Source organism: Schistocerca piceifrons, chromosome 1 (genome assembly GCF_021461385.2).
Source record: "Schistocerca piceifrons isolate TAMUIC-IGC-003096 chromosome 1, iqSchPice1.1, whole genome shotgun sequence".
NCBI classification, from domain to species: domain Eukaryota; kingdom Metazoa; phylum Arthropoda; class Insecta; order Orthoptera; family Acrididae; genus Schistocerca; species Schistocerca piceifrons.
The window spans coordinates 531830163-531970203 of NC_060138.1; the positions used below are offsets into that span (position 1 = coordinate 531830163).

Sequence of the window (140041 nt, forward strand, 5' to 3'; positions counted from 1 at the left end):
ATGTGTAAATCAAACCACGACAAGGGCATCATCTCTCCAGGTCCCCCCCGTTTGCCTACGGCTGTGGTGTGTCATATTTGTGCCAACTTTTTAATGCAGTGTTCAAGTGAGTGTTCAGTGTTGTGCGTCTTTCCAAAGTGTTGCGAACAGAAATCATGCTGTCACTGGGTGTGATTTTTATATCCCTTGCGAACAGAAACCAGGATGTCGCCATGTTTTTTAATTGTCTGTCTGTTATTTTACCTGTCTGCTTCCTGTGTATTTTATTAGCATCACCAACCCTTTGTTTTAAGTTCCACAATTTTCCGCCATTTTACCATTTAAGCCACCGATTTTATCGCCTGCTTTTATTATTTATTATCTTCATTTTTTTAAAACAAATTCTGTAGGCTGAAGAGCGGCGTACTAAGCTGCTGCCAGCCCGCCCCCCTTCGGGGTGGGGGGTGGGGGGGGGGGGCGGAAGGGGTGCGGGGGGGGGGAAATTAAAAAAAATTGCTATAATGAGAAAAAAGTGAAATAGTTCTCAAGGGCTGCGAACTGCGAATTGTTATGAGTACTTAAAGGTTATAAAAAATGCACCAGACGGCATCTATTAATAATCGTGAAATTATAAGTAAAAACTTCAAAAAGCGAGGATCGCTATAGCACAGCATTTATTATGATTACCGGTTTCAGCAAGCTAAGTTGCCAGTTGCCATGTCTTCGGGTCTTATGCAAAACATTTCAATGAATCTCGACCGTGTCCAACTTATACCGAGTCACATCACAATACCACATCGCAAGGACGTGGAAACCGTAGTATATCGGCATGGTAACTATAAAACAATTATAATATAAAATGCCATGCTTATTGCACCAATTACACACACTCATGTCCGTGCCATAGACGAATGAAGTCTTCATTCATAATTGTTTTACATTTAACATGCCGATGTACTACGGTTTTCATGTCCTTGCGATGTCGTTTTGTGACGTGGCTCAGTATGAGGCGGGCATGGTCCAGATACATTGAAATGTATTGCATAAGATCCAAAGATGGGAATGTAGCTTGCTCAAACTGGTAATAAAAATAAATGCTGTAATTTGTTGTTTGAAGATTTTATTTCTAATTTCATTTTAATCTAGATCGCACCTGTAGTGGAAGAATCTCAAGCATAAACATTAATAATTATGTCAGCAATGGTGCAGCTTCCCCACCGCTGCACCTGCAATGCTATAAAAGCTGGACACTGTTGAATGCGATGGAAATGTGACTTTTTAGAAGGCTAATAAGGACCAACAGGACAGAAGAAAAATCCAATGAATGTCTTTTAAAAGACATCAGCGAGCGAAGAAATCTCATAGCAATTTCCCAGAAAAGGTAAGCGAAACGTTTCTGGCGTTTATTTGGAGATAGTAAGTATTTTAAAATAAATTAAGAAAGAAGACAAAGGAGAGGAAAATTCTGGGCAAAACAAAAGAAAGTGGTAAAAGATCTATTGGAAGCAACAAAAGTCAGAATTACAAAGAAATATAGACGACATCGCAAAACAGAAAAGTGTGTTTACTGCGACTTTTCAAAGTTGATCCACTGATTGAGTGTTATTTGCGTTTCCTTGTTATGGAGCAAGAACTGAAATAAACTTCACAGTATAGGACTCGTGGAGAGTAAAGCTTAGCTGAAACTTGTCTTTTTACAGATTTATACGTGATGACAGTGATATTGGGGGAAGTTGGAAGTATCCAAGCTGATTCTCTTCAGAATTTGATTAACAGATAAAAATCAATATAAAAATATTGAGACTGTAGTAAAGTGTAGACGTAAATGATCTGATGTTGGTAATTTGTGCTTTTCTTTGTGACAATGATGATGGTCGTGGTGGCAGGGTCTCACTGTAACAGTGGATAAGGAATACAATTATTTTCAAGTTCTGGTGTTCGACTTAACGTCATTGGCCATGTGGGTAAGGAATTAATATATGAAAAATGATGTAAGATGTACGTAAGAGAAGGAACTGATTGTCAGCATGTAGAAGTCCGGGTACTGTGGTATTTCAGTTATACAGGAAGACAGTGGATTGGAGTCTACATTTGGGCTGGAGCCCGTATTTGGGATGAGATAAGTAGAATAGTTTACAATTGGTAAGACGGATGGATCTCAATGAGCGTCCTTATGTTCTGGGAGAGGATGCTGGTATAAACTTCCCAGGAAAAAGGTGTAATATGTGCTAATATAGGCACAGTAATAGGCGTGGGTAATCAACGATGGGCCATACAGTTGGGAATTGGGAGCCTAGTTTATGGGATACATAGGACAAGACAACATCTTCTAAATATTTAAGGGGTTTGAAACACTCCGGCTATGCACAGTGACTTGTTGAGAGACTTGTTACGTACGCGCACTAGCGTGCTGCATGCCAGTCTTCTGTTTTCTTCCAAAGTATAGTAGCTCTGCCGGCCGGAATGGCCGATCGGTTGTAGGCGCTACAGTCTGGAACCGCGCTACCGCTACGGTCGTAGGTTCGAATCCTGTCTCGAGCATGGATATGTGTAATGTCTTTAGGTTAGTTAGGTTTAAGTAGTTCGAAGTTCTAGGGGACTGATGACCTCAGAAGTTAAGTCCCATAGTGCTCAGAGTCATTTTTATAGTAGCTCTGGCAGGTTGCACTACCTGCATGTCTGCGTCAATATCTCAGTGTAGGCGCACTTGCTATGTCTTGTGAGCTTAAGCACTTTGATTTATGTTAGCCAATCAGAAGCCTTAGTGTGAATTTAAAAATGGTTCAAATGGCTCTGAGCACTATTGGACTTAGCTTCTGAGGTCATCAGTCCCCTATAACTTAGAACTACTTAAACCTAACTAACCTAAGGACATCACACACATCCATGCCCGAGGCAGGATTCGAACCTGCGACCGTAGCAGTCGCTCGGTTCCAGACTAGCGCCTAGAACCGCTCGGCCACCCCGGCCGGCTGTGAATTTACATTAGAGTGTGTATGACCTCTGGAATGGACACCATTCTGGTTGGAGTTAGTACCGAATGGCTGCTCATTTGCTGCTTCATAGTGCTGCTGTGCTTATGTGGGGCGGGGGAGGGGGGGGCGGGAAGGGGGGGGGAAGAGAGAGAGAGAGAGAAGGGGACAAAAATATGGAAACACAACACATTAGCATGCCTAATACAATGAAATAAACATGTCTGACATTCAAAGCAGCTTCCAATCGTCTCGGTTGTTGTTGTTGTGGTCTTCAGTCCTGAGACTGGTTTGATGCAGCTCTCCATGCTACTCTATCCTGTGCAAGCTTCTTCATCTCCCAGTACCTACTGCAACCTACATCCTTCTGAATCTGCTTAGTGTATTCATCTCTTGGTCTCCCCCTACGATTTTTACCCTCCACGCTGCCCTCCAATACTAAATTGGTGATCCCTTGATGCCTCAGAACATGTCCTACCAACCGATCCCTTCTTCTGGTCAAGTTGTGCCACAAACTTCTCTTCTCCCCAATCCTATTCAATACTTCCTCATTAGTTATGTGATCTACCCATCTAATCTCGGAATGGATAAATACAGTTCGTGTATGGTTTTCAGGAGAAACTTATACCATTTTTCCTGCAAAATAGTGGCGAGTTCAGATAACGATGAGATGGAGGTGGATAGCGATCATGCACCGTTCTCTACAAAGTAGGCCACAAATAGACTAAATACTATTGAGATCTAGTGACTGTGATGGATAGTGGAGATGCGACAAAGTACATCCTCGTGTCCACGAAACCAGTACTGGATGATGCAAGCTGTGTGAACAAGGCACTGTCATCTTGGAACACATCACCACTGGGCAAAACATTGTACCTTGGGATGGATATGATCAGCCAAAATGGTCGCATGATACTTGACAGTAACACCACCTTGCAGGGTAACCATGGGTCAATGGAATACAACGATACGGCTGCTGTAATGGTACACGAAGGGTTTCTTGTCATCCCATAATGGTGGAAAAACATATCCTGGTTTCGTACTGTAATGTGCAAAGTCAAGTATTATAAACAGGAGTGAGTTATGTTTTATGATTATGAAAACTACGTCCCTTCTTGCCAATACAGATAGTCGCTAAATGCTCGTACAAACGATCTTGAAACAAGGCATCTAACGCGGTATTCTAATCAGTGATTCCAGGTCTAATGTTTTAAAGATTGTTAGCAGGTGAATCAGTTCACTCAGTAAATATCAACTAGCCTTTTAATGGTGTTCGGTTAACTTATGCAACTTCATAACTTCGACTGACTCTATGAGTCAGAGCTTAGACTTTTATTTTTTTTAATGACTTGTCAACACAACTGTCTTGTCCTAAGTAAATCTCACTATTCATCATTTATTAATGCTGGTTAGTTCTTGTGCCGAACGCATAAAATCTCTATAACAGAGAATTATTTATGTTAATAAAGATGTCAAATCGTGGATACGCTTCACGAATTCTGAACTACTTTTATAACCCTGACTCTGAATATAAACTGAACACAATAATCGCCGCGTTACGAAACTCATACTGATTAACTTATGATAAAACACAAAGCGTTGGCAATATTTTAAGGTTGCCGATTTAGCTGCTTATTCCTGTTCCCGCAAAACTGGAGAAAGTTACTCTGTCTTTTGTTGAATTAACTTTCTGAACAAGAAAACAAATATATATCTTACCTCAATCAGCGATAGACTATTTACACTTCTTTTGATATTCTGTTAAAGTTAATTGTACAATGATATTTCTTTGGACAATCTTTATCTGAATAGAAGCTAATATGTCACATTTTTATTACGCGTGATTGGAACTGTTCTTATAGTATCCTCTCGATATCTTTTCGTTAATGTAATTATCATTATTCTTATGAAAAACCAACTTCTCAACCGTAGAGTTCAACACTTTCTCAGCAAAACTGTTTCTCATAATAAAGTGGGGATGTCCAACCCTTTATCTTACCTGGGCCACAGTGAAAGAAGAAGAGTATTTTAGAGCCGCACATAATATACTTAACACCAACAATAACGGCTGGACCAAGCATGGTGTGGCGGGAGTTTCAGAATCAAAATATTCACTGTGCCAATAGTTTTATATAAACGGTATTTTATGGAATTTGTTTTTAATTTACCAATCGTATGATAGATGCTCACTTCTTGGGCCGCATTGATATTTGCTTCAGGCCGCATGCAGCTTGAGGATAGCGGATGAGACGGAGAGCCAGAAAAATTAATACGTAGGTTGGAACTTAAATAGTGGCAACACTGCTGTGGAGACACTGTGCAATGGAATCTACTATTGTCGCTGACAGCACACGTTGTTGACATACCTACCCTACCTCCGAGCAACTGGAGTCGCCCGTCCCACATCACCGGCATGCGCACAATCGTGGGAAAAACAGCCACCTGTAAGCGAGCGGTCTAACGTAACGGTGTCACTGTGTTTCCGAAACAGGAGCAACGGAGTTGGATCAAGACTGAGTGTGCCAGAGGTTGTACAGCACGACAGTGTCATCAAGGTCTTCAAGACGCGTGCGGGGAATCGGCATTGCCGTACAGAACGGTGGCACATTACGTAAAAGTCTTCAAAAAAATGTTCAAATGTGTGTGAATTCCTAAGGGACCAAACTGCTGAAGTCATCGGTCCCTAGACTTACACACTACTTAAACTAACTTACACTAACAACAACACACACACCCATGCCCGAGGGAGGACTCGAACGTCCGGCGGGAGGGGCCGTGCAATCCGTGACATGTAAAAGCTTCAACGAAGGTCGGCAAACTGTGGCAGACATGCATCGGGCAAGTCGTCCAAGCGTCTCTGAAGAAGAAGTGCAGGCTGTTGCCGCGTTGGTGGACCGTGATCGGCGCCATTCGATTCGTGAGCTCGCCCACGAAACCGGATTAGCGCATACGACTGTGCTTCGCATCCTGAAGAAACGCCTGGGCATGCGAAAAATTGCATCACGATGGGTTCCGCATGACTTGACGGAAATGCAGAAATGGATGCGTTACGACCCTGGAACGCTATGAGCGCGAAGGAGAGGCTTTCTTACGCTGTATCGTGACACTGGATGAGACATGGGCCACATCGTACGACCCAAACTGAAACGCCAATCCAATGAATGGCCTCATTATGGGTCGCAGCGAAAGTCGAAAGTGCGTCAGGGCCCCAATATGGTGAAAGGTATGGTGATTCTCGTGTATGACTGTGATGGTGTTATCCTAACGCATTACGTTTCTCCACGGCAGACCGTCAATACCCAGTATTACTGTTCGTTTTTGACGCATCACCTGCAACCATCTTCGCGGAAGAAGCGGCGACACTTTCTGCGCAACCAGCCCATCATTTTACACGACAATGCGCGGGCGCATACAGCGCAAGCTGTGGATGCTCTGTTCAAATTGGCTCTGAGCACTATGGGACTTAACTTCTAAGGTCTTCAGTCCCCTAGAACTTAGAACTACTTAAACCTAACTAACCTAAGGACATTGTACACATCCATGCCCGAGGCAGGATTCGAACCTGCGACCGTAGCGGTCACGCGGTTCCAGACTGTAGCGCCTTTAACCGCTTGGCCACCCTGGCCGGCGGGTGCTCTGTTCGGTCGATGGGACTGGGAAGTATTGTACCATCCACCATACTCCCCGGACTTAAAGTCCTTGTGACTTTGATTTGATTCTGAAGATAAAGGGACCACTTCGTGGTAATCGCTTCAGAACTGTTCCAGAAATTCGACAGGCAGTAGACCGTTCCATTCGCACCATCAACAGAACAGGCTTTGCTAACGGTATACTACGCCTTCCACATCGCAGGCAACGGGTTCTATACAACGCTGGTGACTACTTTGAAGGACAGTAAGGTGCAAAGATGTAGCTCTTTTGTATCTGTTGTGAATAAATAGTTGCCACTGTCTATGTTCCAACCCTCATATTTCTTTCTTATTAACTGAAGTTCAGACTATTTCTCAGACTCTTTTAATTCTTTTTCTTTTCTTTTCCTTTCATGATCTCTTTTTAGCAGCTTGCATGGATATTCAATTATTGATAATGAAATTGTTGTCTAACTATTTTACGGGGTAAAATGACGAGATCTGGAAATCTGGATTTTATTTACTTTTTAATAACGAATTGTTTATTTCTTAGAGTGCGAGTACAATTATTCGCTGACGTGCACAAGTGTAGAGTATGTGTACCTCAAAAGAACTAATCAGATTCTAAATGACCACAAAAGAGTCGCCACCGCCACTCAGGCTCTACATTTTACGTTGGTAAAACTTCAGCCTCTTCAGGCATTGGCTCCTGACTGACTCTTTATATCATGAGCTGTTACAATACGTATGACATTCGCCACAGATTTCTGCACTGTTCGTGGCTCGTCTTAATGGTTCCTTTACTATTCCAAACTATGTAACAAATTCAGGGAAAAACCTTTACACGTTTTCGAGCCAGTTATGTTGTGCTATTAACCTATAGTTGTGCAACCATTAGGAATAGTGTAGGTCATTAGTATAACACGCCAATGCGTCGCCACTATACGACTCACTGCAATTTCAATACAATATTGGAACAATAAATCGGATTAATAATTACACCAATCCAAATCCGCTAACAACAATTAAAATTTTAATGTAGAAACAGTTAACGGCGGAATCCCAGAGGATTCAATTACGTATTTATCGGCAACCTCTAATCGCCAATGAACTCTGTAAAACCTCAACTACGGTTTATTATCGATTTAAAATCGAAACTGCACACCACAACTTACATTCGGAACCCAGACTAATCTACATATAATTAGCACACAGTGTCTCTGCTGCCACTACTTTGATGAACGTTCAGCACCCGCACGTACTTCGAGTTCAAATACGGTCAGATAATTTATCTCCGACCTGATCTGTTGATTGACTATTAAAACCATCAAAACCATTGAGCAACGGATAAAAAGCAATGACTAACAGCGTTATCGGTACTTTCAACAACTTCAAATTGTCGTGACGTGCCGTCGTGACTTCAAGGCAGCTACAGCTGCAACTTAAAATACCTCTTTCGCTCAGGACGCTCCTTGACTTCAACACTCGCCCCCACAGAATTAGCGACGTCCTTTTCACCCTCGAAATTTCGGAATACTGATTCCATGAACTGTGTACAAAGCCAGACCAACAGGCATTACATGCATTGACTAAAAAAAGGATAGTGCATTGAGAATGGCTAGTTGCTAGCCGAAATCTAGATCTGCCAATAAATATTCCAAAGGACGACTGATAGCTGAAATCTATTATTTACAAATCGTAACCGTTCATGTTGTGGTTTTAACGGCAACCTTCGCATGCGACGATAATTCCTTAGTCTAGCTGTTGCTGGTCTCCGACCAATGCTGCGGATGACACATACTGTTGCAAGGAGTCCGTTATTTCTTCTCGGGTGGCAGGTGCAGATATTAAGTGTTGCGATGTGCTTGGCGCACAATAAGGCGATTATCCTTTATGGAGGCCAGACATATTCGGTACAGTTATTGTGAACGACGTTGCAGAAAGAGACTCATTCAAGATTATTTTAATGTACAAACGTACACAAAAGACATAATTGTGAAACAGTTTGTTTTACAGATTATTGCTGAAGAACGTAAACAATACTGAACGGCTACCACGTATTCTGTTAAGAAAAGCAATAATATTTAATTTCTGTATGCTCTCATGTTTTAAATCCAAAGCAACTGCAAATAAAAGTGCGCTTTTCTTATAGAAATTACCTCTATTATTGATAAACACCTATTTCTTCATACATTTTTCGCTTTTTTTGTAGCTATTTATACAAACTTTCGTTCAGAACATTTTCAAAGAAGTGCTCGTGTAGCTTGGATGTACCCCATTAATTTCTTTTAGAATTGCAAGGAAAATGGTGGGGAAGCAGAAGATGTAACATTTTTGAACGGAATTAACAGTTACGTACACTATTCGTATTTCGAATTTCAAGCTGTCTGAATATCGCCTAGCAACTCGTGCCTGTGCAGAATGTTTGGATAACATTTTTCTTTTATTTTTCTTTATCATTTCTTTCATTGGTGCAGTATTAGAAGGTGGTTACAGCAAAATTTTATCTCTCGGAAAACTAGCTGTGGCTAAGGGCCACCCTAACGTACACTTGAAATGGACCAATAGGTTGAAACTGATCAATAGTTACGAATAAAGCATCTTTTTCGATTCATACAGTGGTAGAAATCAGTGTAAATGCAAAGTTCCTACGTAAAATAATAGTACAATATCTTTAACATGCTGTAGCGAATTTATTATGAAAGTGGTAGATATACAGTGAAGCGCCAAAGAAGCTTTATCAAGCCATGCGTATTCAGATACAGAGGTATGTAAACAGGCAGAATACGGCGCTGCGGTCGGCAACGGCTATGTTATGTGAGTTTGAACGTCGGCGCACGAGCGATGGGACACATCATCTCCGACGTAGCGATGAAGTGGGGATTTTTCCCGAGTGTACCGTGTATATCAGGAATCCGGTAAAACATCAAATCTCCGACATCGTGCGGCCGGAAAAAGATCCTGTAAGAACGGGACCAACGACGACTGAACAGAATCGTTCAACGTGCCAAAAGTGCAACCCCTGCGCAAATTGCTATAGATTTCAATTCTGGGCCATTAACAAGTGTCAGCGTGCGAACAATTGGATGAAACATCATCGATATGGGCTGTTGGAGCCGAAGGCCCACTCGTGTACCCTTGATGACTGAACGACACAAAGCTGTACGCCTCACCAGGGCCCGTCAACACCGACATTGGACTGTTGATGACTGGAAACATCTTGCCTGGTCGGACGCGCCTGGCTTCAAATTGTATCGTGTGCATGAACGTGTACGGGTACGGAGACAACCTCATGAACCTATGGACCCTGCGTGTCAGCAGGGGATTGTTAAAGCTTGTGGAGATTCTGTAATGGTGTGGAGCGTGTGCAGTTGGAGTGATATGGGACCTCTGATACGTCTAGATACATCTCTGCCAGGTGATACGTACGTAAGCATCCTGTCTGATCAGCTGCATCTATTCATGTCCATTGTGCATTCCGACGGACTTGGGCAATTCCAGCAGGACAATGCGACATCCTAAACGTCCAGAATTGCTACAGAGTGGCTCCAGGAACGCTCTTCTGAGTTTAAACTCTACCGTTGGCCCCCAAACTCCCCAGACATGAACATTATTGAGCACATCTGGAATGCCTTGCAACGTGCTGTTCAGAAGAGATCCCCACCCCCTCGTGCTCTTACGGATTTATGGACAGTCCTGCAGTATTCATGGTGTCAGATCCCCCCAGAACTACTTCAGACATTATCGAGTCCACGCCTAGTCGTGTTTCGGAACTTCTGCGTGCTCGCGGGGGCCCTACACGATGTTAGGCAAGTGTACCATTTTCATTGGCTCTTCAGTGTATATAAAACATAAGCAATTATGATTGAATTATAGTTTCTTTCATAATACGAGTAACAAAATAAGGCGTTTGCATTTCCTGGGTGGAAACTGATATATAGGCACTCACGGTCTACATCTACATCTACATTTATACTCCGCAAGCCACCCAACGGTGTGTGGCTGAGGGCACTTTACGTGCCACTGTCATTACCTCCCTTTCCTGTTCCAGTCGCGTATGGTTCGCGGGAAGAACGACTGTCTGAAAGCCTTCGTGCACGTTCTAATCTCTCTAATTTTACATTCGTGATCTCCTCGGGAGGTATAAGTAGGGGGAAGCAATATATTCGATACCTCATCCAGAAACGCACCCTCTCGAAAACTGGACAGCAAGCTATACCGCGGTGCAGAGCGCCTCTCTTGCAGAGTCTGCCACTTAAGTTTGCTAAACACCTCCGTAACGCTATCACGCTTACCAAATAACCCTGTGACAAAACGTGCCGCTCTTCCTTGGATCTTCTCTATCTCCTCCGTCAACCCAACCTGGTACGGATCCCACACTGATGAGCAATACTCAAGTATAGGTCGGACGAGTGTTTTGTAAGCCACCTCCTTTGTTGATGGACTACATTTTCTAAGGACTCTCCCAATGAATCTCAACCTTGTACCCGCCTTACCAACAATTAATTTTATATCCTCATTCCACTTCAAATCGTTCCGCACGCATACTTCCAGATATTTTACAGAAGTAACTGCTATCAGTGTTTGTTCCGCTATCCTTTAATCATACAATAAAGGATCCTTCTTTTCCCTGTTGTGTTATTGCATTGTCAGTACTTTGTCCAACGTCTGCTCTTCCTAATTAGCTCAAAAATTCTCTTCGGCATTTATTTTGTTAGGGTGTGTAGTTCTTGCAGTGAAACTGTCGCCGTCGCTCCTCGTATCACGTTTTTTACCTCACTTTCGCCCTCAAATTGCCTTCCGTTGCGATAAACATGCCTTGCAAGTATTCCCCAAAGGTTTTCATATCCGGACTACGTGCAAGCCAGGGCAAGACGTCGATGTCTCTATCTTCAATACGCTTTTTGGTTGCAGCACAAACTTACACAGAACATTAGACTTTCGTTCCACAGGTGCTCATACATTCCTATCAATTCTGTCTCTGACATCTCAGTGTAAATATTAGAGTTTATTCTAGTGTTCATCAAAGCAATGTGTGATTTACCTTTAGCGCAAAATGCTGCCAAAATCATAAAACTTCCACCACCAAAACTTCTGCTCATTCTTACATGCTGCTCTGTTCTCAGATTGTGCTAATAACATTGAAATCTATGCAACCCATCTAAGTTAAAATTCTTCTCATTACTGGAGATCACTTTAACCCATTCTGTAGTCCATGAGATATATTTTTCAGCAAATTCCAACCTAGACTGTTTATGTCTGGGTGTTATAGAAGGTTTCTGCAGTAGTTTCTTGAATACAAGATGTTTGTCAGTTGACAAAATTTGTTGTACAGGTGTGGCAGAAACTGACAACTGTAAATCAGCAACAAGTTGAGAAGAATAATGGTTCGTGGCCCTTGCTTTGCAGAAAAGGAACCGTTTCGGTGCCTCAAATAATTTTCTGCTTAGTATTTTCAGTTTTGCCCATATCGTGCGCCCAGTTCAACGAAATAATCAATAACTGTACTTCAGTTTTTCATTTTCTTGGCGATTTGACGATTAGAGAGTCCCATTTCCTTGTACGCACGGATTTTTGCTGTGTCCATCTCATCGTAAGTCTTTTTCTGCGTCGCAGTGTCACAGTTGTGGTTTGTGTACACAACATGCACTGCATGCAGATCATTCACACAAGGTTGGCGCCGGTGGCGACACCTACAACGTGCTCACATGAGGAAAGTTTCCAACCGATTTCTCATACACAAACAGCAGTTAACCGGCGTTGCCTGGTGAAAAGTTGTTGTGATGCCTCGTGTAAGGAGGAGAAATGCGTACCGTCACGTTTCCGACTTTGATAGAGGTCGGATTGTAGCCTACCGCGATTGCAATTTATCGTATCGCGACATTGCTGCTCGTGTTGGTCGAGATCCAATGACTGTTACCAGAATATGGAATCAGTGGGTTCAGGAGGGTAACACGGAACGCCGTGCTGGATCCCATCGACCTCGTATCACTAGCAGTCGAGGTGACAGGCATCTTATTCGCATGGGTGTAGCGGATCGTGCAGCCACGTCTCGATCCCTGAGTCAACAGATGGGGACGTTTGCAAGACAACAACCATCTGCGCGAACAGTTCGGCGACGTTTGCAGCAGCATGGACTATCAGCTCGGAGACCACGGCTGCGGTTACACTTGAAGCTGCATCACAGACAGGAGCGCCTGCGATGGTGTACTCAACGACGAACCTGGGTGCATGAATGGCAAAACGTCACTTTCCCGGATGAATCCAAGTTCTGTTTACAGCATCATGATGGTCGCATCCGTGTTTGGCGACATAGAGGTGAACGCACATTGCAAGCGTCTATTCGTCATCGCCATACTGGCGTATCACCCGGCGTGATGGTATGGGGTGCCATTGGTTACACGTCTCGGTCACCTCTTGTTCGCATTGACGGCACTTTGAACAGTGTACGTTACATTTCAGATGAATTACGACCCGTTGCTCTACCCTTCATTCGATCCCTGCGAAACCCTACATTTCAGCAGGATAATGCACGACCGCATGTTGCAGGTCCTGTACGGGCCTTTCTGGATACAGAAAATGTTCGACTGCTGCCCTGGCGAGCACATTCTCCAGATCTCTCACCAATTGAAAACGTCTGGTCAATGGTGGCCGAGCAACTGGCTCGTCACAGTACGCCAGTCACTACTCTTGATGAACTGTGCTATCGTGTTGAAGCTGCATGGGCAGCTGTACCTGTACCTGACATCCAAGCTCTGTTTGACTCAATGCCCTGGCGTATCAAGGCCGTTATTACGGCCAGAGGTGGCTGTTCTGGGTACTGATTTCTCAGGATCTATGCACCCAAATTGCGTGAAAATGTAATCACATGTCAGTTCTAGTATAACATATTTGTCCAATGAATACCCGTTTATCATCTGCATTTCTTCTTGGTGTAGCAATTTTAGTGGCCAGTAGTGTATTAGATTCTGAAGCGGCCCAGCAACAGCAGCAGCAACAGCAGGGCGGACTGCTAGAGGCTCCGGTCGTCGTGGCGTCCGACTAGCACAGTACGTCAGGCCGCGAATAGTCCGCTGGTAGCAGCCGCGTCATACTCTGCCGTAATCGTCTGAATAAAACGCACTGCCAAAGGTTGTGTTATATTGTCAAGAATACCAGAAAAAAACACGGCCCCGATAAGCATTCCACCTCTTCACAGTGGGTCGCCAGTTTTCAACAAGCTCTGAAATACACGAATAACATCCTGCATATCACCTCCCTCTCCCCGTTACTTTACACTATAGATCAGTCTAATACAGGGCGATTGAAAAACAAAGAATACATTTCAGTTGTTTGTTACAGATCAACTAACTGTAAAAGGTAGAAAAACATTGTGCATGTCACTGGATAGAGAAAGGTTCAACGTTTTACATTCGCACTGACATTATACCATACATTCAACATGAGCACCATGCATTGCTCGAGAAACTTCGAAGCGGTGGCGCATTTCATTCCGTACACGAATCAACAATTCCCTGTTTATTAAATCGAAACTTTCACCGTTTCTGTTTGTCAGCTCTTGAAGAGTATTTGCCATAGATGTGACAAAGACTCTGTCTTTTGTGTACCCCCATAGGAAAAAAAAAAAAAAAATGGTAGGGTTTGACGTCTGGCGACCTTGAAGGTCAAAAACAATGAACAAGATCTTGTTGTTCACGTCTTCCAAAAACAACATCCTGGGATGGTGTTGTTAATGTTCTGGCGTAACCACAAGCGCCGGAACGTAGATGAAGAACGCGGAAGAACGCGGCGAAACGACGTCGGCCAGCGGTGCGCTTGTTAGGACCGCACCACGACAGGAGACGCCTCTATATGAGGAAAATACAAGCGCTGCTCCTGCCAGCCTCGGCCGCTCAGTATCGCCTCTGTATTCGGACAGGATTAGGACAGTACACGGACAGGCCTAGCAGAGAACGCTAAAATAGCAGTTATTAGTAATTCACAGTATGTCAAACTTGCATGAACATTGTATATAGCAAAGGACTCGGATTTATGTTGCATGTCGCCAATCTCTTGCAACACCAGTGTAAATTCCAGGTTAAGTATTGTCAGTCTTCTTATTTGTAATAAAAACTACACTCCTGGAAATGGAAAAAAGAACACATTGACACCGGTGTGTCAGACCCACCATACTTGCTCCGGACACTGCGAGAGGGCTGTACAAGCAATGATCACACGCACGGCGCAGCGGACACACCAGGAACCGCGGTGTTGGCCGTCGAATGGCGCTAGCTGCGCAGCATTTGTGCACCGCCGCCGTCAGTGTCAGCCAGTTTGCCGTGGCATACGGAGCTCCATCGCAGTCTTTAACACTGGTAGCATGCCACGACAGCGTGGACGTGAACCGTATGTGCAGTTGACGGACTTTGAGCGAGGGCGTATAGTGGGCATGCGGGAGGCCGGGTGGACGTACCGCCGAATTGCTCAACACGTGGGGCGTGAGGTCTCCACAGTACATCGATGTTGTCGCCAGTGGTCGGCGGAAGGTGCACGTGCCCGTCGACCTGGGACCGGACCGCAGCGACGCACGGATGCACGCCAAGACCGTAGGATTCTACGCAGTGCCGTAGGGGACCGCACCGCCACTTCCCAGCAAATTAGGGACGCTGTTGCTCCTGGGGTATCGGCGAGGACCATTCGCAACCGTCTCCATGAAGCTGGGCTACGGTCCCGCACACCGTTAGGCCGTCTTCCGCTCACGCCCCAACATCGTGCAGCCTGTTCCAGTGGTGTCGCGACAGGCGTGAATAGAGGGACGAATGGAGACGTGTCGTCTTCAGCGATGAGAGTCTCTTCTGCCTTGGTGCCAATGATGGTCGTATGCGTGTTTGGCGCCGAGCAGGTGAGCGCCACAATCAGGACTGCATACGACCGAGGCACACAGGGCCAACACCCGGCATCATGGTGTGGGGAGCGATCTCCTACACTGACCGTACACCACTGGTGATCGTCGAGGGGACACTGAATAGTGCACGGTACATCCAAACCGTCATCGAACCCATCGTTCTACCATTCCTAGACCGGCAAGGGAACTTGCTGTTCCAACAGGACAATGCACGTCCGCATGTATCCTGTGCCACCCAACGTGCTCTAGAAGGTGTAAGTCAACTACCCTGGCCAGCAAGATCTCCGGATCTGTCCCCCATTGAGCATGTTTGGGACTGGATGAAGCGTCGTCTCACGCGGTCTGCACGTCCAGCACGAACGCTGGTCCAACTGAGGCGCCAGGTGGAAATGGCATGGCAAGCCGTTCCACAGGACTACATCCAGCATCTCTACGATCGTCTCCATGGGAGAATAGCAGCCTGCATTGCTGCGAAAGGTGGATATACACTGTACTGGTGCCGACATTGTGCATGCTCTGTTGCCTGTGTCTATGTGCCTGTGGTTCTGTCAGTGTGATCATGTGATGTATCTGACTCCAGGAATGTGTCAATAAAGTTTCCCCTTCCTGGGACAATGAATTCACGGTGTTCTTATTTCAATTTCCAAGAGTGTATTAATATTATTTGCTTGAATTGTTGTATAGCATTCCGAGAACGCATCATCCTTTAGCCACCCCATACGAGGCGAGTGGGCAGGGCCCCACAGTTAAGATAGCGCCGCACTTCAAGGTGATAGTAAGACGGGGTGCCGTCAAAAAAGAAATCATTGCAATCTTTGTGGAGTTGAGGTAACAACCAATTTTGCAGCATGTCTAGGTATGACATTCTTTTATTTCCTCCCTAAAAAAGAAGGACCCATAAACTTAGTGAACAGAAACGGCACAAAACACATACATTGTCGGTGAGTCTCTTTCATGTTCGACAACTCCAGGATTTTGTGAACCCCAAATTCTTACATTACAGCGGTTTACTTTATCCGATAGATGAAACGTAGATTCGTCCGAAAAGAAGAGTCGTTCGGAAAAAGTGTCTTCTGCCAAATCCTGAGTAACTGAAATGCAAAATTCGGATCTTCTGTCACCGTCACTGGGGCGCAATTGCTGCAGTAACTGCAACTTGCAAGGCGTCATTCCACAGCAAGCCGCATCGTTGTTTGAGGAGACTGAAGTTCCTGGCCTGTCCGTCTTGAGGACATCCAAGGGCGGCGACTTCTTGCTGGAACTACGGTGGAGTGCACGTTGCACTTAAATAGTGGATTGACTTCGTGCAATTTCAGCACACAACATGGTTTCTCTTGTGGGGTAATCGTCATGTTGCTACAACCAAACAACAGTGCAGTTGTGAAAACATTGAACCTTCCTCTGTCCAGTGACATGCGCAATGTGTTTCTATCTTTTATAGTTCGTCTGTAATGAACAACTGAAACCTGTTCTTTGTTTTTGAATCACCCGGTATTATACACTCCTGGAAATTGAAATAAGAACACCGTGAATTCATTGTCCCAGGAAGGGGAAACTTTATTGACACATTCCTGGGGTCAGATACATCACATGATCACACTGACAGAACCACAGGCACATAGACACAGGCAACAGAGCATGCACAATGTCGGCACTAGTACAGTGTATATCCACCTTTCGCAGCAATGCAGGCTGCTATTCTCCCATGGAGACGATCGTAGAGATGCTGGATGTAGTCCTGTGGAACGGCTTGCCATGCCATTTCCACCTGGCGCCTCAGTTGGACCAGCGTTCGTGCTGGACGTGCAGACCGCGTGAGACGACGCTTCATCCAGTCCCAAACATGCTCAATGGGGGACAGATCCGGAGATCTTGCTGGCCAGGGTAGTTGACTTACACCTTCTAGAGCACGTTGGGTGGCACAGGATACATGCGGACGTGCATTGTCCTGTTGGAACAGCAAGTTCCCTTGCCGGTCTAGGAATGGTAGAACGATGGGTTCGATGACGGTTTGGATGTACCGTGCACTATTCAGTGTCCCCTCGACGATCACCAGTGGTGTACGGTCAGTGTAGGAGATCGCTCCCCACACCATGATGCCGAGTGTTGGCCCTGTGTGCCTCGGTCGTATGCAGTCCTGATTGTGGCGCTCACCTGCTCGGCGCCAAACACGCATACGACCATCATTGGCACCAAGGCAGAAGCGACTCTCATCGCTGAAGACGACACGTCTCCATTCGTCCCTCCATTCACGCCTGTCGCGACACCACTGGAGGCGGGCTGCACGATGTTGGGGCGTGAGCGGAAGACGGCCTAACGGTGTGCGGGACCGTAGCCCAGCTTCATGGAGACGGTTGCGAATGGTCCTCGCCGATACCCCAGGAGCAACAGTGTCCCTAATTTGCTGGGAAGTGGCGGTGTGGTCCCCTACGGCACTGCGTAAGATCCTACGGTCTTGGCGTGCATCCGTGCGTCGCTGCGGTCCGGTCCCAGGTCGACGGGCACGTGCACCTTCCGCCGACCACTGGCGACAACATCGATGTACTGTGGAGACCTCACGCCCCACGTGTTGAGCAATTCGGCGGTACGTCCACCCGGCCTCCCGCATGCCCACTATACGCCCTCGCTCAAAGTCCGTCAACTGCACATACGGTTCACGTCCACGCTGTCGCGGCATGCTACCAGTGTTAAAGACTGCGATGGAGCTCCGTATGCCACGGCAAACTGGCTGACACTGACGGCGGTGGTGCACAAATGCTGCGCAGCTAGCGCCATTCGACGGCCAACACCCCGGTTCCTGGTGTGTCCGCTGTGCCGTGCGTGTGATCATTGCTTGTACAGCCCTCTCGCAGTGTCCGGAGCAAGTATGGTGGGTCTGACACACCGGTGTCAATGTGTTCTTTTTTCCATTTCCAGGAGTGTAGCTAGTCTTCATACTGATACGATGTGGCCCACCATGATTCTCTTTGCTGTGACAATGTCTTTATGTCAGAGTAACATCCGTATCCTACTTAGTGTACCTATATATAACATCTGTCTTCCCCTACAGTTTTTGCCCTCTATGGCACCATACCTTACCATACGTCATATCATCGTATCCCTTATAACATTCCTTCTTTCTTTCTTTACTTTGTTTATTAGTATATGATTCGTTTTGAGTCGGTTCTTAATGTTTTTTTATTTTTTTATGACCATGTAGCCTTTATTTTTATGATTTGGGATGAAAAATATTGTAAACACATCAACATACTTGAGGGTAGGAGTCTGACGACAAAAATGTGAATATGGATTAACAACGTAGACAAGACACTGAATAGATTTTATTTATTACCTTTTTGTTTAGTATTTATCATTTGTCGCAGGTAAACGTCTAGATATTAATAACTTCTTCTAAATATTTGTACGTAATAGTGGGTTACAGTTTCCATTCATTAAATTACTACTAATGTCGAGCGAATAGGTGAATGCTCTTAACTGTTTGGTTTTAGTTCTAGAACTATGTATATTCTTTGCTCCCGTCTTCGGAAAGAGGGAGACAAAAGAAAAGGAACTCGCAGATGAATTATTATTATTTTCAAATGTGGCCTGTGGTAATCGTAGGCTGTATCTAACCCATTGCTATTATCTTTATTTACTTCGAAATTACGTTACTGATGTGATTCATAATAACGTCGGAGTTGGAAAAAAGAGGTATATTCCCTTCATCTGGTTAGCGTTTTCCTTGTATTCCTTTTGTTTTGGAGCGCACTGGCTATTTTCATACTAATTTTCCATTCAGTTGTGTTTGTTGTTTACTTTGTTTTCAATCGATTTTGAAGCATTTTATGGTATTTTTGGGCGCTTACGTACAGTTATAGAAATGCAATACACTTGCAAATGTATCTTGGTGCTGTATCACAACACCTTCTACAGTAGTAAATACAAGTCTTATATTTTCTACAATACGGGATGCTGTGAAACGTCAAAAATATCTGGCCATCTGCTGTTGCATATTAATATACACTGATTCCACCCTTCACCTTTATAACAGTTGAAATTCTGCTGGGGACACTTTCATTGAGACGCCTGAATGTATGTGTAGAAATGGCAGGCAGCCCATTCATTCTTCCTCAAGAGCCGAAACAAGAATGGTTCTGATATTGGACGCTGGGGTTTGCTCGAGACTCTCCGCAGGCCAGAGCGTTTCAAGAGAGTTATTTTCCACAAATCATTTCCTCATATTTGCTGCTTTGTTACAGGGTGCGTTACCTTGCTGATACAAACATTCATCGTCTCCAAATTGCTCTTCTACTATACGTAGTACACAGTGCTGTTGAGTGTTCATATACTTCAACATATAGCGTCTTCTTAAGCACTGTAAGAGAACTACACCCTAACCACTAAAAAAACCGCGTATCGTAAGACTCCCTCCTCCGTACATGACTGTTGGCACTGCACATGATGGCAGGTAACATTCTCTAGGTATTCGCCAAACCCAAACACTTCTATCGGTTTCCCGCAGTGTTGTTGTGGTCTTCAGTCCAGAGACTGGGTATTTTTTTTTTAAATTTTCGTCAGGACAGCGAGAACGCGATCCCGACTGGTTCTATACAGCTCTCTATGCTATCCTATCCTGTGCAAGCTTCTTCATCTCCAAGTACTTACTGCAATCTACATCCTTCTGAATCTGCTTAGTGTATTCATCTCTTGGTCTCCCTCTACGATGTTTACCCTCCACGCTGCCCTCCAATGCTAAGTTGGTGATGACTTGATGTCTCATAACATATTATTCTAGTCAAGTTGTGCCACAAATTCCTCTTCTCCCCAATTCTATTCAGTACGTCCTCATTAGTTACGTAATCTACCCATCTAATCTTCAGCATTCTTCTGAAGCACCACATTTCGAAAGCCTCTGTTCTCTTCTTGTCTAAACTTTTTCACTTCCATACATGGGTATACTCCATACAAATACTTTGCATGGGGGCTTAATTAAAAAGGAAAGACTAATGTCAATGAATAAATGCAATAATATTACTAGCTGTGTGACCGGTTACTAAGTCTCGTAACCGGTTGGCCCTGACTATTATTAGCACGCAATCTGACGGCATAAAATAAAAATAAAGAATGACAAGGAATTTCCATTAACACAATTGATTAATTAAGTCCCCTGCAACTATAAAAGCTACGAAACAACAAAACACAAGTGTAACTGTTCTGTGTGTGATAGTGTGACTCAACGTACATGTCTCTGGCTCGGTTCTTTCTCAATACGACAAAAAAATTTTAGACACCATTTACAATGAACTAATTGAAAAACCAGAAATACTACAATTGCACATAGAAACCAGAATTACAAGTCTAATAAATGAACACGAGCCAGATACTTTGTTGACTGTAGCTGTGAGCAAGAGGGATTGTTATTAAAGAAACCTGTAATACCTTTTTACCTCATTATATATTGACGAAAATATTCCATTACACCAGCATCACAAATCAAAAGCCCCTCTCCTTTCTTAAATATATTCTGACGAATGCATCTTCTTCCATCTATACATTATACAACCGAACAGTACATTTCAGTCAACACTCAGATCGTCTACTCTCTCGCCCAACAGAACAACGACTGCTCTCGACATCCTCTGAACTACTACTGCGCCAATGGAGGTGGCGGAATAATAATCTTTGGCGCAATCTCTGGCGCTGTGACTCAGTGTAGCGACCTTTCAACTTTCAGAAAAGACTTACACTTGCCACTATACCCACAGGGTATAGTGTGAGTTATCACTGTTTTCCAGTAATCATCCATTGTCCAGTGGTGATGCTCTTCACACACCCCAAGGGTCTCTTTACACCGACTGCAGAGATGTATAGCTTATGAGGAGCTGCTTGGCCATTCTGTTCCACTCTTTTTAACTCCCTACGCATAGTCATTGTGCTAGCTGGACTGGGGGTAGAACTTTGGAACTCATGAGTGTTTCCTCCGTCTGATTTCATGTGATTTTTTACAACCACCCTCTGCAGTACTCGACAGTCACTGTCTGTCAGTAGCCTTCATGAGATCTGCCTGGTCTTGGTATTTATGGTATTTTTGGTCGCTTATGTACAGTTATCGAAATGCAATACACCCGCAGCTTCATAAAAGGTTGAGCTGTCCCTGGTAGGTTCTTCACTCAGCTGATATCCATGTTGAAGTCATCGAATTCTCCTGACCGATCCATCCAGCTGTTACTGCTTCTCTGCTGACAACAGAAAACTCCCCGCCACCTTTCATAGTGCCGGGATCGCCTCTCGTGACATCTAGTGGTCAATTCCGCGTCTCGTAGGTGTGTCCGGATACTTTGGATCTAATAGTGTATACTTGGGAGTGTATTTCATTTCGATAACTGTGCTTAAGTGTCAGAGGATAGAGCCATATAAGGCTTCGGGAGTGTAAGTAAAGCAAACAACAAACGCAGCTGATTCGGAATTAGTGTGAAAATGTCCGCCTCGATAGCTGAATGGTCAGCGTGACGGATTGCCGTCCTATGTCCTATGGGCCTGGGTCGGAGATTTTCTCCGCTCAGGGATTGGGTGTTGTGTTGTCTTCATCATCGTTTCATCCACATCCGGCGCGCAGGTCGCCCAGTGTGGCGTCGAATGCAGTAAGACCCGCACCAAGGCGGCCGGACCTGCCCCGCAAGGTAGATAGCCCTTGGTCTCATTTAGCAAGAGTGTTTGGTCGCGGTGCGTAACAGTCGGTGTGTATGGCAAGCAAAAGTTCGTCAAATACTCTTAGGAAAAGCTAAACACTTTACTGGCTGGCTGATTTGGTGGAGGAGACGAAACAGCGAGGTCATCGGTCTCATCGGATTAGGGAAGGATGGGAAAGGAAGTCGGCCGTGCCCTTTCAAAGGAACCATCCCGGCATTTGCCTGAACCGATTTAGGGAAATCACGAAAAACCTAAATCAGGATGGCCGGACGCGGGATTGAACCGTCGTCCTCCCGAATGCGAGTCCAGTGTGCTAACCACTGCGCCACCTCGCTCGGTGAACGTTACTAAACATCTGATAATGCCCTTACTGTTTCAGTCGCTCGACATAAAACGAGGCTAACGCCGTTCCGTCGTTCAAAATTTAATATCAAATAGATCAGTTTTTAATCTCTAAGCGCGTTTTCGTGCATCACAATTTACCAACGATCAACAGAGACAAAAGAAAGAATCCAGATAAAGTCAAAGATAAAAATACTCGCAGAAAACAAATGAATAATCGAGCGGTACACTACAGTGATTTCGGATAAACATTTTGGTTAAATATATCTCCGTAACGTAATTTTAATACCATATTTATGGAACAGGGTGAGGATTGAATAAGTGAGTATATTCACTAATAAGGAAGGATTCAAAAGTCATAGCGAATATAGCTTTATCTAAAGGAACTAAGTGTCCCACATCGCGCATTATACTGAGGTATTTGCAACCACAACCACACACTTCCACCTACCACTGTATACATGAAACACCTTGAGGGCTCTATCACCATTACATTGCAATGTAAACGAAACAATAAAAACATTTTCACATACGCGGCAAAATTCGTAAGACATATATTGTTTATCTTTACCTAAGAGTATTTATTGGTCCATATTTCGCGGATTTTTTTCCCCACCATTCTCTCCCACTACCAGGCACCGCGACCAGACTACCTTACCAACAGGATGAGTGCATTCGTAATATCCTTAATGAGATATACGTCTGTATGCATCTTATATCTATTAATGGTACTTACGCCTATTCCCATGCCATCTATTCTGACCCGGGCAACACCGTATTTCTCAGCTAATAATGTCCACAAAAACGGAATCAACCACACCTGACATCACACCATTAATCAGTTATGCCTGGAAAACGTGAGCGATCACGTAGTCCATGTGCTCCAAATAATAATAATAATAATAATAATTTGCATCTGAAGTCCCCATCATTCAGCGCCGTGGAAACAACAACGTATTCCTTTCCTCGCCGATTTTGCAGAGAAACTCTTCATTCGGTATGTATCAGTCCACATAATTTTCAGCGTCCTGCTGTAACATCGTATCTCCAACACTTTCGATCCTCTTTTTGTCCACTCTTTCCACGGTCCTTGATTCACTTGCTTGTAATGCTGTGCTCCGTGTGAACATCTTCAAAAATTTCTCTTTCAAGTTAAGGTCTATGTTTGATACTAATAGCCTTCTTTCCTGTGTTAATCGGGAGCTGACGTTTTCCTTGCTTCGTCTAACTTTAGCTGTTTTCCTTCCAGGAAACCAGAATTCCTTCGCTTCGTCTGCTAATTTTGATGTTACACTTGGCGCTGATCTCATTACACTTAGACCTACCGACTTCCAGCAAAGGCAATCTCTGCCCTGAAGACATGACTGAAACGTTTGTTATTTTAGTGTTTGATTTTATGACGAAAAGTAAGCTCAGAAGGAGTTTGGTAAATATTTTTAATTGTTAAAATCTGTTATCTACTTCTTGTTTGGTCTCTGTAAATCTTTGTTGGTGATTGAATTAGAGCTGTACATCCAATTTCATTTGTTGTTGAATGACAGAATTTATTTGAATCAAACGTTTGAAGTTTATTTGAATTAAACCATTGGCTTACTAAGGTTTTCCCTTATAGGCGACCTGTATTTATTATTTAAATTTTCAAAAATCAGCGTTTTTGTCTTATAGATATTCTCAAAATTATATATTTTTTGGTAGAAATTCTTTATAATATTTGTCCTTAATGTTTATTGAAGAGATGAGGAATGAAGATAATACAGTTCTAGAAGTTTTTGTTGGTGTGGTATATACGAAAAATAGTCATGTGCCACGCCACTAGACATTTTTCACACTCATGTCATATAACACGTATCTTCTTCCTTGCTTCGCACACTACAAAATTTCTTGTGGGTGTTTTCGTGATTGAATTGGAGGGGATAAATCTGACAAAACCTGAAAACCGTTGCTTATAACTCGCAAAATGTCGAAAGAAATCGAATGTGTTACACACCATGATTTCTCATGTTTCCAATGGTAAATAACATTCCATGCCATCTGTTAACAGAGAAGAAGAAACACTAAGAAGAAGATATAGCTGCTCGGCCCGTCTCTCAGCTGGCAGTACAATAACGGACTTGAAACCTGCGACCGGCTGTGAGCCGGTTGTATAAGCTAATGGGTTAAACTATTTTACATCAGTTTGTCGCTCCAGGAATGCGCAAGCCTCGCAGATTACGTCCTAATAAGAAGAGACAACATGGTAGTTTACATGCAGCGGGAAACTGAAATAATTTTTACTCTTGCATAATTAAGTTGTTAAACTTCCAGTAAGATTAAAACAGTGTTCCGGACTGGAAATCAAAGCCTGACCTTGCCATCCGTGTAAGGATGTCATGCCCAGTAAATGGGCCGCACAGTGAAAGGCATTTCGTTTGGAAGACAAGAGAGAGAAAACAATATTGCTTAGGGAAGATGATAAGGGCTATGTATTTAAAGGCATCGCATCAGTGATAAGGGCTGCAGTCTACTAGTGTTAATTAATTAATACTGGAGGTTTCGAAAGCGATAAGGGAGTTGCGCGATGACCTTGTACGCAGCTGTGAACGTTTGACGCTCTGCGAAGCACTCGAGGAGTATCTTACTCCGGTCTTCCCGAAGACTATATCGCAGTGTTAAGTTGTTTGCGCCCGTTGCATCAAAACTTTATCATTCTATCGTCTGCCGATACTGAAATATTGCCATCGCCAGCTGCTTAGGCACGACTCTTGAACGAATGACGAACCAAGGCTTTGTGTTGCTCGCCGAATCGTAGAATTTCATTACTAGCTTCCAGTGCCAAGCCGTTCAAAGCCTCGCGGATGAAGTCCTGGCAGAGCCAGACAAGGAAAATGTTCCTGTTCGAATATTCCGTGACCTTCCAAAACCTTTCACCGTTTGGGCCACAACAACTTGATATCTTCAAACATTACACATTGACAGAGTGCGTCACAGGATAGGAACTAACCTTATAATGTGGAGTCCCACAAGAAAAGGTACAGAGTTCAGTCTTATTCTTATCCTACGTAATCTCTCTTCCTATAACTTTAGAGTACGGCTCATAAACTATAATATTTGCTAATGGCAGAAGCATATAAGTCTAGAGTCCAGCCGGCCGGAGTGGCCGAGCGGTTCTAGGCGCTACACTCTGGAACCGCGCAACCGCTACGGTCGCAGGTTCGAATCCTGCCTCGGGCATGGATGTGTGTGATGTCCTTAGGTTAGTTAGGTTTAAGTAGTTCTAAGTTCTAGGGGACTGATGACCTCAGAAGTTAAGTCCCATAGTGCTCAGAGCCATTTTTTTTTTTCTAGAATCCAAACTCAGTCATATCATACACATCTTAACGAGTTACCGTGCCTATCGCATGTCCACAAAGATCAAACCTGCAAAAAATACCTGCTAGTATCAAATACAGATGTTAATGGGTATACATCAATCAAAACACCAATAAAATAACGAAACTGCTTGGTTAGGAACGTTTTGCTTTTTAAAAATTACTCTTATTGTTTCCTCCAAAGAACAAGTGTGTTGACTTATATTACATGCAGTGTGTCCCAGGAAAAACGGTAAATTTTCAGATATATGACAGCAACAATCATTCGAAATAAAAAAGTCTAGTGAACACGAGCTCTAAAATGCAAACTTAAGAGCTATGAGCACTCTTTTATCTTCGACACTGTGAACCAAACCTCTTTGCTTTCCACATATTGAAAGGTGGTTGTGTGGACCAAAACAAGGAAATATTGTCTAGTAAACATGGGCTCTAAAAAATGGCTCTGAGCACTATGGGACTCAACTACTGAGGTCATTAGTCCCCTAGAACTTAGAACTAGTTAAACCTAACTAACCTAAGGACATCACACACATCCATACCCGAGGCAGGATTCGAAGCTGCGACCGTAGCGGCCTCGCGGTTCCAGACTGCAGCGCCAGAACCGCGCGGCCACTTCGGCCGACAAACATGGGCTCTAAAATGCATTCATTACGAGCTATGAGTTCTTACTCATTCGAAGTGATGTGTTTCACAGCAGCGAAGATTCAATTCAATTCAATTTATTATTATCCATTTTATAATATACATGATATAGGAATTGTCATATAGAAAGAAAGAGAGAGAGAGAGAGAGCATGATTTATATTTTTAACAATTAATGGAAAAACATTTTGTTAGTTACACTTTACATATTTTCTCTTCTTTTTACACGAAAAATGAAAAACAATTTACAATGTTTATACAAAGAAAAATTCATTAAGGGGAATAAAATTTTCTTAATTACACTTTAATATTTTTCTTAATCAAACTTCACATATTTTGTCTTCTATTTACATGCAAGTTGGAAAAAAACGAAGGATTATGCAGAAAAATCAAAAGATGAGCACTATCTGTTTAGATAGCAAAGAAATTCATAAAAGTTATAGAAACTCTGACCTAATCGTAGACTCTTTAATTCTTTTTTTAATATATGTAAGTTTTGTATGCTTTTTATTTCTTTTGGTAAGGCATTGAACATTATTTTGGGTAGATACATCACACTATTTTTGTACAGGGATTTTGAATGTATGTTTCTATGGAAATCGTGCCTGTTTCTGGTCTGATAGTCGTGTACTTCACTGTTTAGAGAAGAGAATTCTCGATTTGACTTTAGGAAACATACTGATTCATAGATGAATAAACTAGGAAGAGTCAAAATTTTCAACTCCAACAAGTGCTCATAGCTATTAAGGTATGCGCTTTGGAGCCCGTGTTTTTCTGGACATTTTTTCTTGTTTTGGTCCCCACAATCACCTTTCAATTTATGGAAAGCAGTGAACTTGCAGTAGAAGAGATTTGATTCACAGTATCGAAGATGAAGTAGTGCTCATAGCTGTTGAGGTGTGAGTTTTAGAGCCCATGTTTTCTAGACCTTTTTGCATCGACTTGTCTTTCCCATCATATCCTGAATGTTGACCATTCCTCCTGAAACACCCTGTATTTTCACTCTGTTGGAGATTATCTTCTGGATTAATGTACCTAAGTTAAATATTTATTCAACGAAAACTAGATGTAAGAATACTCTCTAAAGTAGGCCACTGCATATCTTACAGAGAGGTCTCGTCAAGAATCTTAAACTCACTTCCCAGTACATTTGCTCGTTACTAGCTTATGTATTTGATAATTAAAACCTGTTTCAGCTGAACTGTGATATGCACACTCTTAATACAAAGCACAAAAATAGTTTTCATGTAGACTTTGCTTCCTTGTGTATAGTTCAGAGTAGAGTTGTGCACTCTAGTATAAAGATGTTCAACAAGGTGCCATTTTACACTTGCAAGAAACTGGGAATCCTGACCGATACAAAAGAAAGGTAACCACATGGATCCTTAGCTACCCCTTGTGCAAATTAGCTTTCTGTGTACACTGTCCATTACAATAACAGCACTATAAAGGTGGCATGCAACAAAAGTCAAATTGTATTGAAGTGTTCTACATGTTTGGATATTTAGAGCGTGAATGAAATCGATGAGGGCAGATTGGTGAGTACAATTATTTACATTAGGTGTCCTATCTGTTACCACTTCCCTACCTGCTGATAAAACACATCTTACTAAAGGATCTTCTGGCCCCTGACTATGGCAGTATCGGAGGTCGAACCTACAGTAAGTATTCCCACCAGAAGAAGTTATATAGTAAGGGAGAGGAAAAAGGCCACAAAAACGCAACATACAAGCAGTAAATCAATGGAAAAATTGTATACTGACCAGTTAGATACACATTTGGATATGAGATGTCCTTGTTACTGCGCGCGACGACATGAGTAAACAATTCCGAATTAATCGTCGGATAGCCAGTCATCCTCAGGAATAAAAAGTTCCAAGAGAAAATCAGCTTCTAACTAGTAGAACTTGGCACATCATATTAAAAAAACAGACAGGAAATGGCCTTATTGAAAATGAGAGACTAAAGATTCGAGTACAAAGGGCAGCAAGTGCAGCAGCTCTATCCCGTCAGCATCGGTGAATGGTGTGCAGACAGCTCAGAAGGCAAATGCTTGCGCTCGTAATTATGACGGTCGAGGTAGGTGCGTGCCATTTAGCTATACCTTCCAGCTACTTCTCTACATAGTCGGCGCTCCAACTTAGATATCTGTCGCAGTGTGATACCCACTTTCCAATACCCTTGCATCTTCGTTGCAACTGCAGTGTGCGGCCGAGAATTATGATGAAAATGCATAATAGTTACATTATGTGGGTTGTTTGAAATCAGGCAAATCCCCTCAGCAGGCACTTTAAACTTGGTGGGAGGCAGAACTTTCTAGGCGTCTTTAAGCGTTCACTGTGTGCTCAGAACTGAAGAGTGCGTCATGACGATACATATGAGCATACTGGAGACATTGCCCAACACATCTGTGTGAAGCTTCACCGGATTTTCGCTGTGGTTTTAATTTCGCAACGGATCGGAGTTTGAAAAAATATGGTGCCACCCTGACAGATTCGACGCATTCAGATATACAGCCAATAATCCTTATGGCATAACGCCTACAAACATTATGGTTATCGGCGTAATGAAAGGCGAGGCTAATGGGTCACACATTCTGGAGTTTGTGGGCCTTAGATCGAAAATGTAGACATACCATATAGTGACAGGTGCCATCTAAAAGTGGGCTAAGGGTGTGCACTATGCAACGTCAGTAGCTCTCACGATTGATGATGTTCAGTGTTGGTGGTGCTCCACCTCTTCCGCTTATAGTGTGCCAAGTAAGCATTTGACCACGAGACCATGTGGTACAGACTAATTGGAACCGAAATTTGGTCTGTCACCTCATGGCGACAGATAGGTGATTTGTGAGAACAGAACTGAACATAAGTATTATTAATCCTTCCATTTCTCTCATTGCTAATTATTATGTGTGTATTCACATATTATTATTACTTCTCCCACAGTGCAATGGGCCTCTGATGATGCAATGGACCAGCAGCAGCACACAGTTGGCGTACCTGATTTACGGTATCAGTGCAGCAGCAACTGTTCCCGCACTCCACGTCTCCACCACTGCAGTAGCAGTGATTTATCACGCGACTTTTGAGTGTACACCTCAGCAGCAGCGTACTGGCAATGTACTGAAGCGGATATACAGACACTCTTCTTAGTGGACTTTGAGTTCCTACTATCACCATCATCAGTATCACTCATTGGGCAGTTACCATGGTATACATTGCCCATTAAAGTGATGTTATTCTCTGTAACATAAAATCTACACGTTAGTGTGAAAAGAAGTGTGATTGTGTGCAAGTCTGCAAGTTCGTGGCAAGAAAGTAGTGCTTTCGTACTATGAATGGTATAAATTATGTAGAATTTTATTAAGACAACTCCACTGTTCAATGCTGAAACAACTCCAGTGTTACAAGGCTGAAACACAATCTGTGTTGGGGAATACCCCAAGAACAAGCAAAATATATCCTGAGAATATCGCAGAGTAAACACACTTTTGGGACTCAACATTCAGAAACTTGATGCATGCTACCTCTGCTTCCCAGTGTGCTATAAATGACTGTCTCAGGTAATGAGAGTTTGTGCATCGATTTTTTTAAAATATATGGTATGTGCTTACAAGTTTACCCATCAGAACACTTCAGAGGACGTTTTTGCAACTAATTTTGGTGTGTTGTGCTTCTGTAGACAGTATACACACACACACACACATACATACATACATACATACATATATATATATATATATATATATATATATATATATATATATATATATGATGAATTGTCACTACCCAGCGTTGCTAAAGAAATAAATTCATACTTGTACTTGTTCACACACCCTACAACATTAGCTCAAATTAAGAAAAAGAAAAGAAACTTATTTTTATCTCCCAAAATTGTCTTTGATTTTAATTGGACTAATATACACATTCATATGTTGTGGTACTGGGTCTGTGGGGGTCAAGGTACAGATTTTTGCAAATAAGAAGACTGATAGTGATATATGGTAACAAAGTAACCTCTACCTAATTCACTAGCCATACAATAACATTTTCTTTCTAACAATTTTTTGTACAATATGTTCAGAGGGACTTTAATAACAATGACTAGAAAATATGAACACACACATATTCAGAGATCTTCTTACATTAATATCAGTAACATGAAAAACTAAAAATTAATCTACAAAGTACGTTTCTCATGGCAGTCTTTTAAAAATGTTATAGTTATTTTTTCTTAATACAGTTGTTGCAGTATCCTTCTTTGGTATCATTTTTTTTAGAGATCTTATTACATTTATCATTCTTAAATGCAGTTGTTTTGATAACTGTTTTAATAGGGGATTTTTTATGTGGGAAATAAGATATACTGTGTGGTATGACTAGCAACAGATAAATAAAAATTAAACAATTTATACACACACACCCTCCTCCTACAGCAAATACACATACACATAATGTGTAATACCTCAGTCACACCTAGTTACACCATGACAAATGGGCCATAGTATTCCACCTAAACACATGCATTTTAACTGTACAGGTTGTAAAGGCTAAAAGTGCAGATATTTTTATATGTGGTACCTTAATATGTACCCATATCAATATTTCACCTTTCTTTTCTCTCGACATTGATCAGTCTTCCCATAAACACGTCACCTGCTGTTTTCTGCACAGTTGTACCTCATCACTAAGGTGGACAACACCTATCAATATACACTAACCGTTTTTCACCCATGCATCCACTCTTCCTCACCTGAGCTGCTACCCAGGGGAAAATAGGTATTAATGGCTTGCTCTTGCCAACTGCACATGGAGGTACTAACCAACCAAAAAACATATGGCTTGTAATTGCTGTAATTATTAGTCGGCAAATGACGTAAGTACTGATTTCGTGTTGTTCAGTACACAATTTTGAGTCACCAAGAGAAATATCTGCACTTATACTTCACTGTGTATATACAGTAAATAAATACATCCACCTTTCACTCCATAGCACTAGTGAATAGTGTGAGTACAGCAGGGTTTTGATTCTCTTCTCACAAATGAGTACTACATAAGAATTTTCTAATTAGCAATTTACTACAATATTGTATTGTAACACAAATGTTTAATTGCATCGATTGTAGTTGTGGACGTCTCTACTTTTCCCTTAGGAAAGAATAAACTAGAAAAGAGTGTTATTCAACTACGGAAATGGGGAAGCCATTACGCCTCATAATTGCCACGTTTTTCATCTTGTCGTTTCCGTTTTTCGGACACATTTTCTTTTGGGAGAAATTTGCGTAAACTGATCCCAGTGGACATTGCCTTTATAGTGTTCGCGTTTTTCGTTTTTTGTACACCTTTCTTTGGTTACTAATTCTTAAGTAAAAAACAGATTGCAGTTAACATAATATCTGTATAATATGCTAAAGTGCAAATTTAATAGGCCACCTCGTAAACTACTTGATTAATTTAACTTCGTTGGTGCAAAAGTAAATCCAATCAGATAACAGTAAGTAACTTTATTTTTATCTGGAAAGTACTGTAAAAGTAATTGCTAAGAGGTTGGCGCTAAATTTCCTGTGAGTCTCATTCTATTACTAAATATTAAAGATGCATTCATTCAAAGATAAATTCGCTAACTACTTAAACTTCAATTAATAGAAACATTCAAAATTTACTTCTTCGGACTTGTGACAGATTTTTCCTAGACATTATTAATTATGTTCAGAACGGAAGTACTCAAGGTAAGTTTGTATTGGTTCATGACCCACTAGTAAAAACTGGCACTATGTCTTTATGAGACAATCTGAGTTATCGAAGCGATAACGAGGATAAGAGTGAACTAGGGTGTTGAATGTTGTTTCTAGACAGATCGACCCAATCCTAAAATTTCGCTAAATGTCCCAGAACAATTACGATTACCTTAACAGTAGGCAAGCAGATTAACGCACATCAACGTTTATAAAAACATTAGTTTAAGCATAAGCCGTTAATAATTTTTGGGAGTGCGTATGACAACTATTCAAGGTTTTTGCCACGTTGTGCAGTTTAACAGAGGCGACTACTCAATAGTAACAATAGACGATAAATGTTCATGATACTTACTTGTTAGAGATGGGCAATCGAGCGGACGTTATACGTGGCTTTCAGGATTTGATGTGAGAAAAGCTGGGTTTGGGATTTACGTGACAATGTTCTCGATAGCCACGCTGGCTGGCATGGAAGATGTCATTCTGTTCAAGATACTTCAATACGCTTCAGCTCAGAATATGTTCTGAGATTCTACCACAGATGAATATCGGGGATATTGGCAGGTAGTTTTGTGGATCATTTCTGCTGCCTTTCTTGTAGGCAAATGTGACCTGTGCTTTCTTACAACGACTAAGCATGGCATTTTGTTCATAGGATCTACGGTATGTTATGGTTAACAGATGGGCTAACTCAGCAGCAAATTCAATATAGAATTTGACAGCGAATCCACCTGGCGTTGGAGCTTTGATGAATTTCATCAATATCAGTAGTTTCTCAAGGGCACTGACACTAGTATCTATTCTGCATCATATCCCTATTCCGCAAGCTACCATACGGCGTGTGGCGGGGGTTACTTTGTGTACCACTGTCAGTTTATCCTTTCCTGTTCCAGTCACGTATGATGCGCTGCGATTGCTGGTGAGCCTCCTTGTGGGCTCGAGTCTCTCTAATTTTATCTCTGTCATCTTTCTGCGAGATATTCGTAGGAGGAAACAATATACTGGTCTACTCTTCTAGGAATGCACACTCTCGGAACTCCTATAGTAGCCCGCACCATCATGTAGATCGCCTCTGTTGCAGGGTCTGCCACTAGAGTTGGCTGAGCCTCTCTGTGATGCTTCCCCGTTTACTAAATGAACTTGTAGCGAACCGTGCTGCTCTCTTTTGTAACTTCTGCCATTTCATCTGTCAGTTCTATCTGGTGCGGATCCCATACTGACGAGCAATATTCAGGTTTGGTCGAACGAGTGTTTTGAAAGCTACTTACTTTGGCATCTGTCTTACCCACGATTAATTTTATGTGGCCGTTCCACTTCGAAACGCTCCACACGCAAACACAGAGATATTTTGTGGAATTATTTGTTCGAGTGATTGTCTTGTAATAGGGTAATAGTACAATAGAGAGTCTTTCTGTCTATATATTGTCAAAACCTTTCCAATCGATATCCTGAGTGTCTTCCTGCATTTCGTTGCGTTTCTCTAGCGTTGCGACTTTTCTGTATACGACAGCATCATTTACGAAAAGCCTCTTGGAATTTCTGACGTTAGCTACTTGATCATTTATAGGTATATTATGAAAAGTAATGGTCCTAAAACCTCCCTTGGGGTTCAGTATGACAAGCTGTGTTCTTTTTGCTACAAACTCTTCAATCTAAACACACAGTTGGTCTGATACTCCGTACGCTCGTATTTTGTTCATTAGGTGGCAGTCTAGAAATACCCCAACGCCTTCCAGAAGCCTAGGGATACGGCATCTACCTGGCCGCCTGTATCTACTACTGAGTCTCGTGAACAGAGCGAGCCGGGTTTCAAACGCTCGTTGTTTCCGGAATTCATGTTGAATCCTAGTACACGTAATACGCGAGCATCAAACATGTTTCAGAATTCTACAACAGACCGACGTCAGAGATATACGTCTATAAATACGTGCTGCTCTTTGACGACCCTTCTCGAAAAGTGAAGTACCTGCGTTTTCTTTTTTTTGTTTTTTGTTTTTTTTTTCAATAATAAGGAACGCTTCGCTCTTCTAGAAGAAGGGCTAGTTCTTTCACTTACTCTGCGTGGAATCGTAGTGGTATCCCATCAGATCCAGTGGCCTTTCCTCTGTTGAGCGATTTCAGCTGCTTTTCTCAGGGCTGTTAAAGTGTTGTGCCGCCCAAGGCGACAACTGAAAAATTACCCCACCTCTCTTTTACTACCATCGGGCTCCCCGATATACCCTCCCTCCATCACCACCAACATGCAACGGCACAACAATGCAGATCTGCTATTATACGTTCAATCACGAAACTAAGGTGACCAGACGCCCTCATTTCCTGGGGACAGTCCTCAATTTTCTAGCTTTGTTCTCAGTTCCTTTAAACTGATTTAGGACAATTTTTGTCCTCGATTTTTTATTTTCTGTCCTCAGTTTTTGAAATTTTCCAAAATAATTGAAATGTGAAGGTGTGCTGAAAATTTTAAACTAGAACTCAGCTGAATATACCAGTGCAACGAAGTTTCTCTTCAATTACTTTTTGTTTAATTGCAAGAAATGGCCTAGTAAAAGTGTGGAACTATTTTCTGGTGCGAATGAAATTTTCCTTGAATTCAGTAATTATGCTATACTGGTGGGAGACATGACGAAGCATCAAACTAGGTTATCTGAATAATCGTTGTGATATTTAGTTTCTGTTTTGTATGAAGTATTTTTAGACTGAGGAATAAATCTCATCTTCTGCAGCATCCACTTTCTTGCTGTTAAATAAATAAATGACGTCTTATTAGCATTTTCTATTGAGAGTTCTACAACTTTTATTGGGCGCCCCGGTGGCGCAATGGTCTAGCATTTGGCTTCTGATCATTCGTCAGAGATGGGTCCAGCTTCGAATCCCGGTGAGGCATGGTTGTTGTGATTGTGTAAAGGCACTAGCTCTTTCCCTTACCCGTGAGATGCCCCAAATTAGAGACAGGCGACTCCTTACAGCCCATTGAGTTGCTCACGGTGGTCGTTAACCCTAAGTCTCCGTGGTGGCTTCTTTAGTTTTGAGGTACCAGTAGGTAGACGCAATATGTCTACATTGGTCAAAATAAGTAAAGACTTATTAAGTAACTGTTCCGTATACTTTTGAAAACAGTTCGGTGATTTAATTTGTTCTCTTTCTCATTTTTTTCTGTTTATTTGAACAATGTTTTCGCTGTTTGATTTCAAATTAATTTTTTCCATCTTTTGCCGCTCTAGGCAGCCATCTAGTCTTGCGGAATGGTAGAAACGGTCTGGATTTTCTGTATCATAGTCGTTTATTTTCATATCTGTCAATTTTTTCGTTTGTGCAGTCTTCCTCTGTGAAATATTTTTGGAAAAAAACGATCGGTATTTCGGTCCCTTTTGTGCCATCCTTTTGTTTCAATGCCATTGCGGTCACAGAGTGTGACGACAGATGGCTTCGATCGGTTTAATGATTTAACATATAATCAAAACCTCTTAGGATTTTGTCTCAAGTCGATAGATAGAATGTTTCTTTCGAATTTGTTGAAAGCTTCACATATACACGTCCTTAGGCCAATTTTCGCTTTGTTTGGGTATCGTTTGTCTGTGAGACTTTGGCTACATTTAAATTTGCAGTGAAGCTCTCTTTCATTTCATAGCAGCTTTGTAAAATGGTTGTCGAACAACGGATGGTCTCTTCCATCTTTCATAATTTTGCTTGCCTGATAACTGCCTAAAGCGTACTGTACGATTGCTCTTGTACTTTGTCCATTTATGCTCAATCCTGTCAGTGCGGTAGATAAAATTTTCGTGATTACCTGTCAGATAATCTGAATCGCTCTTGCTAAACAGGAAGATCTTCCTAACTTCCTTTCTATCCCTATTACAGACGTGTTCAATGATGCTGTAACGGCAGTGTGATAACTGATTCTCTGGTCTACGCTGAGTCGACAAGGTTGGTTTGTCAACAGCAGGTCAAAGATGTTATTCACGAAACGGTTCAGTGTAATCTCTGGGTAAAGCGCTTAGAACAGTTTCGATCTACTCTTTGTCCCTATTACCCGTCCTAATCATTTGACTCCCAGTATATAGATGGTAGGTTAAAATCTTCTCCTGAAATCATAACATGACCAGGGGATTTACACGAAATATTCTCCAAGATGTCTCTCAGGTGTTCCACTATTACTGCTGCTGATACGGAGGTCTAGAAAAGCATACGATGATCACGTTTGATATCTTCACCCCAATTATTTAAATTATGAATATGAACTAATATCACTAGGTATTACTGTATTGTTTTGTTTCTATAAAAACGTCTCCAGCATCAGCGTTCAATCTATCTTTGCCGTATAGATTCCAGTCGGAGTTTAGAATTTCATTGCTATTGATCTCTGGTTTCAGACAGGATTCTGATCCTCATACTATGTGGACACTGTTACCGTTCATAAGTGCGACTAATTCTGGGACCTTTCCATAGAGGCTCCTGCAGTTTAATAATATATCAGTATTTTGTATCTCCAACCTACCATAATGAGTGGTATCCTCTCTGGTCTCTAAATGCATCTTTTTGGGCCCATGAAGAGGTTTCTCTATCCTAAAAAAGCCATATCTGCACACAGCATGTGCTCCACTACCCTTGTAGCTGCCTTTGGCGTGTAGCGTTCGCCTCAGCTGTTAAGGCAGGAACTACATTTCTCCACCCGATAGTGGAGGTCGAGAAATCTGCATCGAAGATCGTCTGGTTCAAGCCTTCCACTCAGCTCCAAACCATATCACATTCACTTCTGGGAACGACGCTACGCTGAGGTGACAAAACTGCACATATACAAATGGCAGTAGTATCGTGTACGCTAGGTGTAAAAGGGCAGTACATCAGCGGGGCTATCATTTGTATTTAAGCGAGTACGTCAAAAAGTTTTCGCCGTGATTATGACCACACAACGGGAATTAACAGACTTTGAACGCGGAATGGTAGTTGGAGGCAGGCACATGAGACATTCCGTTTCGGGAATCGTTAGGGCATTCAATATATCCATAGCGTCAAGAATATGTCGAGGATACCAGATTTTAGGCATTGACTCTAACCACGGATAATACAGACCTCGACGGCATTCACTTTACGACCGAGTGCAGCGGCGTCTGTGTAGAGATGTCAGTGCTAACAGACAAACAGCACTGCGTGAAATAGCCGCAGAAATCAATGTGGGATGTATGACAAAGGTATTCGTTAGGATAGTCGGCGAAATTTTGCGTTAATGGGCTACGGCAGCAGACGACCGACGTGAGTGCCTCATCTAACAGTACGACATCGGCTGCAGCGCCTCTCCTGAGCTCTTGATCGTTTCGATTGGACTCTAGACGAACTGGAAAGCCGTCGCCTGGTCAGATGAGTCCCGAAAGAGTTGATGGTAGGGTTCGAGTGTGGCGCAGATCCCACAAGGCAATGTACTCAGGTTGTCAACAAGGCACTGAGCAAGCTGGTTGTGGCTCCATAATGGTGTGGGCTGTGTTAGCATGGAATGGGCTGAGTCCTGCAGTCTAACTGAAAAAAATGGTTCAAATGGCTCTGAACACTATGGGACTTAACATCTGAGGTCATCAGTCCCCTAGAACTTAGAGCTACTTAAACCTAACTAACCTAAGGACATCACACACATCCATGCCTCAGGCAGGATTCGAACCTGCGGCCGTATCAGTCGTGCGGTTCCAGACTGAAGCGCCTAGAACCGCTCGGCCACACCGGCCGGCAGTCTAACTGAATCACCATTGACTGGAAGTGGTTTGGACGTCTACTTGGAGACCAGTTGCAGCCACGCATCGATGGAATTTTTATGGAATACAATTCACCTTATTTCCAGCCCACAATTTTTCGCATTCTGGACATTTCGAGTGAATGATTTGTTCTCCCAGATCTCTCCACATGAAGCCCGTCGAACATTTATGGGGCATAATCGAGAGGCCAAGTCGTTGCACAAATTCATGCACCGGCGACACTTTCGGAATTATGGACGGCTATAGAGGCAGCATTGCTCAGTATTTCTGCAAGGGACTTTCGATGGCTTGGTGAGTCCGCGACACGTCGAGTTTCTGACTGTACCTGGCAAAAGCAGGTTCGACACGATATTAGAAGGTATCCCATGACGTTAATCACCACAGAGTACGGTGGAAATGTGTTTCACAGTATCTTCATGTCTCATCTTTTATAGACAGACAAACTTTCCATATTGTATACCTTTTGGAACCATTCTTGACGTAATGAAAGTGCAATTTCTTGCAGCACCAAATTTTGGTTTGAAACATCTTGCATCCATGGCTACAGTTTATATGAGACGGTTTATTACTGCAAAAGTGTAAATCATCACCTTCCTCCATAACTTGTATCATTATAAGTACAAGATATGAAAATCTCATAGAGACCACTACTTCATGAAGCTTACTCAACCACTGCTTATTAATTACTGGTCCACTGCTGGCTACCAAGAATATTCTTCACCCAAAGAATCAAACATTACATATCAATATACAAATTCTCGCCATTATTTTCATCATAATCTTCATCAACTGCACCAGCAGCCATTTCTATAATTAAAGGACATGGTCTATCCAATTACTGAGTGCAGGTACATCTGGAACTTCTGTTTCCATGAGCTACAGACCTGGGTGATATTCAGCCAGGTACTGCCAATGATCTTCTGCAGATCTATGTCCCATCAGTCTGGTACACTATGTCTCTTGGACTCCATTCCAGCACTGCCTTTGTTGTCCACTGGTCATCATCTCTTCTAGAAACATGGCCAGCCCATTGCCATTTCACAGTGGCTATTCTCTCCAGCATGTGGTTAACATTCATAGTTGATCTGATATATTCTGCCATTTTTGTCTTTCCATGTAAATCCTGAGGTACATCTTTCCATGCCTCACTGTGCAATTCTAAGTTTCTTTTTTGTATATTAATGAAGTGTATCAGTCACAGCTGTAAGTCAACACAAGGAGGAAATACTGACTAAAAATTGTTTTTTTAGTTTTACTGCCATATTTGACTTGAAGGTAGTTGAATGTCTTCCAAATGCTTGCCACCCGAACTTGATGTAACGAAAGATTCCAGATCTTATGACTCCAGTCATATTTACAAAGTGATCCAGACAGATGTATTTTGTGACAGTGTCCAGTAGTACATATTTGAGTTGTACGTTTTCCACTGTGGGGTGCCAGTTGAACTGTTTAGTATACTGCTAAGATGCAATAAGTCTGATACCCAGTGCCCTACAGGAAAGGGAAGCTCTCTATAAGATCATGCAAATTTAAGAGATACAAGTCGCAAAATGGATAATGTCTCATTGAGGGAAAGCTACTAGGGATGGCAGAGTTAAGCATGAAAGTATAGGTACCACATCCTGTATAGATATATTAACAAAGGTCTCACATAGTTACAAAAGGAAACTAGTGATCACTATAACAATTTGATGTATTACCATAAGAATTCAAACAAATGATTTACTCTCTGAACTAAATATGTAAACTTTTAATAAGTGGACAAAAGTCTGTAATTAAGAAATATAACATCGGAACCTGTGTGCGGACATATGAATGCATTATGCGAAACTATATAATGGATATGACCAATGACTGCAAAAATGGTTAATGATTCATGGAAAGAACCCGGGAAAACTAAATATGCACACCAGTAAAACCATCAAAGTGCCTGATGGTAGCGACCAACTGCCTGTTGAACGTTAAACTTGCGCAAAAGAACCTTGATGTAGCATCACGTGAGCCTAGTCTTGGTAACTGTTTTTGCAGCTTAAGCTTACCACTCTTCAACAGTGTGAATGTGGAAGATGGTGGCAGTAGCCCAACCTGTATACTCTGTACTAAGATGGAGACATCTCTCTGTGCAATTCTCTGCAGCGCTCTGAAGCAAGTGTTGTCTCGAATACCCAAATCCAGAGTTCCCTTTGACATCCCAGCAGTTAGTATGTACTCATCGATCTATTGGCAGCAAGTGTCCTCTGACTTTTCTCTTTGGAACTCAGCTGGTTCTGCCAGCCAGCTGCGAGTTCTAATGGATAACAGTTTTATAAACAAGTTTAACAAATTCTTACGCTCACAGATTTTTGATGGTTAACCAACAGTAGTGGGTCATGGGAATGAAGGCAGCCGAAAGAGATGCATGTTGACATGTGTGGAAAAATGTGCCTTCTATTAAAATAGTTATTGTGAGCTAATCTCAGTCCCTATTATTAAGGTTTAAACGAAGATTCCTTTGCAGTGTGGGCATGGACAATGGCCGATGCCACAGTCTAAAGTTCCGAGTACTACACCTGACTTCCAGATTTATATCTCTCCGAAAAGGATTACTTCTAGTATCTTGCACAGTGCAGTTTAACAGTAAACAGGCCCTCCTCCTACGCACCTGATGTATGGAAATGGAACATAACGAATTTCTTGTACTGTAGATGCTTGGGGACTGCTTTTGACCCTGTACAAGTCTGTGAAACTCTACTTCTTCTAAGTTAACTTTCATGTCATGAGGCAGCTAAAGAAAACCCCCAAGCTGCAGAAAATAACAGGTCCTTCTCACTGTAATAAACGGAAAGGAGTAGAAAAATAATTAGCGGTGCAATCATTGGCAGCAGTGAATGTTGTCTGCAGTTATGATGCAGCGTTAAAGAATCGACTAAATTGCCTATTGGTATGTGCATATTACATTACAAAATTGCTTTATGGGAAAATCTAAGAAAAAGTAATGAAATGAAATGTTGTGTGACTAGGGCCTCCAGTTGGGTATACCGGTCGCCTGGTGCAAGTCTTTTGAGATGACGCTACTTCGGCTACTTACGCGTCGGTGGGGATGATATGATGATGAAGACAACACAACGCCCAGTCCTGGAGCGGAGAAAATCTCAGACCTAGCCAGGAATCAAATCTGGGCCCTTTGCACAGCATTCGGCCGCGCTGACCACTCAGTTATTGAAGTGTACAGAAAAAGTAATGCCTATCCCAGCATTTATTGAAACATTCATGAATTACATCATATTTGGTTCAGTTTTTTAATCCATACAGCTTCTCTTTCACTTCCATTACCTGAAAACAGTAAGTATTACACATTTTTTAACTTTTTTAAACACAAGTAACAGTTTCTAAATTTATGTAATTCATGTTAGTGAATGATACACAGCTCTTTCACATATGTATAAATCATTCATTTTAGTATGTTTATAAAATATTAATCATGATAGTATTTAACATTAATATAATAGTCTTCAACATGTCAGCTTTTTATATTTACTACTTGTTATCAAAAGTATCCATTCTATTTTTACACAATTTTAGATCACATATGCTTCCTACACCTAACTTTTTTCCTATCTTAGGAAATTAAAAGTAATAATCATTTGTATGTGATGTGTCCATAATTGTGTGCTATGGCCAAAATTCCATTGTTCACAAACTTGAATTTAATAATCTCATACCTCATTTCACTAGATTTTTTGTGCTTCTTTACCAGCACTGAGTTACCAAATTTAAATTTATTAGTCCTCAAGTTTTTATCATGTCTACAAATTTGCAATTCTGCTAGATGTTGCATTCTGTCTTTAAGCTTTTCTCCTTTTTGTCTAAAGAAAGTCCCTTCTGTGATGGAAACTCAATCAATTCTTTGACTGAACTTTTACTCTTTCTATCCACTAAAATTTCACCTGGAGTAAAACCGGTACTCTCACGATTCAAAGATTTCATTATCGCTTAAAAACAATTACTTACTTCTCCTATGACTTATTGCTATTATGGCAGTATGTAAAAGACAATCTACCTATTTTACTTGTACTTGTTTCTGCCAGATTACTGCCAGAATTGATAACTTCACCCTTTTAGAACAAATCACAAAACTTTATTCGTTCTGCTACCTTCCTTTCGAACTTATTAATAGTAACACTTTCAAACATCTTATTAGTGCATTTCCTAGCTCCACAGTGAATGTATGCTAAATGAAAATAGTCAATTAGCACGTTAATGTATTTCAAATGCCAACATACTCCCCATATTTCGAACTTTTTGTCTTTCCTCAAATACAACACTCGTTTATAAACTTTGTGAAATTTCTTTAACTTTTCAAACTTATCAACAAATTTTGTCTTCACCAACCTGAGACAATCGTCTTCAGTTTCGTAAATTCTCATATTTTTACCAGTATCTGCTATCTTTTTCCTCCCTTCAGAAACTTAAACCGTTTGACTGCTGGAGGCGCACTATCCGCTTGGCTCATGAGGTGCCGAGGCCTGTGGCGTAATCTGGCTATCTGTTCCGAGTCCCTGTCCCTCAGAGACATCGCTGGGGCTGGAGCAGCCCGCGCTGCCCACCCCGCCCTGTGCGACTTCCTAATGCGGGCGCAGCTAAAAGGTTCTCAATGTTATACTGACACCACGTAGCTATGTAAATAAGAGCCAGTCTTCCTCTCAGAGATCGTAAAGTGCCATAGAAGTAGTGAATGGTCGCTTTTGTAGGAGCTTTCGTGATGTCTCAGCTTGCCTGCATGGAAATTCTTGTCCTAGCAGAACCTGTTTACGAAAATAGCCCGTAATGACGCCAAATGCATTCTTCCTGATGGTCCTAATATGGAACCCTGTCCATCATGTGTTACCCTTCCTGGAAATCGTTAAGTCCTGCTTTCAACAAACATTTCCAGAACGCAAACGTTCTCACCGTTATATAGAGTCTCCTGTATCCCAACACAAAGGATGTGTTGCGAATGAATGGAGCATTCCGATCGGCTCTTACTGAATTTACTCGCCAAATTACTGGTCCTGCCGGTGTGGAAGCACTGTCCGCCTTTTTCTTTTTGCAGACAAGAATTTCAGTGGCAAAACTATTTTGTACAGATCGCCATATTGCACTTACAGTTAAACGCTGTAAAAGTGGCTTACAGATCGACAAACATGGAAAGACTCTTGCTCAATTACACTGCTCTGCCATGGAGTACGGAAGCTTGAATGTTTCAGCGTGAAACCGATCTCCACATACCATATCGATGTAGTAAACACACAATTCGCTCCCTGCGCCAGACAAAATCGCCGTTTTTGCATCATGCATATAGGGATCACCCACCAGACACTCATACATATACCGCAAAGACAGTCAGCGAAAGCACATGCACCATATATACCCCTCACAGCACTAGATGATCCTCGCGAGGTCGGGTGGTCATCCACCGCAGCCAACGATCACAAGTCATGTGCTCCATAGTGACCGTAGGTCCCTCAGTGGGCCGAAGTCACTCTCTGAACTGTTGAACAAAATCGGACACGTTTCCACTTGGCACAAAGACGTTACTGTTTCTGCCCTGACCTACTTGCTTGCTTGCTTTCTACACCCATCTCCAGACTCTGGTATTACAAGAACGCTATTTTCACATGTTTTGCCAGAATATTATACCATTTACGCGATACTTCTCGATATCAAGCACACAGCAATGCCGCTTGCATAGCAGTATCACTTGCACTGTATAATTCCGAAGGTATAGACTCGAAATTATTTCTCCAGAAACTCGAAACTTTAACTAAGTGGAGTATGCTGTAAACCACTAACTAGAAACTTGTTCCGTCTGCAACAACCTTTATGTCAAAACTAACTAAAGACGCGAAATGCGTAGAAGCAGTCAACTGGACAATTTATGTGGGAGGGAATAAAGGTCCAGCCCAAACATATGACCATATTGAATCTTCTCAATTTTCCACACGACCACGTTAGCTATCCAACACGTACTAAGTATTAGTTCGCTATTCGGCCGTCTAGAGGACGACATGGTTAAGTCAGCTACATTCCTGCATCTCAACAGGCCTCTCCATTCAGACAGCTCCTTCTGTTAGCCGGAAACGTGAATCATTCCCGCCACAGGCCACTGGCATAGACAGAATCATCCTAGGAAATCAGCCATATATATATTTTATAACTGTACTTACAGTTAAATATTACAATCGCAGTCTCAATTGGACGACATTCGACAATGAGTGAAGTATCGGAAATACACCCTCTGACGGCTGTGGCTCTGGAAATAGAAACATCTGTACCATTCTTATGACTTGACATACTTTTTCCCCTTTGCTATCACAGTATTCCGTGTCAAATCCATATCTTCCCTATGACTGGACATATTCATTCCCTCTGGACGTGTTGGAACACACACACGTACTTTATAAGCCTGATGCTCAAGGCGAACCTATCACACATCCCCTACTACTGAGTATAATACTCCGCTAATAACTGATTACTGGAGATACGAAATAATACTGACCGAAAATCAACGATGAGTAGAAATGTCTCATAAGTTTTTCTTGCAAGTGGTACCACTGTGTCTTAGGAAGAGAAACATAATCGTCTTACAAACTGCCAAATGTTAAAAAACACGACCATATTACTATCACAAGCGGTCTTAGTTCTACTGGTGCACACATGTATCCACTTTAAAAGCTATACTGGCTTTATATATGGAGGTATGGCATTAGCTCTGAATGAAGTGGTTTTTCCAGACAAATAGCGCGACACTGAATATAGACCGTGATCGCTGGAGTGTATATTATCTGACCAACAGTGCGGTTACACATCGCAGATGGTGCAAACATGTAATAAAATTACGTAATTTAGAATGCGATTCGGCTAGGGAACGTGGTATGAAGCCGGTATTTGAAACTCCCTTATGCTGCTGCTAAATATTTCTCCAGTATTTGTAACGTATTCTGTCTTGATGCCACGTCAGAGGTTCGGTGATATATCCACTGGGTTATAGGCGATGGTTGATTGAGAAGGATCAGAAACAGTAGATTGAGGTCGTAAGAAATGGACACTAGTTTTTCAGATCGCTAGTGCTACGCTTTCTGGTAGAAATGATTGTGATCTGTAATCAAGTCTTTCCATTCAACCACATACCTTTGTCATATCCTATGGATAAGTCTTTTAAAAATTATAGCCACTAGTGAATCATATTTCTGGCACTCTCATATCTCGAAACGAGACACCTTTTTCCAACCTATCTGCTGCAGTAAAATTTTAGATAGTCCCTATGACTCTTGCAACTGCTGCCATTTCTGCAGCTTTGCGCATGTGATCATTCCAGTTTAAGTCGTAACTGAGCAGATGTCGGATAGAGCTATATCCACCGCCTTCTGCAACCCATGTAGAAACAGAGTGACTTGAGTTAGTGTGACAGGACCGTCTTTGAACATTCGGTGGAAATGGGAACAAGTTGTCTTAGCTCCATCAACAGTGTACGAGGTGTAAGGTTAGCGTCAACCGAAGCCTGCTCCTGCAACATGAGATAGTATAAAAGACAGTACAGGAACTGGGAGAAGGACGAGGATTTTGCTACTGCACTATAGTGCTTCCCCAAACTACACACAGATACTGCAGTCCAAAGCAGATCCGCATCCTCAGGGCCCATTCACTTCTGTCACCCCAACATGATATCATCATTATTCAGTACCATCCAACAGAGAAAAATTACAAACAATAAAAGCTCCACTAACTCCATCCAATAAAAAACTCCATAAGATTTTTACTGCATCTCTCTCCACCCATATATCAAAAACAAAAACCATTTGGAACAGTTCGCTGTTGGAACAGTTTGCGGTCAAACTTCTTAATGATAGTTCGACAGCGTTTTTTACGTGCAATCTGCGTTTGAGCAGTGCATTGTTTTAGGTTGTTTAAGCATTGTGAGCATGTTGGCACAGCATTAAATATGCGTTATTTTTTGACAATTTCATGAGTAGTGGATGGCTGCATTAATTTGTGAACAGGTCTGTAGGCTCTGCAATGCGTTATTTCGACAGTTTACAAATAGTGAGCGTGTTGGCAGAGCGTTAAATATGCATTATTTTGTCAATTTACGAGTTTGTCTGTCTGTACATCAGTGTACTGCATTATTTCGGTGATTTACGAGTAGTTCACAGATCTGTATCCTGTGCACTGCACTATTTCAGCAGTTTACAATTAGTGAACGTATCTGCAGAGCGTTTTACATACATTATTTTGACAATTTACGAGTTGTTCTCGTGTCTGCACATCAGTGTACTGCATTATTTCGGTGATTTTAGTGTGCAGGTCTGTAGGCTATGTAGTGTGACCCCAAGCAAGTCATAGTGAGTGTTTTGTATTAATTTAATAAATAAACTATGCCAAATCCTTCCCTAAATAAGCTGTTCCAAAATAAATAACGTACACTCCTTCCTCTCTCCAGCAGCCCAGAACAGGCTGAGTCCTTTTCACCTCCATTTTCCCCACAGACCGCCATTTTGGATTATATCACAGATGGGATGACAGCAGTCTCTGGTGGCAGTACTGTGTACTAGGTCAGCTGGCCTCCGCACCACATGGTGAACACACTGGATGGAGCTACTGCCTCAAATTGTTTAAATAAGACTACCAACCAAATAAAGACTTACGGCCATCCTATCCAGCAGCCCAGCACAGGCTGAGTCCTTTTCCCGCCAGTTCTAAGGAAGAGGTGGCAGTAGGACACAAGGAAGTTTTCCCACCATTTTCTTAGGTTAGTAGAGGTAGCCCAAGTGACCTTTTTTCTGCCAGAATTTGAACTTCCTGGCATTTTCTGATGGATGGGAGGGGCTAGGGGAGGGTAGGAGGTTAGATGAGTGGATGTAGCCCATTGATCTATTTTCCCACAAATTTTGAACCTCCCACCATGACGTCATGGTGATGGTGACATATCTATCGCCGCCATCTTCGATCCGCCATCTTGAATAAATCTGGCAACAATGCAATGTGAGGTGATGGCGGGTTTGTCCCACTACTGATGAGGACTACGGCTTCGAGATTCTGTTGAAGACTCACCACTGCTAGCAATATCAGATTAGTCACACTCACCGTCACATCTAGAAAGCATATCTAGGATCTCTTTATCTGTGCAAGCATGGCGACGTGACATTTCTCCAATAGAAAACAAGAAAACTGACGAAAACATGGGAACCGAAGTCGACTTTCCAAGGAGAGAACACAGCAACAAATATATTCGCACAGTCAAACTATACAGTCAAACCCTGAACAGCTACTGGAAAGCTGGGTGGAAAGACAGCTCTGCATGTTCACACATATATCGCTCTCAGGTTGCTGTGATTCAGCACGCCTAAACTCGTCAATAGCATTGAAAAGGCTGATGGCACGATACTAGTCAACATGTCCTTAGCGCTGTAGGGAAACCCAAAGGGATGTGCTTAAACACGTTGGGCGCATCAGGGGAATGGCGAGGCACGATGAGTTAACACATCCCCAGCAGTCAAAGAGTTAAAATAATTAATTGAGAATGTTCCTTCATTTTCCTCTTTCCTTTCCTGTTTCTCTGTATCTTCAGACAGCCTAGAAAAAGCATCAGGAATGCAATTATACTTGTCTTTTGCATATTTGATTTTCATGTCGAATCTATGGAAAAACAGTGACCATCAGGTTAGTTGATTATGTAATAAACGACAATCTTTAAGGAAAGTCGCAGCTGTATGTTCTGTATGAATCATGGTTTTTTGTTCCCATAAAAAATTTCAAAGCTTTTTATTCCCCATATTACTGCTAATGCTTCTTTTCTTAGAAATTATAATACTTTCTTTCATATTTACTAAATGTCCTACTGTTGAAAGAAATCAGTGTATGAATAACCTGCCCTTCCTTCTCCTGATAAATTGAGTCCTGGACCAAAATATCATTTCTCAGTTTTCAAATGAAATGGTTCATATAGATAGGGCTGATATAATATTATTTATTTCGTAAGACTTTCCTTTAACTTTTAGCAAAGAGATTTCCATTCTTGTGTTCAAACAAACGCAGTATTCTTTTTCAGTAAGTTAGACAAATGAGGGTCATTAATTGCTTGTTATCTAACGAACTGTGATGAAATCCTGACATGCCAATGAATGCCTTCAATTTATTGCTGGGATTGGGTATTATACAATGTATTATTGTGTTAATTCTGGATGGATCTTTTTCTATTCCTTCAGTGATTACAATTAGAACACATTCATTGAGTTCAGTGTGGATCACAATGCAATTTGTCATTTTTCACATGCAGGAAAGATTTCCAATCTCACAGTAAGTTTGAACACAGGACATTTAGATCGATGAGAATACTCTTAACTACTAGAGCCATGATGCAATGATGAAGTACATTCCATTAAACCATTAACGTAATAATAACATTGGAGGAGCATATTACTTTCTCTAATATGTATCTGAATAACAAGTATGAAGTTGGCAGATTCGAACTTTCAAAGAAAGGAAAAGCAGCAGTCGCTTCTAAAATTGGTGTGAATGTACCATTTGAAGATGTAATGAGCTGCTTCTTTACTTCATCTGTTAGAATGAGGACCAATGTGTAGGGACCATGATGCCAGGATAATAGAAATATCTATTGGTGTCTTCGGTAGCCCAGTGAGTTCATTTCTGCTGGGACTAGACACTTGTAGAACAATCTTTGTACAGAGCCATCTCTGATTTTAGATCTGTTTAAATAGCTGCCACTGAGCTCAAACACAAATGGCTTGCTAAACTCACATTTAAGAAGCGCCTTTTTTCCTTTCTGGCTGCTTAGAACGTGGTTGTAAATTATTTAAGCAGCGAGAAGCAAGTAGCAAGAAGCAGGCAGAATCTGCCTGGAGCAATTTTTCTGGTGCTCCCAGGCTGCAAAATTCGCATGTGTACATAGTTGTGTAAGTTGTAGTTGGGGTACTCTCCATGGAACTCAAGTTTATATATCGTTATTTTGCTTTGTTCTGTATTTATTTCGTTAGGCCTATAGGTCTCACATCAAATGCAAACACATTTATGAGTCTGGGAGCTATCAAGTGGATTAAAATACATTCACATTGTGGTGTCACCGCCAGACACCACACTTGCTAGGTGGTAGCTTTTAAATCGGCCGCGGTCCGTTAGTATACGTCGGACCCGCGTGTCGCCACTGTCAGTAATTGCAGACCGAGCGCCGCCACACGGCAGGTCTAGAGAGAGACTTACTACCACTCGCCCCAGTTGTACGGACGACTTAGCTAGCGATGCAACACTGACGAAGCCTCGTTTATTTGCAGAGAAGATAGTTAGAATAGCCTTCAGCTAAGTCAATGGCTACGACCTAACAAGGCGCCATAGGAATTGATAGTTATCGTATGAAGCATGTCTCATCAAGAACGATGTATACAAATGATGGATTAAAGATAAGTATTCCAGCAGCTACTTACTTTTCTTTACAGCATTCATTATGTATTCTGTTTCAGACCTCATGCCATCCTGCGTGAGCTTATAGCGTGCATTTAGGCCTTCTCTAGCAATATAACACACATAACTGCTGAAGACTAAAATAATTTATTTTTGTTTCAGTTTTCGCATTTTATTTTATTTCCTCGTTATTAGCAGACCAAGCATTACTCATTTTGCAGAACATTGAAACTATTTTTATTAATGAACTAAATTAACTGAGGGAGTCAATTTATTTGCAACTAAATATTTCATTTCGCATTGTTTTCCTGTTTCAACAGCTCACTCAATTTCACGGGCACATTTTCATTTCTTTGTACATACAGCATTAACAGATCACATACTATACCACTATAAAGAACCAAACATGAGAGAATACTCCACAAATATTGGCATCTCCAACATTACACTGAAGTACCATAGATAACCAAGCAATGAACTTCCAAACAGAAATGGGACAAGAAGTGTTTGAGCAGTGCAGACACTGTGCATAGGCTTCATACATCATTGTACCTTCATATGCACTGCAAAGCTGAAGGTGCTTGAAAGTAGCTTTCTAGCAGCCGCTTAAATGAACTTGTGTGGATTGGCTGTTTACTCTTAGTTGCTGGATGATGACTTAGAAAGTCGAAAGCCTGTTTTCTATGAAATATAAGATAAATATTGGAGTACACTAATACTGCGTACTTCAGTTTTTAATATTTCTGTGTTTCTCCAAGTGCCAACGGTATACACCGTTAACGTTTCACATGATCTATTAAAAATAATGTGTTGAATTATAATATAATTAATATTAGCACTCCAACACTGTGACCCAGTGGTCAAGCTTTTTTTTTTGTTTAGGACACAATACTGACATTGTGGGACAGCACCTCAGGCCACATATGTACAGCTTTTATTATTAATTATTAATGACTTACATAAATTAGTATGTTATGAGTTCCCAGCAGACTAGCTGCAGTAAGGACACAACAAGTTGGCAGCTAACCACCAAGTACCGATTGTTGAAAGTCGAATGTATTCGAAATGCTTCGTTTCGATTGTTCTCTGGCTAAGATTTCTGCCACACTCATCGGCCCCAGAGTTGCAACACGGTAATTATCTGACGAAGAGCTGCTGCATTGTCTGTGTGAATGGATGATTAATTGATTAATAGCAACAATTGTACTTATACCTATATGTATTGTGCAATATGAGACACAATCACAGATGTTTTGCTAAAGATTTTGAATGTCATTTTTTCTACTTATTGCATTATATTCGAGCGATCTAAGGCACTGCAGTCATGGGCTGTGCGGCTGGTCCCGGCAGTGGTTCGAGTCCTCCCTCAGGCATGGGTGTGTGTGTTTGTCCTTGTGATAATTTAGGTTAAGTAGTGTGTAAGCTTAGGGACTGATGACCTTAGCAGTTAAGTCCCATAAGATTTCACAAAGAACATTTTTTTTGCATTGTATTACAACAGCCTTTATCTAATTTCATATTCCTTCATGCAAATATGTACCGCATTTCAAGATGGCCTTCTCCGTAAAGCAAATTCAAAAAACTGTGTTACCTCTGCCCAAAATTAATAATGCAGTAGCTGTTTGATACAACTCATACACGGCCCTCTGACTCATCAGTGGCCACATTAATTATCCCTCTGCCCATTAATTAAGTGGCTAGCTTCACTTAACTCACAGACAGATTCACTGGTTTCAGTTACAATACTAAACTGAACTTATATCTACATCTATACTCTCAAAACCGCTGTGAGATGCATGGAAGAGGGTGCCTCCCATTATACCAGTTATTAGGGTTTCCTCCTGCCCCATTCACGTATGGAGCATGGGAAGATGATTGTTTGTATGCCTCTGTGTGTGCAGTAACTATTCTAATCTTATCCTCATGATCCCAACATGAGCGTTACATAAGATATTGAGTATGTTCATAGAGTAATTATTTAAAGCTGATTCTTGAAACTTTGTTAACAGACTTTCTTGGGATAGTCTTTCAGTTCAGTTCCTCCACTATCTCTATAACACTCTCCCACAGATTAAGCAAACCTGTGACCATACCTGCTGCCCTTCTCTGTCTATGTCAAATATCCCCTGTTACACCTATCTGGTATGGGTCCCACACACATTAACAATATTCCAGAACAAGTTGCATGAGTGATTTGTAAGCAATCTTGTTTGTAGACTGATTGCACTTCTCCAGAATTCTACCAATAAACCGAAATCTACCACCCACTTTACCCACAACTGAACCTATGTGATCAATCCGTTTCATATCCCTCCAAAGTGTTACACCCAGGTATTTGTATGAGTTGGAAGATTCCAAAATTCGCTCATTGATGTTATAATCATAGGATACTACACGTTTTCTTTTTGTGAAGTGTAAAATTTTAATTTCTGAACATTTAAAGTAAGTTGCTAGTCTCTGCACAAGTTGAAATCTTCGATTTTACTGAATATTTATGCAGCTCCTTTCAGATAGTACTTCATTAAAGAAAACTGCATCACCTGCAAGAAACGTAATTTTGCTATTGATATTGTCTTCAAGGTCATTAATATACAACATGAACAGCAAGGGTCCCACACACCTCTGTGGGGCACACCTGAATTTACTTCTATGTCTGACGACGACTCTCCAACCGAGATAATATGCTGCCTCTTCTCAACTAAAATGTCCTCAATCCACTCACAAATTTTGCTCGATACCCCATACGACTGTACTTTTGACAATAAGCATAGGTGCAGTACTAACTCAAATGCTTTTTGGAAATCAAGAAATATTGCACACAACGGGTTGCCTTGATCCAGAGTTTTCAGTATGTCATGTGAGAAAAGTGTGAGTTTGGTTTCACATGAATGATGTTTTCTAAATCCATGCTGGTTGGCATTGAGGAGGTCATTCTGTTCAAGAACTCTCATTATGTTTGAGCTCAGAATATGTTTTAAGTTCCTACAACGAATCTATGTCACAGATATTGAATGCTGGTTTTGTGTATCACTTATACTACCCTTCTTGTAGATGGGTGTGACCTGTGCCTCTTTCCAAGACTTGTGCACAGTTTTTCTTCGAGGGATGTTATTATAATTAGAAGAGGGGCTAGCTCAGTCGCAAATTCAACATAGATCTGACAGAGATTCGGCTGGCCCTGGAGCTTCATTCAGTTTTAACCATTTCAGCTGTTTCTCAACACCGCTGACACTAATCCTTATTTCATTCATATTTTGAGTGGTACAAGAATTAAATTGGGACAGTTCTCCTGGGTTTTACTTGTAAAGAAAATTTGAAAACGGAGTTAAGCATTTCAGCTTTTGCTTTCCTATCCTCAATTTCAATTCCTGTCTCATTCGCTATGGACTGGACACTAACTTGGGTGCCACCAGCAACCCTTACATACGACCAGATTTTCTTTGTGTTCTGTGAAAGATCGCTTGACAATATTCTGTTACAGTATTCACTGAGGGAATGATGCATTTTTGTCTTGATAGTCACAAGTGTTTTATTCAGCATTCCTCTACCTATAACCCTACTCATTATTTTACACCTATCATGTAGTAATCTCTGTTTCTTTACACTGACTGTGTACTGTGGAGGTTCCCTCCCATTATGAAATGTGCGACTGGGTACATATACAGGGTGAGTCATCTAACATTACCGCTGGATATATTTCGTAAACCACGTCAAATACTGACGAATCGATTCCACAGACCGAACGCGAGGAGAGGGGCTAGTGTAACTGGTTAATACAAACCATAAAAAAATGCATGGAAGTATGTTTTTTAACACAAACCTACGTTTTTCTTAAATGGAACCCCGTTAGTTTTGTTAGCACATCTGAACATATAAACAAATACGTAATCAGTGCCGTTTGTTGCGTTGTAAAATGTTAATTACATCCAGAGATATTGTAACCTAAAGTTGACGCTTGAGTACCACTCCTCCGCTGTTCGATCGTGTGTATCGGAGAGAACCGAATTACGTGGGGATCCAAAGGGAACGGTGATGGACCTTAGGTACAGAAGAGACTGGAACAGCACATTACGTCCCCATGCTAACACCTTTTTATTGGTCTTTTTCACTGACGCACATGTACATTACCATGATGGGTGAGGTACACGTATACACGTGGTTTCCGTTTTCAATTACGGAGTGGAATAGAGTATGTCCCGACATGTCAGGCCAATAGATGTTCAATGTGGTGGCCATCATTTGCTGCACACAATTGCAATCTCTGGCGTAATGAATGTCGTACACGCCGCAGTAAATCTGGTGTAATGTCGCCGCAGGCTGGCACAATACGTTGTTTCATATCCTCTGGGGTTGTAGGCACATCACGGTACACATTCTCCTTTAACGTACCCCACAGAAAGAAGTCCAGAGATGTAAGATCAGTATTTATGCGTCCTCCACATCCTATGAAACGCCCGTCGAACATCCTGTCAAGGGTCAGTCTAGTGTTAATTGCGGAATGTCCAGGTGCACCATCATGCTGATATCTCATACGTCGACGCGTTTCCAGTGGGACATTTTCGAGCAACGTTGGCAGATCATTCTGTAGAAACGCGATGTATGTTGCAGCTGTTTGGGCCCCTGCAATGAAGTGAGGAGCAATGAGGTGGTCGCCAACGATTCCGCACCATGCATTTACAGTCCACGGTCGCTGTTGCTCTACCTGTCTGAGCCAGCAAGGATTGTCCACAGACCAGTAATGCATGTTCTGTAGATTCACTGCCCCGTGGTTTGTGGAACCCGCTTCATCGGTAAACAGGTAGAACTGCAACGCATTCTCTGTTAATGCCCATTGACAGAATTGCACTCGATGATTAAAGTCATCACCATGTAATTGCTGATGTAGCGACACATGAAACGGGTGAAAGCGGTGACGATACAGTATGCGCATGACACTACTTTGACTCAGTCCACTGGCCCTCGCAATGTCCTGTGTACTCATGTGTGGGTTTCATGGCAACAGCACCTAACACACCAACTGCACCTGCTTCTCCTGTGACTGGCATGTTACGGACCCGTTTGCGTGCTACGACCATACCTGTTGCATACAGTTGGCGGTAGATGTTTTGCAATGTGCGGCACGTTGGATGCTCTCTGTCCGGGTACCGTTCTACATACACCCTGCAGGCTTCAGCTGCATTTCGTCGACACTCGCCATAGATGAATATCATCTCCGCCTTTTCAGAGCTCGAATACATCATGGTCACAGTTACTACAACACTACACTATCACAGACGTCTGGTAACACGGTGTACTACAGTTGGTCTGCGTGCGGAGACGAATGCAGAATAACAATAGCAGCAAGCGCTAGATGCGGACACTGCGACAGCTAGACTAAACCACAACAGTGCACTACAGCCACACTCGTAAACACGGTCGTCATCGTAAACATGTCCCTGCAGATGCTGCTCGCCGACCGTGGGCGTGTTTGTTACAACACGCAACTGAACGTCGGAGGTTTCAAGCGTCAACTTTAGGTTACAATATCTCCGGATGTAATTAACATTTTTACAATGCAACAAACCGCACTGATTACGTATTTGTTTATATGTTCAGAAGTGCTAACAAAACTAACGTATTTCCATTAAAAAAACGTAGGTTTGTGTTAAAAATCATACTTCCGTGCATTTTTGTATGGTTTGTATTAAACAGTTACACTAGCCCCTCTCCTCACGTTCGGTCTGTGGAATCGGTTCGTCAGTATTTGATGTGGTTTACGAAATATATCCAGCGGTAACGTTAGGTGACTCGCCCTGTATATCCGGTACATGGTCAACTATTCCTTTAAACTTGAGCCAGAGTTCCTCTACATAGTCCTGCCCTGTGCTGAAAGTTTCAAGTTCCTCACTGAAATATGACATTACTGATTTTTTATCTAGTTTACTGAACATATATATGTTTCTGCTTGTTTAAGCTGTCCTTTTGTCATATGGCAATCATTGTTGCCCCAACAGTGTCATGTTCACTGACATAAGTTTCAATGTGAACATCCTCAAAGAGGTCAGGGCTATTTCTTGCTATTAGATCCAATATATTTCCATCATGAGTGAGGTTCCTGTGTTCTACACAGTTTTCACAGAAGGTTCACAGGATATCTTATGATGCTCACTGCTAGCAAAACTTTAATTTTCCCAATTAATTGTGGATAATTAAAGTCAAGCTCCACTGGGGAATTTACATGCAAGTGACCCGAGGTTTGGTTGACTCAGGAGATAAGCCTGGTGGGCGATACAAGGATCCAACTATCATTTTATGCCCACCCCTGATACTGTCTTCCCCAAACAATTTCACCTGCAGCTTAAATTTCTGCCTCGGTAGATCTGAGATTCTCATCTAGTGCTACAAATACACCACCTCTATTTCCCATTTGCTCATCCTTTCGATATACACTTAAATTTTCCCCAAAAATCTCACTTCTATCACTTTCAGGTTTCAACCAGCTTTCTGTGCCTAGTATCATGTGAGCTTCATTGCTTTTCATGAATGCCTCAAACTCTGGCACTTTGTTGCAAATGCTTCAGCAGTTTATCATTAAGATTTTAATACTCATACAGAGGGAGGCATTTCTCTTGATCTTACACTGATACTTCTGGGTTTCCTACAGCTTCGTTATTTGGAATTGATGGAGAGTCGCCTAATCTAAAAAGCCCTTGTGTGCACCCTTTATAGTCAGCTACCTGAGCAGCAGCTTCTGATATATAGTGCAGACCTGACTTATGTAGTGGGGCCCTCCAGTTCTCAATCCTGTGGCGCACGTCCAGGAAGTCGCAGCCTAGCTTGTCACAGAACATTCGATGTCTCTGGTTCAGTCCTTCCACTCGACTAGGAACCAAAAGTCCACGATCAGTTCTGGGGACTGTGCTGCAAATTGGGAGAATCAAATAAACACCAAGCACAAGGCTGGTCTTCTCAACCTTCTCTGCCAGTCACTGGAATGACTCACAATGACTTCAGGGCCCAGGTGACAGGCATCATTTGTTCCAACGTGAGTCACAATCTGGAGTTAGTTGCAAAATGTTTCTTCAGTGGCTACTGTAATAGCCTCTTCAACATGTTGAATGAGGCCCCCAGGCATACACATTGGGTGTATTTGGTGTCCTTTTCTGTCCTTTTCTGTCATTTCCATAAGAAGTACCATCATTCGCCATACATTCCAACTGATATTGTTTAATAGACCCCTTTTCTTTTGTGTTTGCCTCCTCCTGACACTGAAAAAACAGGTTTCTCCGAAACGTGTGGAATGAATCCCAACTGGCTCAGTTTCAATATCAGTGAAAGACAGCATCTCAAACTTGTTGGTTAGAGGGATCGCTACAACAGCCTGAATCCTCCCTCATCCCTGACCACCCTGTACAGGACGCCTGGATCTACCATTGACACGCCACTCGTAGCCATGTGGACGGATAATGACAGATCTTGTGCTTTCTGCAGAGGTGACAGGATCCACAGGAGAGAATAGTACCTGAGGTATCTCTGGTACAGGTATCACAGTTACACAAGTCTCGGGTGCTTTCCCAAGACGTCAATTTGCAGCAGCTCCCAATCGTTTGGCAATAGTCAGGGCGATTTCCATGTCAACCACCTCATCCTGTGTTTTAGGACTGAATTTGCAGTGGGGCTGCATTTTGGCTGGTGAAATGTATTACAAGGCAGTGAACAAAAAACTTTAAATTAAGCCCACTGATTATCTTTTAATCTGTCGAGCTAAAAAGTTACCAGATTCCTATACGAACTGAAGCAGAGAGACAAAACGAGATTCCTATTAAGGCAACAAAAAAACCTGTGTCAAAAATTTATAGTTTCCTAAAACGTTTTGATGTTAATTACAGTAGTTAGCAAACTCGGAAATAGAGTTAATTACGATTAATGCCGATAATATATAGGGCTACTCCTCTCTAATGGAAAACTAGATTTAACAAATATGTTAGTTATAAAATCTGCTGCTGTAAGTAAATCACAAACATCGATTTGCTGCAGATTGCTCATAGATTGCGCAAAGGATAAAGGTAGCTTCCGAAAATTCTCAAAAACGCACATTTATTTCTGTTAATATGCAATGAAATTCAGGGGTGATGTAATATTTGACTAAACTGTGAACCACAAGCGCTTATTTGCTACGAAATAAATTGCGTATCCAAAATACTCCTACAGGTAACTCACAAAAAGATGGTTTTGTTAGCGTCCGAAAATTCTCAAATTAGCCTATTTCTCACGAATTGTACAGCCATATTTAAGAAAAATTGTTTTTAACGAGGATAGGCCTACTGTTCTCAAATATTTTAAAACAGCGCAATTTAGTTTAACCCTACAATTGACAATAACAGTCCTACTTTACCACCACACCCGCAAGTGTTCGATATTTCACAATACATGAAATGGTCAAACAGGTATTGATACAATCAATGAAAGATTACGCATAAGCGACATAAACAGTAAAATATGCGAATCTAGTTAAAACAATATTATGATTGTGGTTTTTTATGTGTTTCTGAGCACGACTACTACAGTCATAAGAAGGCCTTTACCTTTGTTGACACTTTTGAATTCACTGTTCATTGCTAGATGAATGTCATAAAATACTTGATCCATGGACTGCAGGCCATGGTTTGATGACGATGGCTATAACCTTAAGTCTTCTCATTGTACACCTCTTAAATAAAATGTACAACTTTTCCACATAGAAAGGACCCTTCTCCGTAGTATCCATGGAATATACTCGTAGAGTCTAACACATTAAACGATTTTTATTTGGTCCCACCTCCAAGCGATACTACACAAAGAAATATGCATTTTGATAAATGACAAATTCTCATGACTTTTTCCAACTAGTGAGATATTCAAGTAACTCTTTTTAATGAGATGTGAGTGCAAATTATATTCAAGTGATCTTTGTTGTGGTTTTCAGTGTCACATTTTGCAAAAATTGGTGGGGAATGCGCCATATACGAAGGACAAGATAGGAAAATAGCACAGTGTCATCCATTATACCACTTGAACCTCAGGTAAAGATGTGGAATAGGCATTATGCTGTCAGTATGTCACTGATATAATCACAGAATATGTTAATTTAAGTAACATGGTTACTTGTCAAATGTGTGTTATCAGAAACTTTTGCATCGTTTACTAACTCTATCTGTCAATATCTTCTAGGGTCCCATTTCTTACTCTTTTACAACTGAAACACATTATCCACTTTTAGTTTTAGTCTGTTCCACGAACTTTTACCAACATTCTTAATATATACATCAGAAAGTTTTATAAATCATTGAGAGGCAAGAAAACAGGGAAAGTAGTCTGGAAACTACTGCTGAGCTCAGTAGTTATGTGATAATAGCTGATTCAATTTCCTGTTGTATTCCTGAATTCACCTGAAATGTTGCAGCTTTAAGGGCCGAAGATTGATATTTGTTATTCATCACAACAGTTGCAGCAAGCTACAACAAAAGAAGCAAGCCTGTCTATAATATCCACATGTCTGTCTAAAACAGTATTGTATAAAAAAAGATGTTTTGCACAAAACAGTTTAATGTTATAGGCATATGAAACGGCAGTGACATTAAATTGAATTTTATTTGATCCTGTAGGATTACATGGTGTACAGTGAATTCCCATGTATTGTAGGACACATCGAAAATAGAAAACATTCGTTATGCTACTCTTCCTAACCAATTTTCTTACATTCTGAAGTGATTATAAGTAATAATATATACAAATTTAATATGTGAAGTACTCTTAAACACTGTAATATTCCTTTTCCACCAGATAGTCTTTGAGGTTCTTTGACAGCTTGGTGTCAAGTACATTGTCCCACAGGTTTTGTAGGTAGGTATTTTAGTAATTTGATACCTGAGTACTGGGGTCCATTTCCAAACATTGTCAGACGGTGGGGTGTGCTTCATATGCATTCTTCCTCTGTGTGTTGTTGGAGTGTACACTAGCATTTGTAGTCCACTTAGCACTATCTTTTGTGACATATACACTCCTGGAAATGGAAAAAAGAACACATTGACACCGGTGTGTCAGACCCACCATACTTGCTCCGGACACTGTGAGAGGGCTGTACAAGCAATGATCACACGCACGGCACAGCGGACACACCAGGAACCGCGGTGTTGGCCGTCGAATGGCGCTAGCTGCGCAGCATTTGTGCACCGCCGCCGTCAGCGTCAGCCAGTTTGCCGTGGCATACGGAGCTCCATCGCAGTCTTTAACACTGGTAGCATGCCGCGACAGCGTGGACGTGAACCGTATGTGCAGTTGACGGACTTTGAGCGAGGGCGTATAGTGGGCATGCGGGAGGCCGGGTGGACGTACCGCCGAATTGCTCAACACGTGGGGTGTGAGGTCTCCACAGTACATCGATGTTGTCGCCAGTGGTCGGCGGAAGGTGCACGTGCCCGTCGACCTGGGACCGGACCGCAGCGACGCACGGATGCACGCCAAGACCGTAGGATCCTACGCAGTGCCGTAGGGGAGCGCACCGCCACTTCCCAGCAAATTAGGGACACTGTTGCTCCTGGGGTATCGGCGAGGACCATTCGCAACCGTCTCCATGAAGCTGGGCTACGGTCCCGCACACCGTTAGGCCGTCTTCCGCTCACGCCCCAACATCGTGCAGCCCGCCTCCAGTGGTGTCGCGACAGGCGTGAATGGAGGGACGAATGGAGACGTGTCGTCTTCAGCGATGAGAGTCGCTTATGCCTTGGTGCCAATGATGGTCGTATGCGTGTTTGGCGCCGTGCAGGTGAGCGCCACAATCAGGACTGCATACGACCGAGGCACACAGGGCCAACACCCGGCATCATGGTGTGGGGAGCGATCTCCTACACTGGCCGTACACCAGTGGTGATCGTCGAGGGGACACTGAATAGTGCACGGTACATCCAAACCGTCATCGAACCCATCGTTCTACCATTCCTAGACCGGCAAGGGAACTTGCTGTTCCAACAGGACAATGCACGTCCGCATGTATCCCGTGCCACCCAACGTGCTCTAGAAGGTGTAAGTCAACTACCCTGGCCAGCAAGATCTCCGGATCTGTCCCCCATTGAGCATGTTTGGGACTGGATGAAGCGTCGTCTCACGCGGTCTGCACGTCCAGCACGAACGCTGGTCCAACTGAGGCGCCAGGTGGAAATGGCATGGCAAGCCGTTCCACAGGACTACATCCAGCATCTCTACGATCGTCTCCATGGGAGAATAGCAGCCTGCATTGCTGCGAAAGGTGGATATACACTGTACTAGTGCCGACATTGTACATGCTCTGTTGCCTGTGTCTATGTGCCTGTGGTTCTGTCAGTGTGATCATGTGATGTATCTGACCCCAGGAATGTGTCAATAAAGTTTCCCCTTCCTGGGACAATGAATTCACGGTGATCTTATTTCAATTTCCAGGAGTGTATTACAGTTTCATGTGTGCAGGCAAGTAAAAATTAAGATGCCTAGTTTTTTGAAGCAGTTTCTGCACATTTCAGAAATCTTTCTACTTAATATGATCCTGATTCCTATTTTTTGTAACGTGAACACCCTTTTTATTTGTTCGAACAGTCCACGGGTGTACTGCCAGTCCATAGTGTCCAATGGGCACAATATTTCGGCGATCAGACGTGTCATCATCGTCAGGTGCGCTGACGAACAGCTTCTGAGGGCGGGCGGCCGTCCTAAATCCCCTTGGACCGCAGTACACCCGTGGACTGCTCAAGCAAGAAATACGCCGGGAGAAGTTGAAGAATCACACCCTTTTTATTTCTTGAATGTTTGATTTTCGCCCCACTATCTCTCTGTACTGCAGTTATGGTTCGAAGAGTCCATGGTATACTGTGGATGGAAACTGTTTGTGTGCATACTGTGTTAGCTGCCTCATTATGAATGTGATGCACCTGAGTTACTTACAGATCCACAGTAATACCTACGAATCTAATGGATTCTACTTTTTCTAGTCTTGTTTCAGCCACCTCTAAATCCATGAGCACAACCTTCTCCTTATTATTGAACATTGCATACATAGTCTTTTTTAGTTTTATAGAAGACCATTTTCCAGGAGCCACTGAGCTATAGTATTTGCAGATATGTATGCTCTTCTCTCAAGCTGTCCCACATTTTGGTCATTGTTCAGTATTGTCATGTCATCTGCATACAATATTTTTTTCTCCTTCTCTTCAACACCTAAATCATTAACAAACAGATTAAATAGTAGTGGCCCACTTATGGATTCCTCCAAATTTGATGGCTTTGGTTTCTGACTGATATGCAATCTCTATTTGTGCATACTGTGTCCTGTTACATCAATATGATTCTATCCATTCGCCTGCTTGCCCTCGATTACCATAGCTTTTCCATTTTGTAATCAGTATTTCATGGTCAATAATGTTGAATGCTTTCGAAAGATCGGGAAACTTTGTAGATACAACCTGTTTTTCGTTTGTTGTTGTTATGGACTTCAGTCCTGATACTGATTTGATGCAGCTCTCCATGCTACTCTATCCTGTCCAAGCTTCTTCATCTCCCAGTACCTACTGCAACCTACATCCTTCTGAATCTGCTTAGTGTATTCATCTCTTGGTCTCCCTCTACGATTTTACCCTCCACGCTGTCCTCCAATACTAAACTGGTGATCCCTTGATGCCTCAGAACATGTCCTACCAACCGATCCCTTCTTCTAGTCAAGTCGGGCCACAAACTTCTCTTCTCCCCAATCCTATTCAATACTTCCTCATTAGTTATGTGATCTACCCATCTAATATTCAGCATTCTTCTGTAGCACCACATTGTGAAAGCTTCTATTCTCTTCTTGTCCAAACTATTTATCGTCCATGTTTCACTTCCATACATGGCTACATTCCATACAAATACTTTCAGAAACGACTTCCTGACACTTAAACCTATACTCGATGTTAACAAATTTCTCTTCTTCAGAAATGCTTTCCTTGCCATTGTCAGTCTACATTTTATATCCTCTCTACTTCGACCATCATCAGTTATTTTGCTCCCAAATAGCAAAACTCCTTTACTACTTTAAGTGTCTCATTTCCTAATCTAATTCCCTCAGCATCACCCAACTTAATTCGACTACATTCCATTGTCCTTGTTTTGCTTTTGTTGATGTTCATCTTATATCCTCCTTTCAAGACACTATCCATTCCGTTCAACTGCTCTTCCAAGTCCTTTGCTGTCTCTGACAGAATTACAATGTCATAGGCGAACCTTAAAGTTTTTATTTCTTCTCCATGGATTTTAATACCTACTCCGAATTTTTCTTTTGTTCCCTTTACTGCTTGCTCAATATACAGATTGAACAACATCGGGGAGAGACTACAACCCTGTCTCACTCCCTTCCCAGCCATCGCTTCTCTTTCATACCCCTCGACTCTTATAACTGCCATCTGGTTTCTGTACAAATTGTAAATAGCTTTTCGCTCCCTGCATTTTACCCCTGCCATCTTTAGAATTTGAAAGAGAGTATTCCAGTCAACATTGTCAAAAGCTTTCTCTAAGTCTACAAATCCTAGGAATGTAGGTTTGCCTTTCCTTAATCTAGCTTCTAAGATAAGTCGTAGGGTCAGTATTGCCTCACGTGTTCCAATATTTCTATGGAATCCAAAATGATCTTCCCCGAGGTCGGCTTCTACTAGTTTTTCCATTCGTCTGTAAAGAATTCGTGTTAGTATTTTGCAGCTGTGACTTATTAAACTGATAGTTCGGTAATTTTCCCACCTGTCAACACCTGCATTCTTTGGGATTGGAATTATTATATTCTTCTTGAAGTCTGAGGGTATTTCGCCTGTCTCATACATCTTGCTCACCAGATGGTAGAGTTTTGTCAGGACTGGCTCTCCCAAGGCCGTCAGTAATTCTAATGGAATGTTATCTACTCCCGGGGCTTTGTTGCGACTCAGGTCTTTCAGTGCTCTGTCAAACTCTTCACGCAGTATCATATCTCCCATTTCATCTTCATCTACATCCTCTTCCATTTCCATAATACTGTACTCAAGAACATCGCCCTTGTATAGACCCTCTTTATACTCCTTCCACCTTTCTGGTTTCCCTTCTTTGATTAGAACTTTGTTTGCATCTGAACTCTTGATATTCATACAAGTGGTTCTCTTTTCTCCAAAGGTCTCTTTAATTTTCCTGTAGGCTGTATCTATCTTACCCCTAGTGAGATAAGCCTCTGCATCCTTACATTTGTCATCTAGCCATCTCTGATTAGCCATTTTGCACTTCCTGTCGATCTCATTTTTGAGACGTTTGTATTCCTTTTTGCCTGCTTCATTTACTGCATTTTTATATTTTCTCCTTTCATCAATTAAATTCAATATTTCTTCTGGTACCCAAGAATTTCTACTAGCCCTCGTCTTTTTACCTACTTACTTCTCTGCTGCCTTCACCACTTCATCCCTCAAAGTTACCCATTCTTCTTCTACTGTATTTCTTTCTCCCATTCCTGTCAATTGTTCCCTTATGTTCTCCATGAAACTCTGTGGAACCTCTGGTTCTTTCAGTTTATCCAGGTCCCATCTCCTTAAATTCCCGCCTATTTGCAGCTTCTTCAGTTTTAATCTACAGTTCATAACCAATAGATTGTGGTCAGAGTCCACATCTGCCCCTGGAAATGTCTTACGATTTAAAACCTTGTTCCTAAATCTCTGTCTTACCATTACATAATCTATCTGAAACCTGTCAGTATCACTGGGCTTCTTTCATGTATACAATCTTCTTTTATGATTCTTGAACCAAGTGTTAGCTATGATTAGGTTGTGCTCTGTGCAAAATTCTACCAGGCAGGTTCCTCTTTCGTTTCTTACCCCCAATCCATATTCACCTACTACGTTTCCTTCTCTCCCTTTTGCTCCTGACGAATTCCAGTCACCCATGACTATTAAATTTTCATCTCCCTTCGCTATCTGAATAATATCTTTTATTTCATCATACTTTTCTTCAATTTCTTCATCATCTGCAGAGCTAGTTGGTATATAAACTTGTACTACTGTGGTAGGTGTGGGCTTCATATCTATCTTGGCCACAATAATGCGTTCACTATGCTGTTTGTAGTAGCTTACCCGCATTCCTATTCATTATTAAACCTACTCCTGCATTACCACTATTTGATTTTGTGTTTATAACCCTGTAGTCACCTGACCAAAAGTCTTGCTCCTCCCACCACCGAACTTCACTAATTCCCACTATATCTAACTTTAACCTATCCAGTTCCCTTTTTAAATTTCCTAACCTACCTGCCCGATTAAGGGATCTGACATTCCACGCTCCGATTCGTAGAACGCCAGTTTTCTTACTCCTGATAACGACATCCTCTCGAGTAGTCCCCGCCCAGAGACCTGAATGGGGGACTATTTTACCTCCAGAATGTTTTATCCAAGAGGACGCCATCATCATTTAACCATACAGTAAAGCTGCATGCCCTCGGGAAAAATTACGGCTGTAGTTTCCCCTTGCTTTCAGCTGTCCGCAGTACCAGCACAGCAAGGTCGTTTTGGTTAGTGTTACAAGGCCAGATCAGTCAATAATCCAGACTGTTGCCCCTGCAACTACTGAAAAGGTTGCTGCCCATCTTCAGGAACCACATGTTTGTCTGGCCTCTCAATAGATACCCCTCTGTTGTGGTTGCACCTATGGTATGGCTATCTGTATCGCTGAGGCATGCAAGCCTCCCCACCAACGGCAAGGTTCATGCTTCATGGGGGTAGGGTTTTTCGTCTATGGACTATATATTATATAGTTTTTCGTCTATGGACTATATAATATATTGTGACAGACTGCCAATCAATGATTCCATAGATTTATTCTTTCTGAAACCATGTGTTGGTATAAGAATGTTGTATTTGTCCTCATAATCAACTAATCTATTATATAGAAGCATTTCCAGCGTTTTTGAGAAATCTGATATCAGTGAAACTGGCCTTTCGTTGTTGGGGGTCATCCTTATCCCCTGTCCTGGACACTGGTACCACCCTGCTGATATTCAACTTTTCTGGAAAAATTCCATCTCTGGATGAGCTGTTTGCTATGTCTAGAAATGATGAGATTATTTGCTGAGAGTAATTGCTCACTTACTTCCTTTATTATATGATTAGATATTTTTCATCACCAGTTGATTTCTTGGACTTCAGTTTTAGTATAATTTTCCTCAGTTCATCTTCTGTGACTGGTCTCAAGTACATGGTTGTGCTTGATGTTTTTGATAACTTGGTAACCTTCTTTTGTGGACTATTTATTTCCAGTTTTAACTTATGTGCCACATTTATATAGTTATCATTAAGAATGTTAGCTATTTCTCTACTATCTATTATCATTGACTTGATATTTGTGTCTTTGTTCGATCATGCCTTTTCCTTTCTTTCACCATTAATTGCATTCCAAGCTGCCTTTATTTTATTTTTTGAGTTCACTATGGTGGTATAATTTGCTCTCACTTTTGCTCCTTTATTAGTTTGTATACTTATTTCATACCATTTTATAATTCTCAGCTTCACCCCTCTGTCACAGATCCTGCAGAGTCCTCTGCAGTTCTACTATTTCACTAGTAATCCGCTTTGTCTGATCCTGAGGCTTTTCTTGTCTCTTTATTTTGGGGAATATTGTTGTAATAAATGATTAATACTTTTCATTTACATTCTGGAGACTGATGACCATAGATGTTAAGTCCCATAGTGCTCAGAGCCATTTACATTCTGAAGCTGTACGCTTTCATTCCAGGTTTCTCTGCTTAACATTGTTCTAAAGATGTTGATATTTTTTACACTGATATTCCTGATTTCTTTGGTTGTTTGATTTGGTTCTGCCTTTGTGTCCTTAATTCTGTAGAAGCAGACCAGCTGTCCATGATGGTCAGATATTTCTATTTGGACTACATGCAGCTCATGGTTACACCTACTAATATTATTAATGATGTTGTCAATAACTGCGTGACTTCAAGAAGTCACTCTTCTTGGTGCAGATATTGTTGCTGCCATATTTTAATGTATTAATGATTCTTCAAAATCTTGTTTTGGTTTTGATTCTGTTTCCATGTCAGCATTGAAGTCTCCACATATAACGATGTTTTTCTCCATGTTCATTTTCAGTTAATTAGAATTTTTTTTAGAAAGATGCTTATCTTACCAGTTGGTGATCTGTGCACACAGAACAATCTAGTCACCAGTCACTACACCAGTAATTTCAAAATCGTTTTCTCTAGCTACGGGTAATCTTATATCTTTTCTATTTACAGTTTTTAGGGATATTCCTGTTTTAATATATAACTCCACTACTTTTATGTTTAGATACACAGAAATAACTGTAAAAGATATAGTCCTTTATTGTCAAGTTAGCTATCTGACTTTCAGTTAGATCTTGTTCACTGATACATACTATGTCTGGTTGTACTTCACTTAGAACTACTTCTGCTTCTAGTTTCTTGTAACCAATGTATTGAATATTCTGAGGTAGTACTTTTATGTAACTTTTCTTTTGCTGGCATACATGTTGTGGGCTGCCTTATGAGAGCATATTCCATAGTCCCGCCTTTTTTGTGTGGTGTTTGTATTTTGCTTTTTTTAGCTGCAGCAATTGATTTTACACCTCCATCAGGCCATATTAGCTTCCCTTGCTTCCGGTTATTTTGCAGACATCTGCAAACATTCTGCTGAGTGCTACAGACCATAATCTGTTTAAATACATGCCATCATCTCTTAGGCAGTTTTCACACAGGAATTTATTTGGATCCATGAAAACGGTCCCAAGATGATCAAACTGTTCTTTGACAGCATATTTTATTTGGAAGATATATTTGCCTTTCACTGACTTCCTTTTTATGATTCTTTTAAGTATCAGTTGGGAACCAGCAGACACACACCTTTACAAACGAATCGTTTTTTTTTTCGTTAGTAATTTCTTCTTCACTGCTGCTTCCTAACGAATTTGTTCCAACATGTATAAAGACAACGCTGAAACTAGTCTTGGTTTCAGAATCCCGTTTTGAATTCGGCTGTTTTGAGATTACCATATTTTTAAAATATTTGCCGAGTTGTTATGTTCTAATTCGTCGATTTTGCAGTTGGGGGGACAGCAATATTTTTCAGCAGCGAATCATCAATTATTAGAAACTCATTTTCTTTCCCTTGCATAGCTGTGGTCTTGTCTTTTCCTTTTCTGTATGTCATCATTTTCCATTTATATTTATCTACAGGTTTTTGGTTTGCTGAGTTTGTAGTAACATCGGAAACGCTGGCAGTGTTGGTTTTAACGTTCATAGGCGCACTAGTATTTTCGCGGACTTGCTTTTCCGCTTGATTTTTATCACACACACACACACACACACACACACACACACACACACACTGGATTGCTTTTCGTGTATTAATTTATCATTTTTGTTTTGTTTTTTGTATTTCAATGTCACTTTGTAGTTGCTTTGCAATTTCGCTTTTCAAGTCCACTGCACTTAAAACATCGGCAGTTTCGTCACGCAAAAAGCCGTGGCATGTCAATGGAAAAACATAACTGATGAATTTCAGATTTACTTTCGCTGACTTTTCGCGTCACCGTAAGTTGCACTTTATGCACGAAAAACCTTTCATCGCTCGATTTTCACATTCTCTACACGAAGAGCTGATTATTTTTTCCTTTTGAACCAGACCGAGTTGTCACGACACTTTTCTCTAGGCGCGATCTTGAATTTTGTTTGTAAAAAACACTTGACTAAACTTTGCTCTTACTTAGTAAAAGAAATCTTGATTTACAGAACACAGCATTTGTAAATATTTCGCTTGTCGTCTGCTCTCTGCTGAACATTGTTATTCAAGGATCCTTGCTGTTAATTTTTGCGACCATCTTCTTCCCCATGTACAATCATACTCGATTAGCTATGTTCTTTCTCGTAAGTACTTTGTGATGGCCATGTGAGACGTGGTTGTTTTTATCTTCGCGAGGGCAGGCGGCGATGTAGTGCTGGTAGCAAGTTAATTGCTTGTGTGTGCATGTGACACAGTGGTACGTTTTGTATCCTCCTATTGAAATCTGTTGAGAGCAAGCGCAGACAGATACAATGCCACCTCAAACTGCTGAAGTTCCTAAAGAGGAACCAGCTGACACAACACCTGCAGGAATAAAAGCTGTTCTTTTAGGACCACCGGGCTCCGGCAAGGGCACACAGGTGAGCTTCAAAGTCATTTTTACATATTAGTCGAAAGTCCAAAGTTTGGGATCCATTGTTCTTGGAACTGCTCAAACAATGAAATATTTATTTAATCAAGGAACGATTAGCGTCAGGTCGATATTATCAATTAACATATATTAATTTATACATTTGTAAAATGTGTTATTTGGGATACATGACCAGTGAATATACTAAAAGTGACTCGTTTATTTATGCGGTTTCGACTGCGTATCACATTTATTAATACTTTTTTCGAATATTTTTTAAAGTGGTTTCATAATTTCGGCATAAAACGATGATCTAAACGAGCTGCTTGGGTGATTACAAGATTTCTCATTTGGAAGCCATTGTGACAGATACGGCCAACTTTCGACTAGATATTTTATGTAGAAAAAAAAAGAAAATTTTGGATGCTCAATGGGATGACGGAACACGAAACTAATTTCTTGTTGTGTGTCAGCGATGATCCAATTTTACTGTAGAATTATAAATTTAATATGCACTTACGCTATGCTTTCAGATTTTTATTTTTTGCAGGCTCCACTACTTAGGAACAAATATTGTGTGTGTCACCTGTCAACTGGCGATATGCTGCGTGCAGAAATATCCTCTGGCTCCCTTCTGGGAAAACAGCTGAAGAAAACAATGGATGAAGGTGAGCATTTTTATGAAACACATTGAAAATTCATTCGAATCCGAGTATGTATGTTGTTGCAACTGTTGTGTACAGTATGCTAACTTTTCGTGTGTTATTCTACGATATGCCGACTGGTAAATATGATCGCCAATTTCTTTGATGCTGGGCTCAGTATTAGAGTTAAGACTATTGTTCAGAATTTTACATTATGGAGTTTGTGATGAAATTTTGTGATTGATGAAACCGAGGTTTAAATTTGAATGTTGAATGCACTTATCCTACTCTCTTGCCTTTCACTGCCTAACTAAACCTAATAGTTGAATGCAAGGGCATGAAAAGCCAAGTATTCCAACTGGCGATGTTCAGAGATCAGTCTTTCTGCTAGCATCTGTATCGACCTTCATCCATAATCTGAAATGTGATGTTCAGTGTTGAGAGAGAGCACTCAGGGTCAGTGTTAGTTTCGGCCTTTACTCAAGTGGCAAGCTAAATTTTCTTTGCAACTGATTTGGTAAATCGAAAAGAAAGGAGGTGGCATTAGCTCAAAAACCTTTGGAACTACAGTTCAGAATAGGTTACAGAGACACACACATCTTGCTCTTGTTGTTTAGCTTGTTCTATGGATCATAATTGTGACCTCTTGGGCAGGCGCCCACGTACCCATTACTATACAGAATAAGATACCATAAGTTTTGAAGTAGGAAAACATAGTAGAATAAGCTAGAAACCTCTGAAATTCATATATGGAAATGGTGGAAGAGTATTTATGCTATAGTAGCTTAATAGCACAACTAAGGAACCTGACATCTGAAGATAAGAAATGACAGGGTATGTGCAGCTCCTCGACAACCTACTAAAAATAAGACATAAAGCAGGAAATATGAAATTCGAAAACAAAACCTACATTCCAGTGGTTATGGCCATCTATGAAATTCCCATGTGTATTGAGTCTGAGGACACTAACCTTTGCATAATCTTTCATGATTAAAGTTGTGTAAAAAAAACTTTATAAAAGTAAACCCAAATGACAATGTTGAAATTTAATTTGCATTACAGACAACCTCTCTCAACTATTTCCCAATTTCAAGAATAATTGCTTTACTCTGAAATGCGAAACAAGTAGTTCAAACTCGTGTATAAATTACTGGTTGCCAGCTAAAAAACTTATTGTCGGCCTTATCTTTACAGTTTCCCAAGCAAGAAATCTAAAATCTCGCTGTGACTTCCTTAGGAAATTTGCAAATAAAACATTGTCACTTTTCATTTCTCCTACTTTCATTTAGCTGTTTCTTTGCATATGTTTTTACCTACAGCCACTTTTGCATTTTCATTTACTGTTGCCTTTTCATCATAATAAACACTGCACAAGCTCCCAAGCAAGTAAAGGGATACATAGCAGGGTTCTCGCGGAGTGAGGCAATGTTTGGCCACGAGAATGCCCATGCATACATGTGTTTTTTCCACAAATGTTTGTGCATGTCCTTTTATTCCTGTGCATCTGCTATTGTGCACAAGAAAGGAGACATGTTGGCATATCTTAAGAGTAGTCCAGCAGATACAGTAGTCTTAGGCAGTAAGTTGTTTACATCACTGGATAGGTGGTAAGATTTGCACGACTAAATATCTCACTTCTTTTTGTACCACACTGGAAAAAATGGAAATGAGCGTATGGCATTGTTGGCCGGGAGGCCCCACCCGGGGAAGTTCAGCCGCCAAGTGCAAGTCTTATTTCAGTCGACACCACATTGGGTGACTTGCGCACTGGTGATGAGAATGAAATGATGATGAGACAACACAATACGGAGTCCCCGAGCGGAGAAAATATCCAACCCGGCCGGGAATCTAACTCGGGCCCGCTTGCATGGGAGGCCCATTGCCACCCAGCTAAGCAGTACACTAAGGCCGAAGATGGATACAGTCTCACTTCTCCTTCTAATGTTACTGTTTTGAACCTGTGATTGATTCTTTGCAACAAACTTCATAAAGGAGTAACTGTAGGCTACACCACAGGTTATCATTATTACGTACTTGTGTACAAAAAATTCTTTTTTTCCTCAATAATGAGTTACCCCCAGAATATTGTACGATAAGACAATGGGAAAAGTCAGTCAGGTTTCCAACACTTTTGTCTCCAAATTCTGAAGAGAGAAGGAAGATTAGGACTTATCATCCTGTTGGCATAGAGGTCATTAGAGATGGAGCACAAGCTTGGATGGTTTCAAGGATGGGGAAGGAAGTGATTTAGGAAAATCATGGAACCCCTAAATCTTGATGGTCAGGTGTGGGTTTGAACGGTCTTTCCAATGTGAGTCCAATGTTCTAACCACAAATTCTGATACTGTCTGTAACACAGAGACTGCAGGCTGGTAATATGTGATTTCCAGTTCAGGTTTTTTTTTTTTTCCTTATAAAAATCTAACAATATAAAACATTCTGTTTTATGTTTTCATCCATCTTTAAGTATTATTTCTAATGGTGTGGTAAGGCCTTGTGCTCTGTTTTGTGTGCTGTCTAAATTCATTGGCAGTTAATTTTCAGATAACCACTTATTAAATTTCAGGGAAATGTTATTTATATTTAGGTCCAAAAAATGTGTGAATGAAGGTATTTTCTTTGAAATGTGATGTCACATGTTGTTAGATGGTGTCTGTGGTCTATTTGTGTCTTTCACTTACCTACGTCTACATATGTACTCCGCTAGGCACAAAGCGGTGTGACAGAGAGCACTATTTGCGCCAAAGTCAAATTTCTCCCCCTCTTTTCCACTTGCGGATTGTGCGAGGAAAAAACAACTGTCTGAATGGCTCAGTACGAGCTCTAATTTTCCTTATCTTTGAATGGTGATCACTGCGCGATTTGAAAGTTGGTGGTAATAATATATGCTGTACATCATAGGCGATGATCGGATTGCATAAATTAATGAGCAGCCCCTTCCATTTAGCGCGTTGTCTTTCTGCAAGTATGTCCCACTTCAAACTTTCTATGAGATTTGTAACATTCTCGTGATGGCTAAATTTACCAGTTGCGAATCTTGCCACTCTTCTTTGGACCTTCTCAATCTCTTGAATCAGACCCTACTGGTAAGGGTCTCACACAGACGAACAATACTCTGACTGCGCAAACTGAAGTATTGTAAGCGATTTCCTTTGATGGAGGACTGCATCGCTTCAGGATTCTACCAATAACCCTCAATCTAAAGCTCGTCTTGCCCTTTACTTGTTTAATCTGATCATTCCATTTATCATTTTGAATAGTCACACCCAGATACGTGGCAGATGTTACCGCTTCCAAATACTGGGCATTTATTTTGTACTCGTACATTAATGGGGATTTTCCCTTCATACACAGTAGTTGCACTTACTAATATTGAGAGATAATTGTCAGTCATTACACGACGCATTTATTTTCTGCAAATCCTCATTGATTTGTTCACAATTTTCGTGTGATACTACTTTCCTGTAGAGTACAGCATCATCGGCAAACAGTCTAATGCCGCTGTCAGTGCCATCAATCAGATCATTTATGTAAGTTGTAAAAAGTGGCGGACCTATTACGATCCCTGGGACACACCTAATGTTATGCTTGTTTCTGTTGAAGTCTTCTCATTCAGGACAACATACTGCTCTCTGTCTGCTAGTAAACTTTCTATCCAGCTGCGTGTGTCATCAGATAGGTCATCAGATAGGCCGTAAGCACACACTTTTTGGTGCAGGCGACAGTGTGGAATTGAGTCGAACACCTTTTGGAAGTCGAGAAATATGGCATCAACCTGGGAGCCGGTATCTGGAGCCTGTTGTATATCATGCACAAAGAGGGCCAACTGTGTCTCGCATGACTGGTGTTTCCTAAAACTGTGCTGGTTTCTGCAGATGAGCTTCTCAGAGTCTAGAAAGGTCATTGTGTTGGAACACAAACTATGTTCCATGATTCTACAACAAATAGATCTTGGTGAAATCGGCCAGTAATTATGTGCATCTGATTTTCTACCCTTTTTATAGGTTGCTGTGACCTGGGCCTTCTACCAGTCCCATGGAACTTTCTGCTGCTCCAATGATCTCTGATAGATGATGGATAAGAAAGGTGCTATATTTGTAGCATAGTCAACACAAAACACTAAACATTATTTCAGCCATCCTTGCGTTTATTCAATAATTGAAAGGCGGAATGGTGCTGCAGTCCTCTACCAAAAACGAGTTTTTGAAAGTAGGTTTAGAATTTCTGTCTTCTGTTTATCATCCATTACATTACCCATACTGTCAGCAACAGAAGGTATTGAATTATTTGTAGCGCTCATAGATTTTACATTTGACCAAAATTTTTTGGGGTTATTTTTAGAGTCTGCAGATAAAATATTGCTTTCAAATTCGTTAAAATAATCTTTCATTGACCTTTTGACAGCTGCTTTCATTTTGTATAATTTCTGTTCGTCAGCAGGGTAGTGACTACGTTTAAAACAACTGTGCAAAAGTATCCGCTTTCTCAGCAACTTCCTAATATGTTTGTTGAACCAAGGTGGATCCTTTCCCTCCTCTATATTTTTGCTAGACACACATTTCTCTAAAACGTGGTGGACAATACCTGTAAATTCCGACCAAAGATGCTCAATATCTTTGTGTCCTGTGGTGAATGCTTCGAGATAACTATGAAGATATTCATTAAAGACACTTTTATTTGCTTTCCCAAACAAGAAAATGCTACACTGTTTTTTTGTAACTTCCACTGGCATAGAAGCCACGACGACATTATGGTCGCTAATACCTTCTTCTAAATTAACTTCCTCAAAAAGATCAGGTCCATTTGTCCCCAAGATACCTAATATGTTCTCATCTTGAGTTGGTTTTCTAACCAATTGCTCAAGGTTGTTTGTTGAGAGCGCTCCTAGGATAACTTCTCACGGGTCTTTGCTTCTGCCCCCTGTGATAAACATGTAATTTTCCCAGTCAGTTGATGCCAGATTAGTCTCCGCCTATAACTAATGGATGATTTGGATATTTATTTCCTTTGTACTCAAGACTTTCCCTGAAACATTCTGTGACGTTTGTTATGGTTGCTGTCGGTCTGGAAAAACATCCTAATACAATGGTCACTCCTTGTCTGATTGACAGCTTTATCCAGAGTATTTCACAGTCCGACCCAGTATCAATCTCAACTGCGTTTAAACAGCTTTCAACTGCAATGAACACACCACCTCCCATATCATCAGTCTTATCCTTCCTAAATATTGTCAAATCAGAGTTCAAAATTTCACTGCTATTTATGTCTGGTTTCAACCAGCTTTTGATACCTAATACAATATTGGCATTACTACTGTTTATTTCGGAGGGTAACTCGGGGATCTTGCTACAGACATTTTGACAACTTACTAACATGAGATTTAGCATATTTAAATCCTTTGGAATGACCTGTTCAGGTGAACTAACAATTTTTACAGTTGGCACACCATCAGTGTCATGAACTGGTAATGTTTTCAGGGCAACAGTTTGTTTCCCGTGGGGAGAAACCTGATCTAAAGAACACCCATGTGCACACCCCAAGTACTGTGCTACCCATGCAGCTGCTTCCTGTGTGTAGTGCACCCCTGGTCTATCAAGGTGTGTAGTGCACCCCTGGTCTATCAAGGGGCATCCTACAACCTTCCGCCCCATAGTATAGGTTGAGGAATCTGCAACCATTTTAGTCACAGTCAACGTAGCCTCTGGTTTAGATTCAACTTGGGTTATAAAAGTCGTTCATGTGTTTTGTTTAAAACATACCATTTAGTTATTAAAGGTGGTAGTTTAGATAGTACGGATGGCAAGTCTGTATTGCAATACTATTGTTCTGATTTGACCAGTCTTGTTATCGTTGCCTTGCATTTTTAAAGTGAAGGCTGTCGTGACAAATGGAACTGTAGTGGACCCAGTCAAAATGTGATAATTTGCATAAGAGTGGTGAAAGCCATTGAATATGTCATAATAATATACATACACTCCTGGAAATGGAAAAAAGAACACATTGACACCGGTGTGTCAGACCCACCATACTTGCTCCGGACACTGCGAGAGTGCTGTACAAGCAATGATCACACGCACGGCACAGCGGACACACCAGGAACCGCGGTGTTGGCCGTCAAATGGCGCTAGCTGCGCAGCATTTGTGCACCGCCGCCGTCAGTGTCAGCCAGTTTGCCGTGGCATACGGAGCTCCATCGCAGTCTTTAACACTGGTAGCATGCCGCGACAGCGTGGACGTGAACCGTATGTGCAGTTGACAGACTTTGAGCGAGGGCGTATAGTTGGCATGCGGGAGGCCGGGTGGACGTACCGCCGAATTGCTCAACACGTGGGGCGTGAGGTCTCCACAGTACATCGATGTTGTCGCCAGTGGTCGGCGGAAGGTGCACGTGCCCGTCGACCTGGGACCGGACCGCAGCGACGCACGGATGCACGCCAAGACCGTAGGATCCTACGCAGTGCCGTAGGGGACCGCACCGCCACTTCCCAGCAAATTAGGGACACTGTTGCTCCTGGGGTATCGGCGAGGACCATTCGCAACCGTCTCCATGAAGCTGGGCTACGGTCCCGCACACCGTTAGGCCGTCTTCCGCTGACGCCCCAACATCGTGCAGCCCGCCTCCAGTGGTGTCGCGACAGGCGTGAATGGAGGGACGAATGGAGACGTGTCGTCTTCAGCGATGAGAGTCGCTTATGCCTTGGTGCCAATGATTGTCGTATGCGTGTTTGGCGCCGTGCAGGTGAGCGCCACAATCAGGACTGCATACGACCGAGGCACACAGGGCCAACACCCGGCATCATGGTGTGGGGAGCGATCTCCTACACTGGCCGTACACCAGTGGTGATAGTCGAGGGGACACTGAATAGTGCACGGTACATCCAAACCGTCATCGAACCCATCGTTCTACCATTCCTAGACCGGCAAGGGAACTTGCTGTTCCAACAGGACAATGCACGTCCGCATGTATCCTGTGCCACCCAACGTGCTCTAGAAGGTGTAAGTCAACTACCCTGGCCAGCAAGATCTCCGGATCTGTCCCCCATTGAGCATGTTTGGGACTGGATGAAGCGTCGTCTCACGCGGTCTGCACGTCCAGCACGAACGCTGGTCCAACTGAGGCGCCAGGTGGAAATGGCATGGCAAGCCGTTCCACAGGACTACATCCAGCATCTCTACGATCGTCTCCATGGGAGAATAGCAGCCTGCATTGCTGCGAAAGGTGGATATACACTGTACTAGTGCCGACATTGTACATGCTCTGTTGCCTGTGTCTATGTGCCTGTGGTTCTGTCAGTGTGATCATGTGATGTATCTGACCCCAGGAATGTGTCAATAAAGTTTCCCCTTCCTGGGACAATGAATTCACGGTGTTCTTATTTCAATTTCCAGGAGTGTAGTTCCGTCATCAGTTTATCATTTCTTGACGCTCAAATCTCCCCTACATTATAATCTCATTGTCCCATCACCACACTTTGACATTGCTTACTGGTCTCCTGTAAAGGTCTAGTAAACAAAACTACTGTGTGTTAATCATCAGCCACAAGAAGTAACTGACATATTATATACAACTGAAACATATGGGGGGGAAATCCCAGGCATCCTGTACGTAACATTTGACATTAACACTTCAAGGAATATTTTAATAGCTAGTGTTGGTCACAAGATAGGAATTAAGTTGGCACTAAGGGTAGAAATATGTCCTGAATTATGGATAGTGTTTTAAGGTTCCCTTAGTGGTAAAATTGCATGTTTGTAGCATACTATAGGAAATAGTCTAAAAATGGTGAACATTGTTCTTCCATGGAGATAAGGATTTAATGGATTCCAAAATGGTAGCTGTGAAACTTGTGAAGATGCAGTACCTCATCAAATAGTATCCACTGCCCAGATACTGGAATCCCATTTAAGACAGATGGGGCTCAAATCATTTTCACAGACTCCTATTATTTTCTGCAGTTTCTTAACTCGCTTGAAATTAATACTAAGATGGTTTATACAGAAGGATCAGAACTGAGCGAAAAAGTAGCAGACTTACTGACTGATGGTAACTGTGATGCAGACTGAGACACGCGTGCGTACTTTTTGCCAGTTAGAGCCCATAAAATTATACAGTCTGTTACAGATAAAGTGCTCGCTTGAATTTAAACAATAGGTATTCAGACACCACACCTGCTGTTTGCATCTGCTGTATTAGTCTTTCATCTTTGCTCTTTATTATGTGAGCTATTTGGAAGGTAAACTCCATTAGGCTGCTAATAAAGTACTGGTATACTTAAAGCAAATTTATTAAAAGAATCTGAGAACCACAGTAGTTTTACTACTTATGTGTAATGGCTATTCACATTTAAGTATTTATTATTCAATTGTCAAATTCCTCTGTTTAAAATTCTAATGCCTGGCATTGCACCCAGATTGCGATATCTCCATGAAATTCTTTATCAGAAGACAAACCACTTTCACATTTGCATATTGAAGGAGCCAGGTATGGGCTGTAGGGCAGATGTTAGTGAAGTAAAATATAAGTATTGGATCCCCCCCTCTCCCATGCATTTTTCAATATGGCACAGACGTAAACATTGGTCTTTGCTACTGGTCAGTTTGTTACTACAACCAGATTTTCTGCATGGAACTTGTGATATCCTTATTGGTTAGTTACAATCTAATGCAAAGGGATGGAAGAATCTATGTAACATTGTCAGACAATTAAGATACCATAAAACACTAGTTTTACGAATTTTGTTCTCGTCAACTTTCTCTTGCATTAAGTCCACGCACTTCATAGGTTTCATTATTGTCCAACAGTTATAAGATTTTCACCATTAAAGCTGTATTAGATATCACAATTGATATGATTTTCAATTGCAGCACAAGTTTTGTATGGCTGTTGTAAGGAAATGAAAGCAATGTTTTTCCCACCATTGTAACTCAGAGTGCACTGACCTTTTGCACAAGGGTCTTGCCCACAAAAAATTATAAAAAGAAAATGGGCCCAGGCTGAAGTGTTCGTGTAGCACACAGCTTAATCTATCAGGAAGTTAGAAAAGTCTATACTGCATTTCAGGTAAAGTTTGCTCTGTTATTGAGATAGCAGGAATCAAGCCTACATATTTGCTGATGGCACTAAGTTTTCTAGTTATTAATCTTTGCTCTTATTTTCTAGTGAACCTATTTTACAATGATATTAAGCAGCAATGTTATACATACTGTCTTAACTAAGTAAATTGAGTTTAATTTATTTATTTATTTTTTTTTTCAGGAAAACTTGTAAGTGATGAGCTTGTTGTTAATCTGATTGACACTAATCTTGATCGTCCAGAATGTAAAAATGGGTTTCTTTTAGACGGTTTTCCAAGAACTGTCCCACAGGCAGAGAAGGTAAAAACTGTAAAACTGATTTCCTTAGGCAATGGAGACTGTCCAAATACATGTTGCAAATTTTTTGTCTTCTTTCTGTTAGCTGGATAAACTACTGGAGAAAAGAAATACTGCACTAGATGCTGTTGTGGAATTCAGTATTGATGACAATTATCTGGTTCGAAGAATTACAGGCCGGCTAATACATCCAGCAAGTGGTCGTTCGTATCACGAAGAATTTCATCCTCCAAAAGTTCCCATGAAGGATGATGTAAGTTGAAGATTTGTCTGTGCACTTTTATTGTAAATGCATCCCACTCGATAGTAATAACTTTGTGACTGACTGTTGGATGAGGGGAGAGGATGGATACTGAGTGATGTACAATGTTCTTGTGTGTCTTGCCTAGCATATTAAATAGTTGTGTAGAGACTGACGGGAGGGAGTGGAAGTAGACAGACTTGTAAATTATGTCATCAGTGGTGGTGAGGATAATTATGAAGACAACAGTGACTGTGAAGCATACATAGATATTGCTGTCACATGTTTAACATTTTATTGCAACCACTGGATAAGTGTTCCGTTACAAACGGCAAACATTGTGAAGCAGTTCTTTACTTTTATCAAATTAACTCGAGGTAATTTTGTTGGAAGGGAGCACAGATTACATGCCTAACTGTATTATACTCCCAAGACACCGAAAAACTTTATTAACATGTTGAACACCAACTAAGAATTATCTTTCACTTAGTGGTGCAGTTCCTGGCACCTACCGCAAATTAATTTGGGCAAATTGTTTCTACACAAATGTCGGCACAAAAACATTAATTAGAGAAGTCTTTGACTAAAGCCACAAGGCACATTTTCTGTTTGTTTATTGATTGTGCTCTTCAAATGAACAAGAGTGTCATCAGACAATACAGTTTAAAGGTGGCTGACAGCACTAAAAATTCAAATGTATACTGTAGTACTTAAACTTACTCATTAGTTATCCTTTTCACCCATCTGGTCTCGGCATTATTCTGCAGCACCACTTTTCAAAAGCTTCTATTTTCTTCCTTTTTGAACTGCTTTGCATCCACATTTCACTTCAGTACAAGACTGTACTTCAGACAAATACCTTCAGAGAAGATTCTCAACACCAAAAATTTTATTTTATGCTAACAAACTTCTCTTTTTCAAAAACACCATTTTTCATTATGGCCAGTCTGCGTTTTATATCCTCTCACTTTTTATAATAGTCATTTATTTTTCTGCGCAAACGATAAAACTCTACTACTTTTCCCAATTCCTCATCACCTAATGTGATTCCCTCGCCTTTGCCTGATTTGATTACCCTTGTTTTACATTTGATGATTTATATTTTCCAGACACTATCCATTTCATAAATCCTCAGTCCTTTGTATCTCTGACACAGAGAAGGGAATTATTGGCAAAACTCAGTTTTATTTCTTCCACTTGACCTTTAATTCTATCTCTAAATTTCTCATAGGTTTCCTTTAGTGCTTGATCCATGTAGTGATTGAATATTATGGATAACAGGCTGCAGTCCTGTCTCACTTCCTTCTAAACTACTACTTTGACTGTTGTAACCATGGTGCAGCTTTTGTGGGTATCCTTTTGTTCACTGTATTTTATTCATGCCATCTTCAAAATTTAAAGGAGTGTATTCCAATCAGCATTGCCAAAAAGCTTTCTCTAAATTTACAAATGCTATACTTGTAGTTTTGCATGTTCATAAATTCCTCCGGAACCCAGAGATCAAGTTTTGCCGGTCTTTCCATTCACTGTTGCTTCTCTGAAAGGCAGCATCCTTCCAAGCAGTCTCCATACAGAGGAACGAACAGGAAACTATTTTACGGCCGTAATATTTTAGGATAATTCCACCATTAAACCATACAGTAGAGAAGCAGGAATTTAGGTAGTTGTATAAAAATATCTAGAGTATGTGCGTCATGGTTATTTAATTTTTGTGAATTAAATCTGGCTATTATATTTAAGTGCGGGCAGTTTTTGCCCCCCTTAGACGTAGATGAGAACTTTTCTCATTAAAATATTTCTCAATGTGGCAGAAAGAAATGCAGTTTCTGACTGTTGGTACCACTGTATTGTTTGCCATTGTTGTTTTGAAATAAATCTCCTTTGTTGTTCGAGCAGTCGTACATTACTCGCAGTTCTAATAAAATGTCTCGTCAGTATCAGAGGTTTCTCACAGATGAAGAGGTGTCGGCTATAATAAATGAAGCAAGTGAAGGTGATGAAAGTGATCCATAAGATGATGATACATTTGTGAGATACAACAGTGACACAGTAATTGAAAATGAGTCAAGTTCAGAGTTCATCCCCTGATGAACAGCATGCAGCTGCTTCCAGCATCATTGCTGCAGCAAAAAGCAGTAGGGAATATATTACTGTGCTTCCAAGGCAAGTACAAAATATAGTGCATTTTCATGAAGGTTTGATTTGTGGAGGCTTTACCTCTAGTGTGTCAAAATCTTTCAAAAAGTTTATAACTCCCAAAATAATGAAGATTATCGTGAACTGTACAAACCAAGAAGCTCGTAATAAGAACTTAAAACTTACAACCATAGAAGGAATGTACACCTTCATTGGTATTTTGATACTCATGGGCACAAATGAAGACACTAGACGGCCTCTTGAGGACTCATGGGGGAAAGTACTGGGAAAGAATATCTACATAGCTACAGTGAGTCTTATTCGATGCAGAGAACTTCTGTCCCCGATTAGATTTGATGATAAAGAAACAAGAACTGAAAGACAAAAGCAGGATAAGTTTTGCCCCTTTGTTAAGTTTTTGACAAAATGTTTGTCAAATACTACATACCAAGTGCAGATTTAACGATCGATGAAATGCTCTCCCTATTTCGAGGAAGATGTCCCTTTAAGGTCTTTATGAAAGACAAGCCTGGGAAGTATGGCATATTGATTAGGATGTTATCAGATGCACACACCTGGTATGTTCTAAAAATTGGGGTGCATGCAGGGATGGATGAACAACCTGCCGAGAAACGGAGTGCAAAGGCAGTTGTTAGATGCCTAGTGAATCCGCTGGCAGGAAGTGGAAGAAATAAAACATATCGTTATTATACATCCATAGACCTAGCTGAGGAGCTTTACAATGATAAGTTAACTTTGGTGGGAACATTGAAGAGTAACAGAAAACACGTACCAGAACAGCTAAAGAGGACGTAGGGTCGAGATCTATATTCCTCTTAAGTTATTCACAGATCCGAAAACAGGCAATGCACCAGTTACCTTGATTTCATACATCTCCAAACTGAAGTGTACTAAGAATCTCCTACTTCTTTCCACACAACAAAATGATGAGGTGGGTGAGTCGACAGAGGAAAAAAAAAGACAAACTCAGTCTCTACTACAATGAAACCAAAGGGGGCAGAGACAGCATTGATCGAATTACATGACATCATTCAGTGAAATGAGGGACTAGAAGGTGGCCATTATCTCTCTTTTCACCTTGATAGATATTGCCTGTCTCAATGCTGGAACAATTTTTGTGATAAACAGCCCAAACTGGAATAAGAAGCAGGATAATGTAAGAAAGCTGTATCTGCTAGAATTAGGTCAATAGCTTTTTAGGCCAGCTGTGGAAGAGGGAACAAAGATCATCATGGGTTTACAAAAGCCTGTCACCTCTGCAATGGAAAGTGTTCTATGGAAAATGCTGTTCAGCATTACTGCAACTGTTCAGTTGGTTGAACTTTATTCAGGAGGAAGATGTCATATCTGTTTGAAGAGTAAACACTCCAAAAAGGAAAAAGACAAGATGACAAAAGTGTCTATAATTTGTTGCAGGTGTTCAAAGTGTGTGTTCCACTCATTCTGCAAAAGCAGTCATATGCAAAGGTTGTGAAATTGAAAGTGGAAGTGAGTAGGAAGGAAAAACTAACGTGTAATTTCTGACTTTGATTTTCTGTTTTCTTATTTGAGGTTTGCTGTTGTATGTTCTTTTATGATTTCTTAATGTAAGTCTGATGTATATGAAAGTGTTAGTTTAATGATAAAAATTTCATATTCATTACTTTATTTATTGTATTTGTATGTTATAATGTCCCTGGTAACTATGGAAATTGCGTTGCAACCTAGTAAAGAAATTCCTAGTTCATTAAATAAACAAAACAAACAAAAATGTTAAAAAGTGTAAAGAATATGAGGGCAATTTTTGTCATTCCCCCTCCCCTTCCATGTGACAGATCCAAGCTTGGTGGTGCTAGGGTTAATGGGGAAATTAATGAAAAATTATATCAATGAGTACATAACGTGAAAGAGAATTCCTTAAAGTTTTGTTGTGGACTGATGACCTCAGTAGTTAAGTCCCATAGTGCTCAGAGCCAGCCATTTGTCGCCATGCATTCACCAACTTTTCATATGTAACTGTCCCAAACACCACAATGATTCCTTCCCGTAAATAATTGATGTCCCCGATCTTTTCGCTGCACACGTTTTTTATGTGGCCCCAAAAGAAAAATACCAGTGTGGTTAATCTGGGCTTCGTGGTGGCCAAGGTACTGGGCCAGCCGTGCCTATCCAACTTCCTGGAAATAAAGTGTCAGGAGCTGCACGCACATTGTTACTGTAATGAGGTGGGGTGCCATCTTGTTGGAAAACCACAAGCCCCTTTTCCGTCTAGATGTCGTCCATTTGGGGAAAGATTCACTCTCAGTATGTCACAGTAAATATCCCACTTTCTTTCTACAAAAATGAAAGGGCCAATCACTCAATCTTCCATCAAGCTGCATCAGACATTAACTTTGGGAGAGTTGTCACAGTTATGCTGAATAACTTAATGTGGATGCTCTGCCCCCCCCCCCCAAATTTTGCAGTTATTATGATTAACTGTTCCACTAACATGTGGGGGACTGATGACCTTCGCTGTTTAGTCCCCCTTAAACATCCCAACAACCACCACCACCACCACCACTAACATGAGATGTAGTCTCATCAGAAGACCTTTAAAATAAAAAAAATACCAATTCTGTGTAGAAAGTCAATAACAAACTCATACCTTTTGATTTTATCAGTAGGCTTTATTTTACATAACAGTTGCAATTTGTAGACGTGCAACTTAAGTCTTCTACACACATCATCATACACAGTACCTTTAGGCACTCCTAATTGTAGACTACATCTGGCCAATTACTTCTTTGGGCTCCGAACACACAAAACACAGATCTGTTCAACATAAACTTCAGAAGTTCTCGCCCTACCTGGTAATTCTGCTTTTAAAATGCTACCAGTTTCCTTGAAAGGCTTAAGCCAATGACGGATGGTTTTTGCTGTAGGTGGTCCATACCATACTGAGGTCTAAAATAATTATGTTGCACCGTTAAAACTGACTCACTTTTTCACAAGCCAAATAACACACTGCGCTTTCTGTTGTGGAGTACCTATTGTTGCTGAGTTGCTCTGAACTGCACTGCACACCTGGACTGAACTGAGAGAACAGAAGAAAAAAAAAAAAACAGTACTGGTGCCATCTCAAAATCAAGGAGACCTGCCAACAGCAGGGGAACGAAACTGTAATAGTTGATGACTCTAACACCACAAACTAGACAAGTGTTTGTCACTTTGTACAGGATGGGAGTGCCTATATTGTTGGCGACACCCCTAATAGATTTCGGCTTCCCAGTCAGTGTTCAATTTTTATTGTGGAGCTTTACACTGTTCTCCAGGCTGCCAATACATCTGTCACCATAAGCAGCTACAGCGTATTATATGCTCAGATTTGCTCAGCTATCTCCTCAACCCCCAAGCTCTTTATCCCGTCCACCCTCTGGTCCACTGGATTCAGGACTGTCTCCACTTGCTCCACTTGGTGGGGGGGGGGGGGGGGGGGGTCGTCGTCTCTGTGACATTCCTCTGGATCTCAGGGCACATTAGCATCCACAGAAACCTTTATTGAGATTGAGATGATGTGAGAAGTCTATGGTGATGAGTGGTTAAGCTATGCTTAGTGTTACAAATGGTTCATATGGTTTAAAAATAGTCGGACAGAAATTAAAGATAACCCTTGTTCAGGTCATCCTTTGATGCCTACTGTCAATGCTTGTGTTGGGAACATCAATGAAACTGTGTGTGCCAGTCGAAGACTCACTATCCAAGAGATTGTAGAAGAATGTAACATTTCAGTTGGCCCATGTCGTTAAATCCTGACACAATATCTTGATATGCATATCCATGATACCAAGTTCTTCCCATGGCTCATGAGTCAAGACCAGAAAGACCTTCACCTTGCAAATTGTGAAGAGCTTTTGTATCGCGTAAATGAGGACAAGATGTTCCTTAAGATGAGACATGGGCTGTGACATTGAGACGCAGGTTGTCTTCACAGTGGGTTGGAAAAGGTTCTTAAAGACCATAAAAAGCTCATCAGGTCAGCTCAAATGTTAAAGCCATTGAAGAATTAATTAATCATGAATTTGTGCCACAGGGACAAACTGTTGATTAATGGTACTATCAGGATGTGTAGTGACACCTGCAGGAAAATGAGAGGGAAATGGCCTGAAATGTGGCGAGACAATTCATGGCTTTTGCATCCCAATAATGCACCTGCACATTCATCCCTGTTGGTGCGTGAGTGTTGCACAAAAAATGAAATTCCTGTGCTGCTTCGTCCTTCATACTATCCAGACCTGGCCTCAGAATACTTTTTATTTCCAAAATTGAAAATCCTGTTGAATGGACAAAGATTTGCAACAATAGACGAGATAAAATTCGGAAACAGCATTGGGAGCCGCGCGTCAATTGTGGGGGGGATAGTATTTTGAAGGAGACAGTGCACAATGAGCAAAAGGTAAGCATAGAAAAACATTGTGGACAAAGCTCTGGAATTTTCTGAACAGACCTAATGTAGCTTGAATAAAATAGCTATGTGATGTACAGATTGCATTGATGGAGGTCAGTGTTGCCGCATGCAGCTAGCCACACGTGACCAGGCTCAGAAGCTACCTACAAAATTGGCTACATATGAAGCACATGGAGTTCACCAAATAACTGAAAATAGCTGGTGACTAGCTCCCACCACTCAGCTTGCTGAAACATCAGTCACAAGTTATTTTAATCAATCACCGTATAGAAATGGTTGATGGTTTGCAGTGGCAGACTGTCATGTACATGTGCTGCTATTGATGATGTACACAACATTTCTCAGTTCCAAAATTAGTCATTATGAGTCTGTCTGGCACACAGTTTAAATCTGCCAGGAAGTTTATCAGTGCACACTGCTGCAGAGTGAAAATTTCATTCTTTTCTAACCCATTATGGTTAGCTTTATAAAAGTAGTCACTCCTTGTTAACTGATTCTTCTGTCGCTTCTTGGTAGAACAACTCCATCTCCACTCAGAAGGTGAACAAAATTACTTTATTCCTTCTAGTTTTTGCATGTTTTAACAACTTTCACCACGCCCTTTATATGCACTTCACAATATTCCAGAATTTAAGAAATTAAAACCCGAAAATCATTTCTGGCATTGTGGGATGTGTGTTCTGTTTACAAACAAATGTTAAATAATCACACTAGCTTGGTTTTATGCAAGGAATTGAATTTTGTATGTTACATCCGTATGCAGATACAGTCGATAGCTTCACACCATTAAGAGAATAATGCTATAGTGCTAATTTAGATTACAGGATAGCTAAATTCTTCCTAGCAGAATAAGATATTATGCCAGATCTGTGGACATTTAGTGAAAAAATTGTTTTGTAATCAGTTAACAGGTGAACCACTGATACGTCGCTCAGATGATAATGTTGAAGCGCTGAAAAAACGTCTGGAAGCGTACCATAAGCAGACGAAGCCACTGGTAGACTATTACAGCTTGAGAGGTTGGTATAAGAACATTTGTTTGCTTTTGTGGAGTTTCACTGTGTTAATGTGTAATGGTTAAAAATCTAGAGGTAATCTGGTGGGATGTGTAGTATGGTGCAGTATGTAAGGAATCTTATCAGTTTTCATCTACATCTAAGTGATTACTGAGCCATTCACATTTAAGTGCCTGACAGAAGGTTCAAACTACATTAAAGCTGTTTCTCTAGCATTACACTCTCAAATAGCAAGCGAGCTCTGATGTCTGTTTTATTACGATGATCATTTCTCCCTAAGTAGGTGGGTGCGAACAATATATTTTTGCATTGGAGGAGAAAGATCATCTGGCAACAGAAAACGTCTGTTTCAATGATTGCCACCCCAATTCACATATCATATCCATGCCACTCTTTCTTCTATTTCATGATAACACAAAACAAGCTTCCCTTCTTTGAACTTTTTCTGTATCATCTGTCAATCCTATCTGGTGCTGAACCCACACCATGTAGCAGTAATCCAGGAGGAGGACAAGCACAGTGTAAGCTGTCTGTTTAATAGATCTGTTTTTTGTAAGTGTTCTGCCAATAAATTGCAGTCTTCGGTTTCGCTTTCCCAACGACGTTACCTGTTTGAGCATTCTGCCATAAATTATTTGTTATTGTAATTCCTAAGTATTTAGTGGAATTTATAGCCTTCAGATTTGTATCGTTTATTGCAGAATTGAAATTTTGTGGATTCCTTTTAGTACTCATGTGGATGACTTAAAACACTTTTCATTGTTGACTCAGTTGCGACTTTTCATACCATGTCATTTCGCAACTGATTTTGATCTTATGACTTTGTAAGACAGTAAATGACTGCATCATCTGCAAAATAAATAAATAAATAAATCTGAGGCCTGCTCAGGTTCTCTTTTAAATCGTTTATGTAGGTCAGGAACAGCAGAGGGCTTATAACACTTTCTTGGAGAATGCCAACTATACTTCTGTTTAAATCGATTACTTTCCATCAGTTACTACAAACTATGTCCTTGCTGACAGGGAAATTACAAATCCAGTCACACTACTGAAATGATACCATTGAAACAGACATTTCCTGTTGCCACATGATCTTTCTCCTCCAATGCAAATGATACCATTTGGTTAGAAGCCATTTGTGAGGAACGGTGTCAAAAGCCTTCTGGAAACCTTAAAAATATAGAATCATTTGACACCCCTTTTTGTGATAGCTCTCATTACTTCATGAGAATAAAGGGCTGGTTGTATTTCACAAGAACAATATTTCCCAGATCCATATTAGCTGTTTGTCATTAAATCTTTTTCTTCAGGGTAATTCCTGTTCAAGCTCTGTATATGTTCCAAAATCCTCTGCAAATGATATGGGTCTGCAATTGAGCAGGTTACTTCTGTTTCACTTCGTGAGTATTGGTGTGATCTGTGCAACTTCGACTCATTACGTACACAGCTTTTGCCAAGTATGAAGCTATTATATTGGCATACTATGAAAGGAAGCTAACTGGTATACAATCCGGGCTGTAAGCCTTATGTTTATTAAATGATTTGAGCTGCTTAATTACCCCAAGTAGATCTACTTCTAAGTTACTCCTGTTGGCAGTTGCTCTTTATTAGAATTCTGAAATATTTACTTTGTCCTCTTTTGTGAAGGAGTTTTGAGAAACTGTTTATTAACTCTGCTTTACTGGCAGTGTCATCAGTAATATTGACATTATCGCACAGTTATGGTATTGATTACATCTTGCCGCTGGTGTACTTTCCGTACAACCAGAATCTCTTCATTTGGTCCCATAAACCCTCTCAATTAATCAATCCATTGTCGGAAACCAGTGTTTCCGATAATCCTTCCAGGGCAAATAACCCTACGAAGACCCGTATGGTGCTTGCTGAGGTGGTAGATTGCAGAATCTCTTAAGGTTTTCTATCATATTGACAGTTTCGTGTTGGGAACTATTAAAAGCATCTCACATTGAAGATCACACTAAATTTTGTGCTTCTGAAAATTTCACCAATCTCGTGGGTTTCAGATACTTTTGACTTTGGCAAGCTTTTTTCATTGCATTTGCAACAATGTTCTGACCTGTTTTGTGTACCATGGGCAATCAGTACTGCCTCTTTTAATTTATTTGGTGTATATCTCTCGGTTGCCATTGATATTATTTCTTTGAATTTAAACCACATCTAGTCTATGCGTATAGTCAGACTGGAAAGAGTGGCGACTGTTCCTTCGGAAGGCAACAAACAGAATTTTTATCTGCTTTTTTAAACAAATGTTCAGCATATCTGGCACAAACAAATAATAATATAAAACATAATAACTTTAATTAAATGAGATATTAACTGACAGTACAGTTCTAAAAGTTTGGTACCTCAAAAAGTTTTTTTTTTACATGCCTAATCTTGATACGAGCATAAATAGTGGTGTGGCAGACAGCTGGTATGTTTTCTGATTCTCTGAGTCTTTGGCAGGATTGCAGATGTAACATCTGTGATAGCTGCATGAACACGATAGTGCAGATGTAGATGATGAACTAGTATCTGAATACGTGGTTTGTGATAAACCGCCACTGGAAAAAACAATCCAGTGGAGAGACCACCTACGGATCGGACTACCTCTCCCAACTCAGCGATCTGAGAGTTTGCAATCCCTCACAATGTTCGTAAAATGGCATTGTAAACCACCTTATTGAAAGATCACATCACATCACAAAGAATTTGTGGCACAGCATACGCCTCCGGCAAGTCTATTTACAGTCTTGCATTAACTGCATTCTCTTAAGTATGGGCTATGACACTGCCCTTCAACAATCTACACCACACATTTGCTTTTGGAGTATCATATTCACACTCTATCACCATGTGGGGAGAGGGGGTTCACTTCACTGTATGCAGCAGTTGTGCATGTTTACCATGCTGGAAGTGCGGGATATAGGCTCATCCCAAAAACAAGTGAAATTGAGGAATGCTTTGTTTTCATTCATTTTTGACAGAATTGACTCTATAAATACCTTCCGTTGTGACCTGTCCTCAGTCTTGATTTTGTGATGAAACACAGGTTGTTTGCCTGTAGATGCATCCTTTTATGGATTACATTGTGTACACTGTGTAAAAAGGTATCTGTAGCTGCCTATTTACTAGGGCTCCACTGGAAGACCATATGAATTATACAGTAGCCTCTGGAACTGCGCACTTGGCATGTTGGCCTGACATTAAAGCAAATATGCATTTCTTGATTGTTACCCAAGTGGGAACATTATTAACAAGCCATACTTGTGCTGAAAATTACATTGCACCAGTTTAACAGGCATTAGCTCTGTGAGAGAGAGCACACAGAACACCTTCTGCTGTAGAGTACACATGCCTACTGACGTGCATTTGTGTGAACAAAGCAGTTATACACATGTCCAAGCGGTACCAACTGCTGCAGGCAAACACGCAGCTATTTTGAGTTATCATACTTGTAGAAGCAAACCACCAATTAGTAACTTGATTACATGTCAAGTTATTGCATTTTATGTTGTAATATGTTTTACCCTGTCACCCTGTATTTTTCGTATGTTTTTGGTGGATTTGGATGTTAACGGTATTAAGTCCTGCTATAACAGCCTTATGGTCACTAATGCTATATGCGCAAGTAACCAGATACCGGCACACAAGTCACAAAGAAGGATAGAAATGATGACAGAACAAGGTGGGAAGACCACTTGCAGACGTGACTCGAACCCCTGTCAGTCTAGCAACAAGGCTGACCAAACTGCGGACACAACACAAATGCAAGCCAATAGCAACCTATGCAACAACAAAGTGCAACAAACTTTAGACACAGTGCTATCAACAGGGCATGTATGACCACAGTCCAAATCGAGACCAAAGGAAAAAAACCAGTAGTCAGTAGGATGGTGTAGATAGTAACAAACACTGTCAAAGTTCATGACTGACTGAGCAACCGAGGTGTGACATTATCCCAAGGGACACTATAGATCGGTTTAATCACTGGTGAGATGGTGGCACATTCACTAGGCAAGTGCAGCACTGTGGTGACACTGTCCCATATCGTCCATCAAGATCCATTTTCTCTGGCGGGCATTCAAATTCCACACACCTCGATACCATATCCACACCCCGTGAAACTGGTGCATATGGGTGTAAATGCCCCAGATGGTGCCATGGAAGGTGAAACATAGGTACTGGCAAAGGCCCAGTGTAGTCAGCTGTAGGCTGTGGGGAGGAAGTGCCGTCAGCAGTGTCAATTGGAACATCACTGGAGATGGGCATGCCAAGGGGAACCATTGATCCACAGGGATCCAGGGCAGTATTATAATGGGACACCCACGGGAGCAGCCAGGGGTTCTGGCCATTGTCACATTGGCACCAGGAGGCGTTGGAAGAGGGGGTTGGGGTGGGGATGCTTGTCAGAGGCTGAAGCTGATTGTGGTGATGGCGCTTGAGCCCCTTCTGCATTTGCGGTTAAGTAACCCGTGCCACGAGCATAACGCCAGGAGGGATGAGAGTGAGATGAGATGATGGTTTCAGCTGGTGAAGCAATGTCTGAGGCTGCTGACCATGGAGGAGCTCCACAGGGCTGTGATTGTTAAATCGGTGTAGTGCCCAAAAACATAAAGTAAGGTTCACTGTAGTGTCAGAGGATTAGCTAGTGTTCTTCATCTGCTGCTTAAAAGTCCGGACAAGACATTCAGCTTCACCATTGGAGGAAAGATAGTCGGAGGGCTACAGATGTGTTAGAGGCCATTAACAGCATAGAATTCCTTGAAGACAGAGGCCATGAATTGTGCATCATTGTCACAGCCAATGTGCGAGGCAACCCTTTGATGGGCAAACTTGGGCTAAGGTGGTAAGGGTGTCCTCGGCCGTGGTGGATGCCGTGCTTATGACATACGGGTACTTTCAATAATCATCCACAATGAGCAACCACATAGATCCCAAGAATGAGCTTGCAAAATTGAAATGGATGCAGTCGCAAGGGAGGCGAGGAGTAGGCCGGGAGCAAAGGACTGAGGGGGCACCTCATGGTGCCATCTGCATGTTGCACAACTAAGGCCCATTTTTTCAGTGTCACCGTTGATAACGACCATTACACATTGCGACTTGCTGGGTCTTCATATGGAATATTCCCAACTACTCCAGTGGAGCAAACTCAATATCTGATGATGTAATTCTGCCGGAACAACTACTCGATGTGCATCTGTCTCAGTAGCCAAAAGAATGACATTATCCACAGCAGAGTCAGTGAGAAAGGTGTTTCCAATGTAATAAAAAAATTAAACCAAAAGCTGGAGTGTCACTGCCACATTTCAGCTATATGAATTTCAAATAATCAGACAAAGCTCAACCACTTTAGGCACTGACTCCCGCGACCCACTAACATTTAAAATTCAAAACTCAGCACTCAGTGATCTCTTTCAGAGAGAATTAGCATGTTCCCTTTTAAATGATTCTTGGTTTAGTGCCAAAGGAAAAAGCTATCACATTCTCAATAAACTTCTGATTGTTTCTCAATAAATAACTATTGCGTAAGATGACCATTCTGACCATTCTCTTTAATACAGACTACACATTCAGAGCGTCAAACGAGATTTCCAGAATTTACTATAATGTGACACTTATGCCGAAGTCGCACAAATCCTAACCCAAATATCACTAAGTACACCTATGCTTGCGTACACCTATACAACCACAATAATATAACGCAATGCTACTATTCCTTAGTGTGTGCTTTAATCCTCAACAACAAAATAACTAAATGACTTAGCATGAACATGCCTCTTCACATACACCATCCAAGGAAAATCTCACAAAAATATTGAAATACGGTTCACCTACCATTGTGTGGCTATTAAGCAACACAATGCACCATTAATCACAGTTAGGAGAAACTAATCTCGCCCTTCAGTAAATCGGAGCTTTTCATATACCTGGTGAGTCTACATGCTTACCAAAATCAGCGCAATAATCATTTTCTACCCAAGCCAAAAATCTTCTCAAAATACCTTTCTAAATGACTTAGAACTACTTTGAACACGCTCGAGATCCATCCTCATTGCAGACTAATTCACACATAAGTGTGAGCTGATCTCATCACTCTTGAGATAATCCCTCTAGAGGCTCATTACTCAAATGATACTTGGCTACTACTCCTGAAATTCTAAAAGGACAAGCCAAGAACCATTCTCTGCAAACAAATATATCACGCTAATTCTTTCTTTAACAGTAAGCACTTCTTCTTCGCAGTCGTAGGCAAACATTCATAGTGGCCAGCTGCATCATAGTTGTTAGATTTGCCACATGCCCCAATTCAGCAATCGGCTGTATGTTGCAAACTTGCTGACTTGACAGGACACAGCTTTTCTCGACCATCAAGTGTCACACATTTACGTTTTAACAAACAAATTTAAGAAAACTATTTAAGCAACTTAATCTCTTCATTCTTGTAACACATTAAAATCGATAAGAAGTTGAGGCACTTTTTTTTGGGCTGAAGATGGTTTGGTGCATTCAGAACTACCCCTATTCCTGAATACCAAGAGTGCTCCACCTACAGGTGGCTGCATTGGCTGTCATAATCAATGGACGATTGTGAGAAGAGGCGAGAGGTAGGGTGGGGATGTCAGCATTGTTTTCAATTTGACAAAAGCCTGGTTGCAAGTGGGGTCCAAGTATAAGGGACCACATTTTCATACAACTGATTGAGATTGAGAACATGTGCAACGTGGGCCACCTAGGGTAAGAATTTAGCATAATAGTTGAGTTTGCATAAAAACACTTATAACTCGGGTAAGTTCATCGAATGAGGTAAAGAAGTGGTGGTGTCAATGGTCCGATTAGTAGGCCTGATTCCCTCTTCAGAGAGCCAATGCCTCAAGTACTTCACTCCTGGCTGAAAAAAATCTGCACTGCTCCAAACGATAACACAGGATTGTGAACAGGATGCTGAGGTTTTCTAAATGCTGCTGGCAGAAGGCTCCTGTGACGGTAAGGTCATCCAAGTAATTGATGCAAGCCAGAATATACTGTATCAGTTGTTACATAAATCACTGGAATATTGCAGGGGCTGAGAAAATTCCAAAGGGGATTCACTTGTACTGACACAACCCAAATGGCATGTTAAGAGTGACAATGTTCTGAGACACCTCGTCTAAGGGTAGCTCAGTGAGGTTGATCTTGGAAAAATATTCTCCTCTATCCAGTTTAGTGAGATAGTCTTCTCGCCAAGGTATAGGATAGGTTTGTACCCGCGATTGAGCATTGATGGTCGCCTTGAAATCCACTAGAAGTTAAGATACCCATTCGGCTTCCGTATGGTGGCTAGGGGCATGTCCCATCTGCTAGACTTTATGCGTTTGACAGCCCCAGCTGCTTGCATACAATAGTTCCTGCTTCATGGCAGCCCGTAAGCCAACTGGAATCGGTCTGGTGCAGTAAAAGAGGCATGGTATCTGGCTGAAGGGTGATGTGCACCTGAAAGTGTAAAGAACACCCCCAAATCCTGTTGAGAGATGAAAACAGTGTGCAGAGGTCAGCCAGTTCCTGGAAAGGGACTGCAGAGGAAAGCACCTTGACATCATCTGAGATAGAAAATCCAAATGCCATGAAGGTGTTGAGGCCAGAAATGTTGGTATCCAATGGATAGTTGATGACAAAGAACGTTAAAAGCTAAGTAGCATATTTGTAAATTCCCGTGATAGAGAACTGCTCATGACGAGGAATTGCACAGTCTCTATAGGCCACAAAATTGCACGAGGGCAAGAACAAGTCGTGTGATCCAGTTGCAAATGAATCACCTGATTGATCAGACATGGTGGCTCCAATGTCCACATGAAAGTGGAAGTCCTGGTGAGATGTGCAAAGCATGAGAAACAATTTCTGCGTGAGTGGATTACTTTGGGGGGGCTACTGTCTGCAGCTCGTTTACCGTGCCCTTGCGTGGTCGCGGCGCCATGTGGGGGGGCAAATCGTGGGAGTGCGACATACTCAGCAGAGGTGCCCCTCCTTGCCGCAGTGTGTACAGGACTCCTAGTGATCTGAACAGTCTGCACGGGAGCGAGAGGAAAATACACTGGGCATGAAGCGAGCGGCTCCCTTAGCTGTCGTCAAGGGATGGCTGGAGGCTCAGGAATCAGACATCAAATAAAGACAAATCACAATGTTGCTGGAGAGTGGTGGTCGTCCTTTGTGTACGACGCTGGAGTGGTGCACACAGTGGTGTGTGAACTGCGACTAGTTGCAGCCTTGTCATGAGTCATTCTTTAGCAGCCTGTGCGATTTTGAATGAATGAGCAATGTGCAAGTTGTCCTCTAATGACAGATTATCCAGTTTAAATGCTGCCATGTGAATGTCTTGTCAGGTGCCAGTTGAACCACTGCATCAGGAATCAAGGAGTCAGCATAGGAAGCCTTAGCAGCCCTTATTGGCATAAGTAAAATCACATTTTTGGCCAAGTCCTTGCAAGTCAGTGACCCTTGAGTAGTATGACTGTACCAGCTGTTTATAATATTGATGAAATTCTAGCCTGTAGGCAACCATATGATACTGCAAGGAATAATAATTAGTCAGTGGAACGCATGTCTCCTGAAAGAAAAGAGCAAGGGGGTCAGACAGAGTTGCCAGTTTTGGAAGGAGAAAAAAGTTGTCGGGCAATAAACAAGACAGAAAGAGGGAGCGCTGCAATGAATAGCCTATGACTTGAAACACCATGAAATGTTGCTTCAGTTGATGCAAATGTGTGTCCCAGTCCTCCATAACATCATTGAAAGGAGGAAACAGAAGACAGAATGTTGTGTAAAGTCCAGAAGACTCTGGTCCGTATGGCACAGCGGCCTTCTGCACACAATTTGCCCCGCCAAGAGCTGAAGAGACTTAAAAGTTCATCTGTATCTGCTGCTGGTGCATCAGCTGCTGCTGTTGCTCGAGAGGGCAACCAATTTAGTTTCCAGGCTGTGCAACAACTTCTTTTCCTTGTCACCAATTGCTTTATCTGTGGGTAGCGGATACGGGCGCACGTCAGGAAAACGGGAGAGAAACAATTATGACAAAAGGTGGGAAGACCGCCAGCAGATGGGACTCAAACCCACGCTGAAATCGAGCAACAGGGCTGACCAAATGACAGACCCAGCACAACAAGAGCAAGTCAATAGCAGCCTATCCAGCAACAAAGTGCAAAGAGCTTTTGACACAATGTTATGTAGAAGACCAAAGAGGAAAAACAATATCCAAGCAAAGTCTTCAACTAATAATCGGTAGTATGGTGGGGATAGAAACAAATGTTATCAGGCGAAGCACATGACTGACTGAGTGGTCGATGTGCAGTGGTATTTATGCTGGCCGTCAGGGACACTATGGGTCAGTGTACTCACGTGGCAAGATGGTGGCGCACTCACTAGGTGAGCGCAGTGCTGAGGCGATGCTGCTCTCTATTGTCCAAGGAGGTCCATTTGCTCTAGTAGGCTTCCAACTTCCGTGCTTAGAGGTCAAATAAGTTTTTGCAACCATTTACACTTCAAATGAGCTTCTGATCTAATTGATAAAAAATGCTTTTCTGAGAAAGCATTCAGTATGATTTTGGACAAAGTTTTATGCCTACCACCGACTTAAAACATATATTTCCACCTACATATAAAGGGTAAAGTGAAGTCGCCACCAACTATAATTGTTTGAGTGGCGTACCTATTTGAAATGAGACTAGTTTTCTTTGAAATGTTCAGTGACTTTATGATCAGGGTTGTCAGAGTTGGGGGAGGTGTTGGTAATAGCAACCAATCGATAATTTATTCCAGTTGTCAAGTAGAACCTCTAACCATTATAACCCACAGTTTTACATAAATTGATTAAATCTCTGTACACTTGCACAGTTCTGAGTGAACAAGAACTATACAAGAGGATATTAATAACTATTGTCACTGGAATCATTACAGCACCTGTTCGGTCGTACGGTGTTTAAGTAAGGAATTTGACAATGCCCCTAGGAAGTGAATGGAGAAACTAGACTGGATGTAGTATTGACCTTACTTTTCTGTAATACAAGTATTGCAAATCACCGCACCATTTTGCTTGGTGTAAAAAGTATATGTTGGTTACAACATGGGGTGTGTTGTAACCTTGTTAAATCCAGTTGGGTCGCTTAACTGATAGAAACTTAAGCATGTAATCCATATGACCTACATAATAATCTGTATGCCTACCTCATATCTGCATGTGAAATTTTAGTTGTTCAACAAACTTGGGTTAAAATTTTGCCATGGATATTGTCACTAATATACAAATGTGTTTAAGCAAAGTTCCGTAATCCCAGTAAGGATTGCTTTGTCCCACGCAGATCTTTACGCATAACTGATGTTGCTTTTGTGTATAATTTTTCCGCATGAGACTGTAATGTGATCACAATCTTTGGCACATATCTTCAGGTATTGATGATCAAATGCTACCGTTACATATGTATTTCTGTATGGTGAGAGTAGTTATATGTGGCATTTCACAAGGAGACAAATGTGTTACAATGTTGTTGTTGTTGTTGTTGTGGTCTTCAGTCCTGAGACTGGTTTGATGCAGCTCTCCATGCTACTCTATCCTATCTTCATCATCTCCCAGTACCTACTGCAATCTACATCCTTCTGAATCTGTTTAGTGTATTCATCTCTTGGTCTCCCTCTACGATTTTTACCCTCCACGCTGCCCTCCAATACTAAATTGGTGATCCCTTGATGCCTCAGAACATGTCCTACCAATCGATCCCTTCTTCTGGTCAAGTTGTGCCACAAACTTCTCTTCTCCCCAATCCTATTCAATACCTCCTCATTAGTTATATGATCTACCCATCTAATCTTCAGCATTCCTCTGCAGCACCACATTTCGAAAGCTTCTATTCGCTTCTTGTCCAAACTAGTTATTGTCCATGTTTCACTTCCATTCATGGCTACATTCCATACAAATACTTTCAGAAACGACTTCCTGACACTTAAATCTATACTCAATGTTAAAAAATTTCTCTTCTTCAGAAACGCTTTCCTTGCCATTGCCAGTCTACATTTTATATCCTCTCTACGTTGACCATCATCAGTTATTTTGCTCCCCAAATAGCAAAACCCCTTTATTACTTTAAGTGTCTCATTTCCTAATCTAATTCCCTCAGCATCACCCGACTTAATTCGACTACATTCCATTATCCTCGTTTTGCTTTTGTTGATGTTCATCTTATATCCTCCTTTCAAGACCCTATCCATGCTGTTCAACTGCTCTTCCATGTCCTTTGCTGTCTCTGACAGAATTACAATGTCATCGGTGAACCTGAAAGTTTTTATTTCTTCTCCACGTTACAATATCAGGAAGAAAGAGAGAACACCAACTACTTATTTAGCTAATGTTGTTTACCGCAGTTATGGATTAATGTAAACAGTGCTTAATTTATTAGTAGCTGCTATAAACAAAACACTTACTGCTTTTTACTAGCCACATATTTGTCCATCCACTGTCATTGCAGAAGCAGAGTAGTAGCAGTAATTTCTTGCCAAGCTGATTACATCTACGAGCCATTTTAATTTTAAATCCCATATCTGCATCATTATTTAACAATATAAAATTGTATCCACAGCTAGATGAAAGCAAGGTTGTGGTTGTAATTTAACTATTTATTAAAATATTGTGGCCCTGTCACAACTATAATTCTAAAGCCATCATCCTGAACGTTTGATTTGGCACAGAAGTTCTTTGCTAAACAGAGCCCTATTGGAGCTTGTGTGACTCAGCCAACTGTAGAATAGCCAACAGTTTTATGTGAACACTGAATTCAGTAAGACTTTGACATTGTCATTGCAAGAGGTAAAAGTGCTGATAAGTCACAAGAAAACTCCTTGGACCAAATGGAATCAAGCCCATGATATTTGGATTTGTCATCTGCGATTTACCCACAGAGCTAGTTGATCACCTTAGAAATCTGATAACATTAAAACTGAAGAGTTTGGGAAGAGCAGGCTTTCATAAGTAGGCGGAAGCATGTGCTTTGAGAACATCTGTCTGGTGGTGTAACTTTAACCATTTTCTGACTTCATCTACTGGTCCTTTTTTTTCCCCCCTCCCACTCACTTTGAAAGATGACATGCTTCTTATACCAAGTGATACAGAAACTTGGCAAAAAAGGAGCAAAAACTACTAAACTGCACAACATGTAGCCAAATAATTTATGATCAGGTTACTGGATTTACCAGGCATAGAAGTTGAAGTGAATAATAAAGTGATGCCAATGTCTTAGTTGCTGTTTCATATTTTTGTTACGCTGGTAAATTCGTAAAAGGGCTAAAATAGGCTATTGTGTTACCAGTTCGATGACTGTGTTCTTATACAACTCGAAAATCAGTCGCGCAAATAATGGAAGGGGTAAAAAAACATCAACCTGTTTTATCTCCTTCACTCCTAGACTCGATGTTCCGCACATGACTCCTTCCTGTGACAGTGACCCACCCTTCCTGTGGCATATTTCCCATATAGAGGAGGATATTGTCCAAAACCACTGTCTACACCTCTACTCCTTCCATTGTTTGTTTTCCATCTAGGATTCTTGAGTTTCATATTCACAGTGTTATGTTTTAAATGGAAGTTAACCAGCAATGGCAGATGAACTCTTAGTGTATGAAGAGTCATTCTCGTTCTGCCAATGGCATTGTCAAAGAGAGTTGAGGAGTTGGCAGAGGTTCAGGGCAACTTCTTGTCCTTGGTATGGAAAAAAACAACAGCAGCAGGAGATGGTATAACAGGAGTAGGTTTCATCATTAATGGGAAAGTAGGGCAGAGACTGAGTTCAGTTCAGTGCTTGATTATTCTCATGAAAATAGACAGCAAACCAGTGTCAACAACAGTAGTTCAGGTACACATGCCGATGCCACAAATGGAGATCATAATCTAATGATCATGAGTGACTGAAATGCTGTAGTAGAAGGGAAGGAATAGAAGACAGTGCTTAGAGAGAAAGTGGGCTCAGTAACAAGATTCAGAGAGGAAAGAGACTTGAATTCTGCACTAAATTTCAGCTAGTAATAGTGAATATGCCATTCAAAAATCACAGGAAGTGGAGGTATTCTTCGAAAAGGCCTGGAGACACAGGAAGATTCCAGCTGGAGAACACCATGGTGTGTTGGAGATTCCAAACTGAGATCTTTCAATGAAAGATGTGACCAGGAGCACGTATCGAACCAGATTGCAATTTAATGATGAAAAGTAGATGGAAACTGAAGAGAATCACAGAAGTTGGACAGACAAATGTAGGTATAAGCAGGGTAATCACGAATAAATCATCAGTTACCAAAGGATTACTTCAGTTAGGGGCTGAAAGAAGGAAGTATGGAAATACTTAGGGAAGAATGAGCATACAGCAATAGATGTCACTTAGGAACGAAATAAATAGGAAGTGTATGGAATCAGAGACAAAATGACTGAAGAAGAAATATGTAGAAATTGAAATACAAATTGTTGTTCGAAGGACTGATTCAGCATATAGAAAATTCAATACAACTTTCGGTGACATTAAAAGCCAAGGCATTAGCATTAATACTGCAGGAGAAATTTCGCTGTTTAATGCAGATGAGAGAGCAGATAGATGATAAGGTACATTGAAGGCCTCTACAGTGGGGATGACTTGTCAGATGATGTAGAGAAAGAAATGGCAGTCAATGTGAAAGACATAGAGGATCCAGTATTAGTCAGTTCAAGAGAGCCTTGGAAGACTTTTAATCAAATAAGGTGAAAGGCGTAGATCACATACCTTCAGAACTTTTAAAATCATTGGGGAATTAATAACCAAACAACTAGTCAAGTAGGTGTGTAGAATCTATCAGTCTGGAGATGTAACCTCAGACTTTCAGAAAAATATCTACACAACCTAAAGATAGTAAGATCAGTTAAGTGCAACAATTCTTTCAAAATCAGCTTAGCAGCTCATGCAGCCTTGTTACTGACAAGAATAATGTACAGAGTATTGGAAAGTAAAAGTACTATTTGTTCATTGTCATGAATGTGGGCTCTAAAGTTCTAGATTAGTTAAGTCAGTCATCTTCGACCCACTAAAAATACGTGCCTGGTTGCTGCCAACATTGCCAATCTAACAGTACAGTACCCACATGTACCGTCGCACCTACAAATTGCTTGTTGTGCTGTATCATGCCAAAGTAGTAAGCCATGCTTGGTGCCACCACTTTGTGGCAAAAACATGGCTTGGTCTTTTGGCTGCACATCTATCCCCATTGGCTGCTGTAGTGCTGGGAAGTGGATGGACCTTGTTCCCTCTGTGCCCTGTACCCCTCTGTATTCATTCAGGATGTTGTCAATAAACTATTTTAGAAATGTCAGAGGAGCATTTCTGACTTTACACGTGACAATGGAAACAAGACTTAATAAAATTAACCACCTTCATAAGATTTGTCAGCTGTATCCTTGTTTGCTACCTTCTCAAATGGCTTTCCTTTCATGCCTTTCAACTCTTATAACCGTCATCTGCTTTCTGTACAAATTGTAAATAACATTTTGCACCTACTACCTTCAGAATTTCATAGCGTATTCCAGTCAACATTCTCAAAAGCATCCTCTTTGTCTACAAATGTTTTAAACACAGGTTTGCTTAATTTAACATCTTCTGAGAGAAGTTTTTGAGTCAGTATTGCCTTTCACGTTCCTGCATTTCTCTGTTTCCCAAATTTATCATCTTCCTCAAGATTGGCTTCCACCAGGTTTTCCATTCTTCTGTAAACAATTCATGTCAGTGTTTTGCAAGCACAACTTATTGAACTGAATTCAGCAATCTTCACACCTGAGGGCAACTGCTTTTCTTGAAATGGGAGTTACTACATTTGTGCCCTCCCCCCCCCCCCCCCCCCCTTTCCATGGAGAGACAGTGTTGTGGTTCCTGTTCTTAAGCTTGGCAAAGATCTGTTGTCCCACAAAATTTAACTGCTGATTAGCCTGACAAATGTCTGCTGCAAATTACTAAAATGGATGGTGACCCATCAGCTCAGTTGGGTCCTTCAATCTTTGGACTGTTTATCTCCTTACCATTGCAGCTTTTGGGGGTTATTGTTTCCAATTGATCATCAGCTTTGATTAAAAACTGCAGTTTAGCAGGCTTTTTCTCAGAGCCGCCATCTTCAAGTTTTCTCCGATCCTTGTAAGGCCTATGACACAGCTTGGCACCATCACATTCTCCTTATGCGCCACAAGTAGGGCCACAGGGGCCCCCTTCCACTTTTTATTCACCAGTTCCTGTCCCATTGGTCATTGAGAGTCTGACTCGGTTCTGTCCTCAGCTCTCTGCTGACACAGGAGAATGGCGTTCCACAGGGCTTCCTATTAAGTGTCCCTTCTTTTCTAATCTCCATTAGTGGGCTTGTGATCTCTGCCAGATAGTTTGTCACCCCTGCTCTGTATGTGGACAATTTCTGTATTTGGGCTAGCTCCCACTCAGTGACCTGCAAAACAGCTCCAGGGTGCCATCCAGTGCATTTCCATGTCAACACTCTTTCATGGTTTCCAGTACTCTCCCCTTAAGTCAAAAGTGGTGCATTTGTCTCTGTATTACAGTCCATACTGATCCTGAGCTGTACCATGATGCCCAACGCTTGATCGTGGTTACCCAGTTTAGTTTCTTTTCATCTTTTCGATGACAAGCTTACGAGCGTACTTGGTTGTCCCTACCCGCCATCTGAATGTTGCCCCCCCAGGGGGGTCCACAACTCTTTTGTGGATATGTGCGTGGCGAGCACGGGACCCGAGCCAGTGCAGCTCTTCCCTTTCGGGGCTGCATACCTCCCCTTTCCACACACACACACACACTCACTCACTCACTCACTCACTCACTGCCAGCCCCTTCTCCTTTCCCTTGGTCCCTCTCTTTGGGAGTATGTTTTGTGCCTACGTCCAGAGACGGATGCTTGTGACTGTAAGACGTTGTTTCTCTTCTTTTATCTCTCTACTGGAAAGTCTCTGTCCTTACTTTGTCATTCCCGTTTCCTTGATTCTTCTCTTTACCTTCTTCTCCGCTGCGCCGTTTGAGAATTCTTCTCTGCTTTCCTTTTTTTGTTCCTACCTTTCTCTTTCTTTCCTCCTTGTGCATGTCAGGAGGTCGATCCACGCATAGCCGGTGATGGGTAACGTGTAATCCCTTGGCCCAGGTAGACAAGTAGGACACGGACATACCCCCTGGTAAAGGTCAGGCCCAGGGAGGGGTGATTACCCGAGCTGATACCTTCCGAACATGCCGATTGGTCCTTCTGTCTGTTTCTTGGGAGGTGTGACATTGTAACGTCCTCCTTACTTATCGACCTTAATGACAGTGAAAAATTAAACTGCGTGTACCTAATGGAAATTTGGGAAAAGCAATCGTCACCGAAGTTAATCTGTCGGTAAAGAGGGAGGAAAGGGTTACATCTAAATGAAAGGAAAAATGCAAATGAAACTGGTGGAAATTAATTTTGAAAAGGGGTAAAGTTAATAAAGAAAGTAAATGTCCGGCCGTTAAGTTAACAATTAACTAGCGGTAATTAGATATTTGAGATTTAGGGGAAATTACGGTCGCCAGTCCTATGGACAATTACTATAGTAACTGAAAAAGAAAGGTTATTACACATATAATTAGCACTAGAAGTGTGGCAACTGAATGTTGACACGTGTAGTGTGAAAACTGAAAGTTTGTCAGAAGTAATAAATTTCGCTACACTCTGACTTAATTTAGCAAAAGATTTAATAAAACCGGAAAATCGAAAGTTAATTTAGTGACTGAAGTTAATAGTGAGCTTTCTTTCTGAAGCACGTCGAAATTCAGTAAAATACGGTTGTTCTTGGACTACCTCAACAATCATTTCAAAAGCTACTTGAATCTACGCAATTTAGAAATAAGAGATTTAACTTTGAACTTGAATTAAATGATTCTGAACAATTAACAATAGTAAAATTTAGTACGTACCAAGCTGAGCTGGAGTCACAGGTAAGCTAAAATATGCAAACAAAACTCGCACTCTTAATTTGTGCTTGTGTAATCTAAATATTGTAGCCAGCTATGAATACCTTAACTGAACTTTGAAATTAAAGCAGTGAAATTGAATGTTTTTACTTTAATGATGGCGTTTGAATTTCAATGACACTCGACTTCATTCTGGAAAAGGAAGGGACCCTGCTTGGTAATGCAATTGGGACAATGAGCAACAAATGTTCATGCTAAGTTGCTGTAATTATAGTTACAAAAATGGAACAGTTTGAAAAGCTGAGGTCTGCCATACAGTTCTAAAACTTTACGTGCTTCCAGTCTTCCTTGTTGGTTGATTGAAGGTTTGAAGCCGTCGATTGAGGAGGTGGCGACAGTCACTCATTGTCAGCCGTCGCTGTTGCAGAAGCTGGATGTTGGCGCGCCTTCTTCTCGACACGGTCACCTGGTGAAACGGGCTCTTGATGTGCGCCAGCTAATGCTTCCCGTCCGCAACATCGTGTCAGAAACTATCATAGCAAGTCGAGCGCAATTATATGCTGCCCAACCCCGAAAGCGCGGCAACTCGCGGGAGCGTCACACAACACACCTGCTCCACTGCACCACCCCAGCCAGACTCTTTCTGCTCAGCCCGCGCTCCACGCGGCAGAGTTAACACTACCAAAGATCCTAAACACTTTCGTTCTCCACACGACCTATCGATGTATTCGTTCAATAGTATAGTTTTCCCTAGGCCAGACCCAGCGTATAAATACAAATAATATTCACAAAACAAACCAATTATACATCGACATAAATGCATATATATACAAATAGTAAAACAATTACAGTATACAAAGACACAGAAATGTTATATCTTCAGGTAACAAAATAAGGAAAAAAATTTGCAGTGCAATAGATGGAAATAGGAGAATATGCATTTCCAGCGTCACAACATGAGGTGTGGACAATCACCTAAGGCGGGAGTGCCCTCAGAGAGGGCTCCCACTAGGAAGGAGCTTGCCATCGGAGACGCCGGTAATCGTGGGGGATACTTTCGCAATGGTTTTTCCTACTTCAGCTTCTGCCCACAAGAGAGAGCTAGATGATTCTCAGCCAAGGGCAGTTCTTCCGTCAGTGCCAAAGTTCCAAGTTGTTTCTCCGTCTGATGAAAGTCAAGACTTCTCCACAGTCAACCTTTCATTATTCAGAAAGGTGTCGACAGAATTGGAGGTCCTTTAGTCTTGTTCCCGGTTACGAAATGGCACCTTGTTATTAGAAATAGACATGCTACACACCTTCCCTGTCCGAGTGGAAGTGCACTGTACTTTACATTCATTGCGCGGGGTGGTTTATATGACATCACTCAACGGATTACCCAATGAGGACACTAAAAATTACCTGTCTGATCAGGGTGTAAGAGTTGAAACGGAATTGGTATCGACCTACACTCTCTTCTTGACATTTGACAAAGTTCAACTTCCATCAAATATTGAAGTGGGATATGAGAGAATTTCAGTTTTCCCTTGCATCCCCATCCCTACGTGTTGCTATCGGTGTCAGCGGTTTAATCATACCAGCCAGTCGTGTTCCAATAGGCCAAATGCGTTACCAGTGGCAGGGGTGCCCATGAGGGTGATTGACCACCTCCATTTCCTCATTGCTTCAACTGTATGGGCGACCACGCTGCTTCCTCTAGAGATTGCTCTAGTTCTAAAGATGAACGAATTATTCAGGAAGTCCGAGTGAAGGAAAAGGTGTCTACCTTTGCTGCTCGTAAGTTATTTGCCAGTAGAAAGCCCACTGTGCTCCATCGGGTAAATATAGCGCTATCCTCACCTCTCGTCGACCTACTACGGAGGTAACCACACAGACTTGCTACCTCACCTATAGCACCACGGTCGTCAGATCAGTCAGCCCAAAGATCATCTGTTCAGCATCCCCACTATCACCGCTCTCTAAGGCTCAATCTTCCTTGGCTCCTGCTAAATCATAGGCCTCAAAATTGGATGCCCGAACTTCCAAAAAAAGAGCCTAGTGTTGAAGATATATTTTTTTTTACCCAGACCTCGCAACCATAGACTCCTCCCTCATCATACCAGCCAGTTGTGTTCCAATATGGCCTAGAAGGCTCATAAGAAACAAAGTTCCTCTCCTTCTCCACCATGGCATGTCTCTTCTACAACGCCACCCAGCAGTAGTCACCCTCTATACGGTGCCCCCCCCCCCCCCCCCCCAGGGGCTCCACAACTCTTTTGTGGATACGTGCGTAGCGAGCACGGGACCCCAAGCTAGTGTGGCCCTCCTTTCTTTCCAGGCTGCATACCTTCCTTTTCCACATCCTTCCCCATCCCCCCCCCTTCACCTCCACCTCTTCCCATCCCTTTCTCCCACTTTGGGAGTATGTTTGGTGCCTACGTCCGGAGATGGACACTCAAAACTGTGAAACAGTCTCTCTTTGTCCTTCTCTTTTCCTTACCTCTTCTCTTTACCATTTTCTCTGCTGCGGCATTTGAGACCTCTCTTCTTTCCTTTCCTTTTCTTTGTCCTTCCCTTTCTCTTTTTTTCCTCCCTGTGCTTGTCTGAAGGTCGACCCACGCATTCCCATGCGTAGCCGGTGACGGGGTAACGCGTAATTCTCCGCCCCGGGTTGACAGGTAGGACACGTACATACCCCCTGGTAACGGCCAGGCCCAGGGAGGGGTGGCAACCTGAGCTGATACCTTCCGAAAGTACCGATTGGTCCCTCCGGCCGTTTCTCAGGAGGTGTGACCTGAGGTGTGAACAATCACCTAAGGCAAGAGTGCCCTCAGAGAGGGCCCCCACAAGGAAGGAGCGCGCCATCGGAGACGCCGGTAATCATGGGGGATACTTCCACAATGGATTCATCATCATCTACTATGTCTGCTCACAAGCAAGAGTTAAATGAGTCTCAGCCTCGGACAATTCTTCCATTGTTGCTACAGTTCTTTGTTGTTTCTTGGTTGGACGAAGGTCAAGATTTCTCCACAGTCAACCCTTTCATTATTCAGAAAGGTGTCGATGCAATTGCTGGTCCTGTAAAGTCTTGTTCCCGATTACGAAATGGCACCTCGTTGTTAGAAACAGTCGGTGCCCTCCAGGCACAAAAATTGCTGCGTACTTCACTGCTACACACCTTCCATGTCCGGGTGGAAGTGCACCACACTTTCAATTAATCACATGGGGTCGTTTATACACGCTCCCTCGACGGATTGTCTGACGAGGAAATTCAAAGGTACCTGTCTGACCATGGCGTAACGGCTGTTCAGTCATGAAAGGGGTTGACAAGAACATCGTTCCAACCCGTACTGTCTTCTTGACATTTGACAGAGTTCAACTTCCATCGAACATAAAAGCGGGCTATGAGAATTTCAGTTCGCCCTTACATTCCAAACCCTACGTGTTGCTATCAGTGTGAGCGGTTCAATCATACCAGCCAGTCATGTTCCAATCTGGCCAAATGCGTTGTGTGTGGCAAGGATGCCCATGAGGGTGCTTGTCCACCTCCATCCCCTTGTTGCATCAACTGTATGGGTGACCACACTGGTTCGTCTAGAGATTGCCCAATTTTTAAAGACGAACGGCTTATTAGTGAAGGAAAAGGTGTCGACCTTTGCTGCTCGAAAGTTACTTGCCAATCGAAAGCCCACTGTGCCTCATGCAGGTAAATACAGCACTGTCCTTGCCTCTGCTCGCCCATCAAAGGAGGCAGCCACGCAGACGTGTTATCTCACCTTTATTGCCACAGTCGTCAGATCGGCCAGCCCAAAGATCGCCTGTTCAACCTCTCCACTCTCACCTGCTCACTCTATAGCTCACCCTTCATCGGGTTCTGCTAAATCCTGAACCCCAAAATCAGACACCCGGACTTCCAAAAACGAGCCTACTCGTGAAGATTTTTTATGTACCCCAACTTCACAACCTTCGATTCCTCCTTCATCTCAATGTCCTGTTTCCAAGAAGGCTAATAAGAAACCCAATTCCTCTCCTTCTCCGCCACGGCGCGTCTCCTATACAGCACCACCTGGTGGTAACCGCCCTTGGCCGCCTTGTGTGTTGCTGAGGCGCACTGCTGGCAGCTGATCGCTGGTGGCAGGAGCTGCTGCTGAACAACCTATGGATCATGATCTTCTGCCTTCTGCTGAATGCCGTTCCACGGTGTTGGTCGCCAGCTCGGAGCAGTTGTTGAGTTGAGGGCAACCTTGGTCACCTTCTTCCCTTTTCTGTCCACCATATGTCAATTATCCATTGGAATATCCGCGGCATTGGAGCCAATCGGGATGAATTGTCGATCCTCTTACGATCCTACTCGCTGGTCATCGTCTGTCTTCAGGAAACAAAGCTGCGTCCCCACGATCGCTTTGTTTTCCCTCATTTTCAGTCAGTCCGATTTGATCTCCCCTCTGTTGAAGGCACTCCAGCACATGGAGGACTCATGAGTCTTCTCCATGATACTCTCCATTATCACCCAATCCCCTTAAACACTTCCTTCCAAGCTGTCGCTGTCCGTCTTTCCCTTTCTGGATACACCTTCTCTCTTTGTACTGTATACATTCCATCGTCCACACCAATGGCAAGAGCTGATCTCCTTCATCTTCTTGGTCAGCTTCCACCCCCTGATTTGCTGGCTGGGGACTTCAATGCCCACCACCTGCTTTGGGGATCTCAGCGTACTTGTCCACGCAGCTCACTATTGATAGACGTCTTTCACCAAGCAGATCTTGTTTGCCTCAACACTGGGGACCCTACATTTTTGTCTGCCTCTAAGACAAATTTCTCATATTTGGACCTTTCGGTCAGTACTGTTCCACTAGCTCGGCGCTTCAAATAGTTTGCTCTTGCTAATACACACTCGAGTGACCAGTTTCCATGTGTCCTTAAATTGCAGCCGCAACTGCCATATATGCGCCCAAGGCACTGGAATTTTGCCCAAGCTGTTTGGACACTTTTTTCGTCTCTAGCGACATTCGATGACCGTCACTTTCCTAGTGTCGCCGATGAGGTCACTCATATTACAGAAGTTATTCTTACAGCTGCGGAACGTTCAATACCTCGCACCTCCGATTTGCCCCGGCACCAACCAGTTCCTCGGTGGAACGAGGCATACAGTGACGCAATACGTGAGCGGCGACGTGCTCTTTGCATTTTCCGGCACCATCCTACTTTGGCCAACTGTATCCGCTATAAGCAGTTCCATGCACGATGCCGTTGCATCATTTGCGATAGCAAGAAGGCAAGCTGGGACTTCTTTACTAGCTCATTTAACACCTTAACTCCCTCCTCGGAAGTTTGGAGTCGGATTCAACGGTTATCTGGCGTGCCTATTTTCTCCCCGGCCTCTGGGCTCACTGTCGCACATGATACATTAGTGGACCCTGTTGCAATTTCTAACTCATTGGGTCAACACTTTGCTGAGATTTCGAGCTCTTCAAATTACCCGCCAGCTTTTCTTCCGAAGAAACGTGCAGCGGAAGTGCAACCTCTTGCTTTCTCCTCTCAAAATCGCGAAAGCTATAATACTGTTTTCTCCATGTGGGAACTCCAACATGCACTGTCTTCTTCTCACTCTTCCGCCCCAGGACCGGATTGTATCCACAACCAAATGTTGCTGCATTTATTGTACCACAGTCTGCGTTACCTCCTTCGCCTTTATAATCGAATTTGGACCTACAGTACTTTTCCCAGAAGATGGCGGGAAGCTACTGTCGTTCCTGTTCCGAAACCTGGAAAGGACAAACATCTCCACTCTAGCTATCGCCCCATTTCTCTCAAGAGTAGTATATGTAAGGTTTTGGAGCGTATGGTGAACTGCCATTTAGCCTGGTGGCTGGAGTCCCGAAGTCTTTTAATACCTGACCAATGCGGTTTCCGAAAGCATCGTTCTGCAGTTGACCATCTTGTTGCTCTCTCCACTTATATCATGAAAAATTTTCTCAGGAAACGCCAAACGGTAGCAATATTTTTTGATCTGGAGAGAGCATACGATACCTGTTGGAGGACAGGCATCCTCCGCACACTTTAGAGGTCGGCTGTCCCTTTTTATTCGTGAATTTATGGCAGAGCGCACATTTAAAGTGCGGGTGAACACTACTTTCTCCCAAGAAAACGGGGTACCCCAGGGCTTCATGCTAAGTGTTGTACTGTTTGCCATTGCCATAAATCCAATTATGGATTGTCTCCTTCCTGATGTCTCGGGCTCCCTCTTCGTGGACGATTTTGCGATCTACTACAGCTCTCAATGGACCAGCCTTCTTGAACGATGTCTTCAAGGATGTCTCGATCGCCTCCACTCTTGGAGCATCGAAACCAGCTTCCGCTTTTCTCCCGGTAAGACCGTTTGTGTTAATTTTTGGCGTCGTATGGAGTTTCTTCCGCCCTCCTCACATCTAGGCCCTGTCAACCTTCCGTTCGCAGACGTCGCCAAATTCTTGGGTCTTATGTTTGACAGAAAACTGTGCTGGTCCTCCCATGTTTCCTATCTTTCAGCTCGCTGTCTGCGATCCCTCAACACCCTCCGTGTCCTGAATGGTACCTCCTGGGGAGCGGACAGAGTGGTCCTTCTCCGCCTCTATCACTCCTTATTGCGCTCATAATTGGACTATGGAAGCATAGTTTACTCGTCTGCTGGGCCGTCTATTCTTCGGCGTCTCGACTCTGTCCACCACCATGGATTAAGTTTAGTGTCTGGAGCTTTTTACACCAGCCATGTGGAAAGCCTTTATGCTGAGACTGCAGAACCACCGCTGTCCAATTGGCGAGCTGTCCTTCTGAGTCGTTATGCTAGCCATCTGTCTTCCATGCCTGCTAATCTGGCCCATGATATTTTTTTGATGTCTCCTTGGATTTAGGGTATACAGGCCGCCCTTCCTCCCTGCTACCACCGGGAGTCCATTTCCGTCAACTGTTATGTTCTCTTTCCTTCCACTTTCCTAAGACTGTTTGACAACTTGGGGTACAGCACCGCCTTGGCTCCGGCTCCGGTCCCGGACCTGCCTGCTCCGTTAACTTTGTCAGTTTCCCAAGGATGGTACCCCTTCTCTTGTTTATTGTCGGGCATTTGCTGCTCTATGTGCACAAATGACGGATGCCACATTTATTTACACTGATGGCTCAAAAACAGCGTTTGGTGTTGGGAGTGCCTATATTGTTGGCAACACCCCTATTAAATTTCGGCTTCCTGACCAGTGTTCGGTTTTTACTGTGGAGCTTTATGCTGTTCTCCAGGCTGTCCAATACATCCGGTGCCATAAGTGGATACAGTATATTATATAATCATATTCAGTCAGCTCTCTTCCCAACCTCCAAGCTCTTTATCCCATCCACCAGAGTCAAGACTGCCTCCACATGCTGCACTTCGGGGTGTCTCTGTGGCCCTTTCTTCTTGTCCTGTTATTTACTCTTGCTGCTGCCTCGATGTTCCTTTTACCTCTTTGTTTGCCCCTTCTCCGTACTGCCCTGTTTATGTAGTCCTCCCTTGGATTCTGCCACCTTGGGTATTGGGGCCAATGACCTCACTGTTTATCAACCAACCGACCAGTTACATTAGTCCGGAAGTCTTGAGAGTATTTCGCCTGTCTCAAACATTTTGCACCCCCGGTGGAGTACTTTGTCATGGCTGGTCCTCCTATCAAGGATATCTGTGGTTGTGGGAATGTTGTCTACTCCATGGACTTTTTTTGACTTAGGTCTTTCTGCACTGCCTGATTCTTCTCGCAGTATCATACCTTCCATCTGATCTTCATCTGATTCATCTTCCCTTTCAATTGTCTTAATTTCCTTTATAGAGAAGCCCTCTATATTCTTTCCAATGTTCTGTTTTCTCTTCTTTGTTTAATACTGGTTTGCCATCTGAGCTTCTGTGAGTCATACAGTCACTTCTCTTTTCTCCAAAAGTCTCTTTAATTTTCCTATCTTTCGCCTCATTTTACATGCTTAGACTGCCTTGCAGTTGTCTTCCCTTGAAATGTCTTAGTTTAAAATCTGGTGCAAGACTCTGTCTTATATACTTAATGTGAAACCTTCCGTTGTCTACAGGTATCTTTCATTTGTACAACTTTCATTTATGATTATCCTTAAACCAATTATTAGTGATGATTAAGTTGTTGTCAGATATAACATTTTTTCGGGGTAGAGGCAAAGTGATTAAAGCTGTGCATCTACTGCTACATGCTGGGTCTGGAGGGCCCTCAACCTTCCCCTCCAGTGCCTGTTTCCGTGGTCATCCCACTTTACTCTATTTTAATTGCTTTTAGATGCAATGAGTCTTTTTTCCTGCCTCACCCTATTTTTTGTTTTAGGAGTAGCACTCCAGTGGATGCAAGACTTAAATTCGTTACCCTTGATACTAGCTGAAAATTCATATATACTTCCATAATTTTATGAAATTTCTGGCACACATCACTAACTACAGATATCTTTCATCTTGAACAAGAAACTGACAGCCTTGCTGTATAGGCCCATAATGCACACCCCCAACCGACCAACCAAATAATTGAGGATGTGGAGTGCAGGTGCTACTCTGAGATGAAGAGGTTGGCACTGGAGAGGAATTTGTGGTGGGACACATCAAACAAGTCAGAAGACTGATAACCCAAGAAATGCCGTAGTCGTTGGTTGATTTGGAGTCAATAAGTTGTAGAAGGAAATTCCTTAATCTTAGGAAAAAAAATCATAGCCTTAAACAAGACGTTAACATCATACAATGGTCTGTTTGCAACTGGCTGATAGAACTGTTATGCCTGGGATTTATGTTGTCTGTACAGGTAGTGCTGGGGTGTCATGCGGCTATGGATTCTTTGTGTTGGTAAACTCCTACTGTTGTCGTAAGTAAGCAGCAAAAGATTTGAAATTTAGAAGTGTGATATTTGGTGATTGTCTAACAAATTGTGGTCACTGCATAAATGTCTGGAGATGATGTGATCATCAAATAGGTTCCTTTGGCTTTCTTTTTAGTTCAGTAATGTATAATAACGGATGAGCATATCCTTGCTTACTACTTTAGTAGTTCGGTGCTGGTGGTTTAGCAGGTATCAAAGTTGTCCAATTCTTAAAATGGTTAATATGAAAAAAAATTATAGGGAAATGTGACAGTTTTCATTTGTCTCTTAGTGCAGCCATAACACTTGGGCTTTAAGTTGTTGAATTGAACTTATGGTTAATATCTTAGACTTCAAATGTATTGGTCCTAGATCGGGTGATGTAGCTCAACAGGTCAGAGGAAAACAATAGTATATCATTTCCAGGAAAATCATGCTTGGGAAAACACTCTGGTCTTCATTTCAACCAATATAGGTTGACAGTTGCTTTATTTACTTTAACTGAATGTATCTCTTGTCTTCTCCAACTACCATTTCTGCTATATACTTTTGGTAAATGTATAAGTTACTGTGATCAGGTACAAACCTGATTGGTATTTTACAGTCTACCAACCTGCACAAGTAGTGGATGATCTTTTGTGTCATCCTAGTGTGTAATCTAGTTTCATTTTTTTTTCTTCTGTCGCCACATTGAACAACTACACACTACTATCAATGCGTTGTAATTTGTGCTTCAGAATTTTAGAAATCTGATGTAAACGAATAGAAGAGAATGTTAACATCAAGATATTTTTGTTACCATCCTATGAGCGACCGCACTTGCACTGGATTTGTCTAGTTTGCTCAGATACATATGGATCACTTATTGCCCCAAAAAATTTTATTTAATTGAGAACAGTAGAATATATTTTCTTGGATTTGGTTGCATAGCTGCAGGATTTGCTAACACTAAAAACTGCATTATTTGAAGATGTAATTATGTCACTATTGATCTTAAGGATATTCTGTGTTCAGTAAATTTATGTCAAATTTTATTAAATATACATAATTTTATTGCAGAACATTGTTTATTTTTGTGTGTCAGTAATGCGTACATCGTATTTCTGGCTGAATATGTGTTTACTGTAGGATGATCTATGAAATTAGTGAAAAAGTTAAATCCTGAAAAAGTAAGTACCAATTGTCTTCATAAAGTTAGGTAATTCTAGCCATATGCTATGAATAATATGAATAATGTTGTACATCTATTGCATTGCAGTTGTTATTATAGTTTGAGGCCAATGCAACAAATGTTGCCACAACATTGTTTTGCTATTAGTAAAGAGAAGTGATTAGAAATATAGAACCTTTTTCTTTCTTTTTCAGGTATACATCACAGGATTGATGCTTCCAAATCTGCTTCAGAGGTCTTTGATAGCATTGATAAAATATTTCTTCGTTCTTCCAGAAGCAAGGATAAAGTTATGTTTGTATAAGGAACATTCGTAGGACAATGCTGTAATTTTAATGATGGAAGTATATCCTGTTATTGAGAATTTAAGCCATATAGAAGCTGATGGGAGTCCAAAATTTTATTATTCATGCAATGACCATTTCTGTCAAAGCTATCGCACTGCCATGCACAATTAAGACTTGCAGTGTCTCTTATATACATATATTTTAGTTTTGATTGCCTGTCACTATCTCCTAACATTCAAAAAGTGAGAAATATTTTTCCATGTTTATAGTAACGTTATTTTATTACTGGTCACATCAAAAACATATTACGCAAGAACCCGTGATACCTGAAGCATATTGAGAGTTTGTTGTTAGACAGTGAATGAAGGATTTTTCAACTGTACGATAATTTACTTTTTGGTCTGTGAAAGTTTCTCTTTAATTTACACAAGATTGTACTTGCCAGGCCTCAGATATGACTTGTTTTGCTGGTATTAACTGTATTGCTCCCACAAACTAATGTGCACTCAATCTGTGAATCTGTAGTAAATGAAAGCATAGGGATATCTTTCTATGAAACTTTGCTCAGTTTAAAATAAAATTAAGAAATGACAGCAGTTGTAGAACTAATCATTAAATTTTAGTTCCAATATTTCAATTTGGTTGGTAGTCACTGTGAATACTAAATAAAAAAATGTACAGTCAAAAGTGATTATGTGTAATGAAGGGACTAAGACATGAGTCACGCAATGATCCATGTTTACCATTGTTCAGCGAAGGGCTCTTCTGACATTATTTGTACCTGTTATGTGGGAAATGGTGTAAAAGTATCTGATAAAATAAAATGTATCAGTGCTTCTTTTTACTAAGTGCTCATGCTTTTTCTTCCTCCCCTAACATATGATAACTATTATGAATGAATGTTAAATCTGTCTCATACAGAAAGAGTGTTAGCTGTATTAATTTTTGATCTCCTGCAACTTTGAAAGCAGTTGTTTCTAAAATAATAAAAGTAAGTAATGTGCTTAAAGTGACAATCTTAAATTTAGAAGAATACACTGACATGATAAAATACCATTTACAACAGCTGATAGCATGTTCTCAGATTTGTTTGTGAAGCAGATGTTTTTTAATTAAAAAACAATTGGATAAAAAAAGTTCACAGCATACAATCAGCCAATTGACGTGTAATCCACAAATAAATCTTCCTGGTAGAATGTGAAAGAAATGTTGTTGAATTTTTCATGAAGCAGATGTTATTGTGTGGTGACTGGTAAGTAATCCAAACCACTCTCCACACATTTAGTAGTATATTGTTTCTGTAAATGAGCTTGTTGTATTCTTAAAGAAATTGAATGATTACTCAATGTGTGGGATTTTCTGCTTAAAGCAAGAACCCACCCACGAAACACTGTCATCTGTAACTGTGTATTTTGACCAACACTTCTGCAAGATCCATATTAAGACACCTAAGTCTGTGCCTTTCATTATCACTGTACTCACGTTACTTACATGCCACCACAAAAAGATGCACTGCTTTCTGCAAGATAAGATTACTGCCATGTCAGCTATGGTGCAATGTGGCACTGTGATATATCAACCTGCACTCCCATTTCTCATCAACTGAGGGAAAAATTGTGCAAAACCGTGTTTTGAACTCAGGCTAGTACAATGTGAAGTTCTCATGAGTCTACAGATCAGACATTTTCCACACTTTTTCTAAAAAAGAACTGTTAACATTCAACTGATAGTCAGTTTCACCTCTGTCATGAAATAAAAATTCTTATCAAGCAAAATGTGAAGATTGTCATCATGACCTAAAAACAAATACTGAAGTTCTTAGTTATGTAGCAGAAAAGATGTCAAATCTATTTTATGGAATTTACACTTTGATGCAACAAACTATAATAAACAACTCTCTCTCTCTCTCTCTCTCTCTCTCTCTCTCTCTCTCTCTGTGTGTGTGTGTGTGTGTGTGTGTGTGTGTGTGTGTGTGTGTGTGTGTGTTCCTTCCCCCTAAATTTAAAACCATATTACAAGCAGTTTTTTGCCAAAAGTGCACGAACTTTTAAAATAATCATAACTTTCAGTGTAATTATAATTTCATTATTTCCGTTTCATATGTCTTTAAACATTTGTTAATACTTTGTTCAATAATACCGAGAAGATATTCTAATAATGTAGAAGAAATTGGCTTTCAACAGTAAATATTTTGTCTAAAAGGACATGAATGTCGTTATCTGTTGAGCTCAGACGAACTAAATGAGGGTGATTTATATATTCTTCGTAAATACAGTTCATATAGTTCTTATTATTTTTACTTCCTAATTCCAACTGCTGCTCATTTCTAAGTATGCCCTGAAAATATTGTGACCTTTGTGTTTAACCTTTTTTGGGTGCAGTGTTCTTCAGTCTTAAAATGGCAGGGTGGTCTGACTGGTACTGACCTCATAGCAGGTCACAATAACATTGCAGGAGGGCAGCAGGTACAAAGAACCAGGTCCTCAGCCATTGTGGAATCATAAAGCCAGTGGAAACAACAAGATTTATTCAGCAGAATTCATACAGCCATAGTCAGAGGTTTGCACAGATGCAGGTATCCATAGTGATTGTTACCTTGTGAATATTATCGTGAGCAGTTGCAGGTATCCACAGATAATCTGCAGATATCTGTAATAATAACTGTGCTGTAGTTGAAAATTAAAGAACAGTATCAATCTCATTATATGCCTTTTGTCGAATTGTTTTACCTGTAGTCAATGCCAGAGATTTCATGAATCAGCACAGCATGTATGTTGTAATGTTAGTTGAAAACTTGGAATATCTGCAAGGCACAGGTAAAGTGGAAGTCTGTTTCTGTCCTTACCTTCTGGCTATGACCCGTTTAGCTGCACCCAAGGAACCTGCACTTTGTGACTATACATTGCTGTGACCTTATCTTTCATGCAATCTGTGAACCGCATTTGGGTTGACGGCCATTGTCATTGGCTTCCCGAGAGGTGAGAGTTGCAAAGTTTCTGGTGCCTCCAGTTGACACTTTGCAGTGATTCAGTTGCCACATAACGAATGTGTCAAAATAAACAGTTGTGAGAGTGCTTTAATAAAATGAACATCATGGACCTAATTTCTCTATTGTGAGAAATCAAACTGTGACTGTAGATTTGAATAAAATTTGGTTCTATGTTTGATGGCAAGGAGAAAATCAAATATACAGTAGCTTGTCTGTGTATAAAATTGTGTTCTTACATCAGACACACAGTGACTTTAAATTTGTTAAAAAATGTGTGTGTGACTGCACAAATTAGTGTTATTAAATTTTTAACAACAAAATGAGACATACAAATTCCTCAAGTCCCACCAAATTTGATGGTAGTCCCATCAGGAAATACTTGTTGATCTTACCAGCAAAAAATTGTACCTTTATTTGTTACATTTGGAAATAAATTTCAAGATGGCACATTTGCTTATTGGTTTGGGGGCAAAGTTCGGCTCAGTGAGTGCCAAGGAACTGCTACCTCATGTGACCACCTATTTGAGAAATTTAAAGGAAACTGCAGATTGTTTATGGGAAGCTGAATGAGGAATATCTTCAGAGGGGTAGGAGAGACATTAGAAATAGATTTATGGAGTGTTTCATGTCTTAAAATAAACTACATGGGAGGGTTGCACATTACTTTAATAGTGAAAAAGAAAAGGTTGAAGTCCAGTGTTGTGCAACAGATATTTTGAGAGTGAGATGGATTTAAAAACGTTATTCAGGACTGTGCAAAATTTTGTTTGTTCTCGGCAGAGATCCAAAGATTGTTGCAACACTCAATCAATAGAAGAGACTTTTATATTTGGCACAAATTCTCAATGTTGTGTTTGAGTGTATGACTCAATGAAGTGTCAATAAAGAGAACAGTGATATACTGGTGATTAATAAATTCATTTTGAGATGTCAAAGCTTTCTTCAAAAATTCCTGCCTTCAGAAGTGCACACAGAAATTGTTGAAAGGAGATGTGGACACGCATTGGAACAGCAAATTACAATGTTTGTGTGGATTAGCTTCTAGTGGTTCTCAGTTCTATCACTTGTAGCCAAGAAAAACATTTCTATAGATTTAAAAACTGAACTATACGAAAATCACATGTAAACAGTAAGTGGGAAATAAGAAAGCGCGAATCCACATTTCTAAATAAAAAAGAGGGAAAAAAAACTTAAAATTTCTTGGGAGTGTCAGGAAAGTTGGAGCTATAAGGTATGGTACAAATCATGTTGCAATAAAGTGTTCGTAGTTGAAAAGTATCACAGCTGAGGTTCCTGCAAAGAAACAGAAACCTGACAGATGTTTCAATGAGTCTGAAGACTTGTTGGAAGATGAATCTGCAAAAGACGTCAACATTGCCACAGATGAAATTTTGAATTATGTCAATAACTCCAGTTTGTGGAAGTCAGATGTGAAAGCTTGTACCTGTATCTCTCCAACTAGCATACTTTATACACTGCATTCCAGCATCCAGCTCACCATCTGACAGGAACTACTCTACTGTGGGACAGATGAAGCAGGACTGATGCACGTCTTTAAAGCCACAGTTGATTGATGATATTATTTTCCTGAATACTTATCTTCCAAACTAAGTTGGTACCAGTACAGCTTCTCAGAGTTATCAGAATTCAATATAAATTTTTCCTGTATTACTTCTTTTATAGTCAAAGTAGTGTTAGATGGAAAAAGGTAATATTTAATCTAAAATTTGTCTGTCTTTCTTGTAATTTTTGCATTAAAGATCTCCCACAAGATAGATTTTTCTATTTTGATTCTTCCCAATGAGGATATTCAGCTTCAAAATCAGACTTGTGAAATATTATGGTGGTAAAAAATTGTTCCACAGCACCTCTGCTCCAAGGCAAAAGCCTTTCGTCAGAGCAGTGGCACTTTAAATTGCTTTACAAAACTGTAATATCTGCAGATGTGGATAAGGGTGATGCAGTGCAGCTGCAAATGGCATTTTTCTATCTGCTCAGAATTCTAGCTGTAGTAGTCAACCCTCAGTGGTGCATGTTGACCCTAGGTGGTGGTGCTTACATGGCTCAGCAAGAGACAGCCGCTGATAAAAAATCCCAGGCTGGTCAAGCGGCTGCAAAAGAAACACAGTGCCTGGATAGTGCAGCAGTCTTGTTGATGCCAATCACACAGTGGCAGCAAACACTGGTGTAGGCCTGTCAGGCCATTAACTGCAAATGCATTGATCAGGCAGCAGCTCACAGCAGGGATCATCTGAGTGCAGACTGCGAATCGGGAACCTCTCTTACATCTTCAGGAGTTGACTCATGTTGGCCAGGAGTAGACTCCAATCAGCTATAGAGAGCATCAAGACTGGATGTGGCCAATAGACTGAGGGACAGTGGAGGCAGCACCTAGTTGTAATCAAGACAGGATGGCCGAATTCGGAGTGACTAATGTGGAGTGCTTCTTGATGTGGGCTGCAGTCTGCAACAGGTGCTGCATGGCTGGCGTGGTTTGTATTTATGGCCGCTCAGTCCAGCTCTCTTAGGACTTTGGCCACATAAGTGGCGCAGCACCAGACTTTGACATGATGTAATCCAGGCTACCACTGCAGCGCCCTGGACTTCATAGCATGCTGCGTCGATGATATTCCAGCCTTGGTAGCAGATGGCAGGGTCTGGTGTGTGGTACCTGAGCTAACTCTCGTGCTGACCATCCTGTTACATAGGTCGCATGTCATCTGTGACAAAGGAAGCCTCTTAGCTGAGCAACAACACCTGAAGAAATTGTTCCATAAAAATGGTGCAGTGAAGAATAGATTAAAAGGTGGTTCAAGAAAAGCAAAGGTGCAGTTAACTGGGAACAGGAGCACTGAGACATGAGACTTGCTTTGCCTCCTTACTTTGTATCACTCTCACCCAAAATTGTCTGACTGAATGGAAAAAGAAACATCAAAATCATGTTACGAACTTCTCCCAAAATGAAGACACTCCTTGTGTTTGCGAAAGACCCACAAAAATGTGACATAACTTCTGAGTGCAGCCATAATTACAATGGGCAAAATCAGCACTGTACCTTGAAACACTGTGAGGAACACATCCGGTGGGACTGGGACACATACAGAAATCAGCAGTGGCATAGCACAGCATAAAGAAATACCACTCCCCTGATTTTAAGAACACCAGGTTTCTATGCCAAGCAACCAGCTATTGAGACACCATTGTTAAAGAATCCATAGGAATGAAGAGCCACAAAAATCATGTTCACAGGGGTGAAGGTTATCGCCTTAGTTCGCTTTAGCAGCGAGCTCGGCATTATTCTCACATGAGATGCATTTGGAAAGTCCATGCAGAGATTCAAGCACAGCATCTGGATCATCTGCCACCCTACCCCTCCCCCTGCCCACCAGCTGCAGAGGATGCACCACTGATAATATATTGGGACATTCAGAATATCTCGGCACTTCACCAGAACTCAATGAGTAGTGTCACACTTGAAACGTCATGGTGCCGTAACGCTGCACCCCAGCAGGAAAAATGGGACATCAGATAGGCTTTTCTTACATTTTACCAGTCTATTGCTTACTGTGCTGATATTACACCTTTTCTTTTTGGCTACAGTTCCACTTTCTTCATTTTGCTTTTATCTTCTGCTTCACTCTTTGGTCTATGAAGTTTTAACCACTGCTGAAGATCCAAATGAAGCAAAACTAAAACGCGAAAGAATTATTTCAGGAATCCTTCTCTGCTGATAAAATTTTCATTGTTGTCAAAATAAATTAGTTGTGCAGCCATTCTGCTCATGTAAGTAATAGCAAAAAATATAACTGTGGGCCACCTGCCCACATTTCTTACAGCACTGTACGAAGTGCTTTCTCATTGATGGTGTCTCTCCCGGCTTTGGTCTCGTTATAAAGGTATACACCAGATGCCCTTTGTTTATCTCCTATGTCAGCTTCTATGGAGATATTACAATGCAAGCCTGATGCCAGGGTCACAGATTTCTGTTTTTAGCAACATGGGGACTAGATTACAGCATTTCTTGAAGCCAAAAGGTAAACTATGGATAGCCCTTCCATTACTGGAAGTAAATTCTAGTGGAACCTCACTCTTTTTTTTTTTTTTTTTTTTTTTTCCCCTCTACAAAATAAATAATTTTTCTTCCTCCCCTCAGAACTCTTCTGTCAAGCCAATACTGGAAAGCAGTTGTCTGCCATCATATTTCAGCCTGAATGATACTCAAACAATGGAATGTAACAATATTATGAAAAGGAAAGTTGAAACTCACCATATGGCACAGATGCCGAGTCACAGATAGGCGTAACAAAAAATCTGTCACAAATAAGCTTCCGACCAACAAGGCCTCTGTCAAAAACAGGAAAAATACACACGAAACCGCAGCCTCTGGCAGCTGAAGCCACACTGTGAGCAGCAGCAGTGCATGATGGAAGTGGCAACTGGGTGGGGTTGATGAGGAGACTAGGGCAGGAAGGAGCAGAGATAGTAGGGTAGGGTTGGGGAGCAGTGAAATGCAGCTGGGGAGCACGCAGAGACGAGGTGGAGAGAGGGTAGGGCAGCTATGTGCTGTCGGGAGGTCAGACAGAGGGCAAGGGAGGGAGGTAGTGGAGAAGGAGAGAAGTAAAAAGACTGGGTGCATTGGTGGAATGATGGCAGTGTAGTGCTGGAATGGGAACAGGGAAGGGGCTGGATGGGCGAGGACAGTGACTAACGAAGGTTGAGGCTAGGAGGGTTACGGGAACATAGAATATTTCGCTGGGATTGTTGCCACCTCCGCAATGCAGAAAAGCTGATGTTGGTGGGCAGGATCCATATGGCACAGGCTGTGAAGGAGTCATTGAATTGAATGATGTCATGCTGGGTAGCATGCTCAGAAACAGGGTGGCCAACCAGTTTCTTGGCCACAGTTAGTCAGTGGCCATTCACGTGGACAGAAAGCATGTTGGTTGTCATGCCCACATAGCATGCAGAACAGTGGCTGCAGCGTAGCTTGTAGATCACATGACTGATTTCACAGGTAGCTCTGCCTTTCATGGGATAGGTGATGTTTGTGAGAGGATTGGAGGAAATAGTGGTGGCAGGATGTAAGGGACAGGTCTTGTGCCTAGGTCTATTATGGGGATGTGGGCCATGAGCTAAGGGGTTGGGAGCAAGGGTTGTGTAGAGATTCTGTAATTTCAGTGGATGGCAGAATACCATTGTGGGAGGGGTGGGAAGGATAGTGGGCAGGATATATCTCATTTCAGGCCATAACAAGAGGTGGTCAAAATCCTGGCAGAGAATGTAATTCAGTTGCTCCAGTCCTGGGTGGTACTGAGTAATGAGGGGAATGGTCCTCTGTGGCCGGACAGTGAGACTTTGGGAGGTGGTGGGAGACTGGAAAGATCGGGCACAGGAGATGTGTTTTTATCAAGGTTGCGAGGATAATTAAGGTCTGTGAAGGCTTCAGTGAGACACTTGGTATATTTAGAGGGGGACTGCTTGTCACTGCAGATGCGATGACCATGGTTAGCTGGGCTGTATGGAATGGACTTCTTGGTGTGCAACAAGCGACAGCTGTCGAAGCGGATGTATTGCTGGTGGTTAGTAGGTTTAATATGGATAAAGGTACTGATGTAGCCATCTTTGGGGTGGAGCTCAACATCTAGGAAGGTGGCTTTTTGGATTGAGTAGGACCAGGTGAAGCAAATGGGGGGAGAAGCTGTTGAGGTTCTGGATGAATGTGGATAGGGTGTCCTCCCCCTTGATCCAGGTTGCATAAGATGCCATCATTGAGTCTCAACCAGGTGAGGGGTTTATGATTCTGGCTGTTTAGGACCAATAATTCCTCTAGCTGGCCCATGAATAGGTTTGCATAGCATGGTGCCCATAGCCATACCCTGGATTTATTTGTAGGTAATGCCTTCAAAGGAGAAGTAATTGTGGGTGAGGATATAGTTGGTCATGGCGAATAGGAAGGAGGTTGTTGGTTTGGGATCTGTCAGGCATTGGGAAAGGTAGTGTTCAATAGTGGTAAGGCCCAGGGCATTAGGGATGTTAGTGTAAAGGAAGGTGGCATCATTAGTGACGAGCAGGGCACCTTGTGGTAAAGGGACAGCAACTGTGGAGAGTTGGTGGAGGAAATGGTTGGTATCTTTTACATAGGAGGGTAGGTTCTGGGTAATAGGTTGCAGGTGTTGGTCTAAAAGAGCAGAGATTCTCTTAATGGGGAAACAGTAACTGGCCACCATGGGGCATTCTGGGTGGTTGGGTTTATGGACTTTAGGAGTCGTGTGGAAGGTAGGAGTGCAGGGAGTGGTAGTGGTGAGGAGAGAGATGGACTCTGGGGAGATGATCTGGGATGGGCCTAAGAACTTTTTCTTTTTTGCTACCACCTCTCCCCTGCCTTCTATCTAACCTCTTCACTGCACTCAGCTGCCTTACCCTCTCCCCGCCTTGTTAGCTGAAAGCTTATTTGTGACAGTCTTATTGTTGTGCCTATCTGAAACTCGGCATATCAGCTATATGGTGAGTAGCAACTTTGCTTTTCACAAGACTGAATGATAAATAGGTTCATATTGTCGCAGAACAGCATCTAAAAGTTAGTTATTTATGTGATATAACCTTTCAGCATGCAACCCACCATATATTTCATTATTATAAATGGGAATCTGCAAGAGAGCATACTTAATGTCATATTTATTTGATTTGCTTGGTACATATTCACAAAAGAAGCACATCCCATCGAATACCAGTTTCTACTGTTACTGTAACATTTTCTTCAGAACTAATATGTCTTCTTACAGTTACGTGCAAAAATATAAGGCATTCTTGCTGCTTTTGCCCCACCTATAGGTCCAGGTAACTTTCAAATAATATTGTGGCCCTGAGACCTATTTTCTGTGCTGGAGGGAAATTTTGTCTTTGCACTCCTCCTAATATAGTAATGGTCATTTTTCTCAAGTACTTCTTCCTCATCTTCCACTACTTCTAGATCAACCCACCAAATTGGAGGCATCACCACAGTCTGGGTCCACTTTGTCTTCAAAATTCTCTTGAACTTTATCATCATCCTCTTCATAAAACTTGTTTTATATTTCTTAAACATGTTTCGAGGCTGGGAGATATATATCTGACTGTGGCCTGCCACGATCCGCTACAACCCATCTAAAATAATAATACTGCTACAAAATAAATGCAGCTAGACATGGTAATATTCAGTGAGCAAAAGCAAATGTTTGAAAGGTATAAAAAGAAAGCAAATGTACTTTACATTCTAAAGTAGCTTTGTACTTCTTATCGTGTTATGTTGTTTACCAAAACAACTACTGTTGAAATAAAATATACCAAACTGAGCAATCAGCACATACCTCAACAATGTAGTAGTGATTCCAGTACTCAAGATACAAAAATTAAAAGGGAAACTACTTGCAGAAGGTACCATTGCTGTCAATTTGACATAAAATGTCATAGTTCACCAATTTGATATGTTGTGCCCAGTGGAAAGTTAAGTAATACCACTGACCACAGCTGGATAGCGGTTTTGCACTTAGCTACTAAGTAAATAAGTCAGTTGCCACCAGACGGCACTGCATTCACTTTTTCTTCCCATTTTTCTTAACAGTACCAATTGCACAACGAAAATATGTGTAAAATAGGTTTTCCTTTCCTTCATTTCTATTTAATTTATAAAAGGAAGATATCTAAACTTTATACATATTTCTCATATCTGCAAGGAGAGAAAAAAAAACTGCCTCTCTTGCAGAAAATGGACTCGGATCTTGTAACTTAAAAAAATGGATTTAAACTTGTTGGTCATTAATAGCTTGGTCTTCACTGCCCTTTCACAAGATCATGGTACTGGTGAATGAGTAGTAGTCTGGTTAAAACAGAAAGCAAAGGCCATATAACAATAGCCGTAGTAATAGAAAATGTCACATACAAATACCATTACATCTGGTCAAACCATTGTCACATGTTAAGAAGTAATAAAACATTACAAGTCAATAAGAAGGCTCGTTGATCATGGGACTATAAAGATGAGGCATCCACTAAAAACACATTAAAACTGCTGTCCAATTAAACTAGACATGAGGTCTGATATCACACAAAATAGTAATAATTGTCATGCCATTGTTTCATCATAGACTAAAATGGAGCATAAGCCTGTCAATAGACCAAAGGCTTCTCACCTATCAGCATACAACTCGCAGGTTGTAATGCTGCAAGCATTATATTCCAGTGAGTTGCCTTGCAGCTCTGTGGTTATGGATAGGACTGGTTTGGAAGAAATCCGTGACCAGCCTAATAATGTCTGCATGGTGGACCACATCCAATATCTTTAAATAAAGCAGCCTAGCTGAGCCAATACACAATTCTGCCATAGTTAAGCCACATGTGGCTGAAGGTTCTATAGAATGTGACCAAGCTGTATCGATCTGCTCCCCAATTCGTACCACTAAGACATTTTAAAATGTTTAGAGCCTTCTTCAGACATCTACATTTCAGGTCATGAGGGTGTGACAACCATGTTAACCTCTGATCAAAGATGAGACCCCGAGAACCTCACGGAGTCTTAAAATCCAATATGGTTCTTCTCAGCTGGACTTCCTGTTAGGGAAAACTTTAATGCAAATTATTAAAATGCACACATACCGTTTTTCTCTGTGAAGAATTTTAAACCAACGGTATCAGCTAAAACCTCCAGTCTCTCAAAGATCAGCTGTAGTTGACTTGTAGCAGTCGTGAGACTGGAGGAAGGGCAAAATACTGCTTAGTCATATAAAAATAAGTAATAATTGGCTGGGTTCCATACTGGGGAAGAGATACTATAAATCACTATAATAAGAAGGGTGACACTCAAAACACTGCCCTGTGGAAGAGCATACCGTTGAGGGGATGGATTGAAGTATGAAGCACCAACTCGATACAATATGTTCTGCAAAGGAGGACTGCAGAAAGATGGGGAGGTACCTGAAGGAAAAAAACCATTTATGCAGTTGAGGGAAGATCATGTGTCTCCAGGTGGTATCATAGGCTTTCTCCTGATCGCAAAATATACCAATAAACTGCTATTTGCATAGGATGACTCTTGTATCTCACCTTCTAATTGAAGGATATTGTCAAACTTGGACTCGTATTTCAGGAATCCAGACTGGAAATGACTAAGTAAACCCTTAGTTCCTAGGGTCCACATTAGGTGTTGTGTTTATCATCTGCTTAAGGATCTTTCCTATACAGCTAGTGAGTATGCTGTAACTATCTGAGGATAACATGCCATTCCCCGGCTTTAGAAGTGGTATCAGAATCACCTCTCACCGTGGATCTGTGTAACAGTTGCTCACCCCATATTTGACTGAAGAGACACAGGGCGACTTGTTGCCTCCATGCTTAATTGTCTTAACTTGCCATATTGAGTCCTATAAGGTCCTGGAGCAGTGTTACGAGCATCAATTAGTGCTGACTGTAGTTCCCACATGGAGGAAGGGCAGTCATATGTTTCCGAGTTGTCACACGAAATGTCTAGTTGCTATTTCTCCATGTGTTCCCTATGCTGGTGGAATCGAGGATCCATGTAATACATGGATGTCGCATAACAGAGGTGTTGTACCAATGTCTGCATTATTTCCCTACGTGCTGTGTGGAGGACACCATTGTTTGAAATGGCATATAATGGGCCTAGAACTTTTATTTCCTCATACCTTCCGAATTGACTCCCTTACCTTCATTGCTGGTTTCGTACGGTTAATGGACATGTAAAATTCTCTCCACACACTGTTTTCTCTACTTGACGATTCACCTAGCTTTAGCTCTCACCTGCCAAAGGGCTGCGAGATTGCCTCCACTTGGTATGTTCCTAAACTGACTTAATGCAGCATGCCTATCTCTTAGTGCTAAATGACATTCCTAATTCCACCATTAACAGCTTTACCTCTAGGCTGGCTAGAAGATCTAGGAATGGAGAAATCAGAAGCATGGTGCACCATGTTCATGATGTGGTCCACCAACTCTTGGATGCTGTCACAGTGTTGGAATATGGGCAGTTGACTGTATACAGGCCATTCCATCATTTTGAATAGCCACTTAGGTGGCCTCTGTTCGGGTGTTGTAGTCACTGCTAGATGGAACCAGGTGGGAAAGTGGTTGCTGGAGTGTAAAACATGGGCTACTTCCCACTTAATGACACCTGTGAGGGCAGGAGAGCATAGGGAGAGGCAAATAGTGGAGAACAACTTGTTGCATAGCCCTGAAAAACCTTTTTGCCTCTATCTATGGTATCCACCTGATGACCAAAAGCTACTTGGCAATGAAAGCAACAAATAGAATTGGATACATATGAAAGGACTCTTAAGACATAGGAAACCAGCCTTGAAATATTCAGCCAACATAGGTGTATTAAAGGTTAGTACCAAGGTAGGTGTTTTTTCTAACTTGCTATCCACCAGTTTGAACACATTTCTCACACTGTTTATACCTTCGCTTTGCCATACTGCTAAAAGTTCATTAGGGGCTAGATGCACAAGGCCACTACTTGATATGATACCTCTGCTGTAACTGGGTGGGGAAGAGGTGATACCTCAGTGAGACTAGCTGATTTCTAGTTCTATGCCACATAACAAAACAATACATTTGATGTCACCTCCAGTCTAATCTATTGTTACACATTGTTAAGAATGTCACATGTGGAGGCAGGTGCCTCATTATTGTGCTCCATGTGAAATATACCAATATACATTTATACTCTGAAAACCACTGTGAGGTGAATCAGAGAGGGCACTTTCAATTGTACCATGTCGTGGTTTCTTCCTGCTCTTTTTCACACATGGGTCACAGGAAGAATGACAGCATAAATGCCTCACTAAGAACTGTTTCTACCACTAGACAAGACTAGATGGCTGCTTAGGGCAGCAAAATTTATTTCAAATAAAACAGTGAAAAACTGACCAAATAAGAAAAAATGAAAAAGAAGAAAACCTAAAAAACAAAATTGTTTTCAAAAGCATACAAAGGTCACTTGTTAAGTCGGTACTTACTTTTACAAAAGTAAGCACATTGCCTCTACTTACCCCAAAACTAAAGCAGCAACTGTTAGTACAAAATGGAAACAAACATGACCTTGATTCATCTGTATTCATTGGCCTGCGATCATGTTGTGACTTCATACCAAACCTTCCTCAGTACCTCTTTTTTTGTTAATGTCTCTGTAAGTCAGTTCTCAAGTGCCAGTTGTATTAAGTGGCTCTGTAGATGATTTATTTCTTGAGCTATACCTTTGATTTGATTTTAACCTACAAACTTATTCATAATCTTATGGTACATTTTTGTCATTTTATATATGTGTATTATTTGTTTAATTTGGAAAATGTACTATATTTCCTTTTTAGGTATTGTTTTATATTACTTGAGCTATACCTTTGATTTGATTTTAACCTACAAACTTATTCATAATCTTATGGTACATTTTTGTCATTTTATATATGTGTATTATATCTGTTGTATGTAATCTTGACTCATTCCACATCCTTGTGATTTATCACAATACGGATTAATGGAATACGAAATAAATAAAATAAAATAAAATAAATAAATGTGGACAATCAAACATATATTCACAAGCTAGATTTTGTACTTCTCTTTCAACCTATCTAAAAGAAGATAAATGCAGATCATTATACCCACATATAAAAATGAGTTGGTGCTTGAAAGTCTGTTTCGTGAGTCTTGCACACAAGAAAAGAACTGCATTACATCTTCTCAAACAAAGTGGCTGGCATTTTCTTAAAATTTTACAAATACTCAAACAATAACTGATAAGAGTGTGTCATGACTTGTGTATTGACGTAATTGTAGAAATGCCTTGTGCTAGTGAGCTGTTGTCTCAGTATAAGTTACACACAGGTGCATACTGCAATCTCTGTGTGGCATATTGCACTTTGCTGACAGTTGCAGTTACAGAAGTAATGTATGAAAGGACATTTTTTGCTGTAAAGCGTATAGAAACTAGGCCTTCTGCAGTGTTGGGACAAGAACTCTTCGAAGATTTTGAAATCTTGAATACTGAAACAGGTATTATTAATAATGTGATTCTTGAAGTTTTCCCGGCGTTTAGAATGTTCGATGAGAATTCGGGATTGCAGCCGGATCATGTTAAAGTGATCTTCCGGCCACCAGCGAAGATTAGTGCCCTTCTCGGTCCAGTAAAGGACGATCTGGGTTTGCAGAAGGCTGGGATCTATAAAATTCCTTGCCAGTGTGGCAAAGCTTACATCGGCCAGACGATACGCACATTACATGAAAGGTGTGTTGAACACGAACACCACACTCTCCTCTCGCAGCCCAGTAAATCGGCCGTAGCTAAGCACTGTATTACCACAGGACACGCTATGGATTTTTCTGCCACGAAAATCTTGGCCCCAGCAAAAACTTTCTGGGATTCAGTAATTAAAGAATCTGTGGAGATACACCTAGCACAAAATCTTATAAATCGTGATGGCGGTCTTCAACTGGAAGAGGCTTGGGACCCAGTGATCTCTCTAATTTCCTCTGAGAGAAGACATTTTATTCATAATGACACGTCTAGCGACATCTGATGTCTATTTTTAGCGACGCGGGCGCGCATTCCGACAGAGGGAGGACATGTAGTTTTCACCTTACACATGCGCCTGCGCGCCACAGATAGAACAGTAGCTGCAGAGGGTGCAGATTGCGATAGAGGATGCTCCTGTGTTGGAGGCCAATGTGCATGCGTTTTCGCGCCAATTTTTTGCTATAAAGTTGACTCCGGAAACTTGCAGTCTCCAGTGATGGACACTCACCTGAAAATGGCTGGACGATTGCCAGCCAAAATATTGTGGCAAGAAGTCAACATGATCCGGCTGCAATCCTGAAATCTCATCGAACAATGTTGTTGATGTGTTTCCTCGTAAAGTTGTGTTTGAGTATGCTGCATCATCCAAAAATTTGACAAAATTGTTGATTGATGAGTCAAATTTCAACGAAATTCACCTGATTCAATAACACAGTAGATACGAACAAATTTGGTACTTTGGAATGCTCTCATGAGTACAGCATAATTTCTAAATTCAAGGAAAATTTCATTCACCACACTCCTTTATTAGTTCGTTTTCTTGCCATTAAATAAAATAACTGTGGTGGTGGTGGTGGTGTGTTGGGGCTTATGGGCGCTCAACATCGAGGTCATCAGCGCCCTGACACACATTAAAAGGAACGAATGTGGACAGACCTAAGAAAACTAAAGCACACACTCAAAGAAAGCAGGAAAATGCTACATAAGAAAGTAAAACCTAAGGAAAGGGGAAACATAGCAACAAGAATGTCACAGGAAATTGTTATTGGCTGGCCACTTACATAAAATATGGGCGAGCTTGTCACACAATGAGCAAATTAAGATCCTCTCCCTAAAATCTTTGTAAAAACATTTGAAATGGCACAGAACTTTAACACTTTAACCACATTCGTCCGAGTGTTGCCTAAAAGAGATGGCAGGTCCGCTGGCAAGTCAGCCGTGACCCGCTGGTCAGAAAATAAAACGCAGTCCAATAAAACGTGGCGCACAGTGACCTGGACGCCACAAGCACTACACATTGGAGGGTCCTCTCGCCGGAGCAGGAAGCCGTGCGTCATAGGGCTGTGGCCTATTCGAAGCCGAGTGAGGAGAACCTCATCCCGTCGATGGGGCTGAAAGGAAGTACACCACACACGTGTTGTGGGCTTGACTATACGGAGCTTATTGTCAGTCACTTCCAGCCACTCATCCTCCCACCGACGCATGACCCGTGAGCTCAACAGCGAGGAGAGTGCGTGCAAGGGGATAGCACACTGAGATACTTGTGGGGCGAGACACGCGTCCTTGGCTGCGAGATCTGCCCTTTCATTCCCAGCAATGCCAACATGCCCCGGAACCCAGCAGAAAGCTACAACCTTCCCCAGTCGCTGTAGTCGGAGGAGGGCATCCTGGATGGTCTGGACAATTTTGTCTGCCGGATACAAACGTTGCAATGAGTGAAGGGCACTGAGTGAATCGGAACAGACAAGAAATTTAGGAGAGGAAGAATGTCTCATGTGCTCCAGTGCCCGCAAGATCGCAAACAATTCTGCATCAAAGACAGTAAAAGTCTGAGGCAGTCGGACCTTGAGGACACGATATGGAAAAACAACTGAGCAACCAACAGAATCCCCTTGTTTAGACCCATCCGTAAAAACAGCTACATAGTCGTGGTGCTCAGATGAAATGGCAGAAAATGCTGCATTAAAAACGGTGGCAGGAGTGCAATCTCTCTTGTACTGCAATAAATCTAAAATCACTCCGGGCCTCTTCAGTAACCAGGGTGGCAGGCGGTTAAAACCTTGGATTTGGGGTTGTACAGACTCCACACCGAGGGACTCTAGTACACGTTGCACACAGATCCCAAACGGCAACGTAGCCCGGGGACGGCGGGAAAAAAGGCGGTCCAGAGGTGGATGGGCAACAAGATGGTGAGCAGGCAATCTGGAAGCTGCAAGAAACTTACAAGCCTGGCGCACCAGCAGGAGCTGCCGACGGATGGTAAGTGGCGGTTCGCCAGACTCAGCACAGAGGCTGGGTACGGGACTGGTCCGATAAGCACCCGTGGCCAGTCGGATCCCAGCATGGTGAACAGCGTCAAGGATCCGCAAATAAGATGGCCTCGCTGACCATATACTGTGCACCCATAGTCCAGCCGTGAACGCACAAAAGCTCCATAAAACTGTAGGAGACGCGCCCTGTCCGCGCCCCAAGACCTGTGGCTGAGGCACTTGAGGATGTTCAGTGCCTTCAGCATTCTGGCTTTCAAGTCACGTAGGTGTGGCAGCCATGACAACCTGGAGTCAAAAATTAGGCCCAGAAACCGCACTGTGTCTCTAAAATGTAGTACAGTATCCCCCATATGCAAGACAGGCAAAGTAAAAAGATGACGAGAACGATTAGAATGAACACAAACACACTTTTCGGCAGAAAACCGAAAACCCGTCTTTGCAGCCCACTCCTCTAACCGCCGCACTGTTAGCTGCAACTGACGGCTCACGGTTGCAACACTGGAGGGGGAACAGAAAACAGCAAAGTCGTCCACAAATAAGGAGCACTGTACTGGACTCCTCACTGTAGACGTTATACTGTTGATGGCTATGGCAAAGAGGGTAACGCTTAAAACACTGCCCTGGGGGACACCGTTCTCTTGCTCAAAGCGATCAGACAGTGTGTTACCAACGCGGGTCCGAAAAAACCGCTGAGACAGGAAAGACCGAATGAAAATGGGGAGGCGGCCACGAAAGCCCCATTGATGCATTTGTGCAAAATAAAATAACTGATGCCAAATTTGGTTGCACTAGTATACTTAGTTGAGTTCTAGTTTAAAATGTAAAACACATTCTTCTTATTCATGCTAGTTTGGAGAAATGAGTGGACTTGAGGAAAAAATGAATGACTGGAGACATTTGTTGTTCTCTGTCACTTTTGAAGGAACTGAGAGCAAAGCATGAAAATTAATAACTGTCCTCTGGAAAATGAAGAAATATGGTGACCTTAGTTTAATGATTAAAAATGTAATAGATCTGCTTTGTTGGATGTTGGTGTTGGAGGGTGATAGTGGGGAGACCAGTACTAAAACAAAAGATGTCATTTTCAGTTCTCGTCTAGAGCAGCAAAACACCTAAGTGTGTGCTATAATCAAGCTGAGCTTGCCTTTGTGGACGCTATGGGAGTGAAACTTAGGGGTCGCCTGTTCCTAGTTTCCTCACTTAATACTGTACCCCATAAACGAACATGATGATTGGTCAGCAGCTGTAACTCTGGGATGCGTGTTGTTCCACTCTTGGAAGTAGGTCCGACTTATGTATTAGATATCTTATTAGTATGTCATTGTAAATGAAACTTTAGGACAGTCTGATGTACAGGGTGAGTATAATTAAAGTTAAACTTTCACAACACTGTAGAAATAACACCACTGGTCAGAATGATATCAAATTGCAATGGAATATTAATGGAGGAGGAAATCGTATCCCAGAAGAAAAAAATAGTGTGAATTGATCAATAGATGGCGCTGTATGTGCCAGAATACGTGAATGAAAACACCTGTCATGTGCATCACCCATTGAAGCTTTTATAAACACTTCGGGTACTCCGCTTTTCCTCCTTTCGCGGCTGCAATGTTCGCCATGGCTGTCAATGTGCAGGATCGCGGTCTGCTCATAAAGCTGTATTATAAGAATGATGACTCCACAAGTCGCTCTGCAGAAGTTCTGGACACTGAAAGATTTGAAAAAAGGCGTTGGTCTGATGATTGCTGTGGGCCTGGATAAAAGATGGGTACTTTTGATGTGCGACCTGGTAGAGGGTGGAAACGACTTGATTCTACGTCAGTGGGAGCAGTGGCCACAGCAATGCAGGTGGAAACGAGTAGTGGTGTGCAAATGTGTAATGCACGGAGAATTTCCCAAACATTGGACATAACTGGACTCGCATTCGGGGGGACGACGATTCAATCCCGCGTCCGGCCATCCTGATTTAGGTTTTCCGTGATTTCCCTAAATCGCTCCAGGCAAATGCCGGGATGGTTCCTTTCAAAGGGCACGGCTGACTTCCTTCCCCGTCCTTCCCTAATTCGATGAGACCGATGACCTCGCTGTCTTGTCTCCTTCCCCAAACAAGCCAACCCCATTGGACAAACCTATGAACATGGTGCGTAAGATCCTACGAAACATCATTCTTTGCTATCAATTTAAAATTACACATGTGCACAAGTTGCTTCCTGTTGACGTTGCTAGCAAAAGAGATCTTTCCTTTAGAATTCCTTGCCTGCATGGAAGTGGACAATGAGTGGTCATGGCAGATTTTGTGGACAGACGGAGCCTACTTTCATCTGACAGGATATGTAAATACACAGAATTGTCAAATATGGGCAACAGAAAATTCACACGCAAATCAACCAGTAGTACCATTTCTTGCTGAAAATGTCACTGTGTGGTGTGGGTTTACGGCATCATTTATAATAGGGCCATATTTTTTTTGAAGAGACTGGTGCTTCCTGCCCTGTTACCTGTACCGTCACTGATGAGTGCTATCTACATCTACATACATACTCCACAATCCACCATACGGTGCGTGGCGGAGGGTACCTCGTACCACAACTAGCATCTTCTCTCCCTGTTCCATTCCCAAACAGAACGAGGGAAAATGACTGCCCATATGCCTCTGTACGAGCCCTAATCTCTCTTATCTTATCTTTGTGGTCTTTCCGCAAAATATAAGTTGGCGGCAGTAAAATTGTACTGCAGTCAGCCTCAAATGCTGGTTCTCTAAATTTCCTCAGTAGCAATTCACGAAAAGAGTGCCTCCTTTCCTTCAGAGACTCCCACCCGAGTTCCTGAAGCATTTCCGTAACACTCGCGTGATGATCAAACCTACCAGTAACAAATCTAGCAGCCCGCCTCTGAATTGCTGCTATGTCCTCCCTCAATCCGACCTGATAGGGATCCCAAACGCTCGAGCAGTACTCAAGAATAGGTCGTATTAACGTTTTACAGATGAACCACATCTTCCCAAAATTCTACCAATGAACCGAAGACGACTATCCGCCTTCCCTGCAACTGCCATTACATGCTTGTCCCACTTCATATCGCTCTGCAGTGTTACGCCCAAATACTTAATCGACGTGACTGTCAAGTGCTACACTACTAATGGAGTATTCAAACATTACGGGATTCCTATTCATCTGCATTAATTTAAATTTATCTATATTTAGAGTTAGCTGCCATTCTTTACATCAATAACAAATCCTGTCCAATTCATCTTGTATCCTCCTACAGTCACTCAACGACGACACGTTCCTGTACACCACAGCATCATCCGCAAACAGCCGCACATTGCTATCCACCCTATCCAAAAGATCATTTATGTAGACAGAAAATAACAGCGGACCTACCACACTTCCCTGGGGCACTCCAGATGATACCCTCACCTCCGATGAACACTCACCATCGAGGACAACGTACTGCGTTCTATTACTTAAGAAGTCTTCAAGCCACTCTCATACTTGGGAAGCAATCCCATATGCTCATACCTTAGTTAGGAGTCTGCAGTGGGGCACCGAGTCAAACGCTTTCCGGAAGTCAAGGAATATGGCATCCGTCTGATACCCTTCATCCATGGTTCGCAAGATATCATGTGAAAAAAGGGCGAGTTGCATTTCGCAGGAGCGATGCTTTCTAAAGCCATGCTGATGCATGGACAGCAACTTCTCTGTCTCAAGGAAATTCATTATATTCGAACTGAGAATATGTTTGAGAATCCTGCAACAAACCGATGTTAAGGATATTGGTCTGTTTTAATTTTGAGAATCAGTCCTTCTACCCTTCTTATATACAGACGTCACCTGCGCTTTTTTTCCAGTGTCTCGAGACTTTACGTTGGGCAAGAGATTCGCGATAAATGCAAGCTAAGTAAGGAGCCAATGCAGTAGAGTACACTCTGTAAAACCAAATTGGAATCCCATCAGGACCTGGCGATTTCTTTTCAACCCATTCAGCTGCTTCACAACCCCAGGGATGTCTATCACTATGTCCTCCAAACGAGACTCAAACGGCGGTATGTTTGTACGATCCTCCTGCGTGAAAGATTTCTCAAATGCTAAACTTAAAATTTCAGCTTTCGTTTTGCTGTCTTCCGTTGCTAGGCCAGACTGATCAGTGAGTGACTGGATGGAAGCCTTCAACCCGCTTACCGATTTTACGTATGCCCAGAATTTCCTCGTGTTTTCAACAAGATCTTTTGCTAAGGTATGACGGTGCTAATGGTTGTATGCTTCCCGCATCGCTCTTTTTACAACAGCACGAATCTCTACTAACTTTTGCCTGTCCTCATTCTCTCGATCTTTCTTGTACCGCGAGTGCAACTGTCTTTGCTTCCTGAGCATTCTCCGAATTGCGCTGTTAAACCACGGTGGGTCTTTTCCTTCCGTAACCCACTTTTTTGGCACATATTTCTCCAATGCGTGATTTACAATGTGTTTAAAATTTACCCATAATTCTTCCACGTCCATCGTACCGGAAGTAAATGAAGTTGATTCATTTACTAAGTGGGATGCTAACAAATGCTTATCTGCTCTTTCTAGTAGGAATACTCTCCTTAGCCTTCTTGACCGACTTTTAACGTACGTAACCATAGTCGTAATGACAACATCATGATCACTAATCCTTGTCTCAACACTGACACCGCTGATGAGATCTGGTCTGTTCGTGGCTACCAGATCTAACATATTTCCATTACGCATTGGCTGTCGATTTAGCTGCTCAAGACAGTTTTCGGATAATGTGTTCAAAAGTAATTCACACGATGGCTTGTCTGTACCACCTGTAATGAATCCATAGACATCCCAGTCTATACTAGGGAGCTTGAAGTCGCCTCCGACTAATATAGCATGATCCGGCTACTTCTGCGATACAGAGTGTAGACTCCCTTTGAATGATTCTAGAACTGTCACGGTGGAACCTGGTGGCCGGTAATAACACCCAACAATTAACTTTATTTCTCCTAGCCCTGTTAAACGTGTCCAGGTAACTTTACAATCACACTGTACTTCAACCTCAGTAGACACAATATTTTTTGTCAACTGCAATGAAGGCACCACCTCCTACGGTGTCTACTCTGTCTTTCCAATACACATTCTAACCCTCACTAAATATTTCAGAACTTCCTATCTCAGGGTTTAGCCAGGTCTCAGTCCCGAGAATAGTTTGCGCGCCACACGCTTCCTGGAGGGCAGTAAATTCAGGAACTTTATTCAGAACACTGAAAATTTACTGCTAATATCTTGATAGCTGAAGTGTCTTTACACTGAGCGCGTCCTGATTTCCCTGCCTGCACGTCGACTGGTGAGTGTTCATCAGGACACCTCGCACCACTGCCTAGCCTAAAAAAAAACCATATGTCATGTGCACGACCTCGTCATTCCAGGTCTCCAACAGCGTGTAAGTGATCATTTTTATGCAGGGTGGCGCACCTCAGCACATTGCAATTCCAGTTGAGCAGTTGGTGAAGTGTCATTTCGGAAACGCTAGAATTATCAGCCGCCATTTCCCTACAGCCTGGCCATACCGATCACCTGATCTTAATTCTTGTGAATTCTGGCTGTGGGGCTAACTCAAAGATATTGTGTTTAGTTTTCGTATTACAAAATTAGCTGCATTGAAGGCACGTAATGCGCAACACAATCTGAATGTGACCACGGAAACACTTAGATCAGTCGTGGACCATGCTGTTTCTAATGGAACAATGCTGTTTCTCGATTTCAACTTGTTTCAGAAAACAATGGACAGCATATTGAACATATTTTGCGCCAGTTACACTTTAATTAATAATCCGATTTGATTTTGATTGACACTTTTTATTCGGTTTTTAGCCTCAGGACAGTTAAAAACCGATGTGATTGATACTTTTTATGCGGTTTTTGCCCTCAGGACAATTAAAAACCGATTTGATTGTTGCTTTTTATGCAGTTTTAGGCCTAAAGCCAATTAAAAACCGATGTCAGTTATGCTTTTTACGCGGTTTTCGGCTTCAGAACAATTAAAAACAGATTTTTCCCATCTGATATGATATGTCCTTGCCGTGGTGGATGAGCGTAAGTAACCAACAGTATCACACCTCTTCACCCATGCACAGTGAGTAGTGCAGTTCGTTTAGTGTTAAATGTACATCTTAGGCATTGTTGTATGATACGTTTGTCATTTGTAGTTGACCACTATTATACACTCCTGGAAATGGAAAAAAGAACACATTGACACTGGTGTGTCAGACCCACCATACTTGCTCCGGACACTGCGAGAGGGCTGTACAAGCAATGATCACACGCACGGCACAGCGGACACACCAGGAACCGCGGTGTTGGCCGTCGAATGGCGCTAGCTGCGCAGCATTTGTGCACCGCCGCCGTCAGTGTCAGCCAGTTTGCTGTGGCATACGGAGCTCCATCGCAGTCTTTAACACTGGTAGCATGCCGCGACAGCGTGGACGTGAACCGTATGTGCAGTTGACGGACTTTGAGCGAGGGTGTATAGTGGGCATGCGGGAGGCCGGGTGGACGTACCGCCGAATTGCTCAACACGTGGGGCGTGAGGTCTCCACAGTACATCGATGTTGTCGCCAGTGGTCGGCGGAAGGTGCACGTGCCCGTCGACCTGGGACCGGACCGCAGCGACGCATGGATGCACGCCAAGACCGTAGGATCCTACGCAGTGCCGTAGGGGACCGCACCGCCACTTCCCAACAAATTAGGGACACTGTTGCTCCTGGGGCATCGGCGAGGACCATTCGCAACCGTCTCCATGAAGCTGGGCTACGGTCCCGCACACCGTTAGGCCGTCTTCTGCTCACGCCCCAACATCGTGCAGCCCCCCTCCAGTGGTGTCGCGACAGGCGTGAATGGAGGGACGAATGGAGACGTGTCGTCCTCAGCGATGAGAGTCGCTTCTGTCTTGGTGCCAATGATGGTCGTATGCGTGTTTGGCGCCGTGCAGGTGAGCGCCACAATCAGGACTGCATACGACCGAGGCACACAGGGCCAACACCCGGCATCACGGTGTGGGGAGCGATCTCCTACACAGGCCGTACACCACTGGTGATCGTCGAGGGGACACTGAATAGTGCACGGTACATCCAAACCGTCATCGAACCCATCGTTCTACCATTCCTAGACCGGCAAGGGAACTTGCTGTTCCAACAGGACAATGCACGTCCGCATGTATCCCGTGCCACCCAACGTGCTCTAGAAGGTGTAAGTCAACTACCCTGGCCAGCAAGATCTCCGGATCTGTCCCCCATTGAGCATGTTTGGGACTGGATGAAGCGTCGTCTCACGCGGTCTGCACGTCCAGCACGAACGCTGGTCCAACTGAGGCGCCAGGTGGAAATGGCATGGCAAGCCGTTCCACAGGACTACATCCAGCATCTCTACGATCGTCTCCATGGGAGAATAGCAGCCTGCATTGCTGCGAAATGTGGATATACACTGTACTAGTGCCGACATTGTGCATGCTCTGTTGCCTGTGTCTATGTGCCTGTGGTTCTGTCAGTGTGATCATGTGATGTATCTGACCCCAGGAATGTGTCAATAAAGTTTCCCCTTTCTGGGACAATGAATTCACGGTGTTCTTATTTCAATTTCCAGGAGTGTATTATGATGCTTACAGCGCCATCTATTGCTACATTTTGTAACTACTTATTTTTCTTCTGTCATACGTTTTCCTCCGTCTCTGATAATATTCCACTGAAATTTGATGTAATTCTGACCAGTGGTGTTATTTCTACAGCGGTTTGAAAGTTTAACTTTAATTATAATCATCTTGTTTTAACAGCTATCTACGTTTTTCTTAATCATACCTTTGCTATGTAATTTTTATTTCAAAAATCGTGTACCGGTACATAGACAGTCTCTGTAAGCGCTACTTGTGTTCTGACTGTCCCACTATTCGTATGTACCACAAAAATGGATGACACTGCTTCCTGCTTCGTAGGGAACATGCGTGCAGAACACCATTAATACCTAGAAACAAGTTGTTCTTAATGTTTTTCACAACATTGCAGAGAAAAATCAGCTTTGATGTTTTTCGAGAAACATGATGTAACAAATATACGAGGCAGTAATTTAATTATATTCATAGCGTGATTGGTAGTGTGGCAAGTTGATAACCAAATCGACTTGTGGGAGGTGGTTCGAAACCTGTTCTGATGTACAAAATGTTTGTGTTCGATTTGAATACTTAAATCATTTACAGTGAAATTTATCGAATATGTGGTAATTAACTCATACTTAACCAACACGTTTTTAAGAAAAATGCATGTCTCCTAGTTTCTACTTACATATCACACACAGAATTCTGGTTTTCATTGCAAATATACATTCTTAATTATAGATGTATTACAAAAGATTGTTAAAGATTTTGAAGTTGAGAGAAAAGTGAAAAAATCATTCTTTGTCTGAATATGCCCATTGTTTTATATGACAAGCCACAGTGTCACCTTAACACTGCAATCTGAACCCAATAGAATTGATCTGGAGCCTAGTTAAGGGATATATCACGAGAAATAACAAGACATTTGAGCTACCAAACTAACTGGACGTAATGCACGAAGATTTATGTCACGTCTCTGCCAAGTGATGGAGAAATGCAGAACAGCACATTATAAAAGAGGAGGCGGAAATGTGGACTTTTTGGTGGCTTGAGAGTCTGTTGCTAATTGCCTCATTATCAATGTAGCAGCACGGAAATGTACCACATCCCTCAGAGTCTGATATGGAAGAAGTTCAGAGGTTACCAGACGGCTGACTGTAATACCTTCAGTGGCTTCAATATTTAACTACATGGTGAAATCTCAGGCGTGCAATTTTACA

At 41.8% G+C, this 140041-nt stretch overlaps 1 protein-coding gene across 1 annotated transcript; it reads left to right on the forward strand.

The window, feature by feature from the left end:
• Positions 1-68300: 68300 nt before the first annotated feature.
• On the forward strand, positions 68301-114498 carry LOC124799714 (adenylate kinase-like). The gene is made up of 6 exons (XM_047262941.1): positions 68301-68560; positions 69101-69218; positions 78451-78569; positions 78652-78819; positions 86295-86409; positions 113558-114498. Exons 1-6 carry the CDS (start codon positions 68453-68455, stop codon positions 113665-113667), a joined length of 738 nt encoding a protein of 245 aa, XP_047118897.1. The 5' UTR covers positions 68301-68452; the 3' UTR covers positions 113668-114498.
• Positions 114499-140041: the final 25543 nt, after the last annotated feature.

Bases quoted from the DNA above. Each gene is read 5' to 3' on its own strand.
- LOC124799714 (XM_047262941.1), top strand. From the start codon at position 68,453: ATGCCACCTCAAACTGCTGAAGTTCCTAAAGAGGAACCAGCTGACACA. The intron at 69,219-78,450 runs GTGAGCATTTTT...TTTTTTTTTCAG, and splicing joins GAAGAAAACAATGGATGAAG to GAAAACTTGTAAGTGATGAG. The intron at 78,570-78,651 runs GTAAAAACTGTA...TCTTTCTGTTAG, and splicing joins CTGTCCCACAGGCAGAGAAG to CTGGATAAACTACTGGAGAA.